The sequence below is a fragment of the Manis javanica genome, chromosome X (assembly GCF_040802235.1).
Source record: "Manis javanica isolate MJ-LG chromosome X, MJ_LKY, whole genome shotgun sequence".
NCBI lineage: Eukaryota > Metazoa > Chordata > Mammalia > Pholidota > Manidae > Manis > Manis javanica.
This window is the reverse complement of record NC_133174.1, coordinates 137,713,637-137,822,936: the sequence shown is the minus strand read 5'-3', so window position 1 is coordinate 137,822,936 and position 109,300 is coordinate 137,713,637. Positions and strand designations below refer to the sequence as shown.

At 42.7% G+C, this 109,300-nt stretch overlaps 1 protein-coding gene across 5 annotated transcripts; it reads right to left on the bottom strand.

Annotated features, from left to right (window-relative positions):
- Positions 1–7,613: 7,613 nt before the first annotated feature.
- MTM1 (myotubularin 1) lies at positions 7,614–106,270 on the bottom strand. Of its 5 annotated transcripts, none has more exons than XM_073227383.1 (15): positions 106,193–106,270; positions 85,323–85,395; positions 82,729–82,801; positions 80,848–80,942; positions 68,769–68,879; positions 64,107–64,208; positions 44,122–44,205; positions 41,153–41,302; positions 31,273–31,461; positions 27,490–27,675; positions 20,938–21,144; positions 19,825–19,917; positions 19,111–19,224; positions 14,943–15,119; positions 7,614–9,286 (listed from the first exon to the last, which is right to left on the bottom strand). In XM_073227383.1, the coding sequence occupies exons 2-15, from the start codon at positions 85,383–85,385 to the stop codon at positions 9,119–9,121; spliced, it is 1,812 nt and encodes a 603-aa protein (XP_073083484.1). In that variant the 5' UTR covers positions 85,386–85,395; positions 106,193–106,270; the 3' UTR covers positions 7,614–9,118. The 5 variants fall into 5 exon arrangements, with proteins under 5 accessions (XP_073083484.1, XP_073083480.1, XP_073083479.1 ...); XM_073227379.1 differs by having other exon boundaries at positions 7,614–9,283; positions 106,193–106,261; XM_073227378.1 differs by lacking the exon at positions 106,193–106,270 and adding an exon at positions 97,621–97,642.
- Between the last annotated feature and the right edge of the window lie 3,030 nt (positions 106,271–109,300).

Here is a 109,300-nt window from a genome sequence, read left to right as displayed (position 1 = left end):
GCAATTAGACAAAACAAAGAAATACAAGGAATCCAAATTGGTAAAGAAGTAGTTAAACTGTCACTATTAGCAGATGACATGATAATTGTACATAAAAAACCCTAAAGACTCCACGCCAAAACTACCAGAACTGATATCGGAATACGGCAAAGTTGCAGGATACAAAATTAACACAGAGAAATCTGTGGCTTTCCTATACACTAACAATGAACTAATAGAAAGAGAAATCAGGAAAACAATTCCATTCACAATTGCATCAAAAAGAATAAAACACTTAGGAATAAACCTAACCAAGGAAGTGAAAGACCTATGCCCCAAAAACTAAAAGACACTCTTAAGAGAAATTAAAGAGGTCACTAACAAATGGAAACTCATCCCATGCTCCTGGCTAGGAAGAATTAGTATCATCAAAATGGCCATCCTGCCCAAAGCAATATACAGATTTGATGCAATCCCTATCAAATTACCAACAACATTCTTCAACGAACTGGAACAAATAGTTCAAAAATTCATATGGAAACACCAAAGTCCCCGAATAGCCAAAGCAATCCTGAGAAGGAAGAATAAAGTGGGGGGGATCTCGCTCCCCAACTTCAAGCTCTACTACAAAGCCACAGTAATCAAGACAATTTGGTACTGGCACAAGAACAGAGCCACAGACCAGTGGAACAGAATAGAGACTCCAGACATTAACCCAAGCATACATGGTCAATTAATATATGATAAAGGAGCCATGGACATACAATGGTGAAATGACAGTCTCTTCAACAGGTGGTGCTGGCAAAACTGGACAGCTACATGTAAGAGAATGAAACTGGATCACTGTCTAACCCCATACAAAAAACTAAATTCGAAATGGATCAAAGACCTGAATGTAAGTCATGAAACCATAAAACTCTTAGAAAAAAACATAGGCAAAAATCTCTTAGACATAAACATGAGTGACCTCTTCTTGAACATATCTCCCCGGGCAAGGGAAACAAATGCAAAAATGAACAAATGGGACTATATCAAGCTAAAAAGCTTCTGCACAGCAAAGGACACCATCAATAGAACAAAAAGGTACCCTACAATATGGGAGAATATATTCATAAATGACAAATCCGATAAAGGGTTGACATCCAAAATATATAAAGAGCTCATGCACCTCAACAAACAAAAAGCAAATAATCCAATTAAAAAATAGGTAGAGGAGCTGAACAGACAGTTCTCCAAAGAAGAAATTCAGATGGCCAACAGACACATGAAAAGATGCTCCACATTGCTAATTATGAGGGAAATGCAAATTAAAACCATAGTGAGATATCACCTCACACCAGTTAGGATGGTGAGCATCAAAAAGACTAAGAGCAACAAATGTTGGGGAGTTTGTGGAGAAAGGGGAACCCTCCTACACTGCTGGTGGGAATGTAAATTAGTTCAACCATTGTGGAAAGCAATATGGAGGTTCCTCAAAAAGCTCAAAATAGAAATACCATTTGACCCAGGAATTCCATGTCTAGGAATTTACCCTAAGAATGCAGCAGCCCAATTTGAAAAAGACAGATGCACCCCTATGTTTATCGCAGCACTACTTACAACAGCCAAGAAATGGAAGCACCCTAAGTGTCCGTCAGTAGATGAATGGATAAAGAAGATGTGGTACATATACACAATGGAATATTATTCAGCCATAAGAAGAAAACAAATCCTACCATTTGCAACAACATGCATGGAGCTAGAGGGGATTATGCTCAGTGAAATAAGCCAGGCGGAGAAAGACAAGTACCAAATGATTTCACTCATATGTGGAGTATAAGAACAAAGAAATACTGAAGGAACCAAACAGCAGCAGAATCACAGAACCCAAGAATGGACTAACAGTTACCAAAGGGAAAGGGACTGGGGAGGATGGGTGGGAAGGGAGGGAGAAGGAGGGGGGAGAAGAAAGGGGGCCTTACAATTAGCATGTATAATGTGGGGGGAGGCTTGGGGAGGGCTGTGCAACACAGAAAAGACAAGTAGTGATTCTACAACATCTTATATGCTGATGGACAGTGACTGTAATGGGGTGTGTGTGGGGGACTTGGTGAAGGGGGGACCCAAGTAAACATAATATTCTTCATGTAACTGTATATTAATGATAACAAAATAAATAAATAAAATAAAGACAATCACATCCACCAGTGTGCTGCTATCAGCTCTCTGAAGAAAAAAAGGCCCTGATTCGTAGCATTTGCAGATTTCTGTGGTATAAATGCTCCCATCCTGGCCAATTTCAAGCTATCATCCTGTCGCCACTGAGTATGAGTCAGGCAGAGATGCTCACCATTGGCTCTCATGAGCCCACATGAGAACTCGGCACAGCAGCACATGTATATGATGATCCAAATAATCTGAAGATTTACGGGTCCTTTCCCGCTGCCCATGCTTTCTGTTGGTTTTCACTGAGGACTTCCTATCTTTGCTATTTGTTACCGTGAGCTGTTCATTTCCCTTGGAAAACAGTTCCTGAGAATTCTCGGAGACCTAGGATGAAGGAGCGTTCTTTTACAGAGTATTTGCACTTGCTCCTGACAAGCACCGGGGGGCGCCACAGACAAGGGTCTGAGATTTGTGGACTCCTGAGGTGAAATTCCCCCTCTGCTCTGGGCCAACTTGAATTTCCTTGCAGCCCTATGGTATTGGGGGTGGGTTGAAGAAAATGGAATTTATCAGGCATGGACTCCCCCCAATTCTCTGTCCTCCTTGTATTAGTTTCCTGTGACTGCTGGAACAAATAACCACACACTCAGCAGCTGGAACAGCACACATTTACCCTCTCCTGGTTCTGGAGGCCAGAAGTGGGACCCGGGTCTCACAGGGCGAAAATCAAGGTGCGGGCAGGGCTGTGGCCATCTGGAGGCCCCCAGGGAGCGCCATGTCCTTGCCTTTCCCAGCTTCCAGAGGCACCCCCATGTCCTGGCTCACAGCCCCTTCCTTCCTCTTCAAAGCAGCAGTGGCCAGATGAGTCCTTTGCACATGGCATTATTCTGACGCTGATGTCCTCCGCCTCCCTTTTGCACTCTTAAGGACCCATGAGATCACACGGGCCTTAGGCTTCCCACAGCTACTTGACCTACAGTCTGGGTCAGTGACTTTTAACTCACTGTTCTTCGGCTCCTGCCTCAATGAAGTAGCTCTCATGTATGTCCCCCAGGGATCTCCTACTGTCCAAATTGACTGGACATTTTTTTCATCCTGAATCTACCAGATCTCTCAGGCTAAAAGCACTTGCTCTTGGGAATTATTTTTTTCTATTACCTTCCGTGATGAAACTGCTTGTGCACTTCTCCAACCTTCCTTCTCCATCTTATTCTGTCTCCTCTTCCTTGACGTACCTCTTAAAATCTGGAGTTGGGGCTTGTCATTTTTTGTCACCCACTTGGTGTGGACAATGTCATCCACTCCATGGTTTTATCCCCAAATCTTCTCTATCCCTGAGCTTTAGGCCTTTATACCCATGTCTGAGTTTCCATTTCAGGGAATGGTAGCACTTGCCACTCAATCGCCTAACCAAAACCTCAGTACCATAAATTTTGACTTCTCATCTCCCTTTTCAAACCATCACAGACTCTTACTGCTCCGTTTTCAGTCTGCATTTCTACGCTCTGTACTCCAGGCTCGGTTCTCTAAGTCTGGTCAATTATGATAGCCTCAAACTGGCCTGTCTCCAGTCTTGTCAGCCTGCAATCCACCCTCCACATGGCTGTCTGAGTGACACATTTTTATACCTCCCTCCCCTGCCTAAAACATTTCAATGTTTCCTACAGGATAGAGAAGAAAATATAAGTTCTTTAACATGGCCTCTGAGGAGCTCCCTGGTGGGCCCCTGCCTACCTCTGGGTCATTCCCAGTCCCAAGCACTTTATAATCCAGGAACACCAGCTTGCTGTGAGTGCCACACACACTGCATACAAAGTACCAGCTCCTTCTGTCCATACTGGTCCCTTCTATGGTGACCATTTCTTTGTCATTTTGTCTTCTATACATGCCAAAACAAGAGTTTTAGGTTGTTTTTGAACTTACATGAATGGAATAATATTTATCTGGCTGCTTTCAATCAACATGCTTATGAGATTGTGTTATGTGTAGCTGTTGTTTGATTATTTATCCCAAGTATATAGTATTGCATTGTGTGAATATGTCAGTTTGTTCTACTGTAGATGGGCATTTGGGCTGTTGCCAGTTTTTTCTGTTGGGGGGGTGGCATTACAGACAATGCTACTATGAATATTCTTGTACATGTCTTTTGGTACATGGAAGTTCGAGAGTGGAAATGCTAGGTCACAGGGTAGGTATCACAGTAATTTTGTCCACTAATACCAACTGTTCTTCCAAGCGGTATACAAGTGTTCCTACTGGCCCACAACCTTGTCATGCTTGGGACTATCAGACTCTTAAAGGTTTGCCAATCATGGGTGTGGGGTAGCGTCTCACTGTAGTTTGAATGTACATTTCCCGATGACAGGTGTGACCAGCCTCCTACTTGACTTTCAGGAGTCAGTTCTGACCACATTCCCAGCAAGTTCCTCCCTGACCCTTTCGCCTGGCCCCAAAGTCCTCCATCCGCCTCTATCCAAGTGGGCAGGCTCCACATAGGAATCACCAGTTAACTGCACCGTCTTCCTACTAAGCCAGGCACTCCTTGAAGGAGCCACTGTTGTACTCATTTTTGTTTCCAAACAAAAGCCAGCTGGTCACGTCTGGGTCATAGTAGACAGCGTTTGTCAAAGTGACCTTACTTCATAAAAACACATCTGGGCTCTGAACCTGTGTTATCTATAAAATGACAAAAAAAACACCCCTATCATTTTTTTATTTTTTATTTTGGTATCATTAATCTACAATTGCATGAGCGACACCCTATCATTTTTGTAAGGTTGTGGGATGTTTAAATAGTAGTGTTTGGCATATAATAGCTCCCTTCTTGCATTTAGGGACCAGGGGAGTTGGAAGCACACACTCTGGCTTTGGACAGACACAAGGATAGAAATGAGATAACACCAGAGGCAACGCTAAGTCTAGATTTCATCTGAGATATAAGAAAATGCATTGAGCTCGTCATTTAGCTACTGTGAGTAATTATATGGCTGGTAACAGGAGAGCCTGGTGATATCTGACCTCTCACCTCGAATTCACCTGCCATCTGAAGCTAAAAGAGACTGAAGTTCAGTGGGCATGATGGCCCCGCCCCCACCCCCAAGGATGCCCACGACCTAAGCCTCGGAAGCTGGGAATATGATACTTCACACAGCAGGGGCATTCAGGCTGTGAGTGGAATTAAGAAGGCTGACCGGCTGCCCTGGAGATGATGGGGAGACAAGCCTGAGTTATCCAGGTGGGCCCAATATAATCGCTAGGATCCTTTAAATGTCAGTGAGGGATGCAGAAGAGTCAGAGTCCAGAGATTTGAAGATGCCACATTGCTGGCTTCAGAGACAGAGGAAGGGCCCACGAATCAGGGGAAGATGGCGTCCACTGGAAGCTGGAAAAGGCAAGGAAGAGGACTCCCCCCTAGAGCTCCTGGAAGAAATGCAGCCCTGCTGACACCTTGACTTCAGGCCAGTGAGCCCCATTTCAGACTTCTGGCCACCTAGCACCATAAGAAAATAAGTGTCTTACAATATAATAAATCACTAAGTTTGTGGTGGTCTCTTAGAGCAGAAACGGGAAACTAATACATGAGGTAAATGCCGTTTTGTGCCACAAATACTGCATGAGTGCAAGTGACTAAAATGCATTTCTGAGAAGGGCTATTGTAAGGAACCTTCAAGAATATGCAGCCATACCTGCGCTAAAATGGAAGGACAGAGGCCTCCTCCCAAGCTAACAGATCTGTAGCATCTGGGGGCTGGGAAGACCTCTCACCGAAGAACAGGGTCAGAGCCCAGATGGGAACGCAGGTCTCCACCCATCCCAATCAAGGTTCTTCCTGACACAGGTTTGTGAGACAAGGCTCCTGAAATGAACAAATTTCTAATTTATGTGGAATGCACTGTGCAATGCAGTCAATTTCAGAAGCACATATTAATCACTGTAAATGAATAAGCCATGTTCTCCAAAGCTACTAAAATAATGAACCATTAGGCATTAATGGTCGTGTCTGAACTTTTTGCTGCTCTACGTGGTCTAGATGCATTACTGCCTTGGCTTTTACAGGACAAATTGTTGCAAATAAGGAGTAATCTGTACGTGAATCTAAGCCTCACAAGGAAATGAGAATACTTTGTTTTGCTGAGCTTTCCTCTTCCAAGTATGTTGAATACAGAAGACTTTGCTAATAATTCCTAATGGATTTATAAATCCACCAATAGCTGTTGGAATATTAGACTCTTACTTCAAGTATTCGTATTCCAGCAACATGCTTTTTTAGTGATTCTGTGAACCTAAAAAATTCGACTGCAATCTATTCCAAACTGCGAATATGCTAATCTTCATTCCTGTTTTTGGGCTGCATGCTGCATACATTTCTTACTTCCTTTGGGTGTCCCCTGCTTTGCTTTACTGACCACCAATGGCTCCGTCCTCCAGGCATAGGTGTCCATACTCCATAACAAATTCCTGTATTTTAGGAATGTTCCCTTTATATAGTCCTGCCTTTGCCTAACACCCCCAAATTTTGCCACAAGAGCTGTCCAAATGACTGACACCACAAATCTGTATTCTGTAGAGGGCTGCAGGCGAGGAGATACTAGTCAGCTTATTTTGAAACTTTCGAATATTATTCACACCAAAAAAGCATAAGCATAAGCTTTTCTGCCTTATCAAAAATAGATCAGAAAGTGCTATGACCATATTTAGAAAAAGCTGTTACATTATCAAAAATACATGATTCCAAATTACTTGAGAGACTGTCCCAGGAAGAGAGATTATTCTATTTCATTCCAGAAGGCAGAGTTACAGCTTATTCAGTGGCAACTCAAGTTTGAAACCTGTGGATATTTGTTTTGATGCTGTGGGATGTCAGGCATGTCAGTGAACCCCTGGAGCAACGACATTCTTCTCAGTTGGAAAACAGGGATAATAGAATACATGGAGCCCGTGAGGCTGTAGTGAGGATCAAGTGTGGCAATGTCTGAGGAAGAACCTTCCAAAGCATTTCAAATACTCAGTTTTAAAAGATACACTGAATCTTTTAAACGCCTTATTCTGATTTTTTTTTAAATGGTTCATTTTAGTTTACTGCTGTAACTATTTAGCATTCTTAGGATGCACATAAACAATGCCATTTCCAATTGGCAGTACTACGTGAAGAATCTGAAAAACCCTTACCCAAAAGAGACATCAAATATGGCTTATTTCGACTCATGTCTCATTCTTCCTTTTAATGTCAACTGCTGTGTTCTCTATCCTGGGTCCACAGGCTCGTGTCCCTGCACTCCAGCACGTCTGTGGAAGCTGCCCTTACTTTAATAAGGACAACTTGGAACTTAACCTCTGCATTGTTAACACACCCAAATTGTTGGGATCTGGGGAGAGCCTTACAAAGTTGCTAGTAAGATAAAAAGCATGTGAAGTACAGCCAGGAAAAGGAAGGAAGATGGGTATCATATGCATTTGAGACACACAGTTACATCCCTGAAAATAAAGGGTAGGTTGAGTTAATACATTTATTACAGCAGGTCTTTAGTTGCTACTGCCATGAAAATTTTTTCATGAAATTTCACAAAATCCTTTATGCTATTAGTATTAGCTTTTTCTTTTTATGGACTGACCCTTTGTTAATTTATGAAATATTTACAGTGTTTACAAAAAGCAAGAGAATATCTAATAAAATTTCATATACATACAAACTTTATACATTACACTATTGTATTTGAGATGTCTTATTTGGTAGACCAATTAAGCTATGACATAAAATAACTTACAAAGATATATTTAATCTCTCTTAATTCATTGAAAACAAAACCATATTAGCTATAAATAGTCCTTTACAAATCATTGTAAAACACATTAATTGTTTTAACTCTATCCTTAACTTTTACAAACATACTTACTAAATGAATTAGTTTAGTCCAGATAGCAAGTAGAACGTCATCTGAAATTTCTTTTAATCCTACAAAAAGAAAAACAAAAAGCCAAACACCTGAAAAAGCAAACTGCCAGGGACTTCAAGTAAAAATTTGTAGAAGCAGTTTTGGGCATCCAACATCATTTCAATTGAAATTCATAAACACCACTTTCAAGAATATACTCAACAAATGTACATCAGCAGTTTTTATTTCAGATGATACTCTAGCAACACAGCTCCTACATCCCAGATGGTCAACCCTATACGTTGGCAGATAAGCTGGGCTCTGACTAGAGCAACATTTGCAAGAACACTCACCTAAGCAGCGTGATGTGTCGGGGCTTTTTTCCACAACCTGAAAATAGGTCAGAATTCTAGGCAAGCTCTTGGAAGAACTTAGAAAACAGAACTGGCAAATTAAAAAAAAAAATCAAATCATACTTAATTGGGCTCCATAAATTTAATATAAAAATATACTTCTCTTGAAAACTAGGGGGAAGTGCTTTACATTCCAAAATTGCAAAAAAATGAAAATCTCATCTACACAGCTATTTCTCGTAAACTCACCACCTACAATGGTATAAAATTTGGCAATTATTTAAACACCTTGTTTTTGGAAAATGTCTCAGAAGCTGAGCTCAATTTGGTTTTGGCAGTAATACACATCTTTCACATTTGGGTTCATTTTAGATAATCCGAAGCAATTATAAGCAGCTTGAGGAAGATTCATTTCACAAACATGTATTTTTTACCTTTACTTTAAAAAACACTGTTGTTCCAATTAAGCCCACAAAATACATATCGTATATCTAGCATTTCTAAAGATCTACATCAAATTTAAGGTTTATCTTTCAAAAGCTGCATTTGAAAGGTGTCAGGATTTTCCAAAACGCCATCTTGGCTCCTTTCTTCTGATTGCTGTGTAGACACTAGAGTTTTCTTGTAACATGTATTCTAGAAGGCACATATTCAAGAGTTTAAAGATTATGGGAGTCCGAGTCTTACATGAAGGCAAATATTTTAATCTACTTTGTACAGAGGCCCCAAACGAGAGTCAACTACTTGCTTTATTCCCAGGGTGGGCCCTCAGAAGTGGGTCTGCACGTGGGGCACCAGGGCTGAAGGGCTGGATGGGGACGGGGCAGGGTCAGAGAGCTTGGCGGAGTTGGCCAGCTGCAGCTCCTCCAGGCGCTTGATGTACTCATCGCGCAAGGCCAGGAGCTCCACGTAGCGCTGCTCCACAGGGTTGGGCTGCTGAGAGAAGCACATGGTGAGTCAGGGCGCCGGCCATAGGCTGCCCCTGCTCCAGCTGGCTGCCCGCTGGGCCTCGTGGGTCAGGGCCCTAGACATGCACATGTGCACACCCACATACTCAGCCACCCACTCAGCCACAGCCTCACGCACCCCGACATGCACATACCCCCACACACTCACACACAACCAACCACCTCCAACACACGCACAGCCAGACAACCCCCTCCCCCCCACAGTCACCTTCAATGCCGAGAAACTTAAAAGCACAGCAAAGTACAAGGACAATCAAACGCCCCACTACACGCCCCCAAGAAATAACTTATGTGCACATTTCCTCTCCCAGGCCTTTTCAGGTTTATGAACCCAGACGTAGCTCCTGTCTCCTGTGTCACCCATCCCCAGGCCCACTGCCCTCTTCTGCTCGTCCCAAGTTGGCATGTGGCCTTCCTTCCTGTGCAGACTTGTGACACTTTCCTGAGACCTGAGTATCTAGAAATGGAGGTTGCACTTGTTTGCCATTTGGAAAAACTGCCATCAGTGGTGGTATTCTGCAGCTATCACTCGGCATCCTGCCCTGACGTTATGGTTCTGACATTGATCACAGCTGAGGCCTGCTGAACGACTAAACCCCAACTGACCAGTCTGTGCCCACACTGAGGGCCAGGTGGTGATGGGCAGCACTCCCCACCCACACAGTGGCAAAGTCCTCAGACAGAGCTCCTGTGCACATGCCAATGCTTCTTGAATTACAGATCGTAATGTGCACACAACTTAAAATGTTCAGCTGAATGAATCTTTATGTATGTTTACACTAATATATCACCACCCAGGCCAAGATAGATAACAGAACAGCCCCCAGAAGACTCCCTTGCCAGCACATTAATGTTTTGAAATGACCAAGGGCAAGCTTCCAGAAAGCCTGAGCAATATATGACAAGAAAACAGCTGAAAGTCTGCAGAAGTGCCTTATTTTAGCCCTAATGGCTTCTAGAACCAGCCTGTGTTCCACTGTGGTAAGCTATCTGTTGACACTGTGAGCACCAACACGGAAGCTGTGAAGACAAGCCGCTGCTGAATGAGGCTGCCCCCACCTGATTCTCCCTGCCCAGGAGAACCATCTGTATTTATTAGAAGCAGAAGCCCTCCAGAGCCTGCACCTCAGAGGAGGGAGTATGAGCCCTGGGGTTTCAGACTGCGTGTGTGTTTCCGGGGGCTGCCCTAACAAATCAACACAAACTCGTCGGCTTAAAACAACAGGAAATTTTCTCACAGTTCTCCAAGGCCGAAGCCTCTGGGGAAGAGCCTTCCCTGCCTCTTACTGCTTCTGGTGGCCCACGGTATCCTTTGGCTTATGGCCATGTCACTCAAATCTCTCCTGTTTTCACATGGCGCCTACCCTCTATGTGTCTGTGTCTCAAATCTTCCTGTTTTTGTCCTATAAGGGCACCTGTCAGTGGATTTTCAGCCTACTCGAAATCCAGGAGGATCTTATGTTGAAATCCTTAATTATATCTATAAAGATGTGTTTCCAAATAAGCTCCCATTCATAGGTTCCACGTGGACATGGCTTCTGGGGAGACCACTCAGACCACTACAGGCTACCCAGGAGGGATCAATGGAGGCCAGGTACACATGCCACCCAGATGTAACTGTGCCTGTATTTCTACTGGGATTGTTGCTTTCATTAGGGCTCTGGTTACAAGGCTCCACAGGTTTGGAGAGGTCTCTTTTACTGTGTGACTGCAGAATGTGAGGCTTTTCAGAAATGCATCTCTGGCATCAGAATGGGAATGTTGGCAGAGCACCTGACACCTAGGAAGTGCTGTGGACTGCCAGCTGGCTAATCCCTTCCATCCACTTTTTCCTTCGTGCGTTCCACTGAGGACCAAGGTGCTTAGGAGCCAGCAGTGAAGAGAGGCCCAAATCCCTGTTGTTATGGCATTTACCTTCCAGCAGGGGGAGACAATGACTATAACAATCCTGAGTTAACAGAATGTTCGAAGGTGATTAAAACTATGGAAAAGAAGTAGAGTGGGGCTACAGGGATGGGACGAGTGGGGCGCCGGTGACACCCTCACGGGGTGGTTGGGGTGAGCCGCACTGAAGAGGTGACTCTTGAGGGAAAGCTTGAGGGCAGGTAGGGGGAGCCTGGTGTGGCCAAGCTGAGTGTGTGAGAGCTGCTGGTGCAGAGCCCAGGGTGGCCGGGGGCACAGGAGGCCTCAGGGGCCCCTGTGAGGACTAGGGCTTTGGCTCTGGGCGAGGGGAGCAGCTGCGCGACAGTTCTGAGTGGAGGAGTACTGGGGCCGGGTGTATGTTCCCACTGAGGACACTGGATGGCAGCAGGGGGGCGAGCCAGGGAGTCCGGCTAGAAGGCTATGCAGCCAAACAGCACCCAGGGCAGGCGGCCTGCAGCTGGGGGCTGTGGAGGTCCTGCAGGCCAGAGCCAGTAGGCTCTGCTGACAACTGGAAGGGGGGTGTGAGACAGAAAGCAGTCAAGGGTGACTCAGGTCTCCGGCCAGGGCGACTGGGATGGAGCTGCTGAGAACTGAAAAGGAGTAAGAGGGCGGAAACAGCAGGTGTGGGAGATCCTGAGTTCTGTGTCCAAGGTGCCAAGTTTGATTTGCTGTGCCAGGCCCGTTCTTGTTCCCATGCATTACACTGCCACCTTTGTACCCCACCAGTTCCATGCCTACCTAAGTACTCTGCTTCTGGGCTCTATTCTGTTTCAAGTAAGTTACTACACAGCAGGGCAAGTTCTTCCTTGATATTCTCCTCCAACGTTGTATTGGCTGTTTTTAAACCCTCCCATTTTCATATGACTACTAGAATCAGTTTGTTATTGTGCCAGTGAGGACAATCAGACAAGAAAAGGAAACCAGAGGACAAGGCTGTATACTTAGAAAACACGAGAGAGTTGAATGAAAACAGAAATAAAAAGATAATTTAGTCTAGTAATGGGTACAAAAGGTATGGAAGTCATTAGCCAATAAACACAAGCGATGCAGAGCGTGTCACAGATGGAAAGAGTCCATCAGTGACAGCATACTGAAAGTCACATGGAGAGCTGAGCCTAGAAGGCAGGTGGCCATAACTCCTGCCCCTCGGCTTCCCACTTGGGCAACGAATTATGAGGTAGAGTGTGCCGCCAGGTAGAAGGTGGGCAATCAGCTAGCTATAGAAGTATCCTAGGCTGCAAATGATTTTCATATTCATGTTCCTTTTACCACTTCTTTCCGAAATAACCTCACCACCACACAGCTCAGCCTGCTCCTGGCGGACTGCCCTTCTCTCCCTTTGTTGCCGCTGCACAAATGTGAGCTTGCCCAGTACGGCCCTGGCTAACAGCTATGCAGCGTGGCAATGTCCAATGGGCACTGAAGGCCCTCTTCGGGTTTATAACATGACTAATTTATCCTTTTGCTTTCGGCATGAGCAGTTTCTTCCCATTAAATGAAAGTGCCAGGTTAGTGTATCGAGACTTCATCAAATGTATGCATTTGTCTTTCCATCATCTTTGCCGAGCCTTTATATCATAGCAAGGGTTGGTGGCCTTTGCTTTTAAAAGCACACTAATCCTGCCTTCCTCCAGGTTACTGGCTGACAGGGAAGGGGGGTGCACGCATTTGTATCTGTCCATACTGATGGTCTATCGGTGTTGGGCATGCTACAGGTACCCAGTGATTAACTGTTTGTGTATCAACTGGGCCACACAACTCAGCAACAGTTTAACTTACAAATGGTTAAGTATATTCTTCTAGGTTTATATTATATAATCTTAGAAGGTCTATGTGATCAGATTGTAAACTGTTTCTGTATGAAATAATGTTCTACGTAAGATCTTTCAGAAAATCTAGTGCACTTAATTCACACCTCTATTATCACTTTTCTTCCCAAGCATTACCATCATCGGGTTATGTTCCTGGGTGCCCCGCTAGCCTACAAGCTCCTTGTGGACAGGGACTGCCTGACGTATGGGAACACTCAGTATTTGGCAGATAAAATACAAAGTGCCAAGGAATATAAAGATATGTGTAGGACTCTCTGCATTCAGAAAATATATACAGAAAGGATAAGTTATTTGATTTTTTGAGTAAATCTCACAGATCATAATGTAGACCAATTACTGTCTCAAAGTAAAAATCTCTACTAAATAATGCGTATTCCTACCTGGCCCACTTCCATTTTGCTAAGCTCTATGAGAATAAGATGGAGAGAGAATACATTACAGTAAGTTGTTCTACTGATGTCCCTTCCACCACAGTTATCATCACTAGTATTATATATTCAGAAACAAATTGCTCTAAATTCCTTAAATTTCAAGAATTTCTCCAAGTATAAATGGGTGAGGGAGATTACAGACTATACAGAAATTGTCAATGCTTTCTAATTACCAATGGTTTAGAAAAAAGGCATGATCAATACAGAGAAGACTTAATTTACAGGCCAATGCAGTGCTTATCTATATAATATTTTTTAATAAGAAAGGAACACACCCTCTGTAACAGTGGTTAGAACCCTGGAAACCTTCTCATTCCTGCTTGATAGCCCCAATGCTACAATTACTGCTAAATAAATTCTCTCTATATGCTTCTCAGATCCCAAACTCAACAAGTGAATGTTCTCAAACCTTGGAATCTGTGACTTTCCAAAAGATTACATATTTCAACCATTACTAAATTGTAAAAGCCTTCATGCACACAGCAGAGACCTTGAGATGAGAGCGCCAGCCTGAAACAGGCATTTCCCCAATGAGGAGAGAGTGTACAGACTGGCGTGCAGCCAGCTGCCTGAGTGGAATGAACAATCTGAGAGACAGACTGCAGCCCGGGGACCCTGCTGTTGCCCGACTATTTCTGGTGGGATTAAAGCTGGCGCTTACGCAAGACTGGCCTGCGAGAACAGGTAGTTGACCATCTAAACCGCAGGAAAATGTACAAACCTTTTGAAAAAGCAATCACAAATACTGAATATTTACAGTACTTAGAACAAATCACTAAGTGGAGGTACTTCTGAGCTTTCATGAACAGGCAGGCTGCATTTTTCTTCTGATTTTCAGGGAGTAGGGGTGGAAAATGGAAAGCCTGAGTGTGTCTTTAATAAAATGCGGAGACTTTTGCTTCAAAAATCCTTGTTTCCATTTTTGATTGATAAATGGACAATTCAACGTACTACCCAATGACAGATCAATTCTATTTATTTTAGAAGTAAAGACCCTTAGGAAAAAGCAGTCTCACATCAGCTGACCTACCTAGTACATACACCTGAACCAGACAGTAGAAAATGGTTTTCCTTGAAGGATCATCCAAGTGTAGTCACGGGAAAGAATTTTCTTATGATGTGTAACAACTTCCAGGGATTAAAGGAAATCCTTGGCTATCAAACCTCAGGAATTTCCCAGAGCTTTAAATGACTTTACATTTTAGTAAAAAAAAAATTATATTATTCATGTCGGGAGAAGGATGTAAGTTTAACCCCAATCAAAATAATGGCTTAGTAATTAAACACCATTTTAATTAAAGTTGCATTTAAAAGCAAGTGTGATCTTTTAGTCTGATATTTCCCTTCTCATAGTATTTTTTTAAACTACCACATAACATGATGTAAGTCCAGAATAATAATCACCATCACTATCTTTTAACAATGCCGCTTCACTTACTTGTTGCTTGATTCTGGGGTTCCATCTAATGTAGTAATTCACCCAAAGTTCCAAGTGACGCATACTGGCAACTGGATATAAAACTCGATTGATTTCTTTAGTATAGAAGGGATTTTTGAATTTGTCTTTATTACTGTTTATCAGCGACCACAAAGAAACTGTTCTTTCTGTAACTTTCTATAGAGAAAGAGAAAGTAGAAAGCCTAAGTTAAAACACAGAAGTACACAAACCATTTTGCAGCCCTCGGCAATACAGCTGAGCAGCAACTTGAATCACACATTTACATTAAACCCGTAATAGCTCAAAAAGCCTCCAGGGCCAGTGAGTGCTCAGGCAGCCACTTACCAAGATTTGCATAGATAATGGCAGAGCTTAAGAGCCACTCTTTCTGCGGGAAGATGAGAGGTGCAGGATGCTGTAACGTTAAATGCACTTCACTGCCCTATGAAGACTATTCCTACCTAGGTAAAACATTTATGAACAGATGGGCAGTATGCTCTTTTTAACTCAGCAGAAAGAAAAATTACCATAAGATCCCGCAGACCTTTTTCCTTTTTGTATCTGTTATAACTACGAAATCTTAACCTGTGTCTACCTGACAGTAGGCATCTAGATATAAAGTTATTTTAATCAACCATCTAGATGTTCAATCTACATCATGGCAACATCCAGACGTTTCAAAACATCTGTACTGAATCCTCATTTTTTAGTTTGGTATCCATCATTTCCTACAGATGTTCATATTTGCATTGTGTTTTACTAGAGATTTTTATCGATTTGACCGTAAACTAGAGAAAAATGAAAGTTCTGGAAATAAAAACACAAGTATCAAAACTAGTGAAGGCAGAATTTGAAATTCTTCTTAGTAATGACTTCAATAAGAACAGACAAGTAAAAACTGGAGGCTAGAAAGAACAGCTTGAAATAAGTGACTGGAGAAATCTCTTTAATGTACATATTCCGTTAATGTATATGACAATGAGGGCGGCATCATTTTGCATTCCTTGGAATCCACTGAAAATTTCATCTGGACCTTTCTGATGCCACAATCTATATTGCATTGTGTTTATTTGCAGGCTTGCTTTTATTGTTATACATGCACACAATTTATAAAGTCAAATAGCTTGACAAGGTTATGAAAAAAAAAGGCTGCCTCTCACCTGCCCCCAGAAGCAACTGCTTGATTTTGGAATTGATTTGGTTATTTGGTACTAAACCTCCGTAGCTCTAAGTAACCTGCTTTCCTAGCTACCTGTTGGCTATCCAGTTACAGGCACCGATTACTGAGTGTGCTGCAAGGAGAATGTATTCCCGTCCTGCTACCCACACACGGTCTGTGCTGGGCTCACTCCCAGTGTGAGGAGACCGCTGTTTAGTGTTTCAGTTCCAGGTGAGCCACCTACTTGTGGTTCTCTGATTTCTTTTCCTGCACAATTTTTTATTTGTTCGTTTTCCCTTGACTTAACAACTGCGTTCTGCCCTGTTTTCTTACTTTCTTTGGTACTTATCATTGCTTCAACCCCAAACTCTTCCTCTAGCATCTCAAACTTCTGTCAAGACACTTGGCACATTCAGGGTCCGCAGTGTCCTCCTCAGGAGAAAGGGCACTAGTGGCCCCTACACCCTGTGCCCAAGCTCTCATCTAGGATCTCTCTGCCGTTTCTCCTGGAGAATCCCCCCTTGCCCTTCTCAGTGCTGGGACCTCTACTTCCTGAATTCCAGCCGTCTTCTTCCTTGTTTGCATGGAGTGCATACTCCAGCAGTTTCCAGAGAAAGGGTGTGGGGTGTGAGATAGATCTTTCTGGATGCCAGGCATGTCTGATAATATCTCTGGTCTACCTTCACATCTGGTTGACAGTTTGGTGGCTACTGAATTCTAGGTTGAGATCATTTTGCTTTTTTCAAATTCTGACAGCAATGACCTACTGACTTTGAGCTTCCAACATTGCTGTTGAAGAATTCAGTTTTCCTGATTTGTCTCTTTGCAAACACCCATTGTTTTTCTCTTCGGAAGCCTGAAGCATGTTTTCTTTGTCCCTGGTGTCCTGAAATTTCATCAAGATGTGACTTAAATATGGGTCTATATTTATTCCCAGTGCTTTTCCTACCACATGGTGGCCTTTCAATGTGGAAACTCACATACTTTAATTCTGGGAAATATTCTCAAATCATTGTGGTGATTTTCTGCTGTCTGGCTTTCCCATTTTCTCTGTAGAGTTCCTATTCCTTGGGTAATGGACCTCTTTGACTGAACTTCTAGTTTTCTTATCTTGTCCCCATTTTCTACCTCTGTTTCTATACTTTACTTCCTGGGAAATTTCAACTTTATCTTCCAGCTCTTCCGGGTTTCTAATTCCTATTGATATGCTTTTGATTTCGAGTTCTTCCTGAGCTCTAAATGTTCTTTCCAAGTAATACCCTGTTGTTATTTCATGGTACCAACGTTTTCTTATCTTCCTTGGGATATTAAATGAGTTTCCTCTCTCCGTATCTCCTCTCCCTACATGCTGGCTATTTTCTCCAAGAGGCTTTTTCTCCCTTTTGGCTGTCCGCTACTATTCAAGAGTGGAGGACGGAAGAGCTGACTGGAAGCTCTGAGATGAGGAGGCTTATCAACCTGAGCTTCACTGTGGAGATCCCTGGATGTTAGTATCTTTAGGTCCTTCTTCTTGGGCTAGTCTGTTTCTCCACTGATGGTTCTTTTTTTCTTTCTGATTGAGGTGGAGCTCACCTACCACAGAATTCACCATGTTAAAGTGTACAAGTCAGGCAGACTCAGAGACTCCAAGAAGGGACTAGTGGTTACCAAAGGGAGGGGTGGGGGAGGGCGGGTGGGGAGGGAGGGAGAAGGGATTGAGGGGTATTTCGATTAGTACACAGGGTGTGTATGTGGGTCACAGGGAAGAAGGGAAGGCAGTGTAGCACAGAGAAGGCAAATAGTGACTCTGTGGCATCTTACTACACTGATGGCCAGTGACTGCAATGGGGCATCGGGGGGGACTCAATAACAGGGGTGAATGTAGCAACCACAATGTTTCTCATGTGAAACTTTTGTAAAAGTGTATATCAATGACACCTTAATTAAAAAGAAAAAGAAAAACAAAGAAACAAACAAAAAGCCCACAACTCAGGGCTTTTAGGGCATTCACAGTGTTGTACAACCAGCACCTCTATTGAGTTCGAAGACAATTTCCTCATTCCCAAAGGAACCCTGTACCCATGAACCAGTCACTCCCCAGTCTCCCTGCCCCCCAGTCCCTGTCAACCACTGTTCTGTTGTCTCTGTGGGCTTGTTAGTCTGGACATTTCATATCAGTAGAATTGCACAGTATGTGGCCTCTGTGTCTGGCTCCTTTCACTTAGTGTGATGTTTTCAAGGTTCGTCCGTGTCACAGCATGGATCAGCGCTTCATGCCTTTCTACAGCTGAAGGAGACTCTGTGGTATTGGCTGATGGACACTGGGGGTGTTGGTACCTTTCCGCCATAAACAAGAGATGAGGGCCTGCTGCCAGGACGCTGGGAGTGGCCATGGGCTAGCCTTTCCTCATTCACCTCACCCGGGTGACACTCAGGTCCCCAGCCTGGGACACACTCTCCCTCTCTCAAGGGGGAGGGGAGGGGGTCTGGGGAAGCTAACTGCTTATCCTAAACAGACCTTCGGGCTATGTCATCCTGCCCTCTGTGCCACAGACACCCGGTAAACCTTTCTCCCAGAAACCAAGTCACTTGGGGTTGCTGCGGAGCAAAGTGGGCTGGTTCTGGGCTTCCCTGCTGCTCGTCTGAGACTCATTTTTCTCAAGCTAAGTTATTTGCCACTGATCTACTAGCTTTCCGGCTTCCAGAAGTTTTGTTGCTGTGTCTCCTCTCTCATTTCCTCTGTTTGTGGGATTATGCCTTTAAAAGAAGCCTCCCTTTACTAATGTTTTTATGGCATTTTGGGAGGGAAACGCTGTACACCTTGAGGTCATTCCTACTCTCTGAGGGCAAAGCCAGCATCTTACCTCAACAGTGAATACACTCAACAAACTGCTTCAAGTGAAAACCACCATATTTGGGGCAAAAAATGAGGACCTTTGCATTTACTGCAAATCAAGCTATCAAATTCATTAATTTTTTTCATGGCAGATTAGCCACACATAACCAAAAAGAGTAGCATTTTCACTCACCTGTCTTTCTCGAACAGATTCACAGTTGTACAAAAAAGTACCAAACCGGCAACTGTACAGATGATCCAAAATTGTGATCAAAAATCGTTCATTGAATTCAAAAGCCGTAGGGAACTAGACACAAACAAGCAAACAAGGCATGAAAACACAGCACCAACCTCCTCTGGAATGGAACACAGGGGCACAAACACTGCGGCGCTGCAGCCCTCCGGGAAGGAGGCAGGAGGCAGAGGCGGCAACGTGCACCCGCCTTCCAGCCCCGCGGCTCACTTGCCGGCACTCTGCGTGGGACTGAGGACAGTCAGGAAGTGTCAGGTGAAGGAATAAAGACAAAAACAAGCTCACTATCTTGCTAGTTCGGAGTGTGCAGGGCACACAGGACAGTTTGCTTAGGTGACGTATTATGTTAGCATGGAATGAATGGAAAAGACGACTTTCCATTACAATTTCGTTGCTCCTCCATTAGTAGAGAGGATATAGTTAAATATTCAATTTTAAAACCTTTATTATGGAAAGTTCCACACATATAAATAGTAGTGAGAATAAAAAAGTGAACCCCACATACCCGTTACCTGGCTTCAACAATTATTTACACATGGTCAGACTTGTTTCATCTCTACCTCTGCCCTTTATTAAGTGGGGGCAAATCCAAGATACTATATAAAAATATTTAAATGTTAAGTCAAATGTATTTATATCTGGTATGTCCCTTACCTGTTTTGACATTTGCCATACACAGTCAATAAACTGGAGAAAAATAGGAGATCGGTCTGCATCAGCGTGGTTCTTATCACCATGACCTATTCTCTGAAAAGAATTGAAAGATAATTTGTTTTAACTTACAGGTACAAAACTGAGAGGCCATATAACCCATGAAATGTGAGAATATGACTCAGCAATCTGCTTTCCAAATGCCAAGTTTCTCAGACAGTAAGTAGTATACTTTTCCTTCACAATATAGAAAATAAAATCAGGTTTGAACTAATGGAAATTAAGTATATAAACTTCTATAAAATACCAATCCAAATTGACGAAGTGTCATCATATTGTGAGCATTACAACTATTTCACATGACTGGAATGCTGTCCAAGTCCTGAGCAGCTACTGGGCCAGATGATCCTGCAGACTTGTTGACAGTGGCTAAGGGACCGATCCTACAGTTTCAAGACTTGGAATCAGGTCCAAAAGGGTGTGATTGTTATAAGCAAGGTAAGTTCTTTCTCTCTTGAGAACAAGATGAAAACCTCACCATTTATGCATTGACTAAACAATGATTCTTTCTGTGTGAACATGTGACACAGTACTTATGAAACTTGGATGGAGGCTAAAAGGCTCCCCATCAGAATCATGTGGGGGAGCTTGGTAGAAATGCTTATTCAAAGGATGTCTGGAAACTATACCTGGAAATGGAAATTTTAATATGTTCCCTCGATTTTTAAAATGTTTATCAAAGAAAAATAATAAAAAAGCCTCAACTGAAAGTCTAGAAATTCTATAAAATACATGTGTTCTAATAGCTGTAACACTGCTTGAGAAACAACTGTCATTTTATCGTCCTTCTTTTGTGCAATTTCAACTTTAACAATTCTATGAAGATTCTTTACTTTCAAGTGAACCTGTAACAGTGTGCGTGGATAAACATACCTCCTAAGATGACTTTCACTAGCCCAAGGTATCACACAATTTCAAACCTATAAAGTCCTTTTTATTAGCAGCCCTCAGATTTTCTTTTTAAAAGCGAATATACGGTTTAACAACTACTGTAGTTTTTTATTCCCGAACACCAGTGATCTGACATTTAAACAATTAGCTTTGTTGTTTACTTACAGATGCAAATTTATGTCCAAAACTTATCCATTCTTTTTGTACCAGTATTTCAAACCCTTCGATGCTCCGGTAGAAGCTGTCTAGCATCAACATGGCCAGTGACGTCAGCTGGGCAGTCCTGTCCCATCCGTCACTGCAGTGCACGAGCACCGAGCTCTTCCCTGAAGAAACTTTGTCTGCTACTTGAATGGCTCCTGTCAGAACAAGCTGGCAAAGAAAAAACCTGCGAGTCAATCAGTAGCTGTAAGACGCTGCTTTATTAAACCTGAAATTACAGTTTTTAACCATAGAGAAAGGTGTTCTCCATGTACACATATCTTTGTCCAAATTACTCCTTAAGGACAATAGTCTTACTGGATCAGTCCCACTCCCATCCCCCCCACACACTATGACCTCATCTTAACTAATCACATCCTGCACCTGACCCCCCCAGGTGCTGGGGGTCAGGACTTCAACAGAAGAATTTTGGGAGACCCAATTCAATGCAAAATAGTGATCACTTCAGAAAAATCACTGCCCCAACAGGTCCAGTCTGGACCTTAAAAGCCTGATACAATGGAAATCACCATTTAGACTTTAAATTGACAGAATATGAACTGTTATGTGGCTTGTAAGAAGCAAAACACATAACTCAAGATAAAGTGATGCAGCAATCAGACAACACAAAGAAATAAAAGGCATCCAGATTGGTAAAGAAGTTGTTAAACTTTCAGTTTGCACACGACATAATATTGTACATAAAAAAACCCTAAAGAATCTACTCCAAAACTACTAGATCTAATATCTGAATTCAGCAAAGTTGCAGGATACAAAATTAGTACACAGAAATCTGTTGGTTTCCTATACACTAACGTTGAATTAGCAGAAAGAGAAATCAGGAAAACAATTCCATTCACATTTGCATCAAAAGGAATAAAATACCTAGGAATAAACCTAACCAAGGAAGTGAAAGACCTGTACTCCTAAAACTACAAGACACTCTTAAGAGAAGTTAAAGAAGATACCAATAAATGGAAACACATCCCGTGTTCATGGATAGGAAGAATTAATATTGTCAAAATGGCCATCCTGCCTAAAGCAATCTACAGGTTTAGTGCAATCCCTATCAAAATACCAAAAGCATTCTTCAACGAACTAGAGAAAATCGTTCTAAAATTCATATGGAGCCACAAAAGACCCGAATAGCCAAAGCAATCCTGAGAAGGAAGAATAAAGCAGGGGGAATTATTCTCCCTGACTTCAAGCTCTACTACAAAGCCACAGTAATTAAGACAATTTGGTACTGGCACAAGAACAGACCCACAGACCAGTGGAAGAGAATAGAGCATCCAGATATTAACCAAAGCATATATGGTCAATTAATATATGATAAAGTAGCTATGGACATACAATGGGGAAATGGCAGCCTCTTCAACAACTGGTGTTGGCAAAACTGGACAGCTACATGCCAGAGAATGAAACTGGATTATTGTTTAACCCCATACACAAAAGTAAACTCAAAATGGATCAAAGACCTGAATGTAAGTCATGAAACTATAAAACTCTTATAAGACATAGGCAAAAATCTCCTGAATATAAGCATGAGCAACTTCTTCCTGAACGCATCTCCTCGAGCAAGGGAAACAAAAGCAAAAATGAACTCATGGGACTACATCAAACCAAAAAGCTTCTGTACAGCAAAGGACACCATTAACAGAACAAAAAGGCATCCTACAGTATGGGAGCATATAATTTACGCAACATATCCGACAAGGGGTTAACATCCAAAATATATAAAGAACTCACACGCGTCAACACCTAAAAAGCAAATAACCTGATTAAAAAAAGGGTGGAGGATTAGAACAGACACTTCTTCAAAGAAGAAATTCAGATGGCCAACAGGCTCATGAAAAGATGCTCCACATCGCTAATTTTCAGGGAAATGCAAATTAAAACCACAATGAGATATCACCTCACACCAGTTAGGATGGCCAGCATGGAAAAGACTAAGAACAACAAATGCTGGCGAGGATGTAGAGAAAAGGGAACCCTTCTAGACTGCTGGTGGGAATGTAAGCTAGTTCAACCACTGTGGAAAGCAGTATGGAGGTTCTTCAAAAAACTAAAAATAGAAATACCATTTTACCCAATCATTTCACTCCTAGGAATTTACACAAAGTTCTCAGATTCAAAGTTCTCAGATTCAAAAAGACATATGCACCCCAATGTGTATTGCAGCACTATTTACAATAGCCAAGATAGGGAAGCAACCTAAGTGTCCATCAGTTGATGAATGGATAAAGAACACATGGTACATATACACAACAGAATACTATTCAGCCATAAGAAAGAAACAAATCCTACCATTTGCAACAACATGGATGGAGCTGGAGGATATTATGCTCAGTGAAATAAGCCAGGCGGAGAAAGACAAGTGCCAAATGATTTCCCTCATTTGTGGAGTACAACAACGAAGCAAATCTGAAGGAACAAAACAGCAGCAGACTCACAGCCTCCAAGAAGGAACTAGTGGTTACCAAAGGGGAGGGGTGGGAAGGGAGGGAGGAGATTGAGGGGTATTATGTTTAGTACACATGGTGTGGGGAGGATCATGGGGAAGACAGGGTAGCACAGAGAAGGCAAACAGTGAATCTGTGGCATCTTACTACACTGATGGACAGTGACTGCATTGGGGTATGGGTGGGGACTCGATAACATGGGTGAATGTAGTAACCACATTGATTTTTCATGTGAAACCTACATAAGAGTGCGTATCAATAATACCTTAATAAAAAGATAAAGTGATGGCCTTCTACTAAAAGTATGAGACTTACAAGGACTACTAAATTTATATATGCAAAGACTCATTGCTATGATGTAATTTTTTGGTGATTTATTTATTTATAGAGGTAAATGTTACAGACCATAGAATTTACCCATTATAAGTATGCAGTTTGCTAGGATATAGTCAATCGTACAATTATGCAGCTGTGCAACCACTGCCATAATCTAGTTGTTGAACACTTCTATCACCCGAACAAGTTTCTGTGTGCCCTCTGAGGTCAATCCCTGTTCCCAGCCCCTCAGTCCCAGGCAACCACTGATTTGCTTGCTGTCTCTACAGCTTTGCCTTTACTAGAAATGTCATATAAATGGAATCATATAATAGGTGGTCTTTTACATCTGGCTTCTTTCACTTAGCATAATGTTTTCAAGGTTCATCCATGTTGTAGCAGGTGTCACCACTTCGTTCCTTTCTGTGGCCTAAAAGCATCCCATTTTATGGACAGACCACATTTTATTTATCCATTCCTGAGCTGATGGACATTTGGTTGTTTCTGGCATTTGGTTCGTATGAATAATGCTGCTGTGAACTTTTGCAAACACATTTTTATAGGGACATTAAGTTTTTCCTTTCTCTTGGGGAAACACCTAGGAGCAAATAGTTGGATCATATAGTAAATGTATGTTTAACTTTTTAAGAAACTGCCCAATTGTTTTCAAAAGTGGTTGTACCATTTCACATTCCCAGTATCAGTGTATGAGGGTCCCAGCTTCTCATGTACACAGCCACTCGCATACATTGTCATTTTAGAGCTCCCCAAATTCTAACAGCCATGAAACAATCATGTATTAATGAATTCAAGGAGATTGAAATACTCATTTATTTTAACTACTTAAAGAAAAGTCAGATGAAGTGAAAATGTTTAGAAATGTTAAAAGAAATGTAAGTTTATTATTTTGCCATAAATAATAACTAAAGTGGACAGAGTACCAATGAGGACAGGTTAGGGGACCTGATGGGGCACATCAATTATCTGTATAAAAATCATTGCTTTTAAAATGACTAGAGCAGGCTTATTTCTTTGAGCTTTTAAAGTGTCTCCTTGAAGTCCTGTTTACAATCTTTCATTTGAGGCACTTCTGAAGAAGGGGCTGATGAGAAGCAATGGTAAATACTAGATCACTTGAGTCCAACTTAATGAAGTCAAGCTTCTAATGCATTTTTACAGAGGGCAACTTTCACTCCAGATACTTCTCTTATGATAAAAAAGGGGAATTTTTATAATAGTTATTATATTTTAAAAAGGGACAATCTTGATCAGTTATCTCTAAAAATATTGGATGCTTTCTAATAAAGTATGAATTCCCATCATCACTTCTTGACAGGAACAGTTGTAATTATCTAATGAAACTAAATCAGAAAAAAAAACACATCACTGAAAACTCTTAAGTAATTGGGTGGACTTGTGACTGAAGGGAAGAAATGACAGTCATCAAGCAGCATACAGCGCGGTGCCCTAGAGAACTGGCCCCGTGGCTGGCCCTGCTGGGACTCCGTCAGGTACTGGCATGAGGGTCTGGGACACATGCCACAGGCAGCAGTCTTCTGGAGGGCAAAAGGCTTGCCCTATTGTCCACACAAAGGAAAGCACAAACAGGAAAATACAAATGATCGCAGGCATCATACCTCAGAAAGATACAACTTTTCCTCTACATTTAGGTTGTTTCCAATTTTTCACTATTAGAAACATCCTAGTATATTCATCTTTTCAGATTTGTGTAGTTATTCCCTTTAAAAAATGCCTAAATATATTTTTTCACTTTTTGTGGAGAGTTCTTCTCAAGATCATAGGGCCCTCCACCCTTCCCTTCCTTTAACTAGCTTTTCAACAGAATAGCCTCGATTCACTCCCTGACATCCTCTCTACTAAAGGGTGGGCTTCAATGTGTTGCCCAATGGCTGATTTCCAGAGGTACATCTTAGTCCTAAGCCTCTGTTGAAAGCTTCCCTTTGCATGAATAACTGCCTGTTTGACACCAGTAGGTGCGTGGCCTGCCCCGCTACCTCAAGCATGTGGGGTTTCTCTTGACCACGGTCCCGGCCAGGACCACCCTGCTTCTGCGAATGGTGGCATTACCTTCTTCTTCATTTCTCTAGATCCTGTATTAGCTAATCACCAGGTGGCACAGGCCCTTCCTTGGCAACATTCGTGTCTGGCCCTTTATAGTGCCACCCCTCCCCTCCCCTTCTCACCTCAGCAGCATTCTAGTCTAGGCCAAGACTACCCATCTCTGGACTCTTGAAATGGCTCTGTTTTCTCTGACTTTACTGTCTCCCCTCGCTTAATTCTACAAGCAGCTGCCAGAACATTTTCCTAAAATACCACACTATCCCCAAACCTCTGCAGCTCCCAACAACCTGCCTTGAAAGTCAAGGTCCCTGACTGCGTGACTTCTCCCAGATGTCTCTAGATTAACCTGCAACCACAGAAATCCTCACTCTTCCCAATGCGGCCTCGCCGGGGCCTGCATCTGGGATTTTGTCCTGATGGCCCTCTTTCTCTGGAATGGGTTCCTTCATCCCTTTTTCTTTCTTTAGGGACCAGATCAAATCCCACCGAATCCCAGAAGGCCTGTTCCTGCCACTGCCTTTGCTATGAAGGCTCGCTGGGACTTAACACACGGTACTGTGGAATATTATGCTCCCTTTTACATATACATATCATCTCTCCAAGCATAAGAACCTCCTTAAAGGCAGGAAGTATGCCTTATACCTTTTTTCATTCACAGGGTCGAGTACGATGTTTTGTGCATAGTAAGAGTACAATCCTTCTTTAAAGTAAACTTCATTTTAGAATAGTGTTAGATTTATAGACCAGTCATAAAGTACTATGGAAAGTTCCCAATCCTTGACCCAGTTTCCTCTACTACTGACATCTTATAATAGTATGGTACATTTGTCACAACTAATGAAACAATGTTGATACATTATTAAGTTATTTAAAAACCTGTTAACTAATTTTTAATAAAATCCATACTTCATTTAGATTTCTTTTGTTGTTCCCTAATGTCTTTTTTCTAATCCAGGATCCCATCCAGGAAACCACATAATAACATTTAGTTGCTACAATTAATTTTTTCTGCAATTCAGTTTTGAGGATGATAGATTAGGAAAAAATGAAAGGTAAAATAAAAATATAATTCCTATCAAGTTAGAAAATAAAATTTGACTATAAAACAGTCTATATTACTAATTCACCTATTTAAAGTAGGCTTTTTGTTTATTTACAGAACGGAATGGAGCATCTAACAGTGTCAGTTCCCTCAGATGATAGCTTCACATACTTTTACTTTTGAAAGAATGGAGGTTTTTGATGCCTTTATCAAGATGAATGATTGAATATAACAAAAATACATAAATCAGTTTAAGATTAGTTTCAATAAAAGCAATCTCTGTCCAAGTCCTTGAGGGTCCTACCCAGTAAAGGTCAGGTAAATTCAAATTCCTAAATAAACCTGGGCACAAGAACCAACTCCTCACTACTGATGAGCTGGAAAATGACATCTCTGCATACTCTGAAAATGTTCTGGAGGTAGAGCTGTGAAATGTTTAATTAAGACCAGCAAGTTATAAAGAGACACAAAATGGTCAAATGCAGAACCCTATGCTACAAATATTTCGTCTCTTATTCAATTTTTTTAAGTTTAAGGAATCAAAGACATGCCTGTTCCATTAAAGAATTACTTTCTTCTTTATGTATGTAAATCTTTAAAAAACTACATACTTACCTTGATATGTTCTAACCAATGAGTAGACTCTAAACTGGACAACCAATGAGACTCTTCCACATTTGGATAAACAATGTCTTTGACCTTTTTTAAAGATTCCCGCATAACATGAATGTTATGAATGTCTAAGAAGAACAGTTCAGCGTTATGATATGCATCATCACTTTCATATCCTCCTCCTGTTGCCTAAGAAACAACAAGACATACAAACAATCAGTTGGGTTTTCTATTTCAGCAATAACTAACACAAATATTTCAAAAGTTATTGGTCCTCCGAATCTCAGCCTAAACCTTTTCAACTTACATACAAGGACTGACTTGACAGTTAACTAGGGAGTAAGAGTGAAAAGAAAATAACACCTAGGTCTCACAGGATTAAAGGAGCCATACTCTCTAACAGCTAACACCAGCCACCATTTAATGAGCCCCGGGGATGTCCCAGATACCATGATTCTTGCTTTACACCACTTCATCTCATGCTTACTTATCTCAAGATAGGTATGGCTAACCGCATTTTGCAAAGGAGATGAGATGCTACTTTACGATCCCCAAAGTTACACAGGTAATCAGTAAAATTTCAAAGTTGTCTGACTTCAAGGCCAGATCTTTGCTAGTGATCCATGGCTGTCCGCTCTGCAAACAAATACCAAGGACAGAGCACTGCACATAACAGGCCCTCAAAGAACAAAAGGTTTCAAGAGGAGACAAGATGGCTGCCACTTGCCACAGCACATCCAAGTATGAACTTGCCAGGGCAGGCATCAGGCCACTCTCATGGCCTGGTGAAGATGCCTGTTTCTCATATACGCAAAAAAGATATGCTATGGTTTTATTTAGGAACCTGGCTGCATTCTGCTTATTTCATTTCTCATTGAAATATTAAAACACCATGGAACATGTGGTCTCTGGCCCTTTAAGAAAAAGCCAAATAATTCAGAGCCTTGTGAAGCAATGTTCTGTGAGCTGAAATGAAAGGACGCTAATTGACATTGTAAAAATTTATGAATGTGTAAACTCACCAGTAAAGGCAAATATAGAATCAAAGCGACACTTTGCGTGTGGAAGGAGGACACGGAAGCGTGCCTGCAACAGGAGAGTAAAGGGAAGGCACCAGACAAATGCCTGTCACTACTTTAGGCCTCTTTTCTTCTCGCGCACAATAGAAGGAATAGGAATTCGCAGCTCAGGACAGAAGGGCCAACACATCCTACAGTTTTTTTCTGGGATTGCTCTGAGATGTTTTCTGCAGTAGACATAAGGCTACCACCTGAACTTCAAACCTACAGACCTATGTACAGGCCCGAGGCTCTGGTCTCCAAAGACCAAGGTGAGAAAATATATATTTTTTAGATTGAGACATGTATTTTAAAGCTTGTTATAAATAGCATCAGTGGCAAGAGGACAATAAACATTCACTTGTTGTTTTTAAAAAGTACCTAATGAATAAATAGAAAAATGGGCCATATTCTCCTCTTTTCAGTTATCCATGTCTTGGAGGTAAAACTTATAGTTTCGAACAGAGGTCAGGACACAGGTGCTCCTATCCACCTGGCAGTCCCTTTGGCATAACTGGAGGCACACGGCATGGGAGGAAACGGCGAGCCTAAGTGTTACTAGATCTGCAAGCCTGTAATGCAGTGACACACGTCACCCTCCCACTGTCGTCCTGCTTCTTTGCACATGTGGTTTGTAAATAGTTAACTGTGATTTTCAAAGACACTCACAATGTTGGGGTTTCTTTCATAAATAACTGAACATGATATGTGAAAAACTAAAAGGAAAAATATACTTAGTACTCATTGCCAACGTTTCTGGCAAAATAGACATTAATATAGTTCCACTTGAATTCATCACAGTGTACTGCCACAAAATCGAAGCAGCTTGGTGTTGGATCTTATCTATCACTGGGCTTGTTTGTTCAGTTTAAAATGGTGTGATGTTGGTTGTTATATCTGGGGTTGTAAATTTCTAAATATCCACAGGGAGGAACAATTACATCTAAAGAGAACAGAAGTCAGAAGGGTTAAGAATCAATTAGTCAAGCATAGATTGAGTTCCCAAAAGTTCAAATTCTCCATCTCTGGTTAGTTTTGAAGTCTTCTTTTCCATTTCCTTCTCTTCAACAAAAAGAACAACCCAGATTACCTTGTACAACGACGTAAAGGTCCACGGGCCTGTTGCTATGGATATAGATGCTAGGGGAGACACATAGCTGAGGGAGGGGGGAACCCAAGCATGGCTTTTAATGAATGATGCAGAGATCTTTAAAAGCCTAAGCTTGTTTCCTTAATTTTTTCGTTCCCTTCATTCCTAAGAGGACTTAGAAACACAGGCATATTTCCTGAATATTAAAAAGGCATTCAAGAATTTTGCCGCTGTAACAATGAGCTTTAGAGTTATTATGATGGCTTTCATTTTATGTATTCTAATATTTTAAAACGTTCTTTCTAAATACTTCATTTTAATGTTACATCATATGTATTTCAGGCTACATGTGTACATGGAAATATTGCATTTTATACATGCATTTGCCTTTGAACTTTATACGAAAGACAGCAGGAACAGAAATATAAAAAGCTAAGGATAATCCAAGATAATTTCCTAAATGCTTTACTTAAAATTCCTATTTTCCTTATTGATTTCACTTCCTGATTGCTTTACATATAATTTCAAAATCATTGTTACTACCTGAACAAAAACCAACTGTAGTAAAAAAAAGAGCTGGCCCAAGGGCAGGCAACGTGCAGAGGGGGACCCCAGGAGTAAATGTGTAAGACAATCTGTGTGCAAATACTGCAAGTGGAGCTCCCCTACACACACTGTCTGTACACACTCATGCATACACACATCACAGGTTCCATTTAGGAAGCTGCTGCGTCTATCTGAGCTGCTCGAGGACTTGTTTTTGCTTTCAGATTCTTGTCTCGAGCTATGAATAATTGAGGATGCCAGATAAATGACCTCGGGATAAGTAAAGTATTCAAGATGATGAAATTTAAGCCTACAGCCGAGGAGAAACAATAGATGTGAAAGGCGGAATGGGGGTGAACAACTCAGGGCAGGCCCACTGCGAGAACTTGTAAGTGACAGCTGGCAATAATGGGAGAAGGGGAAAAAAAAGAGGAATTGAATGTAAGAAGTGTATCAATCTGGGGCTACTCAGTGTACGGGCAAACAGGCTTAAACCTAGCAGTCGCTTCTGAGGAGCTCCTGAATGTCTACTACTGGTGCTTACAGTGATGGCCCTGGTCAGCTTTAGGGGCACTCGGCATACTCTGCTTAAGAAGGCTAAGAAGACAACTGAGACAGAGTTCTTTGAAAGTAACATTGTGTTTGCATGTGATTGTAAAATTCACATACATAGATCTACTCATGTCTTGAATCACATAAATAAGAAAACACATTTATGAGTGAAGACACTGTTTTGATAAAGCTATAAATTTTAGATTTTACCAATCACAGCTTCCTGCAATGCCTCACAGATGCCTCCATAATGCACACACTGAGAGTGATCACCAACAGCCTAAAGTGCTCCAATGAGAATCTAACTTTTGCCAAAACTCAAATTCATTATGGTTCTAGGCTTGCCTAATTTAACTAAAGATTAGTTTCACTTGCTTTTGATGTATTCAACTTTGAAGATACATTTTGTGATTAAAACTACCTCCTACCTCAGTGAACTAAGTTTAATTATTAATTTAAACCACGTGGCAAAAACATTCTTGTAAAACACCAGGAGGTCTATGTAAGGTAAGTTTCTATTGTGTCGTTAAATATACTCACCTTGTTGGCCACTGCATTTACATTGGGTCTTGCATCATAGATAGTAAGTTTAGAAATTTGTCTATTAGTCTCCCGGATAACATCAAGATATTTCTCATCATCTTTGTTTCGTTTACCACTCATGCCAACAAGAGGCTGACTGCAACGCACAATGACCATCTTGTTTTCTGGATGAATCCATGACAGCACCTATGGTCAGTTCAGAAATTTTAAGCCACCACGAAAAAACCAAATCTCAAAACAATGAAAACTATAAAAAAATAAAGCACTAACACCCGTGATGAATCAGATGCCACTGAAATGGAATGCTCGTTCACCCGCGATTCTACTGTGTGCCCAGAAGCACACACTTAACAGTGAAAACTATTCAGAGACAATTAGAACAACCAATTGCTTCACTAGTCTCAGTTAGTACCACATCAAATGGAAATTAAATGCTTACCTAAGCAGTTACATCACTTAACGGAAAGAGAGATTATTCTGCTATTATTGCAGCTTTGTAGCTTTTAGCACATTTCTATCATACAAACAGCTTTAGCAGAAGGTGAGAAGTAAAGGAAATCACCCCTGGTACAGTACTTTCTATGGTACCAACTCACACCTACAGGTCATTTGCCCAAGAGTCTCAATTCTAGACTCTAACACAGTGGGGAGGAAATGCAAGGGAAGCAGAAACAGTTGCTGGTCTCCACCACGAAAGTCGTGCGCCCACCTCCTGGGAGAGTGCTCCCAGCCTTTACTAGGAATCTGTCTCCTAATTTCATACTGAAGTATAGCACATTTGATACATGGTTTAGCATCTCATGGCATACTAGAAACAATACCTGTAAAAGGGAGGTAATAATGAAGTACAGCAGAGACTACAGAACTGTCCATTTTAAATGAGTGAATTGTTTGGTAAGTGGATTTTATCTCAATAAAGCTGTAAAAAAAAAAAAAGCCAGAAAGTGAGTGTAGAGGGCAACAGTGTGGGCTCTGGGGACAGGTGCATCTCTGCAGAGGCTCTAACTGAGCCCAGAGCTCACAGCCCGTCACTTCCCTTTCCTGCTTCATCAAGTAGGTAGCAGCATTATCCCATGACTGCCGGAAGGACAATGGAGAATGCGTGAAAAGTACCAGGCACTGTGCAGGATGCTGGCACAAGGAAGCTTCTAAAGGCAGCTGGGTGGCTGTGAAGTTAGATATGAGAAACTACGAAAAGCAGACACAAAAGCTAAAGAAGTGTAACTGCTTGAGCTCAGTTAACACAAGGCCAAATGCACTGTCATCTCTGAAGTCACCCCCTACACGATGGCAAATGACAAGCATCAATGTTTATAAAAATCAATGTGCATAAAATAATGACAATGGGTTAGTGAGAAAAGAGTATATGATAATAAAGATGAAAATTCATTCACTCAGTCTTTCTGCCATGCCAGAAACCAGTTAAAAATACCACTGTGGTCCCTGGTATTCAAAGGTCAGAACTGGGAAGTGTTGGGCCAAGCCCTGGCCCTCTTAAGTCCTTTTCTTCAAAAGAGATAAAAGTCATGAGATCACTTTTATGTATTTATTTTTATTTAAAAAGTATGTATGCAAAGATTTAGCCATCGAAAGATGTTTACCACAGCATTGTTTGTAACAGCAAAACCTGAGAAAGAACCTAGATGTCTCACAATAGAAAACTGATGAAATACATCTTCACACTGTCAGATAAGCAGGTATTTATAGTGTGGGAAACCCTTTCCATGACAATGCTAGACAAAGAAAGCAGACTGAGAGAAATTACAGAATACTTTTTTTTCCAAATAAAAATTTGTATGCATAGAAGGAAGTCTGGAAGGACATGGACCAAACTGTTCAGTGTGGTTCTCACTAGGTGGCAGACTTCTTTTTGCTTATTAGTATTTTCTAAAATGTCTTAAATATGTATTGCTTATGCGTTAAAGACTTCCTTTACAACAAGACAAACCTGTTGAGAACAAAGGAATATGTATCCATTAATAGGAACATCAATGCATGTGGATTATTTTGTTATTCAGCAATATAATAATTTGTATCTTATCTACACACTAAATAACAAGATTGCTTTCTTATCAATTTTTTTGTATTTATGTGGGCTTTTAAAAATAGAACTGAGGGAGGCGGAGCCAAGATGGCGGCATGAGTAGGACAGTGGAAATCTCCTCCCAAAAACATATATATTTTTGAAAATACAACAAATACAACTAATCCAAAAAGAGAGACCAGAAGGCACAGGACAAAGGCCAGACTACATCCACACCTGCGAGAAGCCAGCGCCTGGTGAAAGGGGTAAGATACAAGCCGCGGCCTGGCGGGACCTGAGGCCCCTCACCCCAGCTCCCGGTGGGAGGAGAAGAGTCGGAGTGGGGAGGGAGAGGGAGCCCAGGACTGCTAAACACCCAGCCCTAGCCATCGCACCAGAGCGCAGACACAGTGCATGCTGGAAACTAGGGAAACTAGGGAAACAGGACAGTAAGACCCGTGAGCGGGTCCCCAAGCCGAAACCCCTGTGACAAAGAAAAGCGAGTGCTTTTTGAAAGTCTTAAAGGGACAGGGACCCCACCGCTGGACGGAAGCATCCCGGGTCACAGTCAAGCTGCTGGAAATTCCAGGTAACTCCGGGCGCACTAACCCCCTGGGCAACAGCTCTGAGACCCCTCACGGACGAAAACAGCAAAACAGCCCCCTGTCCATTACCCCTCCGGGGCCCCTGAATAGCAGAGCAGCAGCCTGAGGCTGGCCACGCCCACAGCAAGGGAGCTTCCTCCATACCTGCCGGGCAAGATACAGAGACCCAGTCTACACACAATTGCCCAACACAAGCCACTAGGGGTCGCAGTTGTCCCAGTAAAGAAAGGCCAGTGGAAAGTCTTGGCTCTCCCAGCTGACAGACGACTCAATAGCTCACCATTGCACCTATCAACATGAAAAGGCAAAAAAATATGATCCAGACAAGACTAGCCCAGAAAGCTTCGACATCTTCTACATCTTCCCCTGAGAAGGAACCTGGGGAGACAGATTTAACCAGTCTTCCTGAAAAGGAATTCAAAACAAAAGGCATAACCATGTTGATGGACTTGCAGAGAAATATGCAAGAACTAAGGAGGGAGAATACAGAAATAAAACAAGCTCTGGAAGGACTTCAAAGCAGAATGGACAAGATGCAAGAGACTACAAATAAACTAGAAAACAGAGAACAGGAACACAGAGAAGCTGATGCAGAGAGAGATAAAAGGATCTCCAAGAATGAAAGAATTTTAAGAGAACTGTGTGACCAATTAAAACGGAACAATACCCACATTATAGGAGTACCAGAAGAAGAAGAGAGAGAAAAAGGGATAGAAAGTGTCTTTGAAGAAATAATTGCTGAAAACTTCCCCAAACTAGGGGAGGAAAGGGCCTCTCAGACCACAGAGGTACACAGAACTCCCATGACAAGGGATCCAAGGAGGGCAACACCAAGACACATAATGATTAAAATGGCAAAGATCAAAGACAAGGACAGAGTATTAAAGGCAGCCAGAGAGAAAACAAAGGTTACCTACAAAGGAAAACCCATCAGGCTATCATCAGACTTCTCAACAGAAACCCTACACGCTAGAAGAGAATGGCATGATATACTTAATGCAATGACACAGAAGGGCCTTGAACTAAGAATACTGTATCCAGCACGATTATCATTTAAATATGAAGGAGGGATTAAACAATTCCCAGACAAGCACAAGTTGAGGGAATTTGCCTCCCACAAACCACCTCTATAGGACATCTTACAGGGACTGCTCTAGATGGGAGCACTCCTAAAAAGAGCACAGAACAAAACACCAACATATGAAGAAGGGAGGAGGAGGAATAAGAAGGGAGAGAAATAAAGAATCATCAGACCATATTTATAATAGCTCAATAAGTGAGTTAAGTTAGACAGTAAGATAGTAAGGAAGCTAACCTTGAACCTTTGGTAAACACAAACTGAAAGCCTGCAATGGCAATAAGTACATACCTTTCAGTAATCACCCTAAATGTAAATGGACTGAATGCACCAATCAAAAGACACAGAGTAATAGAATGGATAAAAAAGCAAGACCCATCCATATACTGCTTGCAAGAGACTCACCTCAAACTCAAAGACATGCACACACTTAAAGTCAAGGGATGGAAAAAGATATTTCATGTAAACAACATGGAGAAAAAAGCAGGTGTTGCAGTACTAGTATCAGACAAAATAGACTTCAAAATAAAGAAAGTAACAAAAGATAAAGAAGGACATTACATAATGATAAAGGGCTCAGTCCAACAGGAGGATATAACCATTATAAATATATATGTACCCAATACAGGAGCACCAACATATGTGAACAAATACTAACAGAATTAAAGGAGGAAATAGAATGCAATGCATTCATTTTAGGAGACTTCAACACACCACTCACTCCAAAGGACAGATCCAGCAGACAGAAAATAAGTAAGGAGACAGAGGCACTGAACAACATACTAGAACAGATGGACCTAATAGACATCTATAGAACTCTACATCCAAAAGCAACAGGATACACATTCTTCTCAAGTGCACATGGAACATTCTCCAGAATAGACCACATACTAGGCCACAAAAAGAGCCTCAGTAAATTCAAAAAGATTGAAATCCTACCAACCAACTTTTCAGACCACAAAGGCATAAAACTAGAAATAAACTGTACAAAGAAAGCAAAAAGGCTCACAAACACATGGAGGCTTAACAACACGATTCTAAATAATCAATGGATCAATGACCAAATCAAAATGGACATCCAGCAATATATGGAAACAAATGACAACAACAACACAAAGCCCCAACTACTGTGGGATACAGCAAAAGCAGTCTTAAGAGGAAAGTATATAGCAATCCAGGAATATTTAAAGAAGGAAGAACAATCCCAAATGAAAGGTCTAATGTCACAATTAACGAAATTGGAAAAAGAAGAACACATGAGGCCTAAGGTCAGCAGAAGGAGGGACATAACAAAGATCAGAGAAGAAATAAATAAAATTGAGAAGAATAAAACAAGAGCAAAAATCAATGAAACCAAGAGCTGGTTCTTCGAGAAAATAAACAAAATAGATAAGCCTCTAGCCAGACTTATTAAGAGGAAAAGAGAGTCAACACACATCAACAGAATCAGAAATGAGAAAGGAAAAATCACGACGGACTCCACAGAAATACAAAGAATTATTAGAGACTACTATGAAAACCTATATGCCAACAAGCTGGGAAACCTAGGAGAAATGGACAACTTCCTAGAAAAACACAACCTTCCAAGACTGACCCAGAAAGAAACACAAAATCTAAACAGACCAATTACCAGCAACGAAATTGAAGCGGTAATCAAAAAACTACCAAAGAACAAAACCCCCGGGCCAGATGGATTTACCTCAGAATTTTATCGGACATACAGAGAAGACATAATACCCATTCTCCTTAAAGTTTTCCAAAAAATAGAAAAGGAGGGAATACCCCCAAACTCATTCTATGAAGCCAACATCGCCCTAATACCTAAACCAGGCAAAGACCCCACCAAAAAAGAAAATTCCAGACCAATATCCCTGATGAACGTAGATGCAAAAATACTCAACAAAATATTAGCAAACCGAATTCAAAAATACATCAAAAGGATCATACACCATGACCAAGTGGGATTCATCCCAGGGATGCAAGGATGGTACAACATTCGAAAATCCATCAACATCATCCACCACATCAACAAAAAGAAAGACAAAAACCACATGATCATCTCCATAGATGCTGAAAAAGCATTCGAGAAAATTCAACATCCATTCATGATAAAAAATCTCAACAAAATTGGCATAGAGGGCAAGTACCTCAACATAATAAAGGCCATATATGACAAACCCACAGCCAACATCATACTGAACAGCGAGAAGCTGAAAGCTTTACTCTGCGATCGGGAACAAGACAGGGATGCCCACTCTCCCCACTGTTATTCAACATAGTACTGGAGGTCCTAGCCACGGCAATTAGACAAAACAAAGAAATACAAGGAATCCAGATTGGTAAAGAAGAAGTTAAACTGTCACTTTTGCAGATGACTTGATATTGTACATAAAAAACCCTAAAGACTCCACACCGAAACTACTAGAGCTAATATCGGAATTCAGCAAAGTTGCAGGATACAAAATTAACACACAGAAATCTGTGGCTTTCCTATACACTAACAAATTTACTAATAGAAAGAGAAATCAGGAAGACAATTCCATTCACAATAGCATCAAAAAGAATAAAATACCTAGGAAGAAACCTAACCAAGGAAGTGAAAGACCTATACCCTGAAAACTACAAGACACTCTTAAGAGAAATTAAAGAGGTCACTAACAAATGGAAACTCATCGCATGCTCCTGGCTAGGAAGAATTAGTATCGTCAAAATGGCCATCCTGCCCAAAGCAATATACAGATTCGATGCAATCCCTATCAAACTACCAACAGCATTCTTCAGTGAACTGGAACAAATAGTTCAAAAATTCATATGGAAACACCAAAGACCCCGAATAGCTAAAGCAATCCTGAGAAGGAAGAATAAAGTGGTGGGGGATCTCACTCCCCAACTTCAAGCTCTACTACAAAGCCACAGTGATCAAGACAATTTGGTACTGGCACAAGAACAGAGCCACAGACCAATGGAACAGAATAGAGACTCCAAACATTAACCCAAACATATATGGTCAACTAATATTCGATAAAGGGGCCATGGACATACAATGGGGAAATGACAGTCTTTTCAACAGATGGTGCTGGCAAAACTGGACAGCCACATGTAAGAGAATGAAACTGGATCACTGTCTAACCCCATACACAAGAGTAAATTCGAAATGGATCAAAGACTTGAATGTAAGTCATGAAACCATAAAACTCTTAGAAAAAAACATAGGTAAAAATCTCTTAGACATAAACATGAGTGACCTCTTCTTGAACATATCTCCTGGGGCAAGGGAAACAAATGCAAAAATGAACAAATGGGACTATATCAAGCTGAAAAGCTTCTGTACAGCTAAGGACACCATCAATAGAACAGAAAGGCATCCTACAGTATGGGAGAATATATTCATAAATGACAGACCGGATAAAGGGTTGACATCCAAAATATATAAAGAGCTCACACACCTCAACAAACAAAAAGCAAATAATCCAATTAAAAAATGGGCAGAGGAGCTGAATAGACAGTTCTCTAAAGAAGAAATTCAGATGGCCAACAGACACATGAAAAGATGCTCCACATTGCTTGTCATCAGAGAAATGCAAATTAAAACCATGATGAGATATCATCTCACACCAGTAAGGATGGCTACCATCCAAAAGACAAACAACAACAAATGTTGGCGAGGCTGTGGAGAAAGGGGAACCCTCCTACACTGCTGGTGGGAATGTAAATTAGTTCAACCATTGTGGAAAGCAGTATGGAGGTTCCCCAAAATGCTCAAAATAGAAATACCATTTGACCCAGGAATTCCACTTCTAGGAATTTACCCCAAGAATGCAGCACTCCAGTTTGAAAAAGACAGATGCACCCCTATGTTTATCGCTGCACTATTTACAAAAGTCAAGATATGGAAGCAACCTAAATGTCCATCAGTAGATGAATGGATAAAGATGTGGTACATATACACAATGGAATATTACTCAGCCATAAGAAAAAAACAAATCCTACCATTTGCAACAACTTGGATGGAGCTAGAGGCTATTATGCTCAGTGAAATAAGCCAGGGGGAGAGAGACAAGTACCAAATGATTTCACTCATATGTGGAGTATAACAACAAAAGAAAACTGAAGGAACAAAACAGCAGCAGAAGCACAGAACCCAAGAATGGACTAATAGTTACCAAAGGGAAAGGGACTGGGGAGGATGGGTGGGAAGGGAGGGATAAGGGTGGGAAAAAAAGAAAGGGGGCATTATGATTAGTGTGTATAGTGGGGGGGGGCATGGGGAGGGCTGTGCAACACAGAGAAGACAAGTAGTGATTTTACAGCATCTTACTATGTTGATGGACAGTGACTGTGAACAGGGATGTGGGGGGGACTTGGTGAAGGGGGAGCCTAGTAAACATAATGTCCTTCATGTAATTGTAGCTTAATGATACCAAAATAAAATTTTAAAAAAATAGAACTGAGTATCAAATATTTATGGCATCACATTAAAAGTAAATGTTTCCTGGGTTACAGTCAAGACTCAGGTAGTTAGAAGTATATCAGAAAGAAGATATTATTAGATATAATTAAGCATGGGAACTATAAAGATATAGAGGTGATAGCTTAGCTTTAGTTTTCTTAGGAAATATAAATGCAAAAATTTGTGGCCTCACAAAGTAAGAAGGATCAATAAAATAGCTAAAAAAGTAAAAAGTGAAGCATTCTATTTACTCTATAGTGGGCTGTCATTCACTCAGAATAGTGGGATCTACTGGATCAAGGCAGCAGCCTGTGCACACTGGGCTGGGACACAGTTGTTTCATTTCCTCTCCTGACCTAAATCCCATGAAATGCACGTACACACATGCGCACATGCACACACACACACCTTTGGCAGAGATGTTCAATAAATATTAATGGAATGAAGATGTGAACAAAACTGACCAACACTACCCTAGCCCCGTTCTCCTGTGGGAGAGACATGTCTTAGCACGGCAGCAGGCTGGGGCAGGGGTAGAGTCCGTGGTTACGGCACTGAAAAGCACATCCAAACAGAGCGTGGGAAGAGGAACTTTTAACTCTAGCTTCATTAGCACTGTGTTTTAGCAAAATGAGCTCAGGAACATACTCTCAAGTATAATATGTATCATGAAGATATGAAAAGACATGCATAAGTAGAGAAGCAAGTGACTTTTAAAGGGCTGTGCAACACAGAGAAGACAAGTAGTGATTCTACAGCATCTTACTACGCAGATGGACAGTGACTGTGAAGGGGTATGTGGGGGGGACTTGGTGAAGGGGGGAACCTAGTAAACATAATGTTCTTTCTGTAATTGTAGATTAATGATACCAAAATAAAAATAAAATAAAATAAAAAAAGTTACAATTCCTATTATGTTGACAGTATATGAAAGTTTCACACGAATATCCTTTTAAGGGCAAAAATGTGCAGACTTGGAAGTTAAAGGCAAGGTGACATTAAATTCTTCAACTCGTGTTTTTCAAAACCCAAACCAAAACAAAACAATGTGCTTATTATGACATGCCCTGAAAATTAACAGAGGGGAAAAAAGTCTCTTAAATTTTTAGTCAATAAAATTTATGTACACAGAGTCAACAGTGTGACTTGAACATCAATATTTCAGAACCAAAGAACTGTGTGTGAACTAGGTCCAATGATATCGTGAGTAGACAGTCTGGAATTACAGCACTGGACTCCAGTTTGCGATTGGTATTAAGGCGGCCTGCCAACACGATTAGGATAAGCTAGTCATAATAAAAGTGAGTATACATAAAAGCCTACACTTATACCATGAGACAGTGCGTTGTTTCCAGCATGAGTCAGCTGACATTTATTGAGAGCCTATTACATGTCAGGCATTGTGCTACGAAGACAAAAACCACAAAGACCCCATCCCTCCACCTTTCCTTCTACCTCGCACTTGGTTTGTGTAGGATAGTGCTACTTGTACCCTCTCCTGGATAAGAATTACTTGCATTCACTCTGTGTCCTTGATTGCAGGCTTCTGGAAGGCAGGCACCATCTATCTTCTTCCATTCGGCGTGGTGCTTGGCACTCAAAAGGCCCTTGATAATTATTTGTTGCATTGAAATTCCAAGAGTGTTTCTCTGAATTACTTGACTACTGTTCGCACAGGATAAAAGGCATTTTCTGAGAAAGACATTCATTGCAGTACTCACTGGAATTCGATTTCGGGATCTAAAAGTTGCAACTCTCCTGAGATCATCATCTGACGAACAATATGGAACCACCAAGAGAGCAGGGTAAGTGTCACACAGTTCATAGCACTTATTAATAAAAGTAATTCTCCAGTGGTGGTTGGGCAAGCCCTGCAGGAAAAAAGGAAGTCAAGTCAGTACTGCATGACTTCATGTCCGGAATTGGCCCTGGGTCTCCTTTCTTCTTTCTAGCACAATTCACGCATGCCTCTTCGACCACAGGGTAGTGATTTATAATAAAGGAGCCAAATCAATAATCCAGACAACATAAGAACACGAGACAAAACATGGTGGTTTCCCTCATTCTAAACTATCCTTGTTAAACACAGATTCTGTTGAGTCTGAGATCTTCCTTTACATCATGCCAAACTATTCTTCAGTACTTATCCAGTAAGGATAAACCCAAGTTCATCCCCCATTCTTCCCTCCCCACCAAAGAAAAGCACATGGTGTAATTTTAATCTGTATCTAACTGAGGGTAGAAAAGAGATCAGGCAACTTCCTCTTCCTCTCCCTACTCCAAAGGGAGCGACTGCTTCAGTCCGCTCCAAAGTAGAAAGAGGCTAAGTTTATGGAGAATGTCACAGAGGGGAAGGAAAGGAAAACCCCTCGGGGGAGGCTCATTTCGCCACCTCCTAAGAGTGTTTTCAATCAAGTCATTTGGGATTGGTGATCGCCTTATAGGTTGTGTGAGAAATACAGTCAATAGAATTCTGAGCAGATTGCTAATGTGTCAGGGAGACATGGAAGACACCTCCCATCCTATCATCTACCCACAAAGATTGTTGTCTAGCATGGACAAGATCCAGAGGTGGTGGAATATCCTCTCCCCATACTCACAAATACACAGATACACACATGAAAGTGAGCTACATGGGTGCTTGCTTTGGGGACAGACATTGTACCTTGTCTTTAGGTCCGGCCCTATAGACCACGGACCAAACAGATGAGTCTGATGCTGAGTCCAATCAGAGAGTTATAAGTCCCATCAGAAAGTTACAAGAAAAAAAGATGGAATATAATGGCAGTCTAGAACAAAATACCTTCAACAGTTCATATACACATGCAATTGTAAAAATAGGAACTGTTTTGTTTCAAGCTAGAAGCTTGAAAAAACTAAAATGTAATCTTAATCTTGCCAATAACACTCCAAAAATAAGATACAAATATTTTAATACATAACACACCAAAACATGTGAATGTTTTAATGGTTCATTTTCTGTCTTAATAACTGACCCAGGACTGAGGCCATTAAAATGAGAGGTACCCAAAGATTCCTAAGGGAGGAACAACCTAAGACAGGCACAGTCGCAGGGGGACCATCAGGTGAGAAATTGGGGATCAACAGAGGTGAGGCTTAGAACCTCACCCCCCCTGTTTTGAGAGAAATCTTCTGCATCCATGGATGTCTTGCTGCCCTTGTCTAGCTCGGATTAATACTTAGTCTATAGGCACACACCTGATCATCTACATTTGCCCTCTTACAGCAGTAAACTATGTTTTCTACCTTTATCTTGCATCTACCTACCACTTCAGCATTTCATTAAAAAAAAAAATAATAATAATAATAATAAGGGAGAAATGTGGGATTCACATATAAATCAAGTATAAAAATCAAACGAATAATCATATTTGACCTGATTGTTTATAGTTCATGATGTGAGATCAAAACCGAAAGTTTCTGTGATATGACTGCCCCTGCACTGTTCACCATGTAAGAACTTGTTTGTTATGCTTTAGAAGACTGGAGACTGTTGAGAATTAGGCTTGGGGTTGATTAATGATTGTGCATTGAGTCCCCTATACAGAATCGTATTGTTGTTAACAACCATCTGATCAATAAATATGAGAGATGTCTTCTCGGAAAAAAAAAAAATGAGAGGTACCCACAGCCTTTGAAAACTCAGCAGTCTATAGCTGATTTCTGGAAGCAACAGGATACTCTATGTCATACACGTGAGCATTGAATCTGCTCACAAAGACACACGCCACTGATCAAGACTACAAAAAGGAAATCAACCCAGGTGGTTGGTAGTAGAGGTAGTGGCTAGAAGGTTCCTCACAAGTCTAGGGTTCGGAGATTTTATTTCACATTCACTGCCTTTTCACATAAAGCAATGTGAAATGTGTACTTGATTTGATTCTCAAAGCTTATTCAACAAAATTTCCCCATTCTTGCAAGAGCTTTGCAGAATAAGAATCATGAAAAATTCCACCACAAAACTCCTAGCTGCCTGTAAACTTGATTGTACCAGAAGTCAAATTGTGGCTCTTATTACATAACATGCAGAAGATCTTCTTCACAAAACTGCTACCACAGACCTTTGTCCATGAACAGCAATATTATACCAAGCCCCTTGCCTTTATTACGTACAGCAAATAAGCATGCATACAGGTGAAGTTGCCATAAGAGAGCGCTAAAAGCAACTTGAATACACATTGGTCAAAGCTTTCTTTGAAAAATCCTCATTATAGCAAAACAGTTCTAGTTCATTTCAATCTGCAAATCAGAATGAATATAACTGAAATCTAACTGCCAGTGATAGTTAAGCTCACAAATATATAAATACACAGTGACATCAACTCCTAAATAGTAAGATATAGAAAACTGATTTCTCTAGACTCCAAGTATTTGATTCATTTCATGAACAGGATATAAGTGATGTTCTTCATGCAGGGGAAGGCAATAGAACGTAGCCATCCAGCCTTCAATGCAGTTTGAATATGGCTATGGCATGAGTTCATAAATTACCTAATAATAGGTAGATAGAATAAGCTACATTTTATCACTTACATGCTATTATCATATCATTTATATGTTATGGTTATATTCAATTATATGTTACGGTTCTCAAAGAGCCTGACCGACAACATATTGTCACCATACATGTTTAGGATTCACCACATGCCACAGTAACCTATTGACTTACCAGCCGTCTGTATTCTTCAACTGGGTTATAAACCGTCCATCCATCCACATTAAATTTCTCTTCATTTAAAAATGCAAATATTGGCTAGAAATGGCAAAAAAAAAATTTTTTTAAGTTCAAAGTGAAGGAATAGTCTACTAATAGTACATCTTTGGATTTTTCACCAGATTGGCCTACCATAAAATCACAACCCAAACTGAGATGTTTAAGAAATAACAATGGAAAATTCAGACTAGACTTTGGCTACCTTCTATTTTGAGTAATAATTACTTTTGAGACTTTGACTTCCTATGGCTACAAAACGGCTCCTTTAATTAAAAAAAGAAAAATGATGTCCTACAAAAACCAGAATTCCAGACCAAAAAATGCCCATCAATTTTAAACAGTATTAGCAATCGATCAGGTAAAAACTACTTAAAAAAGAAAGAGAAAATTCAGGAATGATTGCTAAACAGTGTGACTGTCTCAAAAGGGAGGAACGATGTGTTTATCCATTGAGAGAGACAGCATGTTAGGAAAATTCATAATTAACTGTTCTGTGTGAACTCTTTAACAATGCCCTGATCTTGGTAAGAAGGCAGGACTCTGACCTCTCATCTCTGCTCTCCATTTGCTCACTGTCCAGGCGATACCGGCAAATCATACAGTTCAGAGACCATCCACCTCCTAGAGACCCTGACTGACTTCATCGCTCGCTCTTTGGCCCCCACTCTGACCTCCAGACTTGGCTAACCAGGCGACCACCCCACAGCCCCAGACTGCCCAAGCCATCTGCAGGCCTTTGAAGTTAGCACATCCAAAGCCACACCCTTGACTTTCTCTACCTGCTCCTGCTCCTCCTACAGCCTCCCCATTTCGGTAGATGACAGTCCCATCCTTCTAGCTGATTGAACTAAAAACCCCAGTGTTATCCTCATAATCACATTGCTATGACCCTGGTCTAAGCTTCCACCATCTCCCACTTGGATTATTTTAATAACCTCCTAACTGGTCCCCTGCCTGACCCTGTCTTTAGAGGTACGATCTAAGTCAGGTCAAGTCATGCCCCTGCCCCAAATCCTGTGCTGGGCCTCCATCTCACTTGGACTGAAAGTCGAAGTCCTTCCAGTAGCCTAGGAGGCACGCTGCCACCTGGCCACAGCCCCCGCCACATCTCTGCTCTTCTCCTTGCTCACTCCACTCCAACCACCCTGGCCTCCAGTGCTGCTCCCCAGAAGCACCAAGCACGCCCCCACCGCAGGGCCTCTGCACTTGCTCATTCAGCTTCGTGGAATCCTTTTCTCTCATGACTTCTTTCACATCTCTGCCCAAATGTAACCTTGATCATTGAGACTTTCTCTGACACTGTGCAGAAAACAACACACTACCCCCACAACCACACCCCATATTCTCCTTGTCATTTTATTTCTCCTTATCACTTATGACCATTTGACATCTACTTACTTGTTTTCTGTTGGACTGCCACCATTCCCTCCCCTAGAACATGGGATGGGCTCCACGATGGTAAACACTTGCTTTGTTCACATCTTATATCCCAGTACCTGGAACAGTGTCTGGCCCAGAGCAGGCAGACTACATGACCAAGTGAAACCATGAAGCCTTACCCAGCCCCTGCCCAACCACCTTGTCTGCAGGCCTCGTGTCTGGGCACTGCTCCTACCAGTTTTCCTCCATTACCAGCCCATGAATCTGAACACCAGCATCCTCTCCCCTACATCACAGAGAATTTCTGGAAAGGCATCACTTACCAGCAACAGTTTTCTACATTTGAGTGGCAAGAGGTTTAAGGTGAAACACAATCAAGAACATGTTCTCTGGACTGTCTTCTCGAACTTTCCAAAGCAACACAAAGACAAGTAGTGACTCCATAGCATCTTACTATGATGATGGACAGTGACAGTAATGGAGTATGTGGTGGGGACTTGATAATGGGGTGAATCTAGTAACCCCAATGTTCTCATGCAATTATATATTAATGATACCAAAAACAAAAAAAACCCCAAGCTAAACAAAACAAAAATACCATCTTGTATCTTATTAAAATCACTGATAAGTATAAGTACACAAAATTATCATCAGAAGATATAGAGCTCAAACAAAAACTATCTCCATGGTTTCTTTAATATGTTTAAGAAAACTCTGAATATAAAAAATCGTCATTAGTATGAGAACAATGCGATGTCTTCACAGTAGCAACATATTGGGTGGCCTTCACATGAGATAATTCTGGAATGACACATCTACTTCTGAGTGATCTGCAGATACATAGGATGGATCAATGAGCTAACTGGCATCCTTTACCCCTCACCGCCTGTGAGGGCTCTGATGGCGAGAGCTACCAGGTTACCCTTGACACTAAGAGCCACAGTTGGACCTTGAATATTTCAGGAAAATGTATGAATCACCGAAGAGCCAGGTATTTCTTGTCATGAAATAGACAGCAACACACCTGATACTGAATTGGAGTTTAAAAAGGAAAAGACCGGGTGCTTAAGCCAGTATTTTAACCATCCAAATAAATCAGTGTACAATGACAAGGAAACGTTTTTAGAAAAGCTTTACTTGTTAGTGTTCACATCGTTTTTTCTTTAAAAACTTGCTGTTTTCAAAGTAAGCATTCCCAAAGAAGCAATGCTTGGATTTTTTTAAGTTGAATATTCCAGGAACTACCTCCCAGATATTTTAATTTTTACCTTTTTTCCTTAAAGAGTCAGAAAAGAGAACAAAGCAAGAATTTTAAAACACAAGCTCTTCATAGAGTAACATAGAGGTGGACTGGAAACAACTGTCCTTGCGTGAAAGCAAGGATAACAAGCCCACTCGTCTGTCCCTCATTACTGACAGGTACAAAATTCCCTACAAGTGGCAACTTGTTACAAACTTAATTAAGCTCCTGTCTGAAAAGTGTGAAAACCTAAGGTCGACAGGGTTACATGTCTTGAGGTTTTCAGCTCTTCTTTGTTTTCTCTTACAGGCAATATATTTTTTAAGGCTTTGAGTCTTTCAGTGCTTTATTAGCAGCTTGCATTTCCCAGTCATTCCTAACTCTAACCTTGGGTCAGTCGGGAGTCTGTATTTGGGAAATCGAAGTGCCGTGGACAGAACTGGTTCCACAGCACGTTCCCTTAGGGTCACGCAGGTCGCCGGGGCTGCGAAGTGGGTAGTAATAAAGTCCACCGCACGGACCCATCCTGGCACTGATTTCATTTCGTGGCCTATGGGCAACTCAGGAGCGAGTCAGTGGCAGCGTAGCAGAGCCTCAGAGCAGAGAGGCGTGTTGCGCATGTTAGCCTGCAGCGGGGGCTCCAGGAAGCCCCCCAGGACTTTCTTCTAGGGCTGGTCCCTCACCCGGGCTCTGCCTCAGGGTCGGGCTGGCCTGGGCCGGGCACCTTCCGAACATGGCAGGCAGTGCCTGGCCTTGCCTCGCGCCCACTGAACCCAAATCTCTAGGGGGTGGTCACCCTGGTCCTGAGGGGCCACAGGGAATGCACCAGAACCCTTAGGAATCTAGCCTAAGCGTTCTGTGTGGTCAGCTTGTTTGGAAAACTGCTGTACTTTTTCTTAAAGTTATTTTGAAATAATTACAGATTTACAGGAAGTTGCAAAGAAATGTATATAGCCTCCCATCCCCTTCACTCAGCCACCCCAATGTGAACATCCGGCATGGCCAGAGTACAGCATCACAACCAGGAAAGAAACACCAGAGTACGTGCATTTGCAGGGGCTTTCCCCAGGCGCCAAGTGAGAGGGTCTTCCTTTACTTGGCTTTACATTAGTACTTGGGCATTTCACCAATGCAGATCCAAGAGACACCATATTTGGAGACAATCGTGCATTTTTTTACAGAATTAAAAATAGCACAATATAACATTAAAAAAATGTTAAAGGGACAAAGTTGAGATGAAAACCTCTGATTTCACAGTAGGGATAAAAACAGCTCCGATAGAATGTAACCTGTCATTTTAATTTCCCTACATTTTTCACTGTTGTGTCTTGTGGGGGAAAAAATATGAAATGACAACAGACTTTAGTTTTACTTAATTAGCCATTACTTTTACATGGCATCTATATAAAGATGCACCAGCTCACTTAACATCTAGATTGGATTTATTTTTACTTAGCAGAATCTACAAATGCTGAGTGACTCACGAGTTTCCTTCGAGGAGGGAGAGCTGTCCCCGAATTACGATTCCTAGATCTCCTACAGTCCCTCACGACAGCTTCTTTCCCCCAAAGACATGGCACGTCGTGTCTCAGAACTGGATGTTTCAGAGTCAGATTTATAAAAATTAAATATCACTCAAAAGGGAGACAGTCAGAGAAGAAACCAATTTCAGTGTTCAGGGGGAATACACTGATACGCTGTGTGGATTTAACAGTACTTTCCAATGATGCTGCCATCATGCCACGGCATGGTCATCGAGGGACACGATTCTTAGGAAGAGCAGACCCTTTTTATGAAGCAAACAAACTACAGCTCTGAATAGCTAGCCTTAAAATTCAGGGCACTGTGCACTAGAATGCTGCAATGTTTAAACAGGAATTTAAGTGAGCATTTTTTTCTAATTTGATTTTTGAAACTGATGACACTTGCCTTTTCAAAAGCTTCCATGTACCATTTAAGGGTGCAGCCATGTAGAATTATCTCATTTTCATCTTTTAGATTACACTTAAACAAGACTTCAGAAGGAAAAAAAAATGCTTTCATTAAATTTGGGAGGAAATGGACTTGCCATTGGAATGAGGAGGGAGATGTCTAGGCTGGCATGTGCATACAGTGAGACAACGAATTTGACCGGATCTGTACTGTTGGAACTCAACCAGGAGTTGGGAGGGGTGCAAGTTGTAGCACTCCAAAATCTCATGACTATAGACTATCTATGGTTAAAAGAACATATGGGATGTGAACAGATCCCAGAAATGGGCTGCTTTAATTTGTCTGATTTCTCTCAGACTGTTCAAGTACAGTTGGACAATATCCATCATATCATAGACAAATTTTCACAAATGCCTAAGGTGCCTAAATGGTTTTCTTGACTTCACTGGAGATGGATGGTAATTATAGATTTGCTTTGTTTATGTCACCGTATTCCTATTATGTCAATATGTGTGCGCAAGTTAGTTAGTAGTTTAAAACCTATACATGCTTAACGTACGTGCTCTACAAGAAGATATGTCAAAGAAATAATCAATCCTCCCATGTTTTCTTCCATATGCTACCTCTATAGCTTTTCTTCTTCCTTCCTAATTACAACCCTTAAATAGAATTCGTGCCTCATATCGAATTTACTGAGTATCATAATTCTTCCAAGTGGTAAAGATACCTCGAGACAAGTGCTGGGCATAGAAGCCACAGGGCATAAATCTGCAAAGAAGTAAAAAGCTAACCTTTTCAAACAATATGGCTTCTCTCTCACTTACCAACTTTACATTTCCCTGAATGGCCCCGGAAGATGACTGGTTAGCCAGAGACGGGTAAGATTCCTCAAGGGAGGAACAACCTAAGACAGGCACAGTCGCAGGGGGGCCATCAAGTGAGAAATTGGGGAACAACAGTGGTGAAGCTTAGAACCCCCCCCCCCGTTTTGAGAGAAAGCTTCTGCATCCGTGGATGTTTTATTCATTCCCCTTGTCTAGCTCGGATTAGCACATAGTCTACAGGCACACACATGATCATCTACAATTGCTCTCCTACAACACTAAACTATGTTTTCTACCTTTATCTTGCATCTACCTACCACTTTAGCATTTTATTAAAAATAAAAATAATAATAATAATAAAGGGAGAAATGTGGGATCCACATATAAATCAAGTATAAAAATCAAACGAATATTCATATTTGACCTGATTGTTTATAGTTCATAATGCGTGAACAAAACCGAAAGTTTCTGTGATGACTGTCCTTGTACTGTTCACCATGTAAGAACTTATTCACTATGTAAGAATTTGTTCACCATGTAAGAACTTGTTCGTTATGCTTCAGAAGATTGGAGATTGACGAGAATTAGGCTTGAGATGGATTAATGATTGTGCATTAAGCATTGACCCTCCTATACAGAATTTTATTGTTGTTAACAACCATTTGATCAATAAATATGAGAGATGCCCTCTCAAAAAAGAAAAAAAAATTTGGGAGGAAAAGCCAAAAATTTTAAGGAAGAACCATAGAAGGTACTCAAATGTGTCGAAGTTTATAACTCTAAGTAACACCTTCATGCCAGTGATTTTAGCCTATTTCACATGACTTGATACAGTAGTTCATATAACTGCAACAAAAGTAATTTAATCCAAAAATCTGACAAAAGTCTCATAGGTCAAAAGCAGCTAGCACATAAATTACCATTCATACTTTGGTTTTCATAATAAGTCTCCTAGCTTGATTTCTAGTACTTTCCTGAGAAAATGGCTTAATGTTTCTGGGTTGCTGTTACCTTCATACAGAAATGTCCATATTCATTTATTCAGGAAAAGGACCACAAAAGCGCATTTGAAACGTCTTCTGAAACCACTCTGGAGAAAACATTCTTCTGTACTTGTCCACAACCATCATCGTTTGAAGCTGACATTTCTCAGCGTTCATCCTCTGTACCTCTTCTCACTGTAATTCTATCTCCTGGAAATTTTGGCCACATCTATCAAAATGCCAGTCATCACATCCAGGCTCACCAAATTAACCTTGCCCCAGGCCAGAGCTCCAGGTCTACGCAGCCACCTGGCTCCTGGATATCTATAGCTGGTTGTTCCCCAGACACTTGTGCCTCAGCCTAACCAAAATGGAACTTGCCACCTCTTCCTCACTTCCTCCTATATTCCCCATCCCAGCCATCGGCCCTACCATCAACCTGCTTATCCAGTCTGGAGTCTTCCCTATCATCCCATCCCACCTCCTAACTGTATTCAGTCAATCAACAAATTCTACTCATCTTCCAGATCTTTCTCAAATCCATTCTCCTGTCCCTGTCCACTGCCCCATTCCAAGGGCTCATTATCACATATCTAGGTGACTGACAAACATCCCCAGAAATGCACTCCTGCCCTCCTTATCCACTCTGCATGCTACAGCCCCAGGAAATCTGAAATAGAAATCTAATCATGTCACTTTCCTGCTTAAACCCCTTTAATGGTTCCCATACCTTCAGAGAGAAACTTCTTGGGGGGCATGTTAGGCTCTGCAAGCTTTGGGGCTCAGCTGTCCCCTCTAGCACTAGCACCATCTCTCGCCACTACCCTCACAGGGACGCCAAACCCCCGATACCAACCCACATCCAGGTCTGGTCTCTGTTGGGCCTCTCACCGTCTGCACACACTTAATCACTTTGCCACGCCCACCTGGCTAACACACCTACTCATCTTTCAGGATTCACCTCCTTTAGGAAGCCTTCCTTGACACCAAGCCCCTTACCTTTCCGCTCCCCTGATGTCCTGCACATATGCATTTGTTTGTCCACATCACCCAGGAAAACTGCGCTCCTTGAGGACCGGGACTGGCACTTGGCTCTAGCTCCCCGCAACTAGCCCTAATGTAGGCATTCTGTACATGCCTGCTGAGCAGAAATGGGAAGGAAAGCAGAGGAGGAATGGGAGAGGCCTGTCCTACTAGACATTACATCTTATAACACCTCAACACTTCAAACGGGGTTATTGCTGCATGGAGAGCGATTGATACAAGAAGAGAGAGTCAGAAATAAAAGCAAATACTTAGAGGAAGTTAGTGTACGCTAAAGGGCCTATTTCAAATCAGTGGCTTAGTCAACAAATGGTGTTACAACAACAGAGGAAGAAAAGAGTTGGATCCATATTGTACATGCTAACCTCAAATAAATTCAAATTGAACAAATATTTAAATTTTTAAAAATAAATTAAAGTATTTGAGAAACATGGGATAATTCTTTCATAATCCTGAGTGGGGAATACCTTCCTAACTGGAATATAAAACCCAGAAGCTAAAAAAGTGTACAGCCAAGAGTTAACCTAGTGGTCTGAGACTGCTCTCCTCAGAAAGGCCTCCTTGTGTGGCTGGCCCTGGCTGGCCTCTGGGAACCTGCATTTGGGGAGAGTTCCACCGTTCCCTAACTGATGAGTGGTTCCTGGGGCCCAAACTGTTATATAAACACCATGGTTTATGCAAACCCCTGCTTTCCTGCTGAGAGTCTGGGATTTTGGTGTGTCCAGGCAGAGGGTGCCTGGGTGACCAGCCCCAGGAAAGCTCCAGGTGCTGAGTCTCCAACACACTGCCAGGTTGATTGGTAACATGTCCCCAGTGTTGTCACAACTTGCTGCCATACGAATTAAGCCCATTCTGTGTGACTCCACCAGGAGAGGACTTTGGAAGCTTCTACCTGGTTTCCCCCAGGCTTCACCTTATGCACCTTTTCCTTCTGCTGCTTTTGCTCTGTATCTTTTTGCTGAAATAAGTCATACTTGTGAGTACAACTATATGTTGAGTCCTCTGGATCCTCCTAGTAAATCACTGAACTTGGGGGTGGGCTTAGGGACCTGTCACACACAGAAAATAAAAAATTGATAAATTCTACCAAGTAAATATTTTTAAAAAATTATAGCAAAAGCCACCATAAAGAAAAGTCAAAAGACAGGTAGGAAAAATATTTGCAACTCTTACTACAAATCAGTGTAACTATTACATAGAGCATTCCTACATCTAACAAGGACAGGACCAAAATCCCAAAAGAAAATTGGGCAGAAGCCACAGAGAATGAAGAAACAGAAATATAAAGAGCTCAAACCAAAAATATTCAATTTGACTCAAATATGGTAATACAAACTAATCTACATAATTTAACCTATTAGATTAACAAAGATCAAAAAGTTAGAAAGCATGCTGGATTGGTGTGATAGGCAGAATAATGGCCCCCCAAAGATGTCCATGTCCTGATCCCTGGGACCTATGTCATGATACAATACATGGCAAAAAAGAATTAGGTTGCAGATGGAATTAAGATTTCTAATCGGCTGACGTTAAGATCTGAAGATTACCCTGGATTTCCTGGGAGTGCCTAAGGTAATCAGAAGGGTCCTGAGAAGAGGAAGGAGGCAGAAGGGTCAGAAGCAGAGGAGGCGATGTGATGATGGACGCAAAGTCACAGCGATTCCAAGGATTCGACCCTCTGCTGCTGGCTCTGAAGATGGAGAAGGTGCCAGGAGCCTAGGAGTGTGGGCCCTCCAGAAGCTGGGGTCCTGGAGGAATGGACTCTCCCCCAGGGCCTCCAGAAGGAACACAGCCCCACCGACACCTCAGTTTAACCCCGTGAGCCCCATTTTGGACTTCTGACCTCCAGAACTGTAAGATGACAGGCTTGTGCTTTTATAAGCCACTAAGTTTGTGGTCATTTGTTACAGCAGCCATCGGAACCTAATACAGCTGTTGAGGACGTCTGGAAACAGGCACTCTGACACAGCAGTACCTCTTCCATGTAGGGGAATTTGGCAATGTGAGTAATTCTGCTCCCAAGAATGTACCCTACAGTACACACAAACACATGTAAAATGATGTATGTGCACGTCATCCATTGCAGTAGTTTGTATAACAGCAAGTGACTGGAAATGATCTCAATAGCCATCAACAGAGGATTGAATCAATAAAGTATGGTCCAGTCAACAGAACAACGTTCAGTCAAAAAGAGAATGAAGCAGCCCATTCGTTAGGCAATGCCTTACTGGTAAATTTAGACAGCAAGCTATGGAAGAGTGTGTACAGTAAGCTACCACTGGGGCCAAAGGGGCAAAGAGTATAGATAACAAGCTGCCTGAACAGGCTGAAACTATCACTGGGTGGATAGTGACAGGCTGAAAAACCTGGGTCTGAGGAGGGGCCTGGGGCGGCTGAAGGGTGCTGGGAGGAGATTTTTACTAAATACTTGTGTGAGCTTGGGCTACCGTAAGATCCCACAGACTGGGGCTTAAAACAACAAACATGTGTTTCTCACAGTTCTGGAGGCTGAGAAGTCCCAGGCCTGGTTGCATCCTGCTGAGACCCACCTCCTGGTCTACAGAGGGCACCATCTGGCTCCACCTCACGAGGTAGAAAGCAGAACTCTGGCCCCTTCCTCCTCGGACCAGGGCACTAATCCCATTGTGGCACTCCAGCCCATGACCCCACCTAAACCCATTCCCCTCCCAAAGGCCCCACCTCTCAGTGCCATCACACTGAGGGGCAGGACTTCGACAGGTGCTTTTGTGGGGTGCACAAACCGTCAGTCCAGAAGAACGCCCTTTCATACTTCCTGAATTTTCAGTCATGGGCATACATTAGCTCTTTTAAAATTTTTTAAGTAAATATTTGTAGAATAAATGCTTTTTCTGAACAGAATATTCTTATTGATGATTTGGGTGCTGCCAGTTCCTATTCATTCACTCTACTGACATTAGTATATTCATTCAACAAACATTTACTGATGGCCAACGATAAACAATCTATTAAAAGGTGAGTAAGATGCAGCCACTGTCTTTAAGGAGCCAGACATCCTCCAGAAGAGACCGGAGGAGGGCACACCACTGACCACGTGAGGAGGAGAGCAGGGAGGGCCGTGGGAGGCACAAGGCAGTGCGTGGCTCCAGAGAGCGCCAGTGTTACTTCCGGAGAGAATGCACCTCCAGGGATGTTGATGGCACCAAGCTACCCTGGAAGGAGAAGACAACTTTCGGCATGATAACAAATGGTGGCCAAACTCACAGGACATGTGGCCATCAGAAAACACACCCCTCAATCTGGCTGCCAGAGAGTAGGAGGGGTAGAAAAAAATGGAGACAATCAAGAGGTGGGGCCACAGCATGGAGCAGACAGGGGTGTGTGTTTACACTGCCGGAGAAGGATTGCTGGAGTTTTGGGGGCAAGGGGATGAGATAATGAGCGTGTATCCCAGGGAGACTAATCCAACAGAAGGCATGTGTAGGGGTGGATTGGGGACGAGACAGAATGGAAGCAGGAAAGCCAGTGAGAGTGCCGCTCCACCAGTTTAGAAGAGAAGAGGTGAAAACCTGAACTATGTCAGGCTGGGGAGGAAGAATCCCCCGCATTCAGTAAATATTAAGGAAAACAGAAATCCTCCAGTGGCCTGGATTTAGAAAGAAGTAAAACATATCTCTGCTTCTTAATTCAATTGCCATCTGAAAAGGAGCTATCTGCTTTTGTCTTTTAATCTGTAATCAACCTAGAAAGAAAGACTACTACATTTCAGTCTACTCTAACATCTCAAAGCAATTTCTACAAACATCCCCATTTCTGAACTGAAAAATGAAGGCACAGGAAAAGGCCTCCATGTTACTCATTCTCTGTTTGTGGGATCATTTATACCACTCATTCAAATGGTCAAACAACACGCACACACTCATAACCCACTTTAGTGATTTTTATGTTATTATTTTTACAAGCAAGCACAACTTGAGTACAGCCAGAGGGGACACAAGGCGTAACTGGTACACTCCTTAAGCCTTACAACAGGGTTTGATGTGGCCCCCCAAAGCTAGGCCCAAAGAAATGAGCAGCAAAGACTGAACCCCAAAGGCAGCAGAGAAGAGTGTGAAGAGCGCCTGCAGAGGCGGACAGGCCTGCCCCCTAGGGTGCTACTGCTTCCTGGACAGGGATCCCACCCTCTGTGTACTACCATACACGCAGTGCCCTCTGCCCAGGGGAGGTTGCCAGGCTCCACAGAAAGGGCCTTGTAACCCAGTTGCTTCTGTCCGGAAATCAGAGTCAGCAAGTTTTCTCTCCTGTGCCTATTTCTGCTGCCCATAAGGACAAATTTACCAAAACACAAGAACACTGAAAACCTTTGCAACTATATGAGTGCTAATCAGCTCACAGAATGACAGGAAGTGGGAAATAGTGGGAAATACTGATGCTAAAGAGCTTAATCCAGAATGGCACAGAAAAGCAGAAGGCACAGAATCCCAGACCTGAAGGAGCCATGTGACCCCGAAGGCAGCAGGCCAGCACAGGTCAAACAATGGCCCGGAAACCACAGAGTAACATTTTTGAAGAATTCTGTATACTATGTATCACTGCTTCCCACTTCCACATTTCTAGTTGCATCTAATCTATTATCAAGGTACAAGCAATGGTTTGTTAAAAAGAATACTAACTTTTATCTATATAGCATCTTTCTTTTAAGGGGCTTAAGGTGTCCCACATATTATCACAATTACTTTATTAATATTCTTGGGAAAAAGTATGTTGGCATAATTGTCCTTACTCTTTGCACCTGCTGGGAAAATGGTACGCTAATAACAGAACAGCTGACATTTACTGGGCACTTACTGCGTGCCAGGCACTGTTATAAGCACTTTACATTTAATCCTCACAAAATCCCCATGGGGTAGAGACTATTATTATGCCCATTACAGATGAGAACACTGAAACACATAAATATGTGACTTTCAAAGTCGCCACACAGGTAAGTGACAGAGCCAGCTTCAGACACAGGCCATTGGACTCCATGGCACATGCTGGGACCACGCACCAGAAGGGCTCCCCCATCAGCGGCTGCCCTGGGCCCGGCAGCCAGCTCGCAGGCTCCCTTTCTCCTAGCTCTACACTGCCCTCTCTGAGTCTCCATCCCATGAGTTTAGTCAAACTCAAGCCCTTCACTTAAACAAAATCCAAGAAAACCCATGCATGCCTATAATTGTAAAGGTAGATCCAAGTGACTCTATTAATGCCTAAATTGACTTAAAATGCATTTTATTCTACCAAGTCTACCATTATTTAAAGAACTGTTTTTCAAACTTTCTAGACCATGATTAACAAAAAGCCATACGCTTTACACCATGACCACCGCCACCACCCCTCCTCCCCAACCAAACACACACACACACAACTGGTAGAAACGTTTCACAAAACCATACTTGTCCACATTATATGTTAGGCTCAATATTTTCTCTTCCATTCCTTTTAAAAATGCCAGTTGCAACCTAGTAAATTCATTTCATGACTCAGTAACAGGTTGGGACTCACAGTTTAAAGAAAACTCTCATCTAAAATTTATATGATCTCTGAATATCCCATTTGAGTAAAAAATCATCAAACAATAAAGGAAACCGATGGAAGAGGAACTCTGGCATTGAACATATCACCCCAGCAATTAAACTCTATTATTCTATAGCCCTATCAGGCTCTGTTCATATGTACACAATTTTTGTTCCTGCCTTTAAAAAAAATTACCATCGTGTCAGAAGCCATCACCACATTTCTTATCATGAAAAATGTATCACTCACCTAGTTAGAATGCAGTCTGAAAAACTGGTAAAATTTCTAGTGTTTGAAAATAAAGCAAAAATGAAATAAGAAACATGCTTTGGCTGGAATAGAAAATGCTATTTAAATACTTTTCAAGTCTTACTGGACTATGTAATACAGAAACAATCAAGTTAATGGTTTGGGGTTGACTCTGCGTGGCTAAACTGCTCAAGTTCAATTCAAAGTTTAAATCCCAACTTGAACATACTGAGTGGTGAAAATACTAATGGGGAAGGAGGCAAGAGAGAGCCAAAGGGGTGGTCTGAGAGAAAAAACCCCACTCATATGCTATTCACCCCACGGCTGGATTTGGAACCCAGCAGTCCTGGCCTCCAGACACCATTTCATGGATACACCGGCAAGTTTACTTCAGCCTTTAAATGCCAATAAAGATCACTGAGATAATCTGCAGCTAGTTTAACAGTTCCAGTAATATTAACAAAGTGACCTATTCCAAGCAGGGCCCTCCACAGTGTTCAGTGCAATCAGTCTTGGACTGTGCCCCCAGGAAACCCGCTCTTGGCACACTCTCACCTTCCCCACGGGGGCCATTTGCAAACTTTTCTTCCTCTCCTGTCTCAGAGGAATAATTGCCCGTCCTCCTTTCCAAAAGTGCCCTGCAAACGGGGCTTAACCCCATCCCCCTCTGCCTTCCCCCAGGTGCCACTTAGGAAGGGATTCCTTCTCTCTCTCTTGACTTGGAAAGAGGCAAGACTCCTTGCCCTTCCCACAAATACGTCTGTTCCCCTTCCCCAGGCTCTCAGCAGAACACTTCTTCCCTCCACCTCGCTGCTACCACTACGGTTCGGTTTTGGAACCCCACCTGTCCTCTTTCTTTAAATGCCTACCAACTGGCTTCTGTCCCCTCCAGACAGATCATTTGCCTGGATTCCAAGAAGCTCAACAAATGTACGCCAGACACCACACTAGGCACTGGGGAGGTAAAGATACGGAAAGAAGGTCCCAACCTCAAGCAGTTCCCGCTTGGAACTACTAAATCTAAAGGACTCATGCTGATTCTCCTGTCCTCGACCCTAGGCAGCCCCACAGGGCCCATTTTAAACCTCCCTGGCCCTGGGCCTGCGGGAGCACACCCACGGGCCTTCTCCCAGCACTTCTCTTCTCCCTGCTGTGGCCACCAGCTCCTTCCCCATCACTGCTCCCTGCAAGCTGGCCTCTGCCAGGGTCCTCCTGGTTTTGGACTTCTCCATTACACACCAGGGTTAGTTCACCTGGACCCACAGATGAACTTCACAGGGGCTCGGAGTCCCATAAAATCGTATGTAAAGTTTTGTACACAAGTATATTTTCGGGGATGAGAAACTTGTTTGCCTCCTATTGTTAAAGGAACATATGACTCCAAACAGATTAAAACTACGACGCCAAATCTACACCTCAAGCCTCTTTTCCAAGGGGCATGCTGCAAGCTCTGTCAGAAGATGCTAACTACCAGTATGATGATCTTGTATGTTCAAAAATTTGTGCTATAAGTTTTCATTACATTAATTTCAGGACATCAGACCTGAACCCTAAAACCAAGTTGACATCTCAAGTAAAAGTCTGTTAGCACAAGTCAAACAATTCCCCAGAGGATACCATTTCTGCAGAAGATGCAGTTTGTCTTAAATATATGCTGGTAATTCAAAGAAACTGTAACACATCCACTTAGTCCTTTCCAAAGTAACTAATTTCATACAAAAGTGAAGAGCAGAACATTTTGTGCAATGGTGGAAAATAGAGCACATGAGCAGAATTCATGTGATCTACTCACAGTTTTCATGAAGACTCAACAAATAAATAATTTTTATTGAAAAAAAAGATGCTGACTACCCAGCGCACAGAGCTCATTGTTCCCCCCTCCTTGTCCTTCTTCCGCCTCTTTTCCCAAACACAATCCTTTTCTGACTTCCCTACTCTGTCAGCTGCACCCCGCCCTCCTCTTCACTCAAGCCCCAACCCCAGAAGGAAGGATGAGCCCTCCTTCCCGGCATCCGCTCATCACCCTGCTGCTGGGGCATGTGGTCTCCCTGGCACCCTCACTCGGGCACTGCAGACCTCTGGCTTCAGAAGCTCTCTGGCCCTGTCTGCCCTTCACAATGTTGTAGGCAGTCCTGTCACTTATTTCGAGCCTTCAGTAGGTTTCCACTACTTCCCAAAGTAGAAGCTCCTTACCCTCGCAAGGCTCTCCGCTGGTGACTGCAGACCTCCTCCCCTTTCCTGGCTCCTGCCACACCTCACTGGCTCCCCTCAGCACCTGGCAGTGCTTCCGGCTTTCCCTCTGCTGTGTCAAGGCTCAGGTTCTTGCCTCTGCCCCAGATTCCTCTTCCTCCACCATCCTCACGCACTGGAAATGAAAGCCACCCTTCAAGGCCCAACCCAAACGACTACCGATCCCTTGCAGGCTTTTCCATCTAGGTGTGATGTAGTCTCTCGTTCCAGTGGACCTCCTCTGCACCTCTCTTACAGCACTGAACATAAACGATCCTTTGTCAGGACGGTACATATTCGTCTTATCACTTCTGTCACATCCCCAAATGGGACTAGGTAGCATTCATCCTGTTCTACTCCCTATCTGCCCTGCTCACCCCTCCCCAGTACCACCCACACAGTACTCTGAGATGAACTTGATGTATGAAACAGTTATGCATGTTGAGTTGAATAGCAGGGACTGATATTCCAAAAGCTATGTCAACAGCTGATCTGTTTTCATCTGTATCTTGTATTGTTTGGTGACTACTTTAGCTTTTTTTTTTTTAAGATGACTTTTAGTGGTTAAAACTTAGAGACTGTCACTTTCCAAAACTTTGAGCAATTCGGCTCACATTTGTTTCTCTCCAGTTTGTCATGTTACTGACTTCCTAAAAGAAGCAGTAGGCATTCCTAGTACGGATACGAAAAATAAGGCAAAGTACCACCAGCTTGAGGGATCAACCCCCCTCTGCAGACCACCCCAAGACATCAACCCGGAACCCCGGGTGCTGGGACCAATTGACAACATCCAAAAATCCATCCCACTTATTTCCATATAATAGATTTTCCCTTCACTTTCTCCTAGACCCATATTCAATGAAAAAGCTGTCATTATACAATTTCCATGCAGAAGTCATTATGCTGATGTTAGGGAAATGAATAAAGGCTGATCCCCACCTTGATAAGCTCACAGCACAGCAGGGGACAGGCAATTCCTCCATAATTATTACATAAGGCAGATGGAGCTAAGTGCTCTAATACAAGGACCTGTGAAGTCTCGCAAGTAAGAGGCAAGATGAGCTCCCATCAGGGACATGTACACAGCATGGAGGAGGCCCAGCTCTGGGCAAGGTGGTGGAGGACAGGCTTTAAAGAGATGAGGGACTGCGAGTAAAGGGGGCAGGAAAACCAGAGTCCAAGCTCAGCAAGTACTATGCATGGCAGGGGCATACGCGGTCCTGTGCAAGAACGGTGCGTGTGTGTGTGTGTGTGTGTGTGTGTGTGTGTGTGTGTGTGTGGAGTGGGGCACAGCACAGAGTGACACGATCATCCTAAAATTAAAAACCTGGCAGCACTGTGCAGGGTAAGCTGACAGGGGAGGAAACAGAAAGAACGGAAGCCGGTTGGGAAGCACAGCTTATACTAGGGAGCACAGGCAGAAATGGGAAGAAATACTGAGTAACTAATGGGTAGAAACTACAGGATTTGGAGCTGATGTGGCTATGGGAGGAAAGGCAAAGCAAGGATAGGAACGTCGACTTCAAGCTCTCAAACCTGAGCAACTGAGGATCATCCAAATGGAGGTACATGTAGGCTGCAGAGTAGGTCTGGTGAACTGCAGAGAGGTTAGAGAGACGGTGAGCCAGCAATGCTCGCGGACTTCCAGAGGAAGGCGTTTGAGAGTCAGGCTTGCTAGATTCACTCAAGGCCAACAGCAAGGCTAGATTTAGAAACTGCTCCCATAGCAGTGACAGCTTAAGCTATGGGACTAGAAAGAAGCATCTAGACAAAGCAAGAAACACAAGGAGAGGGCTGAGAGGGCACCCCTGGCATGGTGTTTATACTGAAGGAAAAGACAGAGGTCGTGGAGACTGGGAAGGGACCATCAAGACAGCAGAGTAACAGGGAAACTAAGACTTGAGAGAAGAGGGTGGTTGAAATTGTTAAATGCTGGGGCAGGGAGATCAACCAGAATGAAGGTTGAAGTGAGCCACCGGATTTGGCCAATAAGAGGGCCTGAGTTCCAAGAAGGTACTTGCACTAAAGCTGGATACTGGGATAGACTGGAGGAATGAACTGGAGATGAGGATAGACTAGGATATTCTTTCCAGAAGTTTGGATTAAAGTGAGAGATGAGATAGTACATGAGGGGAAAACTAGTCTATCACTTGACTTTTTTGGGGTTTGGGTGAGTAAGCACTAAAAGAGATATAAGGTGCCAGAGAAAGGGGACAGCTGATGGAGAAAGATCTTATAGGCAATAGACTGGTACCTCAGCTCCTTAAAACCTGCTATGTGAACCATTTTTCAAATTTCTGATCATTTAGGGCCTAATATGCAAAACCCAAGGCAGGACACATTCCCTCACTGAATTTTCATGGATTAGACTTACATTCTCACTTTCATAACAAGCCCAAAGATGTATCCCCATAAAACACCTTTTGTCCTAATTGTTAAAAAATAATATTGAAATGTTTGAAGCAATATTGAAATGTTTGACAAAAAGCAAATAATCCAATTAAAAAATGGGCAGAGGAGCTGAATAGACAGTTCTCTAAAGAAGAAATTCAGATGGCCAACAGACACATGAAAAGATGTTCCACATCGCTTGTCATCAGGGAAATGCAAATTAAAACCACAATGAGATATCACCTCACACCAGTAAGGATCGCCATCATCGAAAAGACAAACAACAACAAATGTTGGTGAGGTTGTGGAGAAAGGGGAACCCTCCTACACTGCTGGTGGGAATGTAAATTAGTTCAACCATTGTGGAAAGCAGTATGGAGGTTCCTCAAAAAGCTCAAAATAGAAATACCATTTGACCCAGGAATTCCACTTCTAGGAATTTACCCTAAGAATGCAGCACTCCAGTTTGAAAAAGACAGATGCACCCCTATGTTTATCGCTGCACTATTTACAATAGCCAAGATATGGAAGCAACCTAAATGTCCATCAATAGATGAATGGATAAAGAAGATGTGGTACATATACACAATGGAATATTACTCAGCCATAAGAGAAAAATAGATCCTACAATTTGCAACAACATGGATGGAGCTAGAGGGTATTTGCTCAGTGAAATAAGCCAGGCGGAGAAAGACAAGTACCAAATGATTTCACTCATCTGTGGAGTATAAGAACAAAGGAAAACTGAAGGAACAAAACAGCAGCAGAAACACAGAACCCAAGAATGGAGTAACAGTTACCAAAGGGAAAGGGACTGGGGAGGATGGGTGGGAAGGAGGGATAAGGGTGGGGAAAAAGAAAGGGGGCATTATAATTAGCATGTATAGTGGGGGGGGCACAGGGAGGGCTGTGCAACACAGAGAAGACAAGTAGTGATTTTGTAGCATCTTACTACGCTGATGGACAGTGACTGTGAAGGGGTATGTTGGGGGGATTTGGTGAAGCGGGGAGCCTAGTAAACATAATGTTCTTCATGTAATTGTAGATTAATAATACCAAAAATATATATATATATTGAAATGTTTGAAATAATCAAAGATAAGGCTGAAAATGTATTAACTCTGTATCATTACATTTAAGTATTACATTTGAATCTATAACCAGCACATGACCCACGATGAGAACTTCATATCCTTCCAGACCTCCAGTCTTTGTGTAGTTGTCCTTTCCATCATCCATGAATGCCCTCTGCCTGAAGTAACTGTGGATGAAATCTGGGAGGAAAAAAGCCTCACTGCGCTAGAAAAAGTTCCAAGCCTTTTATTGTAAAAGAAACAAAAAGACGGCCCTGGGCAGAAGAGCTCTTCTATTTAATGACCCCTTCATTGCACTCAATCCAGCAGGCAGCATATTTACCCTATGCTTAAAATAAAGGTGCTTATTAGGCACAGTTTAAAGAATTCTTTCCTTACTCGCCCCTGACCAGGCATTTGTTTGGAGTCAAGCAGAACGGAAAGACAGGGGTAGGAAGACACAGGTAAGGCACGGCAGAAAAAGGGAGGCAAGACCAGGAGAGAATGTAAGGAAGATGGTTTTAAGAGCACGATGCATGGAAAGCTTTATTTCAGCCACATGCTACTCCTCAAACAGTTGGGTGCACAGGAGGGAAACACTGTCGGTATACAGATCTCGAATCTTGTTATAGACTGTCACGGATTATAAGTAATTAAATGAGTAATAACTCTGTGCTGCCAAATACATACTAAGTGCTATGATATGACACTTAATATGCTACTCTTTAAAAAAAATAATAAACCTGCCCTTTCAAAGACCGCCAGCAGTAACAGCACAGCATATCTGAATTCTAGAAGCACGTTTGCTCAACTGGCACCCAGGCTCTGAGGCCTAATTGCCGTACCGCTCCTTAGCTCCCAAGCAGAGTACAGCAAACTCTGGTATGGGACTTGGTGGTGGTGCCAAGCGGGCGTGGCAGGGGACAAGCCGACCCAAGGAAGGGTCCGTGGCCTTTGATAAACACCCTCGCATACACGTCACACTGGGAGGCGTGGCGGAGAATGCCAATGAAGGAGACACCCAAGAACCTTCCGAGGCTGAGCAAACCCTGGGATTTACCAGACTGTGGGCCAGGGGAAAGGCATATCTTGTGAGGATCTCAAACATGTCTCTTCTGCTGTGGCCTTCCTGTTTCAGTGCGAACCTCAGGTTTCTCATGTCCTGGGGGCAGAGGAGAAATTTGACAGTTCAGTCTTCAAATAAAGTCATATTCCTTAGCAAAACATCTTCCATTCAACTAAGCGAGTAGAAGATTCACTTATCTGAAAGGGAAATTAGTCTGGATTACTAAGAAAATTATTTTGTCTCGCATGAGATTTTGACGTAACTGTGTTAAGAACACTGGAAATGTCCCCACAGTGTAAAGACAAAGCAACCAGTGATGAAGAGAAGACAGAGCTAAACTTCATTTTACAAAAACCAAAACCAAACCTTGCCCTGCGTATCATCTACTGTGTCTACTTTAACTTCTTTCCAAAGTATTTTAATTATGCAACAGTACTTCATTCGTAGCACTTCTCCAGTGTATGTCTCCTAGCAAGTATAATCGTCAAACATGTCATTAAAATACAGCAGCTCTCTCCCTCTCCCCTCATGCTCTTTCAGGTCTCATTTTTAAAAATTAGGAACTGGTTGGCATTTTCAGTTCTCATGCAAGAAATACACTTTTACTATACAAGTTTACTTTCAAGAGTTCTCTATAAACTACATTAAAGTACCTCATAAAAGGAGAGACTCAGCTTCCAAGAACTAAAAAGTAATGCTTAAAACCAGACTTTACAGGTAGCTTCCAATACATATCTATTCAATCAGCAAGACCTTTTAAACTGAATCCGAACAATGTAAGCCTCCCTATCTTATTTTCAAAGCTGGAGTTGTTCCAGGCTGTCTCTTAAATCAATCATGGTCTATGACCATGTGATAGCTGAGCACTAAAAGCGTTCCCTTCTGCACTGTACTGTGCTGGACCCGGGGATACTGCAGGAGTGGAAGAGATTCAGTCCCTGCCTGCTTGGATGTCGTGATCTTCCTATTTTCCAAATGCTTTTTCATTTATTACCTCAAGAGCACGCTTAAAGCTTCTTAAGCCTTCGGTGTGAAGGACCAACAAAGGTCTTGTGACATATAAGACAGCCCCAGATGCAAATGGCAGCAAAGGCAGTAAAAAGAATCAGTCTAAGCCCTCCGATGAGCGACCCCAGATTGATCACTCTGTATGCAGATGGCATCTGAGGAGCCTTGCCAGCTTCAGGATCCTGTGCTTTTGTTTTTAAAAGCACGTAATTGAATAAAACCCAAAAACGAATTCATAACACATTCCAAGAAAATTAGGATATTAGTTGTTGGCTCGTGATGAAAAGCATTAGCCAAGCAGAAGGAAAAAAACTATTTCAATAAGACGCTATGCTTTTAAAGGGTTTGCAACGCACTGCAAGCACTGCACGGGAGGCTGAGGGTGGCTGGGGCTCACAGCCCTGTGAGGCACTTTCTTCCTAACAGCCTTGGGTCAGATGATAACTCTAACATCATTCTCTTAAGCACTTGGCCAGAAATTAGATGATTCCAAGGTAAATATTTATTCTCATCTACCAGTGATTCAAACAACTACTTTCAATGTGGCAGAGCACAAGTGATTCAAGCAACTTGTTTTGCCATCTGATTTAGATGTAATTAAAGGACAGAAAGAATTACTACCTCATCTTGCCAACAAGAAAATTGAAGTGGAAAAGGCAAATGACACAGGTGGCTGAGGACCAAATCTGTAACAGAAATATGAGCATATACAAACTGGTAAGTTCCACCTGGTCCCCTGAGAGCCTGGCTCATCAGGGAAGGACACCTGAGAAAAAGCCTTATGGCATAAACGTCTTGCAGCCAGACCCCTGGCCTATCTAACAGCTGGGTCATAGGGCGGTGCGCCAAGCCTCGCTGTAATACAGGAGTCCAAGGAAACACCCCCTTCCCCGGTTGCAACAACACTAACGGGATGATTTATTGAGGCATCATGTCTGTAAAGCAATTGTAAAGACACATCACCCATGACTGCAGACTTCAAAACACCGAATAACCAGGGCTGAGGCGTGGAAGAAGCGAGAGCGCGCTAACAGTGCCGCGGTCTGGCTTTGCTTTCTGTTGTTGTTAAGAAGGCTCAAGTAGCCAGCAAGCACTGGTATGGGGCCTGGGGGGTAAGAATTCTTGTGTTCGGAGATACCTCTCCTTTGTTGCTGGACAATATCCACTGGGACTTACATCTACCATGTGGAAGTCACTACTGGCAAACAGAAATGCCCATGCGCAAAGCTGGGAGAAGCAAATTTGTAGGGGTTCTAACTGCTTGCACAGGGGAGAAACGCAGCATGTCTGCAGAGGAAAGCCAACCTATGAGAGGCAGGAGAGTGAGTCTGTCCTGCTGTGGCATATTCCCTCTTTATCAACTTCAGGTCCGTTACTGAGAAAATGGAATTCAACTCTGTGACACTGGTGTTTCCAGGGAGATTACTGCATTAACAGTTTGCACTACGACACTGCTCCCAGCCCTACCGTTTGGGCTCAAAGCTAATTCCAAGAAATATACATATGTAACGTGGAGAATTATGCCTGCGGGTTGTTTCTAAACCCTTTGTTCTTAGTAAAAGGGTCAGAATGTGCTTTGTCTTATTAATTTTGGGGGGGATTAATATTTAAATACAAGCAGCTCCTATTGATAAGGCAACAAAAAGGATTAAAAAAAAACTAAACTATTGGAATGAACGCCACTTCAAAACCATCAAAATAGCAACCCCATTTTCCCTTGAGTACTATAACACTCCACTCCCATGGATCCTTTTAGGCAAAATGCAAAAACCTTCCTTAGAAGTAAGTCCCCATATTCTAGGCCCCAAAGGGTAGACAGCAGCTGGGATCATAGCTAAGGCATTAACAGAGCTTGGATTAAAACAAAAACAAAAACCAAGGTGGGGAGTGATGGGGAATTTCAGTGCAGGTGTAATAATGGCATAATCCTTGCTCAATGAAATAAATCAGACACAGAAAGACAAATGCCATCTGATTTTACTTATATGTGGAATTTTAAAAAATAAACAAACAAAACAGAAATAGACTCATAAATACAGAGAACAGACAGGTGGTTGCTAGAAGGGAGCGGGTGGGAAGATAGGCAGATAGGTGAAGGGGATCAAGAGGTACAGACTTCCAATTATAAAATAAGTCAGTCACAGGGATGAAAAGTACAGCATAGGGAATATGTCAATAAGACTGTAATGACTTTGGAAAAAAATAATGACATAATCGTTTGATTTCTGATAGTATGTACTAGCCTTGATCTTTTATAAACTAGAGACAAAAAAACTGAACTGTATTCATGGTTCAAACAGAAGTATAGGAGACCGGTTTTAAGAAATCACAGTGCATGAGACTAGGAAAAGGAGACTTGGGCTTTAATTCTGGCTCCTCCACTAGCTCCTTGGGCAACCCTAGGGAAGCAATCCTGTTGGTAAGGGCCTGATCTTCCCATCCATAGAATACAGGACTGAACTGGCCAGGGATCAACAAACTTCAGCCCAAGTCAGTGTTTGTATGATCTTCAAGCTAAGAACACCTTATATTTTAAAAGGACTGAAAAAACAAACACACAGAAGAGTGTATGGCAGAGATCCTACTGGCCCACGAAGCCTAAAATATTTGCTGTCTGGCCCTATACAGAAAAAGTTTGCTGACCCCTGCACTAGTGTGATGGGTCAGAGTCATTGGACACATGGAAGAATTCCAGCCTTCTGGACCCACCCTTCAGAGATTACCTCACAGTAGGATTTGAGACAGAACCCAGAGATCCACATTTTTAAACAGGTTACCCTGGTACCCATCTGGCTGTGTGAACCACTGAACAGACGACCTCCAAACCCCTTCTAGTTCTTTCCAGGATTGGGCAAGATGTTACAGACTGTAGTCTTCTGATCCTCAATACCTGGACAGCAGGTTTTCTTGCCAGATGCGTTTGTTCTTTGCAAAATAATTATCTCACTGTATTTGGATCCAAATTCTGTCATTTTTGGGTCATCTCAGCTACGTTACCTAACTCTTCTTATCCTCAGGCTCCCCATCCATAAAATGGGGACACCACTGTGCATCTCAGAGGGTTTCCCTCAAAGCACCTAGCACATGTTTGAACCACCATAGATGCTCAACAGTTACTACTATGAATGACTAAATGTTACTATGATGAAATCTCCACCATTCACCATGCCAAACAAAATGTTAGGTCACTACACTACCTCTGCAAACTATCAAGGCAAAAGTTAGAAAGGTTGTTGGAGGTAAAAACCTCTCCCGTTCAGAGGGCAAAATCTCTGATGTTTTCCCTTTCTTTCATTTTCATGGTGTGAAGGTGTCTGGCTGTTAACATATCACATGAAGGAGGAGCAGGAGCAGACTTGGGTAAAAAACTATCAAGTGTGAAATTTTATTTATAAACTTGTCGTCCTACTCAGTCAAACAAACCAAATGGCAAGTTCGAGTCCTCACACTTGGTGACAACAGTGGGCCCCTTTCATAGGAACTTCTTCCCCAGGAGGTTTTGAAAAGCTTGATCAGGAGCAAAGAACCATTATCTGGCCTTAGATGAACAAGGGTCTTTAGGTGTTTTTGTAACCCCACATGAATTTTTTACTTATCATTCAACACTAACGTGCCTTTTTTTGCATAAGAAAGTACTGAATCTCTTACTTTACAAGTAATATCTAGACCATAGGAATTTTCTCCTCTACTTGTCGCGCCTCCCATTTTTTCAATTCTTGAGATCACACCCAGAGGAACATCAAGTATTAGAGCAGAATCCTGCAAGGGACAAAAATACAAAAGTCAGTATTTCTGTCTGCATAATTAAAACATCAACAACATATAAAAAACAACCATATGCTTCAGAGCATTTTTACCTTGGTCCTTTTACCACTTCTTATGAACAAAAATAAGATCCAGATCACACACCAAAGAGCAAGCATTAAAATAGTCAGTTATGCAACCAGAATGCACCCCCAAGCATGTGCCATTCTGCACTACCTCCAGAATAAAGACTAACCTCCTAAGTACATAATTCAAGGGCCCCGTGATATCGCTTGCAGCCTGTCTCTACAGGCTTCTCTCCCACAACATTCTGTGCTCTAATAAGTAAATGCCTTCGCAGCTCTTCAGACATGTTGCCTATAATCAGGCCTATATGCTTTCTGCATGGTGCTCCCTGTGCCTAGGATGACCTATCTTTGCCAAGAGCCAAAATTCTCCCTGTGGTGTAAGGCCTGGCTTGACAAGCCTCACCTCTAAGAGAGCCCTGCTTCCCAATTAGATCAGACAGAATGGCCACTCCCTCCTCTGAAGTTCTGTGACATTTGATCCAGACTGCTGTTACACCACTTGTTTCACTCTAGCCTGTTGCCAAGAGTTACACGTCTGTTCCCCCCACTAGAAACCAAACACCTGGAAGTCCTGCAAAGGAGAAGGGCCTGAATGCACAGCAATGTTTCTCCATCATTCCTTATCCAGTGCTGCGGACAAGGGGTCCGTAAAACGGGCTGGCAAGACAGAATCACATTAGTGAAGACGTTCCATGATTGTCATGACAACAGCAGCTGTCAGGCATGGAATACCACATCTGTGCCAGGTACTGCACCAGGGACTTGGCATCCATCATCTCCTTTTATCCTCACAACCATTTTGGATGTAGGTGAAGCAGTCCCATTTCCTGATGTGGCAACCCAGGCTTTAAAAAGCTTGTAACTTGCTTAGCAAATATGGGGAAGGGTTGAGATTCAAGCCAAGGTCTGGGAAAACCCATCAGAAAAGAGCCATGGACCCACCCTTTGAGTCCAGCACCCACTCCTAAGGACTTATCTTACAGCCACTGCACAACAGGGTGAAGAGCTATGCACATGAAGACACTTAATGGAGCCAGAGGTGGATGGCAGGGTGCGGAAAATTACAGTCAGTCAGCCTAATGGAGTGAGCATGCAGCTACTAAAATAATTCTGGTGCATGGAAAAATAAGTTACAGTGGGAAAAAACAGCATAGGAAACACACTGTGAGTACAGTAACATGAAAGAGGTATTCATATGGACAAAGACAGGGAGGGCCATGCAGAGTTTAGCCTAATGTGTTCTTTAATGCTGTGTTAGATTGTTTTGATAATGAAGGCAGATGTTTGATGGTGCTAGCTGAAGTTCTGTCCTGGAAACGATGTCCTTTTGGAGGGTACATGGAGTCAAGCTTTTCTTTAAGTCCTTCTCCTTAACATACAATACAAAAACTAAGGATTTCTTAATCAAATACAAATATAGCTCATGGGTAATCTAGAAATTCAGAAAATGTCCATGCCGCAGAACACAGCTCAGCTACAAAAGGAGTAACTATGGGTATGCACCACCTGGAAGACTCTTAGGGGCATCATGCTGGGTGGATAAAGCCAGTCTCAAAAGGTCACGCACTGTATGATCTTGAAAGGACAAAATTGTAGAGATGCAGAACACAGAAGCAGTTGCCAGGGGCTGAGGGGAAGGCGGGCGTGCTGGTGGCTATAGGGGGGCAACATGAAGGAGTCTTTTGTGGTGACAGAACAGAGGCACATCTTGAGTGATGGTGATGGTTACATGAAATGTCATAGAGCTGTATGCAAAAACCTGTGGAAAAAAATGAGTGCATGAGAAAACTGGTGAAATTTAAGCGCAGTCAGGGTCTTAATTGTCTATTGTGTCAGCCAGTTTCCAAGTTTTGATAAAGCAATACAATTACTGGAGCAGCTGGGTGATGAATACAAAGGATCTCTCTGTGCTACCTGTCCAAGTTCTTGAGAGTTCATAACTATTTCAAAATAAAAAGTTAAGAAAGCATAAAAGCATGATTATCGTGGTGTAGAGAAAAAAGCACAAGCTCTTAAGCTGGACAAAATTGGTTCAAATATGTGTTTTAACATTTATTAGCTGCGTGACTTTGGCGAGTTACCGTATGTCTCAGCCACATTTACCTGTAAAGTAGGAATGATTAGAGATAATGGACTTAAAATACCTGGCAGGGGCCTGTCACGTGGTAGCTAGGAAACAACGTAAGTTATTATTAACATAGTAAAGAATATCTTAGTATTTGGAAGCCATAACTATGCTGCTCTGCAATACGGTGAACGAGGATAAGTTCTAGTGAGCAGCTATAGGTCTTTCAGTTTGTACCTAAAAGGAGGCATTTGCATAGCTGTTCCTACAGGGCAGGGCACCTCTCTACATGACTGACATTCAAATGCCTGGAGGAAAAAGACACTACTCAGTAACTGTGTCCACATATAGCTGCACACTACAATGTATTTACTTCTCGTACAGCCTAGTTATTAAACATGCTATCAAGTAGTCTGTTATTGTGCTTAATTATTTGAGATTTATGAGTATGTTCAACTATAATCTTAAATGTCAAACTTATGCCTAAAAATACTCTAACAGCAACATGGAAGCAAGAAAGTAAAAAATCAAACCCAAATCAAAAAGCAGAGGAATTAAGTAAGATGTGACCTTGCTGTTCTTCGTCCCTGCAGAGAGGAAAGTCTGTAGCTTTGCTTACCCTGACCCAGTACAAAGCAGAAAAGGGGACACTGCAAACCATCCAGCTCCTGCCCAAGGTAACCACAGGCTAATGAGGCTACTTGCCATGCTCTCCCTGAATGACAGGCTCAAAATCAGATAACCCAGCAGGCCAAACTGGAAGACCCAGGAGTAGGAAAATGAACTTAACCCTCTAGAAACCTGAGTCATCACTATCTAAATACCATTAAATATTTAAGAATTCTCTAAGGTCCATTCTAACTCAAAATTCTGTTGCTCCTGTACCCCTAGGTATCTGAAATAGTTGGAAAGTAAACAGAACAATCTAAAAAGATGCATTCATTCACTATCTCTCTCAAGTGCATACTGAATAACGAACTGTACTGGGCGCTAGCGACCATGGAGATAAGATATGCACGCTGCCCTTCTGGAGCTCAGGGCCAGTTTGGGAGATAAGACACCATGTACCCAAATAGCCACAATGCTAGGTTTAGATTGCAAGAGCCAAGAGGCATAAAAAAACCATTTGGACAAAGTGGAACAGGAAGTCAGAGGACGGCAAGATGATTTCCTATTGATTGGGTCACATGAAGGTTCTGTGGCGATGGTGACGTTAAAGATGGTCTTTAAAGGATGGGATAATGGCATTTGGAGGTTGGCCTTCTAAAAACCCATAACGATGACATCAACCACACATGTGGGAAGCATGGGCATTTTATAAAAAACAACGAGTGTTACAGGTTTCAATAGGGTTGGCAGGGGAACTCCCTGGTGAGTACCCCAGGGCTTGGATCAGGGTGACTGGGAGCTATGAAATGAGCTGTGGGAAGAGAATACAAGGACAGGTGGAACTTCCTGAAGATCCATCCAGCAGCCCTGGGTGCTCTGCACCAGCGAGGAGAGGCCTGCACCCATTCCTTGGCCTCCTGGAAGCTAATGCTTCTGTGCGAGTGAGAGGCCAGGAGCGGCTGAAAGTGGGGAGTGGCGACTGGGGCAGAGAACAAAAGGAGGAGACGGGCCATGGGGAAGACGAAAAGATGACTCAGATTTAGGCCCAAGTGTCTGGGATGATGGTGGGCCCACCAAGAAACACAAAAGAACATGGGAGTGGGCTTGGGGGAAGGACTGACCCTGTCAATCCTGGACTCACTGGGTCTGAGGTTATGACCAATTGATCAAGTACAGACATCCAGGTGGCGGCTGGAAATACAGAACAGGAAGAGATCCCAAAGCCTCCTCAAACTGAAACTGTCCAGAACTAAACATCTGATGTTCCTCTCTCCATACTACATCTTCCTACCTCGGTGGCTAACACTCCATTCGCCCAGTTACCAAGGCTGGAAACCTAGGAGTCACCTTTGACATCCCCTTCTCTGCTACCCTTAATCCAATCTCCGGTTACCTCTTAAATCAATCTTGAATCTGCCATCCTCTCTCCAACCCTACCAGCAGCTTCGCTGGACCACTGAGCAGCGATCTTTTTGCATCTGCTGCTGCTCCTCTTAAAATTCACCCTCCCCACCGGAGCCTGGGTGGTCATTTTGCAAAAGTAAATCTGAAGCTATCAAACCTCTGCTTAAACCACTTCTGAAGCTTTTTCTTGCTCAACTCTAAAAACCTCAATCCTTAACAAGTTCTACAAGGCCAAGGTCACTTGGCCACCACCCACCTCTCCTGCTTATCCCTCACCGTTCTTCCCACCCACACTGTCATCTTTTCACAGGCCCTTTGGGCTCAGTGCCTCTGATATGCTTATTCTCTCAGCTGATTCTCTCCAACCCAGCCCCCACCAAGCATCTTGGTAACTCCTATCCATTCTTCAGACCAGAGGTCAAGCGTCGTTTCCTCAGGACAATTTCCCAGGCTCCTTAAACCACTACACTTCTAGTCTGCTCCCATGTGATAATTACCACACCTTGCGGTGATGCACTGGTGTGGTTATCGGACTAATGGCTATCAGTCCCATCAGAATGAAAGCTCATGACAGAGAGACTGTATGTGCTGTGGGTACCACTATGTCCTAGCACCTGGCACAGTGCCTGGCACACAGCAGGCTCTCAGACAGGTAAGGAATAAAGAATGAAAGATCAGGACTGCAGCTATAGAACTGGAAAGCAGCTGACAACTAAGAAAAGAGCAAGGCAGAACTCTGGGAAAAACACACATTTCAGAGGTAGAAGTGGCAGAAGAGCCAAGAATGCATGGAGAGAATGACAAAGGGCAGAAGGAATAATCAATGATACCAACTGCTGCAGAGAAGTTGAAAGGCTGAGGCCACCATCAAAGGTGCTGGAACTGAGCAGTGGAGCAAGCGGTAGTTTTGCTGGGGAATAGACGCTGGACCACAGGGTGCGAGGGCGGCGGCCAGTAGTCCGGAGTGGAAGTAGTGAGCCTGGACTAAGTTTGAAAGAAGCCTGGCAAAGAAGGGGAAGAAAGGGGATGGTAGTACTAGGGGCAGCAGGGATCCCAGAAGGCATGTTAACATGGGGGGAGCCTGGAGCGGGTTTGTGCAGGGCGGGGCTGGGCGCTGGAAACCGAGCAGGAGGCACAGAACTAGCGGCGGTGCACCAGGGCTCCAGGCGGTGAAGGCAGAAGGGCTGGAGGGGAGGGACTCACTTTGGCAAAGAAGACATCTCGTTCCTTCCTCCAGAACGAGAGGAGAAGGAAAGGGTGGGTGAAAGCAGACATTGTGAGGTGGTGAGAGGGGAGCTTGCAGAAGCTCAGCAAAGATGACTTCTACCTTTTCAGCAGAGCCAGAGAAGAGGTCTGCTAAAGAACACGGAGGGTGCTTTACTGTTGGGGGTGTGGGAGGTAGTGAGTAGCCAACCTGAATTTAAAAAGAATTGCCAGAGCAACAATGAGACCTTCCCTGAGGTCTGAAAACCTGATTAGCCTGAATTAGTAGTAGAATGAATTAATGAAGTCCACCATGGTAGCCCAGAGACTCTCAAGTTTAGGGATTGACAAATCGAGAATGGTATGGCTGCAAGGAACAAGGGAACCGAGGGTATTGGCAGGGAAGTGTTGAAGCCTGAAAACAGCATTGATTTTACAGCAGCCATATAAGGGGATCATTTAAGACTGAAGCTTAAAAGAATACCTAAAGTACAGATCCTACGGCCTCACTGATGTTACTGCCTCCAGACAGACACATTTCCATGTTTTATTATTATGGTCTTTTCAGCATTACTTCACCTCCTTTAAAATGCAAAGAAGTACCAAATCCACTAGACAGAGGGACCTAAAAGGGACAGTCTTGGAATGTTTACAATGTATCTTCTTGGAAAGAAAAATACTACAGGAATCTTTTGTGTTCGTGCTTGTAATGGAGTGAGTGGGCCTTCCCTCTGGGAAAATATACAGGTCCGGCTTTGACATTTTCAGAATGGAAGGTAAACTGCATCTCTTCCAGGTGGTTTTCAAGGCTTACAGCACCAATTGCAGAGATGCGGGAACCTAATTCCATGGCAGGTTATGGAACCTAGCATGTGTGTCGCCACGTGTGTGAGATGCCCAGCTCATGGGTGGCTGCACACCTCGCACCTGCCTACACCTCATTTCAGAACTGGATGACTGAGAGTCAGAGACACTCACATGCCGTCCATCCATCACGATTCTCCAAGCCCTGTGTCTGCCCTGCGAAACCACCATAAGCTAGGTAAACAGATCCGTTTATTCTAGTCCTTCACAGAAATACCTGTACCAAGTACAGGTTAACATGTGCTGTCTTCCAACTTGTCTCCAGAAAGTGGGAAGTGTATGCACAGCGCATTCTCATCTCATCGGCGCCTGCTCAGTCGGAAGGCCCCCGCACTTACGGCACCCCGCTCTACTTCTGAGAGGGGTGTGTGGAGTGACCAGGAGTGAGAAATCCCCCTTTCACGTTGGTGGTGATGACTCCTGGAGTGAAAGGACATGGGATTTCTTCAGCTGAGCGACGGATCCACAAATGTTTATGTTATTCTTTATCAACTTTCTATCTTGAATATTTCAAAATAATTTTTAAAAGCAGGGCTGAGTGGCAGGGTAGCATGCAGATGACTGTGTTCTAGGCAGAGAAAGAGGCCTGAAGCAAACTCCAGCGGGGAGAAAGTCCAGGCCTTGTTTGGAGAACAGTGAACGGTACAGCGCCAGAGTGTGGGCTGGGCACACACGAGAGGCCTGGGAAGGTGCCTCAAGTCCCTGGCTAAGAGATGAGGGCGGCAAGGAGCCACTGAGCATCTCTGAGCAGGGGGGATGGCATGACTGTAAGGCTGTCTCAGGACCATAGAGAACAGAGTGGGAGACAGGTGCTGGCGGTAAGACCTCACACTAGAGTGGGGCAAACATGAACAAGACTGCACAGGAGAAGGGAGGGGGAGAGAGGGGGCACCAGGGGACTGGAAGAAAAGTGGCCCCACCCAGAGAAACAAGAGCAGCAAAAGAAGGCAGTGAGAAAGGAGGAGGCTGAAGACTCTCCGCTTGGCCTCCTTGTGTCTAGGAGGCCAGGTGAAGAGCCACAGCTCAGCAGGCAGTGAGAAATGGGACACAGGGGCCGGGAGAAAGGCTGGCACTAGAGCACGACTGGGGTGACCAGAACGGGCCACTAGCGTCTACATTTCCTGCCCACTGAGTCAGATGGAACGAGAGTGCGGGAAAGAATGAACAGACAGAAGTGTGCTGGGGCCTGGCAGCTGGAGGCTCTTCCACCACGAGGCGGAAGGAGGGCAGGAGAGACCAATCGGCCTCGTGTCTCCACACAGCCTGTTCTCACGGGGGCTCCCAGTGGCCGCCTCATGGCCATGCCCCATGCCCTGGTCATTCCTTACCCGACTGAACCCGCACCACTGCACTCCATGCTTGCTCCCTCCCTTCCTGAGATTTTCCTCTTCTCCTGACTTCTACCAAAGCCTTCTCTCCGATTTCCTCCTGCTCTGCCACGTCTTTCTGTGCTACACTGGCTCTTCTCTCTCTGCCCACCATGGGAAGATGTTTACATGTGCTAGAGCCTTCTCACCCATCAGCCTGCATCTCTGTTTCGGTCACTGTTCTTCCTGGGTAGGCTTGTAGACATGCACGGTTTTTGCCAACACTGATGCGCTAATAACTTCAGAAGCTTTTACTGCTTCTGAGACATTTCCACCTGGCTGTTGTCCAGCTGAGTCTGCACCTTCAGACCCGTTTCCGAAGGGGCTCGTCTTCAACATGTTCCCTCCCAAACTACGGCCCTTTTGATGAATGGGAGCAGCTCCAATCATTCAAGCAAGAAATCACGGGAATGATTCTCATTTTGAGTCTTTTATTCAAGTCCCACCTCCAAATGCCACCCAAATCCTCCTGAATTTCTCATGGCTGTTCCCTCCTTTCTGTTTCAATGACAACAGAATTAGGCCCTTGTTGCTTCCCTGGAAAACTAAAATAACTTCCTAGTTGGTCTCCCTGCCTCCAGTCTTTCCCTCCCCATCCATCATACGCACTGCAACCTGACTTCTCTTCCTGACATACATGTCTGACAAGGCGCTCCCCCCACAAAGTGCACACTGCTCCAGTGTGACTCCCGTGTCATGGCTCAAATGGCCTCTACTGCAGTCACAAGATCAATGCCATGCCAGATACCTGAGCACTTGTAAGGTCAAAAGGTGGCTATGGATTTCTAAACTCCAGAAGCAATGTTGGTATTTGAGATGCCACAATTTAGTAGAGTCCATGCTGTGGTCAAACCACAATGAGCAGGCCTGCTCCCTCCTGAGCTCATTCATTAAAGACACTTTACTGAGCACCTACTGTCTACGGAACACTATGTTAGCTAGGCACACAGGACCCAAAGAGCTCACCATCAGGTAAGGCCACACACATAGCAGCAAATAAATAAGACAGAATTTCTTCATCTGGCACAGCCTGACTGAGCATCCTCACTGTGCCTGGCTCTATCTCACGTGCTAAGGGTACAGAAGTGAACAGGCGAGCAATGGACAAGAAGTGGTAAAATACAGAAAACAGGAAAGACTGGCAAAACGCTCCAGAGAAACAAACACAAACACACACACAAGGTGGAGAGGAAGTAATGGGAGGGGTATTCAGAGTTTAGCTGCAGGGGCGGGGGAAGGTTCCACAGAGGGAAGGGCTGTGGGGACGTAAAGAGGGAGTGATTTCATCAAGGGAGGCTGGGGAAGGCTCCAGGGAGGACATGATTTTTGAGGTGAGCCAAGTCAGAAGGATTTTTATACCATGTAAAGGAGAGTGGATTTTACTCTGTGGGCAACAGGGAGCCAACAAGAGTTTTAGAACGTGCAGCCTAGTTCTAGAGAGGATCATTCTAGTGGCAGCATGCAGGCTAGAGTGGAGGGGAAAGACCACGAAGGAGGACCAGGTGGAAGAACAGCATCGTGCAAATCTAAGGAAGTAAGATTTCCTTATTCCTGTACTTCTACTGCCCTGGGGAACAGGGGGCAGGGGACCTGCCCCAACACTTCACAAAACGGGACTGCTGAGTCACGAGTCAGTCTGTACTTCCACTGGGTTACACACCTGGAACAAACAGGTGTCCACTTCAGAATGCCAGTGAGATGACAGCTCTTTGTCAAACACACAAAAAAGCATTCACACTTGGCAGCAGAATCCACAAAATGGAATAATTAATATTCTTATTTAGGACTTTACGTAAGAAACACGATGATGACTATGTTTGGAGGCTTCTGCATAACCACTCAAATGGCTTTCCTTATATAATGTTTTCTGCCACTGGCTGCTTGTTTTTATACTTGGACTAAATGCTGTGGCCAATTGGTCAAAATGTTTATGTAAAACTCAGTGGAAAAAGAAAAAAATTAGCAGTCAGTGTCAAATGGGCATTTTATTTACCCACTCAGAGTGAATCCCCACCCTCTAGAGTGCCATAGGAAAATAAAATAAGTGAGGCTTGCTCAATGCTCTCCCAATTATGAAAGCAGAAGTGGAAGGAAGAAAACAGAGCATGCAAAATTCCACTCTCCAAATAATCCAAGGACTAAAGCTTTTGGTATTTCCTTCCAGCCTCTTTTCCACAGAGAGGTTTTCTTTTACACAGTAGAGGTCACACAATCATGTCAGAGCACCACAGTGTAAGTGATTTCCCCAGTTCATCATCAGTGGCAGCTTAAAATGGAACTGGGAACGTCTGGCTGGTCAATAAGCCAAGAGGCTCAGAGGTGCAACACTTAATTCTAGTTTCTTATTATTCTTGCATCGAGAATAATCAACTCTCTCAATCTGCCCCAAGTTGTACAGACCGAGTCTAATCAGCTTCACAGAAAGCACTTCATGTCCTTCTTCAAACATGGCACCTGGATTTGAACATGACACTGCAGATGGGAATACCATCTCATTTTGGCCATTATATTATACTTTTGTTAGTTCAGCCTACAAGTATATTAACTTTTTAATCAATCACATCCAATTACTGGATCAAATAAGCTTGGATCCCTTTTTAAAATTTTATTTTAAAATTTTTTATTAAGGTATGATTGATATACACTCTTATGAAGGTTTCACATGAAAAAACAATGTGGTTACTACATTTACCCATATTATCAAGTCCTCCCCATACCCCAACGCAGTCACTGTCCATCAGTGTAGTAAGATGAAGCTTGGACGCCTTTTAAGACAGACATCCTCCAATCCTTTACTGATACAACTGGTTTTTGTTATGTTACCTATGCTAAACTTCATATTATGAGTTTCACTGCAACATATTAGCCAATTAAGATCATTTTAAACCCAAATTCTGTCATCTAGCACGTTGGCTAGTTTATCACACATCGGATGCGCATGCTTTCTGTGAGCTGACTGTGCTGCACTATAAATACCAGAGAGGAAGGGCCCCTATGCAGCAAGTGTTAGCGGCTGCCCTTCCTGGTTGGCGTCAAACCTTTTAATATACTTAGAGGTGCACTGCCACCAGCCAGCCCGTGTTTCTTTTGTCAGGGTCTGGCATATGCATGATTCAATCAAGACAATGCACTGATGCCACTCTGAACAGTTTCTTTCTTTCCTAGTTACTTAAAAATCACCTGTTTAAATGATTAACTGGAATTATTGCCAATTATTGCCAAGGGTTGACATACAGCTCACTGCTCTGTTCATTTCCAGAATCTTCTTTCACAGTCTGGAAAACTAGAACATTTGTTCAGCTCTAGTCCTACTCAGAAACCTGGGTAGACTGTCATAAATAAAAAGCCCCATCTCAAGATCCTGTGGGCCTATGAACACTATAGAAATGGGCTCCCACAGCTAAGGCAAGAGGAGTAATACACAGCATTTTTCAGAATTTGGACACAATAATGAACACAATAAAAAAAAAATCAAAAGATGCAAACAAATCTACATTAGAACTGTCCTGAAGAAGTTTTAAGGTAAAAGCCATAAAACAAAAGCTAGATTCACCCAACAGTCCCAACATCTCCTGTGGATACTGAGCTACCCTTCCACATACCCAGGACCCATTCATTCCCCCTTGGTCTATCCCATCAAAATCTAGCTGCCCCTTCTGGCTGGCCTGGCCAACGGCAACCCACTACAACTACCCGGCGGCCTCCTGTGACAGCCCGGTGGCTATTCAAGCAGTCTTTCCTTTCTGGAGTGTCTCATCTCCACCCCATTGTTCCATCAATGGAACATTCCTTGATATGCCATGGCAAACATTTCATGGCCATGGAATGAAAAGATATGGTGGCACTAAGCCACACCACCATCATCATCCTAGTTCTAAACCATTACCTGGTGCTTTGTAAATGGACACTTGGCAAGTTCTAGAACAGTGGGCCTTAACAATGGTTTCACATCAGCATCCTTCTCTGTGATGTTTTGAAAAACTACAACTGTGCTGGCCCACAGGCTGGGACATTCTGATGCAGCACATCTAGAGCATCTGTAGTGTTTAAGCTCCACGAGTGGTTCTTGTCTGTGTTTCTGGTGAAGCACCACTGTCCAACACCCAACTTCTCGAAACTAACATGGTGGTACAGTTGCCATGCCCTCCCCATTATGATGAAGGATAAAACTTATGTTTTTAATTCACTCTATTCCTATATGTGTTAGTAGTGCTAACACATTAGTACTAATGAGCTTCGCATAAGCCAAAAACCAAGAGTTAGTTAGCAAATATACCCCCCATATTAATCTGATCCATAATCAATCTCGCAAGGTAGAAGAGAAACAGTTGGCATTATCTTTAACAACTAGGGTCATCTTTATGGTCTTAGATTCTACTTACCATTTCCAAACTTCGTAAATAAAGACGATAATTTGTGATGTAAACTCTTCCCTTAATGGGGCCATTGAAAGGACATATGTAAATAACTTCTTTGTCTATTAAGATAAAAAAAGTACCCTAAAATAATGAAATATATACCAAGATACACAACAAATGGCACTAATTTAATATAAACTATTTGGCTAAGAATAACTACAATAAAAAAAATCACTGAAAGGTCAAAAGCAAGCACTGGCAGTGTTTCTACATGACCGTGCTAGGTTGAGTGGGGCCTGGGGGGAACCAAGGGGGCACGTGTCACCTCCAGGCACTAGCAGAGCTTCCCTGAGCTCACCCACAATGCTGTCACTGCCTGGGGCCACGTGTCAACAGCTGGAGAGCAGGCGTGAATCAGGGTCTTGGTGCTAGCCTGAGCTACTTCAACCAGAGGGTGGCAGTCCACACAGGACAGTCTCACAGACTAGCCACCAGACAGGTCTTGAGGTCTGCCAACCTCCAATAACACAAATATCGGGAGGTTTTTAATGAATGAATGTCAGCAGGAGAAATGTTTCTATCATCTATTCTTTCTCTTTTTGATAGTCCAGAGAAGAGTCTTTAGCTAGATTCATTTCAGACATTTAACTGATATAAAACAGATGGCCAAGAGAATAGTAGTACATCTTTGGTAGCATCAAACATAAGGAGAAACTAAATCAAGAGAGTTAATTTATTATAATAAAAACATATCTTTCTCTTATCTTTCAAGGATGTCCTTGAATGTGTTAATGGCTTTTAATATTTTTTTAAACAGTTTTGAAATCCCTTTCTCCTCAGGTGCTAAGTGAAAAATACCCAGTAAGGCTACTTCATGCTAATTCAATCCCTTACTACCGTGGTTAAGGTAGTTAAGGTACTAACCTGGTAGTTGTGGCCCTGATACAGAGCACTGAAACTTCATATATGAATACCACCCAGAGTAAGCTATCCTCTTTGCTCTCACCCAGAAACTGGAATGGACACATGCCACTGGTTTCCTTTCAAGACTAGGATCATGCATGCAAGTCTGTGGACATGGAATAATTTCTTATTGGTGCATGGCTAACTAACTCACAAAGGCACCATATCCGTGACCTTAATCTAATGAACACCATACTTTAGACATTTAAGCTAAAAATCCAGATCTTAGTCAATAAAGTAAAAGGTTCCCTGAAGCGATGGTAACTGTATCCTCACCAAATTAATGGGAATCTGAGAGGAGAGGAGGGTGATGATCCTAATATAAAATGTCAATGTCCACAACATAAGCATAGGCTTAGAAGCTGCCAGATGTTTCTCTATTCTTAAGCCAGAAAGATCTGGTCCTTCCAAAGCACCTTCCTTTTAATATGAATTTATCATGAAAAAAATAAGTCAATAATCAAAATATTACATCAATACTACTAACTTCAGTTATCCAGCAAATGAAAGATATTTTAAACCAAGATGGTCTCCTCTGTTTCAAAGAAGGGAATACTTAAGACTTTAAGCCTCTAAGCTGATCATTTTAAGCACACATCATAGACTGGAAAACCCTAATATCATTTTGTTCTTATAACCTCAAACCATGAGAGCGTATAGCTTCAGTAAGAGACTTGCAAGAGATAATCCACAATTTTTTCTAAAATAATTCTCAGTCTCTGGTACAAAGAAAAAAATATCACTATCCTGGAAAGCATGACACTCTTGAGAGAACTCTTTGATCAAGAAAGTAATGTAGAGTTCTCTCTATATTAATGTGTTCAAGGAAAGCTTGCCTGTTTGTCTAAATTTGACTTCCGAAGAGTAGGATGGACCGGAGGTCCCTGATCCCGCAGGACCTCTCATCAAGTTATGCAGATCCTAACCTCACAGGATGCTTACCAGTAATCCAAGTTTCCCCTGGAAGTCGAGGAATAGCCTCACTGAGCTCCCGATTAACTCCATCCCTAGAAGTCTGGAAACAAAACAGTGGCATCAGAAGTAATGACATTACATTTGCACAGATTTTTAAGCAAGCTGTAATGCAACCTACCAGAAATAGACTTTTTAGAGAAGAAAATTAGAGAAATATTTACCATTATAGAAAATTGGCACAGAAAATTTAAACTAAAAAATGTAACTTTGCATCAACATTCATTAGCTGTGTTAACTTTAAGTCTGTAAATAACATTAGCACACTTTTCAATCATATTAATTTTTAAACACCCCTTCCAAGCACTTTACAGTTAACAGCATTCAGGAAGTAATGAAAAGTAAGTATTAAATGTATTCTATAGGTACATGTATACTGTGGCAACTTCCATTTTTTTCATATTAAATATTAAGTCATCTTTTATTAACAGTAGGGGTTAAAGTGTCATTTCAACTGAGCAATGGTAACAATTGCTCACTGGGATCACTATGATCCTTCCTCACATAGGTAACTGGGTAAGAGGAAAGGGTGGTCAGTCATTGAACTTTTGAGCTAACAATGGTCTTAGGCACTGTCTACATAAATTCTTTACATTATGACTGTACGTCTAGGCCTCACGGTATCACCACAGCAGCCTGCAAGGCAGGTGAAGTATTAAGCACTGAAACGCAATGAGGGCCCTGAGAGTCTACGCTGCCCTAGTAGCCACTGTGGTGGCCGAAGGATGACTGCTGCAGGGGCCCTTCCATCTCTCTGGGTGCCCTGGCGGATCAATGCAGAACCTATGAGGCACATCATTAACATCCGTTTGCGCAAAACGTATTTTGGGCATTACTTTTCATTCACTTTTTCCCTAGATGTTTTCCAAAGTCGTACTGCAATCATATCACGTGTAAAGTTGGTAAAACTTCCCTCAGTACGTGAATATTAAGTGAAACAAAACGCACAAGCACATGTTTGTGAATTAACAAGGGCTATGCAAATGTGAAGTATCATGAAACGGGAGAAAGGTGAATTGAGTATTTAGCTAAGATACAAGCTGTCAAAGGGGTGCTTTGCTGGATCTTTAATGGCTTCATCTTTTTATTCAGGCATAAAATGAAAATTCCCAGCCAATTTACATATGGTTCAGTGTGTGCAGGCTAAGCATTTTAACTAGGAGGGCTGTTCCCAGCCAGGAATGCCTTCCTTCCTCACCAAGGAACAAAAGCACACCCCTTATGCAAATGACATGAGTGGAGAGAAATGACCACCATCCTTTCAGACTGCCTCTCACTAACTTAAAAACAAGTGTTATCAAGCACATTTCATATTCATTACACCTTTTAAATACCACAGTTCGGGGTCAGAACAAAGCATAATTCAACCACACTATTATGAGGGGAAGGAATGTTTGATTAACACAGGATAACATGGGATTAACACAGGCTATATTTTATATTAGAGTAACATTACTCCAGGACTTATAGTTACATTCTTGAAGTTACTCTTGTGTTTGGAACTGATTCTTGTACCACAACAACACTAAAATACAATAAAAACTTATAAAATCTTGGGGATGAAAAAGGACCTTGTAAACCTGACACTGAAAGCAGAAAATATAAAGGAAAAGATTGATACATGTGATCACATAAAAAACGAAAACCTGTGTATTTCAAAATCAAAACACCATAAAGATAATTAAAAGGTCAACAACAAACTAGGAAAAAAGCTTGCAATGTATATTACATAGAGCTGATTGTCATAATATATAAAGAACACTTGTAAATCAATAGAAAAGAATCCCCCAAACACTCCAAAAAGGCAAACAGGCAAAGGACAGAAATAGCCACTTCATAAGAGGAATACAAATGGATAATAAACACATCACTTTTTTTTTTTAAAAGGTCACCCTTGTTAGTAATCAGGGAAGTACAAATTAAAAGACACTAGCTGGCTGCCTGCTGACTGGCCATCCATATACACTACTGGTGGGGGTGTAAATCAACTCTCTGGTGGGTAATCGGTAATATGTGTCAGAAGCCGTAAAGGACCATGAATAAAGCTTACTTTGAATCATTGCTTTTTATCAAGGTATGTTCAAAAATCTCCCTCTAATTACACAACTCTCTCCTCAATATTTTGGACAAGTTTGTTAATGCTCTATTTGTTTCAGTCATACAAATATTTTTTCATCATAATTAGAAAACAACACCAATGTTTAGGAAGGTGTAGCAGCCTGCTCAGTGGGCCTTGGCCTTTCAGTATCTCTTTCATACAGACTTCAGGCGCGAGGGATAGCCTAGAAGCTTAAATGTAATGTGTTGCAGGAGCTCACAAAACCGATTCTCAAAAATGAACTTACGTGAAAGGACTTATAAATGCAAAACTCACTTAACATACATAAGGTATTCTGTCTTTTCTGGAATAAGGTGGGATAATAAAATGACATGCACTAAAGAATTAACATTATGTGAATGAAGAATGAAATTAATAATTCAAGAAAGCCCAAACAACTGCCTAATATTCAAATACAAAAAGAGAAATGCAGAGACAGACATTTAAATCTGAAAATTCAACTTACCCTCTTAATTGACTCATTCTCCAAGGAGTGTGAATTATATTTAGAAGTTGGTGCAGAAGCCATACTGGAAACTCTACCAAGAAAGACAATATTCAACATCAACTGAATGTGTATGCAATTTCAAGCATGTGTGACATCTGAGAGGTAAATGTTACGACTGAGAACAAACCACACTGCACTTTGCAGGTCCTCTTTTCACGGGAATGAGACAGCTGGAGGAGCAGCCAGAGCACAGGTCCGGTGAAAGAGCTCCAGCAAAGGGGCAGGAAGTGTGCAAAAGAAAAGGGCGGTAAGGCCTCGTGGGAGAGCTCAGCGTAAGACACCACACAAACTCCCTGAATTTTCCCATCATCCAAAGTGTTCCCTAAAAAACTTACTGTTCATTAATTATGCAAAAGGCCTCAAACTTCAACACTTTTTAGTCTTTAAAGATTGTTTGGAGGCAGCCAAGCAGAATGATAAAAAGGATGGACAACTGAACTCTTACTATTTTTACCTTTAAGAATTCTGTTTTCTCCAAATTAAGGCAATTTAAAGTGGCATGGGTTTGATAGAAATCAAATTAGCAGGATTTGACTTCATCAGTATTTTCTATAGAAAATATGTACTTCCTTAAATAATGCATATTCATCACAATCCAGACAAAAAAAACGAATGTACCAGTAAGCATTATATTCAGAACATACACAGTGCCATCTTACACAAGGACACACCAGACCTGTGAAGAATGACAGCAACAACAGGAAACTAAATTTTGTTTGTTTGCTTACCAAAGTTAATGACAAAGAGAGATACATATGAAGTTCCTGGGGGTTAAACCATGTCCAATTCAACAATGTGACCATGGATATTTATGGGATCTTTTCGCCAGGCTCAGTGAAAGAGCAGCCACTGCCAGCCGCAGTCCGACATGGTGAACACTAACACACAGAACCTAGTGATCTGGTGGCTGCGCACTGTCGCTCACTGGCCTTGAGTAAGGCCCAAGTAAGGTCATGAAGAGGCAGATGAGAGTGCCTAACAGGGATGAAAAGGCAGGGATGGCCAGAGGAGGACAAGCTTACAAGACTAGGCCTGTTAACTTCTGCTCCGACCCCCACTAAGCTCTCCAAGGGCAAGGCTGGGGGGCCATGGGTCCATTTGGGTCATGGCTTTATCCTGGCGCCCAACTATCTGGTGAATTAATGATTATGTGCAAAATAAAATACACAATACTGTGAAACACCACAATGGGATGAGCTTGTGTACTAGCTCACCAAATCCCAGAATACTAGAACCAGAGAGCTACCGCAAAGGCTGAGAAGTGAACAATTAGGGAAAAATAAACTACTTCCTTAAGAAAGGGATATCAGGCTTAAAAACCTGCAACTACTGAGATTTCGCACAACCTAAAATTTGAAATGACTTTTTAAAAAGATTAATGAATAACTCTAAAATGAATTAAATTCCGACAAAACAGTTCACACAAAATAGCCTTGAGAAACTTCTCTAACCTTAACTTCAAATCCAAGCAAACTAACCCATTACTCTCAGAGACAGCAGAATGAATGAGATGAACTAGACAGAGGAAGTCACACGTCTCTGCCCTGAAATTATTCCACTGACTAAACAAGATTGTGCATGTGGGGGATTTTCTTCAGTCACAGATAAAAAAAATTACTTTTTAGTAATCAGATACTATATTTAAAACATTAAAATAACGTAAGTCAGTGTTTTCAAACAGAAGTTGTACTATGACTGTCAAGTCCAATATAAGAAATTTAAAATGTTGGGTTCTACAGCCAACTCAGTCCGCATCTTCCTGTTTCTGTTTACAAACCATAAAGAAAGGAGTCTTCCTGGTTTTTTCACTCCTCATAAAAAACTTCCATTTCAAATGAACTGAATATAACAGACGAAAGTCCTCATTTTCCCCTTATTTTTGACTACTTACTACTTTACTTGAAATGTAAGTCACAAACTGTACAATTCAACCTTTTCAAGTGTACGGTTTAGTGCATTTTAGTCTACCCAAGACATGTGGTGACATCAATTTTAAAACATTTCCATCACCCCAAAGAGAAACAGTGTTCCCATTACTACTCACCCATCACTCCCTATTCTCCTAAACTGTCACAAACTTGCTTTCTGTCTCTATGTATTTGCCCACTTTATACATTTTGCATAAATGGAACCATACAATATGTAATCTGTATGCCTAAAAGCCCCCATTTTTAGAGTTACACTAGAAACTGCTACTATAAAAAGTTGGATCAAGTACAAATCTGAGAAATCCAAGGGTCCAGGTAATATGGGTCAATTCCACAATGAGGATAGCTTTAAAATTTCATCAGAGAACCTCTCTTTGTAGAATGGTTCTAATTGATCCCTGAAAGGTACAGAAGCTAGAAGAGTGTGACACTGGGGAGCACAGATACTGGAGCCCACTCTGCTCAAATCCCAACCCTGCAACTTGCTGTTTGACCTTGGGCAGGTTATTTAAGTTCTCTGGGCTTCATCTGCTACCATCCATCTCTATGTCAGTAGCACAGCAGAGCTGGGCAAAACGAATGAAGTAATCCATATGAAGGGCTTAGAACAGCACCTGGTATCTTTGTAAATATATTATTAGCTTTTTTCAATTATGAACGGATAATTATTGAATGCTAATGTCATCGCCAATTCTTCCATTCTTCCACAAACTAGTCCTGACCCCATAACTACAAGGAAGAGAGTTAACTGCTACAGGGATAGTGTATGGCCAGTGGTGACCTAGTTAGAAAGGTTCTCTTTAAAAAGTACATGAAAATAATGCCTCATTAGGACCATGGGAAGCAGTACAGAGCTGTGGAAAATATACTGGATGGGAGAGCACATGCCCTGGGCTGTCAGTGACTTACCAAGCAGGGAACGTTCATCCACATCTATGAAATGTCCATGTTGGTCTAAAAGGGGTTCGATAATAATTAGAAGCTATAGTGAAGTTTACAAAAGTCGGCTACCCTTTTGGTTACAGAGTATTTTGCCCCAAACCCATAAAAATCATGTTTTAACTACTAAAAAAAAAAACATTGTATTTGGACTACCTTGGCTATAAAGTAAAAATTGAAACTTAATTTCCTATATATATGTTAATTACAGGAATCTCAGGAAAGGTAGACTTCTAGCATTTCTGATCCTGAAAAAAACAATTGTAATGATTTAAGCCCAATCCTCTCCTATTACAGAGAAGATGAGCAGGAGAGGCTAGAAAGTATGTGACAAGGTCCTGGGCAAGTTAGTGGCAGGGCCAGTTCTAGCCTGAGCCCCCTAACACTGCAGTGTCCTTTCCATCTAGGGAAAAGTGCTTCCAAGCAGTCTCTATTTTGAAAGAAAGGAGGTTGGATGCTACTGGTCTTAATCTCAGTAGAGAAGTTGTGGACAAGAAGCACAGTTAAGAAAAACAACTCATTTAGACAAGCAACCTTTGGGGCCCCCAAGCCCCTTCCAGGAAAGTTACATAAAAGATGGTATTATTTAATAAATCAAATTCTACATGTTACATGTTACAACATGGCCTTAATTGTTTCTTTAAATTCAAAACAAATAACCTTAATGGTCTCATGCTGTTCCCTTCCCTAGCTGCCACCCATCCCCCCTCCTCTCTGTCCCCCAGTCTTTCTTCTCCCTCTCCCTCAGCCTCTGCCTCTCACTCACTCTCCCTCCGTTTCCTCTCCCAACCACTCACCATCTCTGTCGTTGCTGCCCAGCACCCCCGACCTCCTCTGGAACGCAAGCCACTGCCACATGGGGATTCCAGTCTGTTTCACTTACTGCTGCATTTACAGCACCTGCCACAGTGCCTGGCACCCAGCAGGGACTTTCTAGGTGTTTGGAACATGAACGAATGAACTGGGCAATAAATACTTATTTGGCCAATGAACTTAACTGTTGTTTGCCCACTATCCCATTTAAGCCAGAAATTCATGCAAGCTTCAACGAATGGTAAAACAAACCCTTGGGTAATCAAGACGCTCAAGGCATGATGGCTCTGGGCAGCAGAACTGCAACATTAACTTCTGCCACTTTGAAGCACTTTGCACCGAAAACAACGTGAGCCCCACCACCACATGCTATAGACTTGTCCCATGAAACAGGCATTTAAAATTAAGGTACAGAAACCTCTCCCACCACGCCCTTCTTTCTGACTAAGAAACTGTTCCTCTCTGTTAAACATGAAAAACACAACAGGATTCCACAAAAGCCCTGAAGCAGACATAAGCATAAACACTTCCAAATAAATTTGCAGGCCATTTTTACTCTTACTGTAAAAATCTAAAAGCAGTACAATTAGAAAATAATTTTGACCTCTGCCTCACAGGGTCTTTGCAAGCAAAATCTAAATTCCAGGGGGAGCTCTAGTTCCCGCGGTGCCCTGATTTGGGACCAATGTGCCTAGATGAGGGCCTTTCTGAACTTCCAGTACAGTGACAAAAGGTATGCAGGCCTTCTCTGCGGATTCTGCTCAGCACACTTGTCTTTGTTGACGCATAAATGAAGTTTAAGGATGATCTTTCTCTGGAGGTTCCTTTGAAAGCTGTGGAAACCTACCCAGTCTGAAAACTTTACTTCTAAAGCCCAGCAGTAAGCAAGAACTTATGCAAAACCAGCCTCTGAGCCCAGAATTCCAGATCCTTCTAAGGGAGCTCTCTCTTTACTAGTAAGTCTATTTTGGAAAAAATGCCAAATACTTAGAGCAGTGGTGCTCAGTACCACCAGACCTATGCTCCCTCTGTTCTAAGGCAAATTCCTGTAAAGCCTCCTTAGCCTGAAATGAAAATCATAGATATAAACCTAAACACAATTTCAAAAAATCATCAATATAATGCCTTAACTCCAGTCTAAAGGAGAAATAAAAGGAGAGTGATTTATAGTAAAATTAGGTATTTTTCAATAAATTATATTACAAAACTCCTCACCATTTCCAATTTGGCCTCTAGGGGAAGTCTCACACACGCCCCCACCCCACCCCACCCCCAATGAGAACAACTCACAGAACTCTGTACGTGGAGACTCCCATCAACACAGCATTTACTAAATTAACTTACTCTGACTTTTGCATTAAAGTTGTCTCAACTATAAGCTACCTAGGAGACAAGAAAGTGAAAGAGATGCCTTGAGTTGTCCTCAACCAAACTACTCTCTGCCCAAGAGAATGTTCACATCCCAGCCTCTATAAGACCAGGCACACCATCAATTCAACTTCTGTTTTTGCTTAACCCACATGAAAACAATCGACAATCTACAAAACTAGGAGCTTACTTCATTTTTATACATTTCCTTTCAACAGGGGTTGGCAAACTTTTCCTTTAAAGGGCCAGAGAATAAACAGTTCCGGATTTGTGGGCCATGTGGACTCCGCTGCAGCTACTGAACCTATGTGGCAGCATTAAAGCTGCCACGGGCAGTAAGGAAATGAAGGGGCGTGGCTGTGTTCCAGTAAGATTTCATTTACAAAATCAGGCTGTCACCCTCTGCCTTAAACTATTAAAATAATTTCCAAATGAACTTTCTTCAGCCAAAGCAAATCATAATCATGTCATTTTTAAACTAAAACATAAGCTATTAGCCCCACCATTCATAGCTTATACTTTGCAGAAATGCACTATGGCCAGCTGCAAAATTATGTGATATAGTTGAAAAAAGGAAGGGATTCTGTGTTCAGACCAGTTTGGGTTTCAAATCCCAATTTTGTCACTTGATTGACAGTAACAGTCATGCAATGCTGGACAAACTTCAGCTTCCTGTGAAATGGGCATGATACTACCTACCCCAGTGGGCAGTTATAAGGAACATGTAAAATGTGGACATGTGGAAATACACTCAAATACCAGGTCCCCTTCCTCCTACAAGAGATGCTTTGATGAGCTCTAAGTCATTCCTCAAACTGGCATTAATACACTTGGCTAGACTTTCTGTAAAATATACACTGTCTAACACTGCCTAGGCATTCTGCATACACATTTTCTAACATGACCCATCTTATCTTGGAAAGGGTCTGAACAGCCTTAGAGCAGTTTGTTCTCAAAGCATGCCTCCTTCCCTTAAAAAAAAAAAAAAAAAAAAACTGGACTCCTAGTCCAGGGAAACTTTCTGTGAGATCCCTAACACGGAGACCTCGCCTCATTACCTTCTATTCTGGCTCACAGATTCAGAAATATACTAGAGGTTTCTTACTGTAAATCAAACTGTATTTATTCCAAAAACAGTACCCCCATCAAAGTAAGTGGCTTATTGCCCAAATAGACAGCTGCAACACATATGCATTAGAATGTCTCAATTTTTCTCAGCCACATGAAACCTCAGTACTAAATGGGCTTCGTTTTGATGATTCTTCTTTGGAAATTACAAAATGTTAAACAGTATTTCATTAGAAACTCACTCTTTCTATCATTTTGATATTCACTATTCATTTTAAAGATCATGATACTCTTTTACTTCTTTAAACGTTGCAAAGACCTGTAGCTAAAAACAACATGATCTAATGGAAGATGAATTTTAAATCATTTTTTCCAATGGTTACTAATGGATTTTAGCTGATCCATTCACCCTATTTAATTGGTTCCCTCATAACAAATGGCACATCTTCAAGACAGCTGATTGGCTTCAGCAGCATGAGCTGTGGCCATGGAACAGGGTAACTTTAGAACTGCTTCATAAATTGAAACCAGTATGCTGTATTAACAACTAGAAACATCAACTGCCATAGGTAACTCTTTTCTAATGTAAAAAGGCTACCTAACAATGATATTACATACATTTAAACAGATCATTAAATTCACCAATGGATTTTGTAACCATCAAGTATCTGCCAGTAAACAGTTTTAAAATAGGAACAAGATCAAGTTCCCCATCCACCTGCCAATTCCCAAACTCATGAACCCAGCTATCTGCTCCATGACAAAACTGTTTTGATGAACTATTTTCTCCTGTGAGAAACTGTTTCCAAAAAGTTCATTTTACACTGTAAGTAAAAAGTACCTTCTTGAGCAAAAGCTAAAAACAGTAATTGTTGAAGGTTCAAGGACACACATAGTCAGCTATCATAGTAATGAAGGTGCCAGTCTATAACATCTCCGTCCTTTCCAAGGACCTTCTCACATGGGACATTACTGATATACCTTCTTCAACTGGAATTAGTGGTGGAGGGGGAAGGACAGAAAGAACTGAAGAGTAGAGGCTTGGATTCCACAAAACGAAAGAGGAGACAAGGCTGGAGATGATAAGCTGCTACGTGGACCAAGTCCTCCAGAAGAGGAGCGGCTCTGTTGGCACTGGGTCCTTATTCACCTGCACAGAGCAGTCGGGCACTATGGATGAACAAGTGACTACAATGTCACCCTCAGAAGCTTTCATGCCTTTGGAGACGTTAGTCTTTGGCCACTAAGGGTACTCCAACCTCGCTCCTTAGGGCTGATTTTTGAAATTATAACTCCTTTGCATATCTGTATAGTTTCCCATGTACGTACATATCCCTAAATAATATGCTGATTTTGCATGAATTTGACCTTCTACACATAAACGGAATTGTTACATACGTCCGCCCCTTGCTTTCCTCACAAGGCATTGTTGTGAGAAGTACATGTGCACATGTGTGGCATGCTCGGCTCATTTTCACTGCTGCATAGTAGCCCATGGGTCCACACTTTGCTTTCCATTATCTTCTCAGGGGTCATCTGACCTGGTTCCAGGTTGCACTATTACAAACAGTGCTGTTGTGAACAATCTTGTAAATGTCTCCTGCTTCCAGCACGCACGTCAGAACTGCAATGGTAGTTTAGTGCTGACTTTCTAATGCCTTTGTCCGCTCTTGCAGTAAACATATTTACGTTTATAAATCAAACAACATGGAGAAGTTTGATATGAAATGTATATGAAAATGTAGGCCAACCAACCATTTGAGATGAAATGAAAACCCAGGGTTGTCAATGCTCTAATTCAAGCAAGGGGGGGAAAGACCAGATAAAGGATGGGCTGTGTCTGAGTTTCCTAGTGCCGCTGTACAAAGTACCACAAACTGAATGGCTTATAACAGGAATTTCTTTTCTCATATTTTTGGAAGCTGCAAGTCTGAAATCAAGGTCAGCAGGGCCCTGCTCCTGTGAAGGCTAAAGGACAGGAGCTTTCCTGGCCTCTCCCGGCTTCTGGTGGTGGGCGTGGCAATCCTTGGCTGGCACCTGCACACCACTCTAGTCTCTGTCTCTGTGTCACATGGCTTTGTCCTGCATGTCTGTCCTCGCATGGTGCTCTCCTCCCTTACAAGGACACCCATCCCACCCTGCTCCAGTATGTCCTCACCTAGTTACATCTGCACTGACCCTATTTAAGGTCACATTCCAAGGTACTGAGAGCCAGGACTTCAACATATCTTTTGGGGGAACAAAATCCAATGTATAACAGGCCAAAGGTTACTACAGAAATGAACAATCTACAAAATGGCCACATCAACATACGGTCATGTCAACTTTCAGACACTTCAGTTTTTCAATCCATCTATAAGCATTCACTGAACACCTATTAAATTAACCAGCACTGAAATATTAATACAGCTTCTTAGAATAATGAAATGACACCAAGCCAATCATTTTTGAGACACTCCTTTTGCAGTGTAAATCATTATTTAATCCTGTTTCCAAAGAGGTAAAAAAAAAAATCACTCAATAAATAGAGACTAGGCAACTACTCAGGACCATGGTGGGAAATTTAAAAAACAACTGAACTAGGTCTTCAAGGAGCTAGCAGCTGTGTTGGGGAGATGAATAAATATACGACAAGTTAAGTAACAATAAAGACACTGAATAGGCATAAATTAAATAGTAATAAAGATAACCATATAGGTAATACTATACAGTTATGGCCAAATAAAACATCTGCTTGTGGGTAACAATCATGGCTTCTGTTTGTGACCTTCTACCATGTGCAAGGCATTGTTCAGGCACAGATGGACTCAGTCAATCTCCCAGAAACCCCGTAAGGCAGCTACTAGTACTACCTTCTTAGGAAAACACAAGCTGGAGGAATGGGAATCTGGTTAATATGCCCACCAGGAACTGTCCAAGTCACAATTCAAACCCAGGCAGTCTGGCCCTCTTACCACCAACAGGTATTTGTCTCTCTAATTCTCTAATAGAAGATCAAATACAAGAAGAGGGCATTATGCCTCCTCCTTACACAGCTGAATACAAAAGGGTTTTTTGGAATCCATCTCTATAAATAAAATCTGATGGTCTCAAAGAAGATCTCTAGCCTTCATTTTAAAGATGAGCAAACAAATAGTGACTCCCAAATCCAAGTCTGTGATGCACTGAACCAGTACATCCCTTGTTTGTCCACGGCAATATTACTTTGTATCAGGGAAGAGTCTTTTCAAACTGTATTAAAAAGGACAAAATTTGCTACTCGTGGAAAAAATAGAACAAATATCCCACGAGCTACAACTATGATGGAATGAAGCCTTTGTTAAAATACCTATGAGAGCACATGCAGCTAAATGACTCATTCTTCAAAGTAGCCCCTTTGATAGAACCACTGTCACTATTCAAAGTATTCTTCCAATTCTTCACTTGCAAGTGCCTTTAGAGTTGAAAGCTACGTAAGACACTATCATGAATTTTACCAGCTCTCAATTTTTAAAAGAAAAACAATGCTTCCCACAGCACAAGTGTTCACTCCCATGTAATAGGCCTCAAAATCATTTTGACCTAAAACCGAATGCCAAGACCTCACACAAAGATTTGACACCAATGAGGGTACTTTTTAAAAGGTGCCATGCTCTCCAAAGGCCATTTCAAAGGAGAGTTCCCAGAATGGCTGGATAATTTTGATTTGGAGCGTCCTGTCTCTTTTCTACATGGGCGAAAAGTAAAAAGCAGCAAGTGAGGTTTTTGCATGTTGTCTAGAGTTCCTCAATTGTTGGAAATGCTGGGCTTGATACATCTTAGTTAGCCCTAAATTACCAGAGAAGGGTGATCTTGCAGGTTAGCAGAGATCAGCACTAGGAGTCAGTCAGCCCAACAGGTAATCTGCCATAGCAGTTAATGTGTCCAAAGGGACTCTCCAAAGACTGGCTTCATCAGAAAGAGAAAGACTTGCAGTATGACTCAGAATATGGGCAATGCTTAAATGGTTACCCTCCTACTTGGGGCAATTACCTATTATTCCATCTGTAAATACAAATGACCACCCATCCCTGCTATAGAAGGTGAAAGGACCAAATACAACACACACACACACACACACACACACAGAACTTGGCACTATTAGCAGGGAGGAAGTTTTCAAAAAATGTGGAAGAAATAATCTAAGGAAAAAGGCAGAAATAAAAAAGGCAAGGAGATGGAGAGGAACCAAAATCAGTGTCAAAGGAATGACAAAGAAAAGATGAAGAAATTCCAGTATAATAACAGTAACACACACGAATCCAATGCAGAGAATTCCATGGCTTTTGAAGGAGCAATAAATGCTGTTCCATAGAAGAATGAAAATAATTCCCAAGCTCTAGATGGAGATCCTATTATCAATAACAGGAGGAAAAGCTAGGTAGTAGTGGATGGTAATGGGTATGAATGTGGCGATATGCAGAGACAACAGGGCTATTCATGAGGTATGCTATCCTCTTAAAGACTGCTTCTGACCCGGGGCTTCTACTAACATAATTCAACACCTAATCAGGACTTTTTTTTAAGAAAACGTCTTAGCAAACTAGGAATAGTCAAGGGCACCTAGGAAAAGCCTATAGCTAACATCATATTTAATGGTGAAAGATGGGAGACTTTCCCACCTAATGAAGGAACACAGCAAGGATGGCTGTTCTCATTGTTCTCAGTACCTTTTAGAGATCCGAGCAAGTTTAATAAGGCAAGAAAAAAATAAAAAGCATAATATATCAGAAGGAAAGAATAAAATTATATTTGCAGATAATACAATCTCATATGTAAAAAATCCTAAGAATACTACAGAAAAAATACTAGAACTAGTACATAAATTTAGTTAAGATTGCATGATACAGAAGGTCAACATAAAAATTAATTGTATTTGTATTGTTAACAAAGAACAAATGAATAATGAAGTATAAAAATATCATTTGCATAATATAAAAAATTAAATATTTAGGGATACATTTAACAAAATGTGTACAAGAGCCATTCAGTGAAAACTGTAAAACACTGCTGAGAAAAATTAAAGAAGCCTTACCAATGTGGAGATCTATATCATATTCAAGGATCAGAAGATGCAATATTGTTATGATGTCAATACTGATTTATAGATTCAGTGCAAACCATATCAAATCCCAATGGGCTTCATCATAGAAAGGGACAAGATGATTCAGAAATTTAACAGGAAAGATAAAGGATCAAGAATAGCCAAAATAGTCTTAAAGGAAAAAAAAAAGTTGGAGTACTTCCACTACCTAATTTCTAGATTTACCATAATGCCACAGTAATCAAGACAGTTGTGGCACCAGCATAAGGATAGACATTTAGCTCAACGGTACAGACCAGAGTCCAGAAACAGGCCTATCTTTTGAAGGTCCTAGCAATGGTAAACTGATTTTCAACAAAGGTACCAAGGTGATTCAATGGCAAAAGTGTAGTCTTTTCTACAAATCATGCAGGGACAATCTGACATCCATATGGAAAAATTAATGAACCTTGACCCTTACTTCACGCAATATACAAAATTAACAGAATGAAACACAGAAGTGTTCACTTTATACTGCTGCATAAAAAACTTCATAGCTGTAGTAAACATAATGTTCCTCATGTAATTGTAGATTAATGAAACCGAAAAAATATATACTTCATAGCTGTAAACAACACACATTAATGATCGCAGTTTCCGTGGGTGGTGGGGTCAAGAGTCTGGCCACAGCTTAGCCAGGTCCTCTGCTCAACTTCTGCCAAGGCTGTAAACTCAAGGGAAGAGGATTACACAGGGTGAACACCAGGGGGTGGAAATGAGGGGAGCCACGCTAGGGTCTGTCTGCCACAACAGAGCTAAACACAAGTGCTAAACCTGCAAAAGTCCTAGGGGGAAACACCGGGGACACTCTTTGTGAACTTGGTTAGGTTAGGCAAAGATTCCTTTGAGTGCAAAACCCATAAGTGGAAAAAAAATGGTAAAGTGATTTCATCAACATTAAAAATCTTTGCTCTTTCAAAGGCACAGTTAAAAAAAATGAAAACATTAAGACAATCCAGTAAGAAACAGGTAAAAGATTTGAGCACACACTTCACCAAAGATACAGGAATGGCCAATAGGCACATGAAGACATACTCACCATTATTAGTCATTAGGATTATGCAAATTAGACCCACAATGAGCCACCATCACACACCCACTGGGGTGGCTGCAATTTAACAAGACAATAAACATGTGTTAGTCAGGAGAAGGCCCAAGCAGAACTCTCATTCTGTACTTTAGTTGCTGGTGTAAACATAAAATGACACAGCCACTCTGGAAAACAGTTTGCGACAGTTTCTTGTAAAGTTGAACAAACACTAAGCATAGGGCCTAGCAATGCACCGCGTAAGTATTTACACAAGACCAGTGAAAACATGAGTCCACACAAAAACTGGTAAACAAAGGTTCATAATGGCCAAAAACTGAATCATTTCTTATGTTCATCAACTAGTGAACGGACAAATTACCTTAGAGCCACACTACAGAATACTCTCTGTGACAGAAAATCACCAACTGCTGACACATGACACAATAGGGATGAATATAAAAAGCTTTAGGCTAAGTGAAAGAAGTCAACCACAAAATACTGTATAAACCTACCCACAACACATTTCAAAGAACTACCAGTATTCAGACCACAGTCTCTGACTGTAACACAGTTAAGTTAGAAATCAGCTTTAAAAAACTGAGAGAATTTGTATTTAAAAATTATATTTCTATATTTCAAATCACAGGTGAATGAAATAATCACAATGGAAGTTAGAATATCCTAAACTAAATAATAATAAAAATACTATGTCTTGAAACATCCAAACAACAGAACAAATTCAAAAAAAAGAAGGGGAGAGAAAATAAAGAGAAGAGTGATTTCCAGGGTATAGCTTAAGTGAAAAAAGCAAGAGGATATATATAATGGATAGCACACTTTTTAGTGTAAGAAAAAGGGGAAATGCAAATGTGTGTGTATCTGTGTGTGTGTGTACACATGCATGCATGCACTTGCTCAGATCTGCAGAAGAAGAAACATAAAAGAATGAAGTAGAAACAGGTAACACTGACTAAGGGGGTAGGGGTGGGTGGGGAGGTGGACAGCAGACCTGGCAGGAGACAGGGGTGGAAATAAGGCTTTGGGGAATATATTTTGATATAAATTTGATGTTAAAAAATCATATAAAGCTTTCACTCATTAAAAATTAATCAAAAAGAAACTGGAGAATATAATTTTACTCATTCATTTCCACATACTGACAAACCTCATACTCACTGACAAACCTCTGGTAAGACTAGGAAAGAAAGAAAGAGAAGGCACAAATAAACAATATTAAGAATTTAAGAACAAAAAGTCAGACATAACTACAGATATAGTGGGTATTAGCTGGTGGTTTAAAATCTGCCCTCACCAAAAACCAGGCCCAGGTGGCTCTAGAGGCACGTACCACCCCAACATTCAAGGAACACGTAACTCCAATCTTCCACAAACTTCCTGAGACCAGAGAAAGGGAATCCTCACATTCACTGTACAAGGCTAGCAAAATGATGCTCAACTAGACAAAGGCAGGTACAGCAAGGGAAAATTAAAACCAAATCTCACTCACAAATACAGACGTAAACCTTCCTGGAGAAAATATGACCAATCAAATCTAGCTTAAGAAACACATTTGGTTCCTGCGAGCAATGCAAACCTGGTCAATGCTACAGAGAGTTTTTATTAGAATATCCCTTAAAATGGCCCACCAACTTAACAGGTTTAAAGAGCGGGGAGGGGGGTAATATATATATATCCCTATAATAAAGGCCGAAAAGGTGTTTGATAAAATTCAACATCCACTTAGGCCACACACACACACAAATTCACTAGAAGTGCACCTACACAAAACCTAGAGTAAACATTAAACTTTATGGTGGAATATGGAAAACACCGCGCCTTCTTAAATACAGCTCTTGCGCTCCACCCGAGACCCACTGAATCAGAAACTCCAGGCTTACTGCCAGGGAACCTGGAGTCTGGGAAATAGCCTCAGGTGATTCTGATAAGGCTAGCGACTCAAAGTCAAAGTGCCCTGCCCCGGCATCACCTGGGCGCTTGCTGCAATTGGAGGGCTCCCGGGCCGTCCCAGACCCACTGCGCTGAAATCTGCATTTCAACTCCGGAGTCCAGGGATTCGCAGCGCGCTAAAGTTAGAGACGCGCTCCTACGGCAGCTGCTCGTCAGGATCACCCGGAGCACTTTTTAAAAATGCAGAAGTCCGACCTCCTTGGAGATCAAATAAATCTGAATGTCGGTGGGTGGGGCCCGGAGGGCAGGTAGGTAAAGCTCCCCCGGTGATTCTAACGAGCAGCCGGCGTGCCACATCACGGGTCTGCAGGATTCCCGCGAGAGGAAACTTCTACTTAGGGACTCTGGCCCTCTTTGAAGAGCCAGAGCCAGAGACAATGGCGGCGCCCCTCGAGGTCCTTGAAGATGCCCACCAAGAAAGAAGTGCTTGTCAGACGGCAACTTCTCAATCTGCCTTACCAAACCGAAACCGAGACTTCTCTGAAACAAAGTGCGGATGCAGTGAGGTACCAAATGAGAGGTACACCGTCGCGCTGGGCAAAGGGCCGGGCACGGATGACACCGGACTTTGATGCAACTTGTTAAGGCGGCAGCCGCTCTAACTGCTGCTTGGGCCTATCTAACTGCCAATCAGATGGCATCGTCAGCAGATCAAGGCTGAAATGCATCTTTCCAAACTGTACCCTCCAACTCTGGAGACATTGGTACACATAGCTCCTGAACACCTGAAACACATATAGTCCAAACTGAGGTGTACTATAAATACAAAACACACGTGCCTGATTTCCACAACTTAGTACAAAAAAGGGGGGGCAATTCACTAATTATATTGATTACATGTTGAAATGATAAAATTTGGGTATTCTGGGTTAAGTAAAATCTATTATAAAATTGAGTTTATCTGTTTCATTACTTTCTTAATGTAGCTACTAGGACAACGGATTACACATGTGGCTTGAATTATCTTTCCAATGGACAGAACAGTCCCAAACGATGGGGAAGATGGCTGTGAACTACTATTTAGATCTGCCTTCCCAAACTTTAGTTTACTTACAGATCACCTAGCCATCTCATTAAAATGAAGATTCTGGTTCTGTAGGATGGGAGGGCCTAATATTCTGCATTTCTCCTAAGCTCCCAGGCACTGCAGAGGAGCAGAAGCATCTGGATAATCTTTATCAATAAGGAAAAACGGTTTCATGGCATACATGTGATGGGGACCTCTGGAGAAATTATCTCATCCCTTCAAAAGTGATAACAATGGCCAGCAGGGTTACACTCAGCCTTAACTTTAAAAAATGAGTTATTATGTCTCACAGTGAGGGCCACTAAGAGGTGAAGTCCATCTCCAATTGCCCTCCATCTGTGACGGGGCGCCTCAGGACTAGGAAGCTCAAAGGGAAACCTGCCCAGGGTTTCTTATATCCTGCCTGCCACACAGCCAGCATCCACAGCAGCACCCTCCCAGGGGCTCACCGAAAGCAAGCACAAACCTTCTGGCTCACCATGACCCACAAATAGCATGACCTGTCACACCAGGGGTTACTGCTGTGCAGGTACATTTCTCACTGCAGTTACAACAGCTCGGGCCAATTCCAGGCCAGCACAGGCCCTGTTCTCAGATCCCTGCCTGAGGAGGGCCAAAAAGGACCTTAATAAGGGTCATGCAAGGGCATGTAAAACACCACCACCTGATACCAAGAACCCCCTTCATGTCCCTGGAGGGGTTGGGAGAGCATGACCCTCTCATGTAGCATCTGATTCCATTTAAAGCAGCTCTGGGAAACAGGCCTTGCCTCCTCACAAAAAGCTCAAGGACATGATAGCAATATGTAACAATTATCACAAGCTAAAGAGAGGACCTCTGTGCTGTCAAGGGCTGCAGGCCCTGGAGTGGGAACTGAATGAGTTACAAGCAAGCTACTTTTGACTTTCGATTATTACCCTCAATTCCCCTTACCCCTTCCCGCTCCCACACATACCAACAGCAGAAACAAACCTGAATTGCTCCTCACAATAGTCTGAAAATGAGAAGCTGGCAAGAAAAGGGTGGGGAAGCAATGCGTGGGCTCTCCCCGCTCACTGGACTCAAAGAACTTTTCGTCACTAATTGACCATGGAAAGGAAGGCTAAGCACTAGCTCCATTTCATCTTGCAGTCAGGGGATATGATCTCTAGACGTACAATCGAGTTTGTTAAAATGAACACATCCAAACAATTCTCAACTGCCCCCTTGTCCAGTTCAAGCCTAAGAATGTTTGCTGTATGTCTAGTGCATGTAGAGGGCGTTAGATCTCACCTGTCCAGAAAAAACATCTCCTACCTCAGCTCACTTCATTACACGCCTGGAAGATGAAAACAACCTGAAAAACGCAGGGGTTACAAACCAAGCAATACTAAGCTAATATAAGGACATGTTATTTCAAAGAGCTACTTATGCAGTCATTTTGAGATACTGAGAAACAAAATTCAAGTAACAAGAAAAGAGCATTTGGCACCCATCCTATTGAACAAAGGAAGACAGCATGGACCTAGAGCAATCAGGCACTGGATTTATCTGAACCCCAGGAGTGCAAGCATCTCATCTAGTTTGGATGGAGGAGCTCAGCAGGGCCTCGAGCTGCATTTGAGGAGCTAAGGTAAGGTGTTGACTTGAAAAAGGAAAGATTTCCACTCTGAGACACCGCAGAAAAAGGCAGGCAATACCTTGATGCAGACATCGCCTTGCAATTGGCCTGTGATTGCCGGTTATACGGTACTGTGATTTTAAGAATAAATAAAATGGAAACTCATCAGGTGTGCCAGTGGCTTCAGGTCCCTTTGAGAGAGGCAATGAGACATGTGCACACTGGAATGCTGACAGAAGAGGGACAGCAAGGCAGAGGCTCCACCTAGAGCTACGGGAGAGATGGGCCCCGCACTGGGAGAACGCTGTCCTCTTACACCAGTTCTCCAAATACTGGCGGCTTACACAACCCCTGAATGGTGTGGCAGTGAGGCTGCGCGGCCTGCAGAGGCGCTGGCACACGCTGGATGCTTGCAGAGTGTGGTAGGGCAGGTCTTCTTAGCTCCATCTTACAAATGCAAGAGCCACCAGGTAAAGAGTGAGATATGATGACTTGTCCAGCCACGGAGTGAAGAAAGGGCAGAACTGGGACTGGAACCCGGCTTCCGGAATCCAAGCTCGGGAAGCTTTCTGCCACCTCACATGGACAGAGGGCTCCTTTGCTAAACTTGGTCCCCAGGTTGAAATAGAGAGCGAGCACCAGTGTACAATGGCAACGTTCTACAGAGACGCCCGCCACATTCTGCAAAAGAAAAGGATGAGCGCGACCTGCTGCTCCTGTGGAAACACACACTGTGCACGCTAGGCTGAATGGGAAGACCCACCCCCAAGTGCAGGACGCCGGCTGGATCACACTCCGCCGACTCCAGCGGGGTCTCCTGGTACCCTCTCGCTTTCACGGCGGAGGAATTGGAAGGAGGCCTCTCTTGCTCTATTCTCTTTGCAGTAAAACACGGCCTCAAGGAACTCCTGAGTCCAAACAGTAGGGGGAACTCACACTGCAACACCTGCGGCCACTGTTGCCAAAGCCACCTGAGGCCACAGCTCGGGGCAACCATGCCAGGCGAAGAAATGTATTGAAGAAAATCATGCTCACTGGATTTCCCAAAGTTTATTAGGATGTGGCTGGAATCATGCATTCTTTTTCTTTAAAAGAAAAGATGGGAGTTCCACATAGTTCAAGACAATAAGTTTCTTGAGTGCCTACTATATGCAAGATACTACTCTAAGCACTTAGCATCGATTATCACTCATTCCTGCCCACAAACCTTTGAGGAAGGTACTGTTACTACTATTTTCATGTTATAGATAAGGAAACTGAGGCACAGAAGTAACTCACCCAAAGTCACACAAGTAATACTAGCATCAGGATTCATATCCAGAGTCAACCCCTTAGAGACAAATGACAGCCCCTGTCCTCCCATCTGCCAGAAAAGAATAATGAACTGAGAAACTAGAAAATAAAGAAAGTAGAACTTCAAAGAGGTCAGAAACAGGGAAGGGAAATTACTAAAGAATAATGAAAACCTCTTATTCTTTTATAAAATTGAAAAAACTTCAGAAATAACAAGTCTGGCCTTTGAAATCCCTCGGCCACTAATTCAAAATGTCGCCTACTAAGCTTGAAGAGGCTCTGCTTCTCTCATTTTGGAGCCTCAATAAAGGCAAGAACCACTTGTTCTTTGGTGGTTTTTAAAGTAACTATGTTTTGTTAATCCTCCTTTCTCTTTGGAACAAAGAATATTGGAGTATTTTTTGTGACTTTAATCATTTTTCAAAAACTTCTTAGTTTGGAAACTGTTTACAAAGAAAACTTTGCTTTGAAGCCACTGGACATACAGAATATGAGAGGGCTAGCAAGGTACTAACCTAGTGAACTTGCTCAGTGAGCCATCATTAATGCCATTTTGTATGCATTCTCCTTCCAAAGCTGAGGGCTTCTTTGGAGCTTATTTCAAAACAAACTAGTCTCTTTACAAACCACACAACACAAAGGTTGACAATCATTTCAGATAGTCCTTTCCCAGGACAAACCAGCATGCGGGAAGAGAAATCCTTGTGTAAGGTAGCCTGAGGCCAGCCGACACTGGCCTGCAGTCAACCACCAACACCAATCTGTAAGGAGAGTGAGGTAACTAACCACTGAGAAAGCAAGGGAGGGACTCGAAGACCACATCCCTCGGGGTTTGAACCCTCTTATAATTTGCACGGAGGGGGAAAATGCAAGTAAACATGAGTCTGTGGTGAACTTATCATCCAAGAGGCAATCGCTGGATGATCCCATAGAATCTCTCTCATTCAGACAGATTTATTCCTGGATTTGATTATTTGCTTTAATGGAGCAACAGCTGACAATCTAAAACTAGCAATTCAAAGTCATGCCCAAGCCTCTCTCGGTCATGCCAGCCGAGAAAGTCTCAGAGCTCATTTTCTTCGTAGTGCTCATCTCCACTGGAAACTATATCGTTTTATTTTCTCATTTTCTGCTTCCCCACACAAACTCTGAGGCAGGGACCTCATCAGTGGTGTTGTCTGCTGTCTTCTCAGTGCTTGGGTCACTGTGGGCATCCATGAGCATCCCAGGTTTAATGAATGAATGAAGCCACTGACAACTTGATAAAGATAAGTTAGAACTTTAAGGTAAGGAGACCCATCATTTAAAAGCCATACCAGAATCTAGGAGCCCCAGTGAATGTTCTCCACTTTCAAGCACCTTGGGAGGCTGCTATAAACTAGCAGCACCACTGCTTTGAATCTGCTCCACGGTGTGGAATTGCTCAAGGGCAGATTTGGCTTTGTGAAATAGCCAAAGTCATTCAGAGCTAAATCTGGGGGATAAGTGATCATGGCCAAAATATATGTTTGATGAAAGCAAAATGTGTCTATAAATTAACAAGCCTGACTCTCTATATTTGGCTGGTAAACTGGTTTTGAAGGAAATTCAGAATGGCCTGAGCTACAGCAAATCGCTGGCTCAGTCTCAAGACTCTAAACTAAGGTGGGTATTTTACAAAGAACAAAACTAAGCTGTGATAAAATGTACCCAGGCTAGACAGAGGCCAAGAGGACCCCCCAGAGGCCTGACCTGTGATATTAGCTTTGCCAGTAATTTGCCCTGAAGCTTGCGTCACATTATTATTATTATTATTATAGTAGACAGAGTTACTCTCTCCGGGCATCATTTTCCCCATCCGGGAAAAAATAATGAACTGCAAGATCCCATTCTAGTGAAGGTCTAGGACGCCTGTTTAAAAACCAGTCACAATCCACTGCGCTTCATACTTCGTATGCCTCTGTAATGCCCACAATATAATTTTTGCAGCAGGTTCATGTCACATTTGCTTAGGCACAAACTAAAATTAGTTTTCACTTCCTGGGCGCAGCAAAAGACAGTTAAGGGAGGCAACCCAGCAAAGGGCGCTTGCTCGTGCCTGTACATACTTCCGACTGCGTATCAGGGAACTAACCGTTCGCTTGCTCAGATCTTTCTTCAACTGTTGCAAAAGCAGATAAACCTCCCATGCGTGACACAGAAACACTAGTCAAGAGCGCCCACCGAGGCTTCCTAGCTAGTGCCGGGCTGCAGACGCTCTGCAGGACCCACGCGGGATGCGGCGGGCACCCACCCTGCGCGGAGGGCCAGGGCGAGAATCAGCCGCGGCGCGTCGCCGGGAAGGCAGGACCGCCGCCCAGCCCGCTCGCCGCCCCGGGACGGGAAAGCAAAGTCCGGGCAGCGGCCGAGACGCCCCCAACCCCGGCCCGCCGGCCCCGATTCCGTACCGACCTTCGCCCGCCGGCCCGGGACGTAGGGCGGGGAGAACAGGGGGAAAAAGCAGGAGGCACCTGCCTTCTGCTCGCCGGCCTCAACCCTGGCCGGCGGGGACAGCCAGGCGCTTGGGCGAATCCCCACCCCCCACCCCCGCGGGTGCTGCGAGGCCCCACGGACCCGCTGGCCCGGGGAATTCCCAATTTCCTCCTCCCAGCCCCCTACCACGGGTCCCCGCAGCGCCCGGCTAGAAGCCAGACCAGCCGCGAGCGCGAACCCACCTGGGGTTCCGGGGGCCACCGCCGTTACCTGGCTGCTCGGCTCGCGGGCCCCGCTCCGCCCCCTCCAGGGCCCGCCCCCTGCGGCGTCCCCGCCCCTGGCCACCGCCTGCCGCCCTCCTCCGCGTGCCGGTTGGCGAGGGTGTGACACGTGATAGGGGCGGGGCAGGCGGAGGGTGCCGGGTGAACCTGGGAAGCCACACCGAGGGGCGGAGCTCTTCGCCCGGGAGGCCGCTGGGAAACCCTCTTTGGAGGCTCTGGCGCGCGGTGGCATCTGGAAGTTGTAGTTCTACCTACGGTGCCTGGAATGGGCAGGGCCAAGATGTTCTGGGCCACCCCTGTAAGCGAAGATGGAGTAGACGCCGAGCGGAGGCCGCTGGGAAGCGTAGTCCCAAGACTGTGTGTCACAGTGTTTTTCTCCAATAAAGGGGAAATCCATAAGGAAAACTCTCCAGATAAAACTTTAACGGATGTCACCAAATTGGGGACATAGGGTTGCCTGAGTGAAGTTAAGACACCATGAGGGAAAAAGAGCAATTTCAATGACTCTAGTGCAGGATCTGCAATTCCCAAGCCCAGCTAGCGGCTGAGGCGCCCTTCATGCTGGGTCAGCACGTTTCCAAGAACTGTCTTGGGACTTAGTGAAAGGAAACATTTCAGGACAAAGTTCCTTCTCCTTTTTGAGGTTTGGGGCAGGTGACCATTAGTACAGTGAAAAAGAAAGGAAAAAAGAAAAGAGAAAGAAGAAAGACAACTTCAGGAAGAGGATTCAGTATGTAATCAATAATACAAACTTCATGGGACCCAGAGAAGAATATGTGTAATATTCCTGTGCTGCATAATAATTACGTATATACATCTCTCTCTCTATATGTGTGTGTGTGTGTGTGTGTGTGTGTGTATACTTATACATAAGCAGTTCAGGTGAAGGACAGTAAATAGGGTTACTTCAATATCTTTTTGTCCTCTTTCATTTGTTAGTACTCCCAACATCTAAAAACACCTGCTTTATCTGATACCAGTATATGTGTATGTATAAAATCATATATTGCTATGTATATATACACACATAACCCTATTGAAGAGTCCACACCTCTTAGATGAGCGACAAGGCCCTTCAAACTCCAACTCATCTACTCTGTAGCCACTTCCCCCAGTGTGCCTCTTTTCTCTCTTCACCCCAAGTTCTGGTTAGTCACAGGCAACTTCTTTCTATTCTCTGGATGCACCAGGCTCTTTCCTCGCTCCAGCCCTTTACACTTGTCCTTCCTTTTTCCCCGACTTGCGGGAGACTAGCACTTGCTCCTGGGCCAGGAAGAACTGAAAGCTCTCCCCAGAGCCCTTCTTATCACACTGATGTCATCATTTACTTACAGGTCTGTCCTGCCAACTCCCCTCCCCAGACTGGGAACTTCTTTGAGTTACATTCACTTTTGTACTGGATTTCAAAGAGTGCTCAGTAAATGCTTTTTGATTGCATGCAGTGCGTGCCAGAGAGGCTCCCTGGTGGGCTACTGAATAATCTATGAGTCTTGGAGCAGAAGGATGGGGGGAAATGTGGACAGGTGGGGGGAAAACAGCAGCTGGGCAGGAGACCTTGCAAACTGTAGGCACTATGTTGAAAGATGAGGCTGAAACCCTTTGCTCAATGGTAGGGGGGCAGGGGGCAGCTACAGAGCAGACACTCCTCATCCTAAGGAGGTAATTACTGGAGAAGATTTCTCCAGCACCTCCAACCTGGGTCCAGCCCCTGCCCAGCTGCAGCTCTGGCAGGACACAAGCAGAATGGGCCAGTAGAGAAGATCAGCGTCTGGCCTAGGAAATGGCAACTGTGACTGCTGCCCTGCCTGCCTCCCTGGGTAGGTGTGGGAATCGAGTGAGGGAAGAGGTGAGAGCACTCCAAACTGGAAGGACTGAGCTCTGTGGAGGAGTGACCGACTTGCTTGGTAAGGCCACTATATTCTTGACCCAGTCCTGCCATCTCTCAGGCTGGGGCTGCATCTCATAGTTCAAAGTATGTGTGTGAGTGTCTGTGTGTGATGGGGGTTCTTTAGGCTTCCCTGTGTTTTACACACACACACACACACACAACCTAAATGCAGGGGACCTGTGAAGAGATGACTGGCTCCTGGACAATAGGGAGGAGTAGTAATAGATGTGACAGAAGGCTGCTGCTTCTTTGATAACTTTTCTGGGTGGGACATCTTGTACCCATCCCCCCAAAAGTCCTCCAGATTTTGCTAAGACACAGGCTGGAGGTACCTCCTTTCCTTTGGGGCTGCAGCCTGTTCTAAGGTGGAGAATAGACAGGACCAGGAGCCTCTACACCCCTGGGCACCTCTTTCCCCCATTCCCAGCTTCCCAGGGGAGAAGCAGGCCTGAGAAAGTAAATGGCCTGTTTCCTGCCTCTCCCCCTTAGCACACTCCCCACATGGGCCCTGGTGCTTCTTCTCTGACCTTCCAGTCCCCACTCTGCCTCGGCCTGATGCAGGCTAGGGACTGTGACCACCTTGTTTTACCAGGTTTGTTATATTGGGCCCAGGGAGGAGGAAAGGAAGGTGCAACATTACAGAAGAAGGGGAAGGCTGTTAGCCCTGGGAAAATTACTTCACCTCTCTGATCATTCATTTCTTCCTCTAAAAATAAGGAGTTAAATGCCACTTCTCATGGTTGTTGGCTGATGAGAGGGCAGGGGGCAAGCCCCTGGGCATGGGGATGAAAGCCTTGAGCTCACACCTTAGCTCTTCAGTTGATTAGGCATAGGCATGTGACTTTGGACACGTATATCTCTCTAGACCTCGGTTTTCTTGTCGGTGAAATGGGGACATCAACTGCATTAGCTTGTTGTGAAAAGTAAACACACAAGTACCTAGAACTAACTTCTGCTCTAAAGGAACAGCAAAGTGATTCTGCTTCCCCCTCCCCGCCTCTGCCCTTTGTTTAAAAAGTAGCCTCAAGTATAGCACAGAGAAGACATGTAGTGACTCTATAACATCTTATTATGCAGGTGGACAATGACTGTTATCGGGTTTGTGGTGGGGACTTGATAATAGGGGGGAATGTAATAACCGCAATGTTGTTCATGTGAAACCTGAGCATAAGATTGTCTAT

Excerpts from the sequence above, each read along its gene's own strand:
- MTM1 (XM_073227383.1), bottom strand. The coding sequence starts at position 85,385 with ATGGCTTCTGCACCAACTTCTAAATATAATTCACACTCCTTGGAGAAT. Across the intron at positions 82,802-85,322 it reads AGAATGAGTCAATTAAGAGG|ACTTCTAGGGATGGAGTTAA; the intron begins GTAAGTTGAATT and ends TTTTGTTTCCAG. Across the intron at positions 19,918-20,937 it reads TTGGACATAAATTTGCATCT|AGAATAGGTCATGGTGATAA; the intron begins GTAAGTAAACAA and ends AATTCTTTTCAG.